We start from the raw sequence: 144,179 nt of genomic DNA, 5'->3' as shown, positions 1-144,179 counted from the left end.
CGGATTCATTGTTTTGACCAGAAACTTAATAAAAACCCAATTAGCTTGTCGCCTTTTTGTCTTTTAGCACGACTGGAATCAATCAGCTTGAAACGATTAAATGTGACTTACTGGGTTTCCATCCAAATGAAACTTTCGCAACGTGCCCAATCCATTGCACATACATCTCCCCATCTAACATTATATGCATTTAATTTACATCCTTTAATTTGGTTTTATTGAAATGAAAAGTTACGAAAATATATAAGTTTAAATTGTACGAGGTCACAGCAACAAGAGGAAAAATAAAAAATAAAAAACACAAGATGGTTTTAATACAACTTTAACTGATTAGCCTTCATACATAAACGGGGGTTATACGAAAACTCATCAGAGTTTTATTAGTTTTGTCTTGTGGCCACACGTGGTTTCCATTTTGGGGAGGTCAAGGGTCATCATATATCTTAATCAGCCAAATATAAGTATCAGGGTGAACTCTGGCCATGTTGCTCCAGACGCAGGGGTTGAATCTCCAACGTCTTTCTCATTAAGTTGTGTTCCGCTCGAGTCCTTTTTCATATTTGCGCCCTCATCCTCGCGTCTTAAGTGTGTTTTCTTAACTTCTCAAACTCATCCCTTACACTGAAACACTCTCTCCTCGTGCATTTTCCTCAGCAGCGACATTAAAGTTTTATATAAAGCTGCAGGAAATATTTGACAGGAAGATAACAAAACAAGAGAGGACTCAATTCGGTGACCAGATGGAAAAAATATAGGGTTCGCAGAAAATTGTGTGATGCACTTGTGAGACTCAAAGAAAAAACATAACACCCTCAGGAGAGATAAGATCGACGGACCCCCCAGACGTGTGTGTGTTCAGCAAATGTGATTAGGGGTCAATTAGGAGAGGAACATTTTGACACATGTCTTGTATTTGGAGGAAGAAGAATGAGACATCAGCGGTGGAGGAAGGTGAAGAAGGTATGGCTGATATTCAATATGTTGCTGATGTTAAAGACTCCATAAGGTACTGACGTGCATTTAGAGATTGATGTGAATTCTTTATTCAAGAAAAGTTTTCCAAGCTGAAACTTCTCACACTCTTATTTTAGTTTTCTTATGAAGTTTTTTTAGAACAACTCTGCTTTTGATCCGTCGCAGGACGAGGGTTACACTTTTTCGGGGGAACCGTTTCACAGCGTAGAAGTTTCTGGCCAGAAGGAACGTTTACAACACTGACATGACCTCACATTTCTACATGCGTACACAAAGTAAGTAATATATCGAGGGCTCGTACGTCACTGGATGGCTCAGTGAAACCACTAAAGCAGAGCTGGAAGCCTTGTTTGGGTAAACACTCCTCTAGAAACCACCATTTTCAGAATGTGGCTTGGCGGTTGCTGCCAGGATTAATATGCGGTTAATGACATGGTTTGGCACGCTGCCCGGTGCTATTGATCCACTGCTGATTCCTCCAGTCAACTTTATTGCCCGTACGTAAAACACATTCATCACTGATGATTTCTCCTGTCCAACTCTGCTGAATACTGTGACAGTGTAGTGCAGCATTTTCCTTTTGGCAGCCACGGGCTTCTCCAGAACAAACAGCATTTTTGAGATCATCAGATTTGCATTACATTTACATACTTTATTCCTCTATAGCTTTTCGCTGGGTTAAAGGCCATTGGCCGAGGGGCCTGGTGCTGAGAGGGTTGTTTCGGTTATACAGGCATGCAACGTCTTCACGTGTTGTTTTTTGGATTACTGGGCAGCCAAGTGAGCACAACATGCATGCAATGTAGTTACTATCAGTTCATCTCTCACATTATGTGCCTGGTTAAAGAGCATTTTTGCTGAAGTGAATGGGAACTTTACATGACAACATCTGGAGTTGATCTACGCAGAATGGCAGCTTGATCTCACAAATGCCTGACAGCCAGCGGGATGGAGAGAAGGTCCCCCTTTGCAGGCCGTTCGGAGTGAAGCAATGAATCGGTAAAAAGGCGTTTTGGGCTCCGACAAGAGCCTCAAGGCTGTCACAGGGTTCTGGGCTCATCCGCCTGCCTATCTCTCATTCTCCCTGTCTTTGGGCTTGGCTCCAGGTGTGTTGTAACACCACGGTTGATTCCAGGGCCTACGCTCACTGCACAGGCGCCACTGTGCCGCAGTTACTCATGATAAGTTCTCATGAGCAGATGGTTCGCTGGAGCCACATCCATTTCTTCACCTGACACAAACTTATCACAACTCATTCAGACGTCAAGTAACTGTCCTAGAGACAGTTTTGGGTTGTTGCTCTTGTTCCAAGTTCATCATTTTGACCAGCAGGGCCCAGTAATGTTGAATCATCAGTGAATGATTGGACCGGTGCTCGCATTCCAAAGTCTTGTCACTGGATAACACCAACTTGATTCCATGATGTGATGCCTTTTCTAAAAAACTTTTTTTTTAACCCTTACCCTTCTCTGGAAATGCAGTTAACAATAGTCCCCCCCCCCCCCTTGTCGGTGGACTTAATCTTGTTCCCTTCCTCTGAACCATGGTCCGAGGAGCCTTTTTTTTTCTGAGCAAACTGAGTCAGAGGGAAGGTAGGTGTGAAAGTATTTTTGTATGTTCCCCTTTTTGGTAGATTTAGGCCACCCTGTTGAAATGCAGATAATCTAAGGTGAAAGTCCCCATATCTCTTTTCTATTTGCTCTTCTATTCCCAAATCCTTATTTTATCTTTCATGGAACCAAAAGTCACATATCGGATCCCTTTTTTACACCTGTCACCATATATTTACCCGTGTCTTACCTCGCCCTTAATGTGCCATTCTCTTTCCTGTCCCATCCCAACCAAGTCACGCCTCGCCCTTCCCTGTCATCACACCCCATCCTGTCCCCTCCCGCCCATGCCATCATACTCCTTTCCTCATGTCTGAAGTTTCTCCCTCCACTCTGCCCCCCGATTCCCCGTCTCTCTCCTCCCTCACATTCCTCTCTCCACTTCCTCTTTAATAAGCAAAGTCAATGTACTATTTACCTTGCAGTTGAAATATTGACAAACACAATGTGAAACTGCCCAGAGAGCACTTTATAAACAGCACTGAGAGGCCAAAGAAAGCCCATCTCCGTCTGGCTCAGATTGTTTGAATTAGAGCAATTACGTCTTTGACTCTCCCCTCTGTACAAACAGACACACACCACCCACACGCACACATACACGCACACATCCCTTTACACCTATTATGAAATCCTTAGAATCTCATTGTAACCTGTTGGACCCTACAAGTGTAGAAAGCTACTACATTTCAGACCCCATGATTATCACAGAACAAGGCCGACACACACACACACGCACACACACACACACACACACACACACACACACACACACATACACACACACACACAACTACACACACACACACACAGATCGCCAGCTACAATCCAGCTGCCTCCCCTCCCTGGGCCGTCCACAACTGCCAAAAGAATGATGATGCTGACGATGAAGTTGCACTGGACGTCGTGCCAGCATTGGTCCCATGATGACATCACAGGCTGATGTCATGCAGACGGGCGTGGTGATTGGACAGGCAGCTGAGAAGGGTTACGTGTATCTGTACGCGTGTGTGTGCGTGCGTACACGTGTGTAAGGGCAGGGTGAAAGTATGCAGTGTCCTCTGGGGTTTTCTGCAGTCGTTCAGAGTCTTGGACGGACACTGACCATTACGTCTGTACTGGAGGAGGAAAAGATTGAGGAAGAGATCTAGGAGGAGGTGGGGTGGGGGGGGGGGGGGGGGAGAGAGGAAAACCCCCAAAAATATGTGATGTAGAAATTGTAAGAAAAGATATAAGATGTTAGCAGCTTCATGAAGCTGAAATCAGGCCCAGCGGTGGTTTGAGCCCAACAGCACTGTGACAGTGACTAACATGGAACCTGCTGAAGTTCAGCATGGTGTAATCTTCAGTTGTAAGTCTGCTTATGGAGGCGGGGGGGGGAAGTTTGGCAGATATTGCTCATTAATCAAGTATCAGAGAAACGTTTGGTTCTAATGAGGGTGGTTTATAGAAAGTAAAGGACAAACAAGAGTCGTTTTCAGACCCAGAACATTGGGTTTGCCTTTCAGGTAAAAATAATCATTGGGTTCAGATAGATTCACGACAAAAGGAGAATGTCCGGAACATTTAGGCAAGGGATGGGGCCTGGGTAGAGCAGGAGGCAGGACATGAGGCATACGTTCCCCAACTGAAATCTATTTTTTTGTTTTCAACACATTGACAGCGACATTGTCCCTTATCACAAAAAGTTCTCGAATCTCAATATCTTGCATTTTGTGTTTCCTTCTGGCGTCTTCTTCTCCTGATGTTTGAAATCTTTTCTTTTTTTTTCAGTTCTGCCTGCGTCGTGTGTTAAATACGTCAACGACACACCCACTAGCACGATGAATTTTCCAGACATTATTTTCTGCTGTATTCTCACATGGGTCACAAAAGTCTGGACCAAGTGACTTTGACATTTACGTTCTCACATACAGTCCCTCCAGAAGACTTTAGATTGTCCGGATATCAGTGCATGACTGAAAACAGCTTGAAGTTACATTTTAATCTGAAGAGAACCAGACTATTTGTTCTAACTCTCAGGGTGATGGCATCCAACAGTAACCACGTGTGCTTCAGTGAGACCGTTCAACAGACCAACACTTTGATTTTAAAGGGCAATAAATAGAAACACATAAAGAGCAGTCAGGGAAGTAGAGCATTATATCACTTTAGGTCAAATGTGCGTTCTTGCTGCTGTGGGTTCTGCAGGTAACCTGAAACCTTTGAACAGGCTGCAGTCAGTGATTAAACAGAGAGGGAATCCAGGGCATCACACACAGTAAAGTGCCTGTGATAGCATGTTTCATCTAATCTCCTGTTGTGTCTCCTCATGAGCAGCAGAAGAATGGTTTTCTCTTGAAGCATGCCCTCCCCCCCCACCCCCCCCCCCCCCCCCCACACACACACTGAAGCAAACCCTGTGTCATTCCTTGGACTTTGCTTGGTTCCCTTTGTGGCACCTCAACCTCCCACGCAGTCCACGAGCGATAAGAGCGTATCAGCAGCTCATACTTTCATGTTGTCACAGCGGGGGAAGAGACACACACACTGACAGTCATACGTTACTACAGCATTCAAAGATGTTATTATAGGTGTGGGTCGGACGTTTGCAAAATAGTAACAGTAGACAAACTCGTTTCCTGGAAATAAGAAGACAATGAGTCTCTATCAGATTACAGGTGGACGATGAGTCATGTGTGGGTGAAAGTAGGCCAGCCGATGAATGGGACAGGCTGGTGTTCAGCGGTGGGGACGTAACTCCTGTTATTTGTGGCTTGCAGACTACTTATGAATACCTGCGGCACTGGGACAGATTAGATGCATGCGATGGCTTCAACTGATTTCTAGAATTAGAACAAAGCCGATCTCAATGCAGAACACGTGAGATAAGAGCAGGTTTCTTTCCAAGAAGGTGATTATCTATCTGTGAACTACTGGATGCCTGATGCACAGATAAAACTAGAATGTGGCAGCTCTGTTTCCACTGTAAAAAGACCAAAACTGTGTTAACTCATTGACCTTTACTATAAATCATCCGCCATTTATCTCCCTTCAGAAAGGTCCCTAAAAGTTTGGCCATCTGTGTTAAAGTATCAGTTTAGTTTGGAGAGGTTTGATAAAAATAATATAAATGAAATAATCACAAACCAGTGAGTGAAGTTCCTTGAACAGCATGAATACATGTTATACTACAGCTGCTGCGCTGAGAGCGCTGTGTGTTACATAATGTAGGGTTTGTTTTTCGCTGCTATGACGCAACTTCAAATATGGCCCCACAGTCCCAGGAGGTTGCTTTATAGACATGTAATTTACTTTTATAAGCCCAGCTTTAGTAGTTTCAGAGTTAAAGATGAAGAAAAGAAAACAAAAAAACTCTGCCAATGTTTTTGCTTGGTCAACTAGAGCGACGCTCCACAGCAGAGTCCCGACACAGCTCCTCACAGTGTGTCTCTTTTCAGTTGTATTCTCCAAATTAGTCGTGCCTGAAGAGGAAACTGACATGGAGACAGATACTGATACAGCGGTCCCAAGTATTTGGACAGTGATATGACTTTCATTGTTTTGGACGCACTGCATCCCTCTCCATTTGAAACGAGATAACGGCTGTGAGGTGAAAGTGCTGACTGTCCGTGTTAAGGGTATTTTGGACGTTCTCCCATGTTTTCACTCTAAACATGTAGCCACTAGCTAGCTTAGCATAATGATCAGAGAGGTAACAACATTTAACTGCCAGCAACACTGTGACAAATTTAAACATTATGTTGAAATTACTAAATTAATTGATTGAACGAAATATGTATACAAATATATATAAGAGCAATATAAACTTTAATTACTTGCTTCAATTAACTTCAATAAGTTTGATTTATAAAGAGGGTCTCGATATACAACTTTAAATGGAGTTTAGATCTGGGGCTAACAGCTAGAGTGAAGTTTTGCGTCCCAAAGAGTTTTAGTTTGTAATTAGGGAAGGGAATATTTGTATGTGGCTATTTAGTCCATCAAAAGTAATTTTTTAATCATCTCTTTATGACATATACATGGTGGACGATTGTGGCTCAGGGGGTAAAAAGGGTCGTCGTTGGTTCTCAGCTACCACCGCTCCACACTCTGCCATCAGAGTGTGAATGATGCCTGATTTAAAAGGCTCTGTATGAATGTGTTTGAGTGAAGCTGACTTGAAGTGTTCCTCTGTTTTCCTTTGGATTATGTGACTGTGACATATGTCATTTAGAAGTTAAAAGACTAACTAACCCCTGAAATTAAATGATACATTTTTTTAACATTTTTCTTTTTTGTGCTGATTAAACAAACAAGTTGTAAGGTGTACGCTTGCATTTCCCCCCCTGTTTCCTGTCTCCTGGCGGCTGTGGCTCACATATTTCACTTTCAGACATTAAGAGGGGAATTACTCTTCTCATCTAACCCTTGGGAAGAAATGAGCGTATTCCCCAAAATGTCAAACTTTCCCTATAACATACCTCCCAGACGCATGCTGCACGGCGGGAGGAGAACCGTCCAACTGTTACACTGACAGGTAGTGAGGTCTGCCGCGGTTGAGCTGCAGCCAGGAGGGTGTGGCTTCACTTCCTCTGCTGGAGCGCCATGTCAAACCTTGGTGCATGCCTCTGCGTCCTCCTTTGGGTGGAGGGGTTCAGTGTCATCGGGTGATGAAGGGTCCCATCATGGCAGAAGAATTAAGGAGGGCAGGGAAATAGAAAGGGATCCAGCATGTGTGACGGCACTTGTGCCTGCGTTTGTGTGCACAGGCAGGCAACATGGGCGTGTGTGCATTCGTGGAACATGGCTGTGAGTATAGTATTAATAGCAGTAATTGTTTATTTTATAGCAAGATTGAGGGACTTCTTCAAAGTCACCTCGTCAGTGATGGCTGCTCAGTAGATGGCAGTTAAGAAAAGTGAAAGACTAGTACCTGATGGTGAATGTAGGAATGCTAAAATGCCTCGAGGCCAGACAGTAAACAACTTTCATCTGCCTCCGTCGGACGCAGTCGCTCAACAGGTTGCATAACTTTTGCTTAATTTGTTTCCCTTGAACTACACTACACCCATTCCCCCCCCACCCCCAGTAAAATGAGCCTGTATTGTTAATGAACAGAATGGTCCCAAGATTAGACCTGGCTGGGCTTTGTGTGCGTAACAACTCCACCTCTGTGGCATTCATAACACACAGTCCTGGGTCACAGTCAAGAGGGGAGAGAGGACAAAATAAAGCAACGGCAGCACTCTTATCCGACGCTCCCCTCCCTTCTCCTTTCCTTCCTCCGAAATCAGATCTGAGCTCTTGGCCTGTCTCTCCTCCCGGCCCCCCGAGAGCTGAGAAGGGGGAGATCTGTCTGTTCTCAGCGCTTCCTCCCCGGCCTTGCCAGCACGGGTGGCGCTGGGGCTGTTGCATAAATACAGGTTGAAGGCCCGCTGATATGAGGTCATCGTTCGGCTCTGACCGACATTACGCCTGCCTGCCCCTCTCCAGCCGGGCTCCAGCTCCAGCCTGTTCCTCCCTTCCTGAGTGCATCCTGTGAAGTAGTGAAAGTCGGTCTGTGTCTGAGGTCAAGTCATGCTGCCGCTACAATAGAGGCACTTGCAAAAGAGTGGGAAAAAATCAAGACTGTTATTATGTCATAAAAATATCATATCATAATGGATATCATCAAATTGATTTAATACCACAAAGCTCCTTAACAAGGATGAAACATTTTAGGTGTCACATTAGAATTTACGGAGGGAGCCGCTGTAGTTGTTTGCACGGTGGATCCCATCACATGTCAACAAAGCAACCTGTAATTCTGGGCATTTGTGGTGTTGCAGATATATCATCACCTCGTTTAAAGACTTTGTTACCTTAACTACCAAAAGATTTAATAAAGCATCTGCTGGATAATCTGATGGTGTTTGACATTCCTTCCCTCACAACTTGGCAGCCGCCATCGATCTATTTTTGTGTCTCGCTGAAACTGAACCAACAACCTCGTAAACAAGACCTCTTCAGGCAGCAACTGTCTAAATGACTGCAGGTAAGAAAGATGGAAGGATTTTGACTGTTCACTCAAGGTTTCACTTTCCGCAACCTTTGAGCCACTGGGTTATGAAAGCTGTTGTCATTCATTGTCAGCCTCTTTTCTATTTTCCCATTTCTTAGGTATTTCGGTGTGAAATGTGACAAGAGAACAGGGGAATACATGCATCAAAGGTCCGGGTCGGAACTGAACCTGCGGCCGCTTCATGAGGACTCAAGCCTCTACTTTCTGTTTGGTGCTCAGGCATCTTTCTGGCTACTGCAGGATGATTCAAGCATCTGCATGAGGGGCGACCAAGTGAGCAACCAGGCATCCATTGCTGTGATATTGTGTGCAGGGAGTTATGGTCCCCAGAGGATGAATCATAATGACTTCAATGATCCTTTGATCAACTATCTCAACAATTATGAAACGGATTGTCATGAAAGTTGATATAGACGAGGGTTTGACTTAAAGGGGAGCTAAGGAGAGTCTTAAAAATGGTTCACCTTGTGGTCACATATCATATTTTTTTCACGTACAATATGGTTACTGAAATAATAATACAAAAAATTGTAAGTATTTCAATGTTTGTCAGTGAATTTGTTCTGTACTTATGAATAAATACCTCCAAAACTTATGACATGCCCATTCGCCTCAGCTGTTCTTCATGTTTCTTGCTAATTGGCAAATGTCCACATGGGGGTACTAACACGTTCACGATTGACACCAGGTCAGACGACACATTGCTTGACCTAGTTAAGCACATTCAGCCCAGCTGTCTCTCGCAGAAAGTATAAACTGTGCTATTTTATACTGGTCTGACTTGCTTATGACAACCATAACATTATAACACTAGTCACCTTCTGTCATTGAATTTCTCGCCTGCAATCTGTGACGATGGATTATAAAACTACGGCTCAGCGCTTATCTATTGAAGCTAAGTGAACTCAAACAGGAAATGTTGTGTAAATGACTCCACTGGCCTTGTACCGTGACGCTGTGCTAATTAGCGGCCAATAATTGCAAGCCTGTGCGTGTTTTAGAAAAGAACCACAGCACTGAGCACAGCTATTAGTGCTGCCTAGACAAGGCTTGGAGGAGAAAGGCACATAAAGTCTCTTTGAGAATGTCCTCAGGTGCATTTTGTCACTGCGGTCTTATCTGATTGAACTGTGAGATGAAGATAATGTTCTGGGGTCCACTTTACATTTCCCAGTAAAGAAGGAGCAACAGTTTGTGCTTAGGCTGGTCACGACAAACAGGGGAGACCCAGTGGCGCACAGAAATACTGATAAACATCAAATTGCGATCTTCAGCGACAAAATGTGTCTCTGTTTCTTAAATGTTGCGGCTCAGGCCATGGCCCTAAAAATAGGGCACCTTTTGACGTGGAGCTGAATGAGACGCATTATGGAGTAGACAGCAGAGAGAGAGAGAGCTCTCACAGCACGTACGAACGACCTGTGGCCAAACCCCATTTAATCTTAATATCTTTAATGTGCAAGTGGAGGGGTTCAGCTTTTGCTTGGCTCCCTTCATCATGCCATATTTTTTCGGACTCATAAAAAGACCAAAAGAGATTTTTTGCAAGGATCCTAAAAATGAACAACCTCAGAAAACGTGTTAAATAAGTGAAGAAAACAACGAACATTATTTTAACACCTCAACTGAAAAGAGAGGAGAGAAACCCACAGGTTTTTCAATATGTTTGGCCAACGTTGGCACCGTTTTAAGTTTTTTTACATGCAACCTGAATCTGAGCTCAAATGTATGCACTCACATAAGCAACAAGTCATTTATTTTATCTTAACCATATCATTAATCCCTTAATATTTTCCATGCTCACTGGAGATGCTGGATCAGCATTTTCCCATCGCTCCGTGCTGCTATTTTCCTGTCTTGTCACCATTCTTGAGCTTCTGTGTGTGTTTGTGTGTGTAGGTGTGTGTGTGTGTGTGATAAAAGGCTGCTCCTATCTGTGGGCAGAGGGTGTGTACACCAGATCAGCACGCACATTATCGTCAAGTGCATATTTACTCTCTGGCCTAGTGCCCTAGCTTTTATCTCACTGTGGCATCTGGACGTGGGTTCTCTGCCTCTGTGTTAACTGGGCCTGTTCTGCCTTTTCTGACGCTGCCGGAGATCCTCGACCGGAGTCACGCGTTCACGTTCCCTTTTGGGCTTTTTCCTCAATTTCAAATCACAACCAAAGCAACAATGTACTGTATATACTTATATAGAAAAAATGATGCATTGACAACTTTAATACTTAATGATGCCAAGTGAAATAGTTCTGCTGGCAGTGTCCACTGCGACATTATAATTTAGGCAACACCCTCGTTGTGGCTTAATGGGCCTGTAAGAGTGACATAATACTACAGAGACCCTCGACTCTAATGGAAAACCCCCTCGACAATGATCTGCCTCTGACCCAGAGTTGTGCTACTACGTTCTGAACACCTGCTTCTTGCCATTCCGATGTTCTTTTCTCACTCGTTCTCTCCCTTTCTCCCTCCCTCCTCTTGCCACCCTGTTCTTCCAGTCCTCATTTTCTTCCTGCCGCCTGTTCAACTCTATATTAGTTTGTTTTGCTCTCCAGGCTCTTCACTCCATTCTTACAGTGAGAAAATAAAACCCTTCCGCACTCTAAGAACGGGGAAGAAACGCCATAGCTGAACATTTCCACAGAGATGCCGATCAACATTATGATCTAAGCCTCGCTGCTACAGCAAGTTGTTCTCTGTTTTTCATAACAGTCATCGTGTTCACCAGCCTGGCAGCCGACAGGACAACAGCGATGATGTAGGTGATGATGATGATGAAGAAGACAATAATAGTGGTAAGAGCAATGGAATACTACCCTTAGTTCCGTGTGCTTACGCACGTATCAGAATGAGTCACAGGGAGGGGAGGGTCCTCCCTACTTCTGCAACTCTGTGGTGAGGTATTAAAATAGTGAGGAGAAAAAAAAAACTGGTTTGACAGACAGTTACACAATCTGGATTCTTTGTCATGGTACGCAGTGAATATGAGGATGGAAGTGTGGATGAAGGGATTGAGTGCATGTTACTGTCCAGTTCACATGGGGGAGCATTTTAAAAGACAAGAAAAAGAGAAAGGAGGAAAGAGGGGAACATGAAAGTGAAATGGTATTTGGAAGTATTGATATTTTCACTTGATCAACCCTGCATAAAATGTGCTTCCTACATTCCTTACATTCAATATTCATCGTATATTATCACAACTTGGGTCTTATTTTCAATTAGACATGAACAGTATGTATGTCAGTTATAACATTGTCTGCGTGAAAAGTGTGACATTACTGCAGTGGATTCAGAGACGGTTGGTGATCAGGCAGGTTGACAGTCAAGCAAGATTATCCAGTTTGAAGTTTTCCATTCACCTTTATTTTCTATTGCAAAAGAATTTTAATTAAGTTTGGCATGGCAACAACCATCATGCCAACCACTGTGTTGCCATCTAAACAACTAACTGAGGGATGATGTTAGAATTGTACGTCATTAATGTTCCCCTGAAAAATTAAACTTCAGCCGCCATTGATTCCAAGGTAAAGGTGTTTAATTCTTTAGTTTATGACTAAATACATGCAAAACTATGACACTCACATCCACCTTAGTTCTAAGTTGTCACTGAGGAGAAAGGTTTCAAACAATACGACCGTCACCGCAGACTTACTCCCATGAGTCCTTTATGGTGACAGGGTTGTCAAGCAATACATCCACTGGTCCCTCTTGAAGGGAAGTTTCTTACCATGGTTGAAATTCCTGTTTCCGAATTTCACGTGTCCTATGGGGAGCTCGCTTGAACCATAACCTACACTGCCCCCCAACAATTTCCCTTTCATCTGTTTTGTGTGTATCGGTAGGCTCGTGCAAAATGAACACGCAGCAAACGATGACAAATTAAATCTTGGGATTGGCAAAACAAATACAGAAATATGTTTCGATAAGCTGTGATTTTCCTTTAATTCTTTGAATAACCCTAATTTTTTTTAATACATTTGACAACTGTTATTGTCAATCCTCTGGGATGGTCTTGACAGCAGAAAACTGAGGTGAGTTGATCCAGAAATAGTTTTATGTCCTCCCTGCGGTGGTTCAAAGGTCTGTGACAGAAGGCTGAAACTGACACAGTCAACCACAGTTTTCTAACGTACACAATTCCCTGCTTTTCTATTCACATGTCTTGTCCAGACATCCACATGCATGTGTAGGATAAGGTAATGAAGCTCCTCTGTAGCTCTGGGATATAAGTCGGCGCACAAACACAAACTGTCCCAACCCCAGCCTCAACAGGTACGCACACTGTTGATTGTTCTTCCCTTTCACGTCATCCCGCAAACTGCGAGGCCAACTCATGCTCTTGTTTGCTCTATGTGCAGGAAGGAGCCCCTGACTTATTTGACAAGAAAATACAAACACAAGAGCAGCTGAATCGGCCCTTTATTGTTGCTATGGGTAGTGCTTTAAATAGCAAAACAACTTTTTCTTGCTCTGTGCGAATGTGGGGACACTGGCTGCTGAAGCCACCAAGACAAACAAAAGGTTGTGTTTTCCTCTCAGTCTGCAGACTGGAGGGGAGTGTGAGCATGCATGTGCATATGCTTAGATGGTGTTTGCATCCCCATGTCTTTCTGGCTTTTTGTGTAGTTCAATAATATGTCGACATTTTGCCATGGCACAGTATCCAGCATCACATTTTCCCTGTTACAGATGCGGCTAGCTCATGTCTGCTATGTATGTGAGCAGGCATACATACTGTAGCTTGGCATTGCGTGGTAATGGAACAAATCCACACACACACACACACACACACACACACACACACACACACTCTCACATGGTCAACGAGCTGGACAGGATCCACTTTGGCTGTAAGGTCTGTAAACCAACGCAGGGCAACAAGGTCACGTACTTACACACGAACGTGTGTGAGTCACACAGTTAACTGTGTTCTCTTAAAACATCTGGTGGCTTGAGGTATTGTTGGAAAAGCCCACAAAACATTCATATTATAATGAAGTCAAGATATCTTATATATATTTCAAGATAATTATCCAAATTATTTGGATGTTGTAGCTCATGAAAGCTTTCATAAAAAACGACTGTAGAAACAGCGGAGCCAGGCAACTTAACTGGCATCTCCTGAAGTTCCAATTTGATGTGTTCACTCAGGCAGAAGGAGAACATGTCACCATCTCCCCATGCACCCAAACAGAAATATGCCACTAACACCTGATTAGCCATCTTTTATGCAGGTTTTCAGGGTACAAATGTCAGATTGAAGGTTTCATATTTCTTTGGGATTTAGCTGTTTCTAGTCTTCTACTCTGTTCTACCCATGCTAAAGTAAGTGACGGTGATATAATACCTACAGCTCACAATTTCCCCTCGAGGCAAATATGCCAAGTAGAATGGCATTTAGAGAGCATACCTCAGTCAAGGCCCAATGGTCCTCTGAAGTTCAATCAAGCCGCACCAAATTGCACACGCTCATGGAAATTAGTCCCCTGAATATGCCTGTTTTACATCCAGATCCATGAAGTTTTTCCCTGGGAAATATGTGAAAACTTAAAAAAGCTGCAATGTTAAAGAAATTGCAACATAACCTCCTTTGTGGAGGTAATAAATGAACAGAGCTACAGAATGAACATTGTCTCCTGTGTGCAAATTCAAAAGCAGGCAGTGAAATAAAACTGGTTTAATTCACAGCAAATGCAAATGTGGTGAACTTGATAGGTGTTGATGCTGTTAAATGTTGTTCCGCTGCTGTGAACGCTCACTGTTGGCCAAAAGCTTGATGGTCTCTATGGGTATCATGTACATATAACAGTGTTCCTGTGCCAGGAGCTAAAAATCAAGACTACTCATATAACAGGGATCAAGTGTTGATAATGGAACATCAGCTCCAGTGGACTTATGCTACAATATGTAATGATAAAATGAATTTGACTCAGTTTCTCCTCTATTCTTTTCTTCTTTTTTTTACTTATACTTTAGACACTTTCACACCAAAATCAATGAAATCTGTGGGCAACAAACACACCATTCAGAGAGCAACAACAGACGTGCATGTTTTTCCTCTGATGACCAAGCTATAATGATTACCATGCTTTTGTAATGTTAATGGGCATTTATGTGCAAAGCTCTGCCAAGGAAATCCTTATTTAATTCTTTAGAACGCTTCAGTGTTCCTTTTCTCTTTATTTTTCTAAAAACCTGTTTGATTGCAGAACCATTGCTTACAAGTTGCATCACGAACGTCATTAACAGTTGTTTAAAGCGGCTTCATGGCCAAGTTCAGCATTGCAAAAGTGCAGTTGGTATGAAATCAGGCAGTCTCTGATGTCTTCTCAAAAACGACTGCAAATGAGGGGTGTTTCGCTGATGTGGCAAATTTCCCGTTTCGGTTCCAAAGAAGAAAGTCCATGTGAACCTACTAATTTAGTTCCCTTCTAACAGCCAGCTTTCTTTTTTCAGCCTCATTAAATCCATGTGTCTAATGAACAGCCTGCGTAGCTCTCCCTCTCTTTTGTGTGCACATGTGTGTGTCATGTTAAAGTTCATCACTGGGACTTTGTTTGACGTTGTGGGAGCTGTGCTTATTTGCTATCTTGGTGAAAGACTGATACCATTCTCATATCTGCCCAATATCTCAGCAGCTGAAGTCAGCTGTCAGTTAGGTTAGCATAGCATAGCGTAGCGTAGCATAAAGACAAGTACAAGAAAGTTTACCTATACAATGCACATAAAATAGACAATGTGTCTCCACTTACTCCCACTATCCAGAAATGAAGCCAAAACATCTCGAACACGTAAGCTGCCATGTTGTACTGATGACGTCCTTCAGAGAGAGCGGCTGCACAGTAGTGATCAGAGCCCTGGTAATGATGTCCTGCTGATTGACACACTCAACAGTCCCAGCTGTCAATCATGATAAGAGAACTTCAGTGTGATAAGAAGTGCCTAAAATTACTGAAAGTTCACATGACATGTACTTTGACTTTATAGTTGGATCCATGTCCCATCCACTAACACGGAGGAGGTGTGATCTATAGTCATACACATATTTAAATTGTGTTCCTGGCCATACAAATCTCCAAGCTAGCACATTAACCCACTATAAGACATTTAACCATTGTTTTCATGTTTTCTTTTTGTGGATTACACCAAAACAGAAATAAGGTGCTAAGTGGAGGTAATGCAGGTATATTTTGTATCAGAGCCATGGTAGCTTTTTCCAATCTTAGCTTAGTTTACCTTAGCTTATCGTATCAATCTTTTCATCTTGGGGAAAAACCAACAAGCATATTTCATATAATGTCAAAATTCTCCTTCAAGCGTCTGTCTCAGCTGTCCACGAAATAGCATTTATAGATAGTTGGTGAGATAACAGTGTTACAACTTGCTTTCCCATGTCAGCTTTAAGTATCTATGATAAATGGCATGGTATCAAATTCATACAATAAATATAAATTTGAGGAAGAAAAGGGCCCATTTCATTTCATAGTTAAGTATTTCATTGAGCCAAATCAGCAGAGTGTAAGAGAAAGTGAGACAGCGTGGAGAGAGCAGGGGTTTTGGTTCATGAGCCGGTGGCCCATCTGGTTCGAGTTACTGAAACCCCCTCCTCAATTAGACCCAGCATGATGTCAATAAAACGTCAGACTGGAGAAGCTATCACTTAGCTAAATTGGGCCTGTCAAGTATTGTTCTTTCCTCAGCATTCCAGCGGGGAGAATCAGTCTGAAATGATTTGTAGTTTGATTAAGGTTACCACAATTTGCCATTTCTGATTTGATTTGGGCACTTGCCTCAGAAACATTGCTGTAAAACTATATATATATATATATATATATATATATATATATATATATATATATAAAAATTCAATTAAACTGTTTAGGGTATAAAGGTTTAGGTCAGAAAAAAAACAAAACATACATTTTGGAAAAGAGACCAGGGATTATAGAATGACAGTTAATTTGCAGCTCTCCAGCAGTAGTGGAAGTAAATGAAGATTTGAAAGTCGATTCCCACAGGTGTCCCAATGTTTGTCTCTACAAAGAGAGTCGGAACAAACAGTGTTACACCCTCTGATGCATTTATAGGACAACACTGTACTGCAGGAAGCGGTTCAGGGATCTGAATGGTGAGAAAACAAGGGAAGCATGGAAGTGGTTAGCACTGTCGCCTCACAGCAAGAAGGTTCTTATTGGGTCAAATCCCAGTTAAGCCAAAAGACTTTGCATGTTCTCTCCCTGTGTCTATGTGGGTTTTACGCTGGGTACTCCGTCTTTCTTCCACAATCCAGAGACATGCACATTGGAGTTAGGATGATTGGGACCATACTTTGACTGTAGGTGTGCATGTGATTGTGAATAGTTGTTTGTCTCTGTATGTCTGCTTTGAGACACGCAATGATCTGATAATCTCCTGACATTCTCCATTCTCCTGGAGTGAGAGGCTTTGGACTTTCTCCAGAGTTTCTCTGGCCAGCCCGCCAGCAAAATCTCTGGATAATTTCCAAATGAGCCGATGTGAGAGCATAGCAGGAGATCCTCCGGAGGATTAGCTGTGAGCAAGTTGGGGTGTTGATGATGATGATGATGATGATGATGATGATGATGATGATGATGATGATGATGATGATGATGACATTTCTAACCTGTGACAGACACAAAAATGGAATTTATTGTTTGTAACAGAATACAAACATCTCAGAAGGAAAAAGAAGTGCCATACATGTAGAACACATCTTTGAAGGTGACAAGGGTTGACGCCGGCTGTAGACAAATACACGCTTAAATACGTTATGTCCTTCCTTTGCGTGCCACCCCTCACCTGAAAACTGGCTCCAGGGATTCTTCTTACAGCAAGAAAATGACGCAAAACACTGGAAGAAAAGATCAAGAATGTGGCTTCAAATGGTGGAAAACCCGACCAGTCTACAGACTAAACCTCTTGAAGCTGGCTTAGGATGAACTGGACAGAAGCTGAAACTAGGAAAACCTGCAACACGAGTAGGAACCTGCAACACTGATGGGATGAACTTTCTGGTTTTCATAGTATAGAAAGAACGGTCCAAAGAAAATGAATCACTCCTGGACCAAAAAAGTTTCAACATTAAATTCTAACTATTTTCCCTTCGGGAAGAACAATCCCTTTTTTATTCAACACTTTTACCATCTGACGGAGATTTATGCTTGAATATTAAACTTCATAGCGTAGGAAGGCTGATATTTATGTTTCTCCTCTCTTACTGCATAGCCAATTTATTAGGATTTCCTTGATTTTACTGACGGGAGTTTCCCAGTAAGACCATCCTCTCTGCTACGAGCCATGGATGGTGCAGGGCCTACGCGCTGGTATTCACGATTATTATTGTAATTTTACATCCCTGAATAGTTCTTTGCACCAATCGCAGGCATGTTTTCTAAGTCAGTCCAGGGCCTGAAAAGCGGTGATCCGTGGAAAAGGTGACACACATTCCCAACCGCTCCCACGGGGAAAACAGGAGAGTCCACACCTTCTTAGGAACGCAGAGGCCTATACTACCCTGCAATCTGACATCAATTACCAGATGAATTTTGAAAGTTTGTAATGCCAAACACCTTATCTGCAGACCTGCGCTCATTGGTGTTGAGCTTAAGCCAGTTTGGAGATCATCAGCGGAGAATGTGTCGAAAGATTTAACTGTATCCATTTAAAGGCTTTGTTTAAATCAGTTGGAGAGCATTCACGTTACAGATGCTTACATTTTAAAGTGCAACGGTACAAGGCTCAAAGTCCTGCAAATCACCAACTCTTAGGCTCCACGCGTGTATGTCGCTGAACCACTGAGCCCTGATCGCATCGCATCTCGAATTCCAACGTGCCTCGTGCAACACAAAGATTTAATCAAGTGTTTGTGAAAATCTGACAGCCATGGTTTAACAGCAGTGCATCGAGAGGAGAGACAACCTATTAGCTCCCTCTGAATCAATGCCAGAGCACTCTTAGGTTTAAGAACGCTGGTGATTGCTGTAATTGCTGTGCAGCAGGGGTCTGTTTCAGACTCAAACGCAGAAATAAAAAAAGTTTAATACTTGTATGTTTCTATAGGAACCTCTCTAACACTTTAAAGATGTGGTCTTGGTTTAGTGACAGCCCGTGCACTTAGCTTTTATGGCACAAATGTGACTGAAGGGCTTCGTTTTAAATTAGATTGTTCTGCATAGCTCGTGTTCATCTGGAAAATGCTTTATGAGCCACAGATACAGGGGTGGGCGAAAATAAAATGGAAACAATTTAAGAAAGATAACTACTTCTTCATGGCCAAAGCTGTGGGTCATATCAAGTTGCTGATTAGCAGAACTATATGGAAAAATGTTCTGTAAATGTCCAACATGCTAAATCCCCATAAGTCAGCCCCTGCTTGAATGTTCTCCACTCGCCACATGTTATAATGATTTCTGAGATTATGACTTCTACCAAGGAGAGTTTATGTTTGCATCTGCTTTGTTTGTTAAGTAACAGGATTACTAAAAAACTGGTGGACAGAGTACATCAATATTTGTTGGGATGATGTGGTATAGGTCAGGGAAGAACACAATCAATTTTGGTGTGGTTCTGGATCGGCAGGCGGATCCAGGAGTATTTATTTCTTAACTTTCTTAAACATGGAGAATGTTTTCCTTTTTTTTACATTTTCTCAGATTTCCATTTCATTTCCATTCCATCCAGCTCAGCAACAGATGACTCAGCCTCTTTAAAGTCTAGTTCATTGTCTCCTTTTGACAACACTAATGGTATTCAACTTTAGATGACCCATTTTTTGAAGCAGCATAATTTATGTGTTTGCATTACGTCAACATCCTGCGGATAAATATTATATGTAACATCTATTTTACTAGGGACACTGCGTTGTTTGTGCAGATGGCTCGGTTTGGACAGTGAGGCACACTTGAATAAACAATAAGTACACAGCATTAAAAATCAGGCTGGCGGGGTCCGGTAACGCTCAGCTCATACACTATGATAAGTTTGGGATTTTCTTCCATGCTTAAACCTTTACACTAAACAAAGGTTGGATTGATTTCAAGATTATGTAGTATTTTATATTCTGTGGATTTGCGCTTTGTTGTATCATAGAACCAAAAAGATCTGTATCATCCGAAAATGTGAATCCCTCATTTTCTGTCAACCCACACAATGGGTACATTTGAAGTGTTTTAATCCCTGCACTAAAAATCACTGAGTCAGAATTGGGTAAAGCACTGGGTTAACTTTAACCAGTTCCCTAAAATAACCCAAGATAATGGGTGCATAAAGGGGGAAAGCAAATTTATAACTAGATTCAATGTTCTTTTAATCTAGTTAAAATAACTTTTCTGTTAACCGAACTAAACTAAACTAAATGACACTAGAGCACAAACATCCAAGGCCCAACAGTCTACCAAATAACACACACTTATCAGTCCCCTACAGATGAATTATTCCCTGGGAAATCAGTGAAAATGTCTAGAATACAATTTATCATGCAATGTTAAAGAAAGTGATCAAAATTAATTGGATCTGCCTCCTGATCCAGATTAATGAATTTCTTTTCCTGACCCATATCGCAAACCTTCAACCGAGCTTCGTGTTAATCCGTCCAATAGATTTTGCGTAATCCTGCTAACTAACAAACAGCGGACAAGGGTGAACACTCCTTGGCAAAGGTAATTACGGCCGACATATTCTGCATGCTGATGCATTTAACTGACCTGGCCACTGAGGATGTGAAACAACATAAACCAGTCACACATTACAGCTTATGACGTGAGACTGGTACTCATTTTGCTGGTGTCGTGAGGTTAGTGTAGACTGAGACATAAACCAGTCCAAGTTCTCTGTATGTCAACAAGTTGAGCTCATGGGAAGTCCCTGATTCTCCCGTGTCAGACAGACAGAGAAACACATTCTCTCCAGCTCTGGCGAACCAGTCCCAGGCTTTTTCTTTTTAGAGGCTTCTAATCCTGGCGGGTCCCGGGCCTGACGTCACAGGGCACCTCCCCCCGCCCCTCCAGTCTGCCGATGTGCTGCGCGCACACTCTCATTTCCTCCAAAGCTCACAAACACCAACCTCTGCTCAGGTCCCGACTCTGGTCCGAGTATCAGATTGAAGCAAACTGCCTCATCTGAGGCCTCATGTGGCTGAGGGGGTTAAACTTTGGAGGAAGGAGGTGCTGAGTGAATATGTGGGCCGGTGCGGGTACCCTCTCCTCCCTGCATTTGCTCTTCCCCACTTCCCCTCCTGTACATCTCTAATTCGTCTGCCTCACTTGCATCATGTGACCAGGAAGTGTGGCTCCCATCCATTTCCCCTCCTGACAGAAAGGAAATATTGTAACAGAGGGGGCCGGCGCTGGGCTCTGTTACGTCGCTGGTTAAAAATAACTGGCATATTTAAGGCTGCTGAGGAATCCCAGGGCAGGCAAAGGCTGGACAGCCTGCCGCCCGGCAGGAGCTCTCTCTCTCTCCTCTCCTCTCGTTCTCCTTCTCGGCGACTTCTCCTTCTCTCCGCTTCCACCTATAAACCCCTCTCACTTAACACAAGAACCGTAACATGACCACGACCACCACCCTGTCCCTCAATCACATTTTCCTACACCAGTGGAAACCCACCACCACACTATATGACATGGTTAGAGCTCCGTGTTGGTTGGTTGGTTTCCTCCCAGACTGGCCTGTCCAGCTATAAAGGCTCGGACGTCATTGTCCAAACAAACTGCACTGACTCAGAACTCATCCATACGCATAACATCACACAGCAGTCCCTGTCAAGCAACCCCATGGAAAACAAATACACAATCATTTTGTACTAAAAACTAACAATTTCTAACACTGTGCAACCCTGTTTACGGACAACTAAACGGCAACAGACAATGTGTTTTTGGATAAATTAAGCAATCAAATTATTAACGGCAGTGAATTTGAAAGTAGGGTGGGTGTTTAAATCATCAGCAGCGTCAGACCCTGGGGTTTGCATGCTTGAGCCCCGTCTGTGGTGAGGTTTAGGCAACAAAGGCGCTTCGGTTAAAGTTAGGGAGAAATTGTGGCTTTGGTAAAATGGCCGTAAACATGCTTACTGTATTAAACCTGGGCACGATCATTCCTTAAACAACACAGCACTAAAGCTGTAGTACAGTAGAAGAACTACATGTCGTATCTAGGACTGTGCGTGCAGGAGTTCAGGTCGAGCACTGAACTGACAGTGCACAGTAGGTGCTGGTGAGGCAGGTTAAATGGTGTTGAAGGTGTCAGGAGAGGAGGTGCTCCCACAGATAACTGTTTCAAGAGGTTCTTGAAGATAAAATGGTCTGCTCTGGTATCTTGTTCAACCGTTATCGACAAGACGTAAACTATATAGTCCAATATTGTTTTGGTGGATATTGTCCACCGAGATCTGCTATTCTGTATGGATCACATTGTTTGTAAAGTTTTTATTCGTACATTCAGAGTCAGTGTATTTGACTCTTTATAGCAAAGACTATCTTTTTTATAATTTTTGTCTTGTACAGAACTTCGTAACCTTGTAAATTTGAATTGTTGTTTGAATTGCCAGCATGTCCTCATTACACCGGTCTCAAATGCATTTCCTACAAATCATATTTGCTGTTGCCGTTGTGGTGAAATGTGTGTTGAGACGATTCTGGATCCATCAGGTGGTTTCATATCACAAAGCTTCTTAGATTAATATAAACTAAAAAGTTGAGTGAGTGGCGTGGCTAATTCCAGAAAAGCTGATCTGAGGTTTTGTTTTCACCCTATGTCTGTTTGTCAGGGTTTCATAAAACTTGGTGGGACATGGGCCAAGACAAAACCCAACACTGACATTTTGATGTGGGTCCAGAATATTCTTTTTATGTTTGTTTTTTTACATCGCAAGATAGATTGTCTGTCAGTCTGTAGGTGGCTTGTTTATCTCGAGGACTGCTCATCTCGTCAGCTTCACCCTTAGCATGTGTGTGGTTAAGGGCCATAAGAAGTGCAGTGTTGAGTTGTGTGCCATACGTTCAATATGTTCTGGGACTCTTCACCGGAAGTGACGCTCACGACAACAGCGTGTTCACGACAACTTGTTCTCCGGTTCAGCGTAGCTTCACTGAACTTTGACAGGTGAACAGCTCTTTGTGCAGCAGCCGTGGCTGTTCTGTGGACTGAGTTCCACGGCTGGTCTTTACTGGACGCAATTCAATTACTCCAGGTCACTTTGATAGTTTCAGAAAGAAAACCGCAACCAGGGTCACCACGGGCCAAACAAACAGCCCACTCCAAACAGACACGTTTAGAACTGCACTCGTTTTTTTTCAAATCCCTGATTAAGAGTATGGCATTCATCGTCGTTTCTGAGGAATCCGTCATGCCTGAATGGTAGCTTATGAGTTAAGTCATGCACATCATCAACATGCAATGACACAATGAAACATGATGTGCTCTCTTTGTTCAGTACCAGTGAAGTCTTTTAATTCAATTTGAGACAGGGAATGACGACTCCAAAGTAAACACATTGAGGTCTTAGAACTTGCGGTGAAACAGGGACCGACCGTGACTTTCAGGCCCTGTAGTCGGCGCTGTGCCGCCTGAGCCGCTCAAAGGATCTTTGGCTTTGCAACGGGTGAAAAAATAAACAGATGTAAAGTTCCTACGTATACATTCTAATTGTATTAGAGCTAATGTGAAGTGGAGGGGAGAGGACTGCAGCTCGGAGAATAAAAAAAAAAAAGCTTGACTCCGCTTTCAAGAGTTAAGGAAAGAATGAAAGCTATTTTTTAATTACTGAACAGCATCTGGAAGAGAGCACTGAAAACCTCAATATCTGGAGTTATGATTTGCTGGTGCTCATATTCACTTGGGATCGTTCCAGGAGGAGGGGGGAGGGGGGGGGGGGGGGGGGACTTGACTTGAGGCACACCGGTGGAAACCATGTCAGTCACATGCTCACCGAGGGAGGGAATCCAAAACTCTCAGGAGTTGTGCAGCTGAGTTATTTGGGCCATTCACACTCTATTTACATAATATCAATGTTCACAACTATGTGACTCGATTATCCACTGTGTTTGATCTGGATTTGAATATCAGCAAAACCACAGATCATGCCAGCTGTTGCCGTGGCTGTTTGAAAAACACAACAGGTCTGATCGGTCGAAACTCGCGGCGCAGCCAAGCACAACACCTGAGGTCATTTTTGAAAACATTGTTTTTTGAAGGTGCTTCTTCGGGCTCGGTGTCTTGACGTCCCAACTTGATCTGCACTCATGAGAGCCCGGAGAAACAACATCGGGACACTTGTTGACATTAATGAGGGGAAAGTATGACCCCTCTGAAGTCTCACGTTAGCACTCAGCAGTTACCGTTGCTAATACAACAGCATTACCTCAGTCTCTCCGCATCCGGTTCTCGGTGATACGTCGCCAATGCCTTTAATGTAATTACGATATCTGGAATTGCATAACAGATTAACTGATTCACTGTGAGCGGGGTGCTGCTGCCTGCTCATTCATATTCCTTGCCTTCATTTAAACGCTGCATTAACATATCCCGCACATCAACATATGTGTGGTGTGACTTACTAAATCACCATGACTTAATTGTGTCAGGAAAAGCTCACAGTGGTGTCATGTTCCCTTCCTTTATCCCTTCCCTCTGTCCCTGCTTGCTCTGTCATTATTGCGATGCAGACCTCCTCAGCTGTCGGAGTCAAACCTTTTGTTTATCGGATCGTTTTCAAAACTATTCTCTTCCATCATAAAGAATATGGCTATAATGACACAGCTTCCATTGTGTTCAAACCTGCTGTAGGAAGCAGGTCTTCCAGAGCAAGACACGTAGTGCAAACACTGCAGGTTTCGTGCCATCACTCCGCACCATGCAATAGCAGAGCTGAGTCAAAGACGTCGCGCATGTAACTGTTTGGACACAAAGCCTATTGAACATCCCACTGTGAACAATAATTGAACAATAAATCATGGGCTGCTCAACAGGATGCGATTTCTATTTGCAAGGTTCCCATGTCACTGAAGCCTATACTCTCCCACCAGCTAATGTTTGATCAACCAAATGCAGCGTGCATCCATTCAGCTTCCACCTGTGAATGAAGACACCAGCCACTCGATGTGTCCTGTTGGAGTGACTCCGTGTTTGTTGACTTGCCTAACGGACAAGATCCTGATGCAGCAGGATCAGCAGCGAGAGCTTTGTTTGCTCTCGCACTGAACTCTTGAGTCAATGTGTCTAATTATCTTGGATAGAGAGGTTTGTGTTAGCTCGCTACCTCTGAGCAAACACGGCCTGAACCCAACTCAAACTCGAGGGCGAGCTGTTCCCAGAAAGGTAGGGTTGCCAGGTATTTTATTTGCCGTACTGTGTTTTCCTGGCTGCACGTGGTGTGTTGTTTTTCTCTGGTATGTGCTGGACTTGTTCGGCAGCATCCAAGATTTGCATGAAAAGCCAATAAATATTGTTTGACAAAGAGAGACTAAATTACAGCATCTTGCAAAAAATGTAATGTCATCCCAAACGTCTTTTTTTAAGGAGACATAACTCTGAAACTTAGACGCACAACATCAGAGTATGAACAATCTCCTCTGGGATTTCCTATGAATCCCATCGTCAATTGTTTCAGCCTATAAACATCTTGGAGAATTTGCAAGTTTACATTATATTTGTAAGGACAGTACACACAGTGTTATACAGCATGTCAGTCTACTTCAGCTAAAGTGAAATGAAACATTGCCTTGTGGGTGCATGCGTGTGTTGTGGGTTGCCTGCTCTTATTGCAACGCAGAGATGTAATTTTAAACCCGACATGCCCATAATGCTTTGCATAATTACACATAGACAACCTATGTGGTAAAAAAAAAAAATCTTCATTTGAAACCAAATCCACTTACAGTGTGTGTTGTGAAACAGGTTGAGCAATAAGACGTGAATACGTGTTATTATTGGATAAATAATTAATCACCCTCTCTGTGTCCCATTTCAGTGGTAGCTAATCTATGCTGAAAAAATATGAAGCACATTTCCTCAGGTTCTGTACATAAGCAAACTTTTGAGTTAAATATTTATAATTAATTTAAATGTAATAATTTACTGTTGCAAATTTTTATCCACTGAAATAATCAACAGGTTACTCTACTACATTTAGTTGACATTTAAAGTAACCACTAAATATTTAGATACAAGGGGGGCCGGGGGGCTGGGGGGTAAAAAGTTCAAATTTGAGAAGCTTGTAAAAGGGACATTTAGTCATTTTTGTTTGAAAATGTCAATAGACTATTGGTTGATAAACTGGTAATACCTGTATATATCTGTATATCAGATAACTGGTTGCTCATTGAGCCGTGCTGAGAAGGGGGGACATCGTTGCCCCACAATATACGACTGGTCCTGGGCCCCCTAAACGGGTTAATCCGGCCATGCTTTTACTCTTGCAGGCACTTGTACTAAAGTATTTTGTCCTGATATTCACTTCTTCCACTGCTGCAGCTAACACATAGACTAATAAAGGGTTTGTATCCCCACCCAGGTGCCTGCAGGTGACCCCTCCAGACACAATGAAATAAAAGTGGAGAGTTATTCCCACGTCAGGCGCTGAGAGGAGATGCGCTCCTTCACCCACATCTCCACAGGAATAACAGTGAGGAAAGGTGCCGTTGCTATGAATACAAACAAACCTCTCTCTCTCTCTCGCTCTCTCTCTCTCGCTCGCTCTCTCTCTCTCTCACACACACACTCTCCCTCTCTTTTTTCTCTCCCTCTTTTTTTCTCTCGCTCTCTCTCCCCCCCACGTGATGTTTTTTCTCGCTGGTTGCCGGGGCGACGTGGGCGTGTCCAGTGCGCAGACTGGTCCATCTCCAGTGATTTAAGGATACCTCTCTCACGCGGTTGTCTCAGTTCAGGCTGCCGCTTCCCTGCATGGCAACAGGCGCGAGGGATTCCCCCTCTCCCGGTCCGTCGCCTCTCTGTCTTCCCATTCAAATATTATAATTCAAAGAGAGATACTTCAGCGTTCAAAAGTCCGTGTGTCTGGCGGCGGCTGCCCGGCGCGCCCATCAAGTGCAACATGTCCTGGATCCTGGTTTGAGACGCGGAGGCGCACGGAGCAGAAACTTTTACGCCCGGGGGATATTTAACCACGCACCCCGCAAGGTGACACCGAGGACGGGACTCCACATCCAGATTCTCACTGATGAGGTGCGGGGACCTGGAGAAACTTTTGTCCGCACACCATGTTTGCACTCAAGGAGCGCGCGCTCTGCTGCGCCAGGATCGCTCCGCTCCACGAGGATTTACCATATTTCTCTATTTTCAATTTCAGGCAACCTCCCAATGACGTCGAGATGGCTTTAGGCGGAACGCTTCTACCCTCCATATCCACGTTCGCCAGCGGCCCCTCCGTCAAGAGCACATCCATAGGAAGTGCCAATTCAGTGAGTATAGCCCCTTTATTTTCGTGCGTAAAAGCGGTGGCGCATCATCCTCCTCAGCCGGTTCTTGGAGCCTGGTAGTGGAGCTGTTTTTCCTGTGTTGTTATGTGCACGGTCAGGGCTTGACACATGCACGCTCTGCTGGGGCGTGCACCGGTTTACACAACCTTATCCATTAGGGTTAACGTCTGCAGAGAAAACATCCTGTCGCCCAGTCACAATACGTGGTTGACTGTTGTAAAAGGCTCTCGCAGGAAACTCCTGAAGAATTTTCTACACGGTTCGCTTTCAGGACAAGTGTTATTTACCTGCTAGATGCCACTCCTAGTGCTTTACAATGCAGGTTTGTTTGAATACGACAAATCTGTATTCTAAGGAGTGCCAAAGAGACCTACCTCTGTAGCTGAGCTGGCAATATAATCCACCTATAGAGTATAGATCCAGGTTCCTTCCTCCTTCAAGCAGTAATCTCTCTTTTTTTATCTGATATTTTTAACTATTTAGAGGAAACGGTGATTTATAAGTAGGAATGACATACGCAAATGTTATTTCCTTGACTACTGTCTGTGGCTTCTAAACAATAACAGTAGTTCAGTCATTAACGCCTCTGTAACTTTCCTCTAGAGATGGAAGGAGGAGTTGTCCCATCTTAAGAGACCCAGCGTGCCAACCGGAAGCAACTGTACCGACCCAGACCATCCCACTGCCACCAGCACAACAAGCCCCAGCATGTCCAAGAAAGACATAGAGCTAGACCTGGACTTGGACTATGATTTTATACTGTCCAACTCCATTCTTCAGCAGCAGCAGCAGCAGCAGCAACAGCAGCAACAGCAGCAGCAGCAGCAACAGCAGGAGGAGACCATGGCGTGCTCCTCTGGCCAGGCCTCGTCTCCCTCTCCGGGCTCCTTCTCCTCTTCTTACCCTCTCCCCTCCCCTCAGGGCAATTCCAGTGAGCTGCTCTACACCATCCCAGACATCAGTGATGTTTCGCCCTCTGGAGGCTTCGTGGCGGAGCTGATGAGGCCGGAGTTGGACCAGGCGTACCTGCACCCCACTAGCCTCCATGGCAAGTTCGTGGTCAAGACAACATTAGACATGGGAGAGTACACCCAAGGCCTTACCGTGAGCAAGGCCTGCGTCAGCGCCGTGTCAGACCCGACTCCTTCGCGTGTCTCGCCGTCCTTTATATGCCACAGGATAAAGCAGGAGAACCCCGGCAACTGCACCATCTCACAGCCGATTGACCTCCACCTGGGTGGGGTAAACTCTCACGGCAGAGGAGGCCAGCAGCAGCGCCCCAGCCACTTGGACCTACACAGGTTCCCTGGCGGAGGGCGGCCCATGACGGGCAGCAGGTTATCCTCATCCTCATCCGTCTCCCCAGACCATCCTCTGAGCCGGGAGCACCAGGTGTTGGGGCACCCCCACTCTCAGATCCCTCTCGCTCCCCAGGGATACCACCATAGCTCCCCACAGGGCTACACCTCGTACCCTCAGCAATCTCCCATGCAGTACCAAGGTGAGGCCACGTTTCCTTTTATTCTTTCTGTACTTTCTTTTAATCTATTGGGGCTACAGAATTCAGTCATTTAAATGTTAGGATTTCGTTAGAAGAAAAGTGAAAGAAAATGAACAGATACATATAAAGCAGCGCAACAGGGACATCTTATACAACCTGAAGGTCTTTAATTATAACAACTGCATCCAATGGCATTGAACAGAACATCCTCTTGTCAAAATAAAGACAAGGCCCCATAAAGATCATTTGTATTTAATTTTCATTAGACCAGTGTTGCCTTCATTGCTTAAAAAATGTCACTTAAATGTTTTTTTTCTTGGTAATGCCACTGTTGTGAATTTTTACCCAGCTGTGCTATGAAATTAAAAACTTATTTGTTTGTTTGAGAAGAAAGCTGCTGTTTTCTAAAGCATCTTAAAGGTGCATTCAGTGATTCTCTCATAAATGTAGCTTTCCTTTCATGAAAGCCCAAAAATCCTAAATCTGTGCGCTAATTCCACCGTGCTATAACTTATATAATTTCTCTGTATGATCAGGTAGAATATTGACCTTGTCCGTGATCGTTTGACCCCCACAGACCCCCTCATGATCTCCAGCGGGGACTGCTTGCCGGAGGAACCAAAGCCAAAACGCGGCAGGCGCTCCTGGCCGAGGAAGAGAGTCGCCACGCACACGTGTGACTACGTTGGCTGTGGGAAAACATACACAAAGAGCTCCCACCTCAAAGCACACCACCGCACACACACAGGTATGTAACTGCATGTTCACGTTCTGTCATCTATGTTTCTTGTTTTCACACGAAGCTTATATTCTCACAGCTGATGTGGTTTTAATGTAGGAGAGCTCTCTACCACAGCTTTTATTCATTCCTGGCGCTTTAACTGTTCAGAGCTACATAGTCAAACAACCTTGCCTGTTGCACGGGGGATAGATTGGTGTGGGGTGGGTGGGTGTGTGTGTGTGTATGGGGGGGGGGGCTGGGGGGTTGTTGAGCAGGTGGAGTGAAACAGGTTGATACTGATCCCTGCTCCAATGCAAACTCCAGGCCAGAGTGGTTTGACCTTTGTGCACAAGCTGCAGGACAGGATGGACCTCTTTTTCCTCCTGGAGGTGGGGAGGGTTGGGCCAGTTTAACCCTCAGGGCCGGCGTTAACCGCTCCATGTGTGTATTGTGTTTCCATCAAAGGGGAGAAGCCTTACCACTGCGACTGGGAGGGCTGCGGCTGGAAGTTTGCACGTTCGGACGAGCTCACGCGCCACTACAGGAAGCACACGGGCCACCGGCCGTTTCAGTGTGCGAAGTGCGACCGGGCCTTCTCCAGGTCAGACCACCTGGCTCTGCATATGAAGAGACACCTATGAGATCCGGTTGGTGGAGCAGACTGGATTGGCGATGGGTGAAGGCTCCTGAAAAACAAAAACGTTGGCACAAACCCAACAGATTTGTGACCTACACTTTTTTTTAAACCTTAAATTTCCCTCAAGCTTTTGTCAAGCAGCAGGACAAGCTGTGGTGTTCACGGCAAAGACCATAACTCGCCTATAACAGCCTAGAATTTCTCACAAGACTGATCCCGTCTTCTCACGTTGTGCCGGTGACTCGACGAGACCTCTCAGCCAGGGTTGTTAAAGCCTACGAAAGGGACCAAACTGGAATTCGTCTTATTTAACCGACAAAACTTGGAAGGACCAGGTGCCAACGACTTTTAACTGGAAATGTATTCTTTAGTCAGGGAAGCCAGAAGCAGCTGACACACGTCATCAGAGGCCTTCTACCAGCAACATGCCATTTATAGGATCAGCTACACACTGTTCTAAATACTGTATTAATAAATACATCTATATTTATATACACATTTCACCTGCAATGCCATTAATTTCAGGTACAATGTTAATTTATACAGAATGGTGCTCAGCGACTCTGGAGAAGGTTTTCTTTAAAGAAAAAAAGGTACCAAAGATAAAAGGAAAAATATACCAATAGGTGAAAACTATGAAAAAGTGCCATATTGTTGTTTGTGCGTTTCTCGGAAACCTCTTCCACAATCTGACATAAATCAGGTGAACACTTCACTTTTGAAACAGTGATGGCAATCTTCAATGCACTGCAATTGCAAAGTGCAATAATTTATATGAGACATTCATATTTTTGTATGGAATGAGTAACTCTGAACAAAGATTTTTTTGTTTATAGCCTAAATATGTAATATAATCTTGAATTTTGTACATTTGTAAATAAAATTGCTTTGTTATTGTTTTTGTATTTTACAGTATAGTAAAATAAAAATGTATTTGAAATAAGAAAACAAAGATGGTCTTTATACCCTTATATGAATCTATGACATTATTATTCATTTCATTGCAAGGAAAGCAAACAAACATACATATTTACGCCTTGAAATAAACAACATTAGCTGCATAGAAATGCCAGGCATGATAAGTTAGTTTTAGTTTTAGTAATTGTATATTTCCCTGCCTGTGTAATGGAGAAGCACGTTTAAATGGCACCGATAGCTCACAGCTAGCTCACACAGAATATCCCCCTGATAATCACGAGATTGCCGCGGGGCAAACTAACACAATGTTGCCGTTAAAAAAGGATTTTCAGAAAATACACTTCTTCAATGTCCTGTTTCCATGGGTTTCTCTTTCCACCTGTCACTGGGAAGAATGGGGAGGACAACTGAGTTCCCGGCTGACATTCAACGGTGACACCAGATCTGACTGGCACTAAGCTCAGGGAGCACAATATGAATGAAACCTGTGAAGATGCTGCAGTGAGATAGTGGCTTGATATGATTCTGCTGAATGATTATTATCACAATGCATCATTCTTTGCAGGCTATGTGCGTACTGTATTTATCTACATGTATTGAGTTACAGCAAAGTTGTGTGGTTATATTATAATATAGAAATGATGTACATGACGTTCTGCTGTGTGTTTAATGTGCACTTAACAACTGAAAGATCAACTTGGAACCAAAAGAAAGCCAGAGTAATATTAGTTATAGTGTCATTCACATTTCAATATTTGCACATCTTTAAATGATCTTTTAAGATATATATACTACAAACATCGTTAACTTGTACAAAAATGTTAATCTTTTCTTTTTAAGTTACCATCCTTGCTTTTTCCTTATACCCTCCCAATTTTATTGAGTGTATGGTAGAATAAAGGGTTAGTTTTGAATTCATTTATATATATTTTGACTATAAAGTGTGGTGACATCTATAACTTCATCTATTCAAATTTAAGTAATGCATGTTTCGCGAGATGATATACTTTGAAAAACAAGCAACTTAATTCATCAAGAATAAAAACCAGCAGAAAGAGAATAATTTACATCCTATTAATAGTAAAATAGTCAAATGACAGAAGAATGTGTTTGCAGTGATAATTATATGTGTATATATTTAAACCTTTCACAAATTTATTCAAATGCTGTTAAAGTTTGACAATTTGTGTTATTCAAGTTAACACATCTTCAGGATGGCAAACAGAGCTTGGTATTAGTGACTTAAGGAAAATGCCATGGTCTATGTTGCCCCCTAGAGGTCAAATCAGTATATAACACACTAAGGGTTGGTGGTTCATTTCTTAAATCCTTGTGGAACTGCCCTTAAGGTACGTTGAAAAATAATCCAACTGACTGAAAACTGTGGGGTAAGAAAACCAAAATATTAGGTGTGGGTTGGATGACACCAAAGAAATAAAATAATGTCCTAAATACACATTTTCTGAGAGAAAAAAACAGTCACTAAATTAGTCGAGTTTCTTTGGTGCATGGTGAACCAAGCACAATAACTTTACAGTCTATTGTATAGAATTACTAGAATGGGACCAGGAAGTGATTGTAAAAGCCATTCACTAACACAGAAAGATGTTTAGGGTTAAGTTGTCTTTTAAGACCACATTCAGTTTTCTGCCGTCTGACTCAAACACAGCAAAACAGGCACAGCTTTCATTTATCTTGAAAACTTTATTTCTTTTCTGTAAAAATGACAGTCACTGCAACTGAACCCCATCACATGTAAACTATACACATGTTTAAATGCCTTCATATATGTGCTGCAGTCCAGAGGTCAGGACACAGCACCTGTTGATTAACGTGTAGATTCAGGATGCTGAACAGAAAAAAACAACCAGTGCCGGAAATGTTGTTTGATATCCACAGCTTTAATTTTTTTACATCTCCATTACTCAATTAAAAAAAAAAAAACGAACAATAGTGCATGGATACCTTTCAGTTGTACCCCGCCTCACTTATGAAACATACTGGCATTGCAAACAATATTGACTTAACTAGTGTTAAAGAAATCAATAGCATGCAGGTGATTTCTGATGCACAGTCACTGTCCCTTAATTGTTCGTCCACTTCAAACTGATCATAAACAACAGCTGGTCATAAGGTGATAATCATCCAGTGTTATTAATGGAAAGTATGGAAGTGGTGAATAAAACTTTTGGAAATGCAAAAGGCTTTGTTGTACACAAAAAGTAGAGGAAGAAATAAGGAAAATAAATCGGAAGATGAGGATGGCTCTTTCAATCATCAAAGGTCTGTTGTAAAAGGAAGTTGGCGGCCAAGTCCTCGTTCTTCTCACAAGCAAAGTACGCCTGTATAACAAGTCCTTCTGGAAATCCTAAGGCTTTTAGCTGGAAGTAAAGAGACATGTTGCGAGTTAGACCAAAAATATAAAAAAAAAAAAAAATAACAGTTCGTTGGAACTGTTATTAAGTTGGAATAGAGCAAAAGAGAAAAAGGAAAGAGGATTCGAGCAGCATCACTTTTACACTTCTTGGCCAGATAGGTCATATTATGTTCCTGCTCACCCTCTCGATGGCCTCCTTCTCCTGCGGCGTGACCTGAATGTAGCTGGTGTGACTTCCGCCCGGTGAACTAACCCCCATTCCTCCGGTTCCTCCAGATCCACCTCCGGATCCACCTTCTCCACCGACTGGCACAGCCTCTGTACTGGGCTCATTCAGCATCTGGATGAATTGCTCTTGGTTGCTGCTGATCTCCTACAGTGCAAATGAGCAGTTGAATCAGACTATGGAGGCATGGAAACTATTCACGGTTGCCTGGACCTTATGAGTTAGCTCTCGTCTTTCTCTCAAGACATTATGGATATATAACGTTCACAAGGATAGGACAGACGGGAATCCCAAAAATCATAATGCCTTTGCCTTTCTTCAACATTCTCTAATAATAATCCAATAATAATTTAAAACGAGACATCTATGAGGACTTCACCTGCAACAGCTCAGGGTTTTCTCTGCCGATCTCCTGCAGCAGAGCCGGGAGCAGGGCGGCGTTCTGTTGGATCAGCTGTCGCATCACATGAAACTGGGGCTGACTTCTCAGGAAACTCAGGGGATTGGCTGAGAAGATAAAAGTATGAGTCAGATAACAGATAAGCAGCAAAACGCAACAAGACAGACATAGAAAAGTTAGAACAGACCCTAAGCACTTGCTCACTGAAGCTGATGGCGTGTGCGGAACAGTGTGGGCCATTTACCTCCAGCACCTGAAGAGCCAGTGTTGGCTGGGACGATAATTCCGCCTGTCGATGCAGCTGAAATCCCGCTCACTGGAGGCACCACCGCATCAGAACCGGTCACATTGCCCTGATCTCTGCCCGGGATCCCCTGTCAGAGATTAAAACATTTCACATACACTGAAGAGCCCAGGATCCAAAAATTCGGAATTACATGTAGTCCACGAGGCATTTAAACGCACATTGCTTGAACATTGCACAGGCACACTTGTTATAGAAACAGGCTCTTACGGTAAGCAGGTACTCCACAGCTCTGTCTGGGTTGTTGAAGCTCGCTCTCAAAGCTGCCACCACCTTCTCCCTCTCGTAGCCCATGAGCATCATCTCGTTCACCATGGCATCATATGACGGGCCAGTTACTAAAGCAACACACACACACCAGCACATGTCAGTGATGGCACCAGAGAGCTACCACAATACGTGTTTGCTCAGGTTTTTTGTGCAGTCCCTTCCTACTTATTATTGACAAAATATAAATGTGGATAATAAATTACTTTACTTTGGCACAAGAAGCTGTCAAACCAAGAGAAAAAATACGTAAAATATGAATAATCTCAAAACACAAATGCCACAAGGAATTGAATAAAATGTCAAAATATCAACATACTGTAAGACAGATGCTCCCACATTTTTAAGTAACATAACACAAATAACACAACTAACATTTGACCCAATGACGTGAGCTGTGTCTATGGCTATAAACAAGATGTAACTGAATATCTTTAAGATCTTTTTAAAACCACTTCAAATAAAATCTAAATTTAAAACCAAACTTGTCTTAGAAAACACAGCAAAAGTAAATATATGAGCAATTATTTTAGCAGTTATATTCCACACCATTGATTCATACAATCCCAAGTTAAAAAGGTCACAGTGTGGTTTGCTTCATAAGAACTTCCAGAAACTGGCTTCAACCACGAGAACTCGTTCTCAAGCCACTTATCGTAAAATTTGCATTTCCCGTGCTCATAAACTAGTGAGCAGGCTTGTTAGAAAGGCATTAGCTTTCATGAAAGGCATGAACTTAACCAGAATAATGCAAATTACGTGGTATCCCGAGGTGGTGATGGGCCTAAACAAGGTAAACCCATCCGGTCTATATTCGAGACAATTAATACCGTTTAAGGCCTTTTATTTGTAAAATAGAATTTAAGAGATTTTAAGATTTATTAAGAATGTGCGGCCACCCTGGTTGAGCACAAATTATATACATAACATGGGAAGATAATTACAGGAGTAAACAAAGATTTATCCCTCTTCTGTGTCCCACAAAAATAAACAACCCATATCACTGAATATTCACATGAACCAAATTATTTGACAACTAAAGGATTTTCAAAGGTCAGAGCATATGACCATAAGGAATTGTAGGATTATGTTTCGGCTGAGCAGCAGTATCAGACCTTTTATTGGTTAAGACACGTCAATATCCTTGTGCAATGGGGATCAACAAGAAATATTTTGAGGCAGCTAAATATCAGACTCATAACTACACATCTGTCAGAGCGAGCACCAATAAACAGTCTTAGGGTTACAAATGCAGCCTTACCTAGATTTGAAACGGCCTCATCAAGTAGGTTTGTGTTTGTTGATGCCTCAGAGCTTCTGCAGGAGAAGAAAAAAAGAATTTGATTGAAACCTGTAGTGCAAAACTTCTTGACACGCAGAAAAGAGCTGTTTGGTTTCAGACAAACATGGACCGATCTTTACCCGACTGGGGAGGAAGCCGGTTCAGCAGTGGAGGACCGCCTCTCCTCTGGTTTCTCGTCTGCAGAGGGGCGCTCGATCGTGTTTCCAGAGACGGACGATGAGGCGGAAGGTGCTGTGGGAGTTGTGGTGCTGGGAGCTGAAGTGGAAGGCGAGGATGAAGGCTGAGGGGTGGACGCTGCTGTTTTAGGCTGTAAGAGAACATTTCAAATATGAAAATATGTCATTACTGGGTTACGGGTCATACGAATGTTGATTTTAGTCTATATACGGCTATGCACCATAATTCCAGCAGAGTTCTGGAGAACTTTAAGCCCTGTATCGTACATAAGTAATATACACAGAATGAAGATTTGGACAAGAACGTTTTCTATACCTTCAAAATGAGAAAATACTAACAACTGCTGAGCTTAAATACAGCCATTTTGAAGAGAAAGGATTAGTGTAAATTGCTCCTTTCTTTCTGAGTGCAGCTAGAAACAAGACAATGTGTAAAGATGCTCTGATCTTTGTGGAGTTATGTGCAGTGTGATACAAAGGAGTAAACCAGAGCAGGTGCATGGACTACACTGACCCCACTCAGTGACAGAGCTTCTTGAATCTTTCAGTTCATGTGAACAAAAACCCTTGTTGACAAACTGCAGCGGCTGATAGTGGGAAGAGAAGGTTACAACCCCTATTCATAGTTCTATAGTAGCCCTACCCATTGCATTCAAGGACAATATGAGCTACAAAAACTAAGCCTGATTATACAAATATATTAATTAATAAAGAGGTGATAAAATCACTTTACAATACAATGATCTGCCATTTAGGGGAAAAAAACTTTTTAGATTTCTGAACCTTTGTCACCATGATGACCACAAAGTTCTTCTCATCGATCTTATACTCCTTGAGGGCTGTGTCATCGTTGAGGATTTTACCTGCGAAGAGACAGAAAAAGGAGTCACAACTCTGTGGGGTTGACCCACCATGAACTCTGAAACAACATGTGGGGACGTAACAAAAGACGGTATCATGTTGTATCATTGAATAGAAGATTTCTGAGCTGATATGTCGCCTGCTTTTGTCACCACATATGGTTCTTTTTGTTCTATTGCAGGGGCGGGGAACGTTTGGCCTAAGGGTCGTTTATTTGCAGCCCAAAAGAAAACCTCTCAAATACAAAAAACAATTCCCCTGACAGAAATGTATATTTTTATGTGATAAAAGAAAATAACACAAAACGGTAGATTAACACCCTTAAGGGTGGTTCCCCTCTAGCTGTATGCCTCTCAGGTCACAGTCAGGGTGACGCAACACGCATGTAAATGTGTGCACCATCACTGAGAGGCATCATGGCGATTGTCAAGAAAAGTAGATGCAGAAGGTCATGCTTTCCAAGAGAAACTGACTAAAGATTATTTTGTTGTGGATGTAAAATACAGACACGGTTATGCAGGTAAGTTTTATGGTTTCAAAGTAGTTTCTATGAACACATTCTGCATTTGAATGTGTAGGTGAGGGAAAAGATTTAAGGGCAGGAATCCTTCTGGTTTCCATTTCTAGTTTGACCAAGTAGGCTTTGGTTGCTCGCAGGTAAACAGCCCATGATGTGCAGAGCAAAAGAAGCGGAACACATTGACCAAAATGCAATTATTGTCATGTCTGCATTGATAAACAGATAGATGTTAATAAAGACTAGCCTATACGTTGTTTTACAGCTACAAAAAGTATCTGTGATTGTGTTTTGTGTGAGAAAACTTTCGACTTAAATGATAAAAGAAACTCGGACTGTAAACACAGGACAGCCAATGGAACTGTTTTGGCCCTGATATCTACTCTCTACACCAGAAGCCCCAAAATTTTGGCTGTTGCACCAAGATGCCAATTTGTCAACAGGGAAAAAACTGTTGGGCTGCCTGATTTCCAGATAATAAGCTGAAACCTCATCCAGGAGGAGAATTTGTGAAGGATCCATGTTGCCACATTCAGCAGCAGACCAGGTAAAATTGTCGGAAACAAAGAGCATGTCATTTTGTCTCCAGTAATTGTCAAAAAAAATTGGATATCTGATCTGAAAGCACTGCCTGCTAATGATGGGTTTCAGTAGTATCCAATTTGTTAGTGTTAAACCTCACAGAATGTGGTCCAAGTCCAAAATACTGCCAATTACGCATTTGATACCAAATCCTCTCGTCACATCTTTTAAGTCAATATTTGTCTACACATACTAGCATTCTTGTTTTTAATCTACAAATGTCACCTCCCCTACAGCTCTTGCACTTGTATCAGCACAGTCCTGCCTCCAGCCAAACAAATTTATCTTCATGTGACCAAAGAATGTGCTGCCAATATTTATCAGACTTCTCTTCATGTTCCTTGGCAAATTTTCATTTAGAATTCTTGGAGGCCATCCATAGCTGCCGACTTTGCGCAATCTCCTTTACACCGTCTGATCAGTCATCGAAAAAACATATTGCAAAGATAAACCTTGAGCCAGAAGCAGCTTCCTGTCTGTTACCCAAGGGCAGATTTTGTAAATAGCAAATTGTGCATGGCATCATTTCCCTATCAGGACAATATCTGAATAATAAATATAACCACAGCAGACAGCGGTAACGTACCGGCATAGATCAGCTTCTGTCCGGCAATGGAAAATATTTCCTTTCCCTTCTCTTGTTCGATCCTCTCTTTTAAAGTCTTCACCTGTTAGAAGATTAAAAAAAAACAGTTTTATACGTTAGGACATTGGTGCAGCGCTGGTTACACAACTTTAGAACCAATTAAAAAATAAAAGTACAAAGTGTGCAGAGGGTCAACTACTGGCAGCGTCATAAAACTGCAGTATAGGATATGATACTGACACACTGAAATCATACTGAAGCTTAAACCTGAATCCAGGTTAATAATATGCATCTTTCATGTTTAATGTTGATATGAAGGCTCAATGAAAATGAACAGAAAGAAAAATGTGGAAATGAGAAGTTTTATTAATAAACTGCAGTAACCATCAGACCTCAGTTAGTAATGATCTCAACATTAAGTTTAGTGCTGGTTCACTCTTAGCTAGCATATTATACCTGACTCATTGCATTAAATGGCTTTAATTAAATGCTGCTAACTCGCTAATTTTGACGTTTTTGACAGAAAACGATGACGTAACCCTTCACGAACACTAAAGGCTACAGCTAATGCTAACTTAACCTGTCATCTTTTCTTTACCCCATCTGGAGCATGAAGTGGGCTACGGCTAAGTGCTGACGATGCAAACTATTTTCCTGCTCAAGGCATAATAAATAGCGACGTTCTCTCTCAGACTGGGCGTCAAACATCAGCCATGGTTCCTCGAACAGTTGGGAGATTCTTTTTTTTAACGCCGACTTATCTATGAGTCCATAAAGGGCCATAGAGATGAATGACTCGCTTCCAGGACATACCCCGCTCCCACTACACCCCCTTCCCCACAGACAGATGCATGGTTTCAACTCTTTACCGTCTCCTCCTCGTCGATGTCGATTTTAAACGTCAGCTGCTGGAGGGTTTTCAAAGTTATCAACATCTTGTCCACCGAGTTTGTATCCCCGCGACTGGTTTCAACGCTGTGGGTCTAACTTGCAGGAGTCTTGTGTGTTTTTGTTGGCTCATTAGAAACTGTCAGCCGCCATGACTTCACGTCTTTCTTCTTCTGGCGCGTGACTCGGTCAGGCTACAGCTCCCCCGCCGGTTCCACTTCAGCATCGCATCTCGTGTCACGCAGGAAAGGAGTGTTGTGTTTTTCTGCTATTATAAGTTATTTCATAGGTTTTTAAATCACTGATGCATTAACATTGTCAACCTTTTTTTTTCAGTGTGCATTATAAACTGTTAAATGTTTGTTATTATTAAGCACTGCATCAAATCGTACAAGGGGATCATATAATTTGTATTCATCTGCGAAATAAATACCAGATTTCAGAGGACGCAAGAAGTCGCAGATAATAGAAACACCCAAGTTAAGTTGAGTTTGGTATTTGTGAAAATAATAATTATAGTAGTGATAATAATTGTATAATTTCTAAATCCACATTACACAAATGCTTTAGAATGGCAATAAAACAAAATACTAATATTCCTCCATTGTTTTGGAGGAAAGTATCACATTGATTAATATAATCCGGTTTTAATGTCAAATTTACTGATTTTAAGGTGATTATTATATGCAATTCATTTTCATCATTTGCTTTTATCAGCTTTCTCAGTTTTTTTAAACTTTGTACAGCATTGGTGAAATTACTATGAAAATCAAATGTATAATAATAACAATAATGATCATAGACGCAATTACTACACTCTGCCCGGAAGCAGACTCCAATTCAGCTGAAGACATGACAGAGCAACAACTCAACCATGCAAGTCAGTGCACTGCAGTACCTTCAGTGTGGCTGTTGGGAATTATTTGACAAATCTGACATCTGGATGCTGCTGAGACTGTAACTGTTTATGAGTCGATTCATCTTTCTTTCCAACTGCCTTACCCTGTCCTTCCTTGTGTGTGTGTGTGTGTGTGTGTGTGTGTGTGTGTGTGTGTGTGTGTGTGTGTGTGTGTGTGTTTGTGTCATCCAGTTATTACATTGTGAGCAGTGCCCTCGCCTGCCTCAGCCTGAGCTCACTCTCACCAGGCGTTCCTTATGTGGCTTCTCTCAGCAGCAGCAGTGTCCTCCTTTCCCCTCTCCCCACCGGTGGCTGTGCCTCTTGCTCTCGTCTCCAGGGGTCGTCAGTCTTCCATCGGCCCCCACTGAAGTGGCGAGCAACAGAGATTGCTGTCTGTTCTCAGGTGACTTGGAGATATTTTTAAGTGACGATGTTAGACATGTATAATAAAGACTTAGCCCCTTTCAAAATAGACAGGAAGAGGAGGAGGAGAAGAAGAAGTGCAGAGGGTGTGTGCGCTAGAGAGAGAGACCACCCCAAGGGCTGCTTTTATCTTGTTTTTGTGATGCAGTAAGCAAGACAAAGGAGCAGTGACACATGGAAGCATGGCTGACCTAAATGACTTGTGGTATGTAGGGTGTAGGAAGCTCAGCACTTCATGCATGTACACAAAACACACCCTCACCACTGCCATTTGCAGGGTCCGTGGTACTGGTCAGCAGAGCTTTTGCAGGGTGTGTAGAGGAGTAGAGAGAAAGACAGAAGGGTGTGACACAGAGAGAAGGCTGCTGAGATGCCTTCTCAGCCCCGGAGCTATTTCCTGTGGACAAGCTGCCGGCTATTATTGGTTGCTCCAAGGTCTCTGTGGAAAGGTCTCGTATATGTCACAGGGAATTGGAAACATGTTGCAAGAAAGCTACAATGGATAACCATGCATGATTAAACCAGTCACTAATTATCACAAGCACAGTCTAGAGCGATATACGGTCACATTGTGCAGCTGCTGAGGCCTTCAGCTAAATACTAACATGTGGATACTTCAAATAAAATACTTCAATGACTCAAATTAGTCATACTTGTGAACGTTTCTTATGACAGAAGCTATGAAGGCGGACACTTGACCAACAAATGTAGTTGCATTTTCCACAGTAGTCCACTTCTCATTTGGGTTGCCGTGGTTTCCCAACAACAGATGCAGACCTGGTTGACCCGCGCGACATCAGACAGTGTGACTCTCCTATTTGCCGTTACACTTGAAGTTTAAGGGCCTTGACATGCAGGAATCCACTTCCAGCCTCATGTGCACCCCATGCTACAAAGAAAGTGATGTTATCCACTGAGAACATTTGATAACAAGTGGTGGTCAACACGTTAGATGTCAGAGGTAGCGATCCCAAGCAGCAGCAACTTCAAGCAACATGAGAAGCATGAAAACTACCATGGGCTTAAGGAGGAGCTAGAAAAGGTGTGGAAAGTGAAGGCAACATCGGTGCCTTTGGTTAACGGAGCACTCGGAGCTCTAACCCCCAAACTGGGAGAGAGGCTGCAGCAGACTCCACGAACAACATCTGGGATCTGTGTCCAGAAGGACAACTAAGATACTGTGCAGAACCCTCAGGCTCCCAAGCTTCTGGTAGAAGAAACACAAGCCTGCCCACATGGGAAGAGTGGGGGATTCAAATATAAGTATAAAGCTATATATAGTATATTTATAAATTATAATACACAATTTTACATTGTGACATCATGTAGCACACAATCAAAATCCAATCAACCATTATCTGATAACTTTATTATCAAGTTAAAAAAAGACAATGAATTACAATATTTACAGAATATCCAGAGATAAATGGAATAAAATTGTAAACAATCATTCTAGGCAACATCACAACCCACCATCAGGTAATCAGATTTATATGGGAAGAAAGGCAAGAAGGAGAGATTCTAGTGTCAAACTATGGAGACAACAGTCTGAAAAGAGAAATGCATCAGAAAGAAACTAAACATATATACAAGTATCCAGTGTGTTGTCAGCAGGGGTTTAACTTTGGGTAAACTGGGGGTATCACAGTCTATGGACTGCACACAGTGAGGGATTCATAGCCATGTTCTATTAAAATGATCACAGAACGACAAATCATTTTGGGATGACAGCTTCATTACCCAGACCGAACCAGTTTAACATCTGGTTTACGCCGGGTTTTCAAGCTGCCGTACAAAGCTCATTACTACAACAACAGTTTCAAACAGTTTTACTTTCAAAGAGCTACGAGCTGGTCCTGTAAAACAGGAAGAAAGGGTCTTTGAGATTCAGCACCAACTGAACTGGTTTTAAAGGTAATAAACAGGACTGAGGAGCAGAGTGTGGCTGCTGCACTCCCTCTTTTTGTTGACAGTGTAGACTTAAGGGTAGGCCTCCTTTGAACGAGCTGATGCCCTCACAGGCCATGGATAAAAGAGACTGGAGCGTCAGATTTGAGATTAGACATGAGCACGCTAGATTTCAGAGGGATATATAGGTCCACCGTCGACTCAGATGTTGGCCAAGCACAGAAAAAGTCCAAGCAGCTGAAGACATTTTTTCATTTTTTCTTGTCTCTTACATCACCATGCATTTCTTTTTCAAAATAAAAGCCCTGGCTATTCATTTTCAGAGAACTGCATCATTTTCCTTCATGTGTTTAAATATCCTACAACCACACTTCTCTTCACATCTGCTCATTCCGATTACAGTACAAAAAAGGAGATATTTTTCATTGTAACCAGACATTGTACAACAGCTTAGTAATGTTCGATTGGGGACTCAAAAAATCCCGGAGGGTTATCTATCATCTTTAAGATTTCTTTTTTTCTCTTTTTTTTAAAGCAAGAACACCTAAACGAAAAAAAAGGGTTTAAGTATCCTTTCTGAAACACCACAGTTCAAACACTTAACGAGTAGTTTTTGTTTTTCTATACATGGCTGCAAACATGTAGTTTACCTGGGTTCCACGCCTAGAACTCTAATTCTAAAACTCCATGGCCCAAACCCAGATTTCCCATTTCCATCTAATGCTCAGGAAAGACAATCACAGCAGCAAACGCAGCAGGCTTGGTAAATATTTTGGTACCAAGAACGCGACTAGATCAACCGTGCTCCTCTACAAGTTTTAGGCTATCTGTCATTTAAACGTTGCTAATTGGTCATATTGGAATTGGGTATGAATTTGACTTAATTTCTCTTCACTTCTTATAAGGCTTATGGGCGTTCAAGCAGCAAATCCCAGCAAATACAATCTCTGCCTTTTGTCAATATTAACACTAAAATGATGACTTTTGTCTCAGAAGAAGTGCACAAGAACGCAGGCTGGGACACTTGTGTCAGTACAGGGTGAGAATTTAAAAGGGGCTTACGCTCGAGGGATTTGACACCTTTAGAAAAGTCAATCATCAATAGTGTCCAAGTGGCACATATACTCAATATATGTGGAAACCAATGATATTATTGGCCTTTTGACTGAGTCAGACTTGTCTTTTCAGTGTAACCTATCAATCGTGGATGAAAAACGTGACCATGTCTGCAGCATCATTACTTTTAGGAGGGCTGACTGTGGAAGCAAACATGGCTATACACCTCAACTCATTGTCACATGGATTTTCATTTGATAAAAGAGAGTTCCAATAAAAGTCAATACATCTTACATTTTTTTGAGTAAAAACAATTCAATTCTATTCACTTTCACTGGCATTTCATTTTTCGGAGAACTAGAGCTAATCTCATCTGACATTGGCTGAGAGGAGGGGAACACCATGGACAGGTCGCCAGTGTATCACAAGGCCAATGTCCAGAGACAAACAACCACTCACCCCAACAGTCAATTTAATGTCTCCAAATCACCTAAGCCGCATCTTTTTGGAGAGTGAGAGGAAGCTGGGATGCGAAACCTCCATGCTGTGAGGCGCCAGTGTAAACCTCTGCACCACCATGCTGCTTCTTTACCACTTGATGTACATATATTATCATGTATAATATTTTTCGGCACATTTTCTTGCTTCAATTTGAGTACATTTAGTTGATACAATTAAGTCTGAGCTAACTAATCTGAAAAGATCTTAATTTAATAGTGACTCCCATTAGGACGAGTGAAACCAGCTGTTGAGGCCATCAATTGTTGTGGGTTAAATCCTGATTTTTTAAATATTTTTAGAGAAAGTTAGAGATTATCCTCGTTACCTGACAAAATTTGGGACTGTTTTCTTAAAATAAATAAAATCATCATGTGGCCATTAGTGGAACTGCATTTTAAGGCACTTGCATGCTGGCTTCAGCGCCCAGACATGGTCTGATCCCACACCCGGAGGTATACACCACATGGATCTCAGATCTCTCTCAACCATTAAAAGTCATTAAAGGTTCAGTGTGTAAGATTTAGATGAGAGGACTCTATTGGGCGGAAATTTTATATAAAATAATCCTAGTGTTGTTTTTGCTAGTGTGTGATCATATAAATTGTATGAATTGTTCATTTTTTTTACCGTAGAATGGGCCCTTTATATTTAAATATTTGTACATTTACATCGGGGGTGGGTCCTCTCTACGGAGGCAGCCATGTTTTTGACAGTAGTCCAAACCGGACAAATGAAGGCCACCTCATGTTTGGAGGGGGAGGCGGGGGATGCGAGGGTTATCCAGCTGCAACATGACACTTCGCCTCTAGATGTCACTAAATTATACACACTGAACCTTTAAACAAGTGTGGATAAACTAGATGAACTGGATTCTGGCACATCCCCTGACATCCGGTGTTTTGCTCTGAAAAGACAAGGCTAATCTCTGTCCCTTGGTCAAGTTGCCACTACTGTTAAAACCTACGTTTATGTTCCAGGATACCTCATAACGGATACCTCATACGGCTGCAGTCATGATACAACATATTTCTGTCGTTATTTTGATCTTCAAAGTCTCACATCCGGTAACCTGGATTCACAAACAACATGGTATCGAACAAGGAAAATGACATTTTACAGTATTACCAGTATTTCCAATATTTCGTTTTCAGTGAAATTTCTAGACAAAAACATACTAAAGGTGCCACAGGCTGAAGGCTTATACGCAGTATAATATTAAGGGACCGAAAATATAGCAATTTGCTACAAACATCAGGGGAAAGTGTCGGTAATTTTAAAAATGAATAAAGCATTTTGCTAAAATAGATAAGGTGCGACTCTTCCTCAAGGAATACTTCTACACATTTAACACAAGGCTAAGATGAAATAAGTTTAACATTTTCAACAAGAAACAAAGACAGTGGGGCCACGGCTGTAAATGCTTTCGTCGTCTTGTTTGTTTCTTCTAGGTCAATTTACAGTAACCCCGTTTTGGATGGGCAGGGGGAGTGTAAAAGGTGCTTTCAATAATAAAATGCTTAAATTTAGTTTTATCATTTTTGACAAAGTTATTTATAAATAGCTTGATTTGTATCTAGGTGGGATCGTTCACTGTAGATTTGACCAGAATGTCAGCAATAAAGAGTTCTGTTCACTATTGGTTACCAATATATTAAGATCTGTCCTAGGGGACCGCTCATTTAAAGAGCTCAGTCATTTTAATGCAGCACAACCTAATACGTATATATATAACGTCTAAGATCTAATAATGATCCAACTCATAAGAAGTCACTTTTTTTTTCTGTTTCAATCTTTTTTTTTTTTCCTCAGTGTTGATCCTACCCAACGTTATCATTTTCTAGAACAATATCCCAAGAGCCCACAATCTGTTCAAGCAAACTGTTGATCCTTTTTGGTGTCAAGCATTTCATTGTCTTCCATAAACAGGCTTTGACTTCTCAGTGACAGATCACCAGGGCTTCCTTCCTCTGTTCTGTTGCCGGAAAGGTCCAGTCCTGTGTCCACCAGGACAGAGGAGCCAGTGGAAGATGAAGCGGAGGCCTCTATTGCTGAGGTGGCGCTGGTGTCCATCTGACTGTTAACCGTCCTAAAAATACACAGAGGAAAACATTTTGGAGGACGACATCAAAGAGGAAGAGTTTGCATAGCTCACAGAAACATCAATGACAGACCACCAAATCCTCTAGTTTCGTCCTCTAATGGCTGGCTGCAGTATATTTATATATATTTTTTTCTTTTTCAAAGATGATTTCTGTTACGCAGACTTCATATGATGTCACCAGTCATAGATGGCAGCATCCATATCCAAGATATTTTGGCTTCAGTTTTGCACAGTGGGAGGAACGGGACATGCGTCATCCATCTGTATTTACAGTGATTGGTAAAGATATGAATAAAATGACAGAGATGGCTGAATTTTAAATACACAGATACACTAATAAAATAAGACTAAAAGTCTACAGCCATGGTCGTGACCGGCTAGGACCAATCTGTAGACACAGTGGTGCTTTGAGCTCAATGTGCCAACATAGTCACAATGTTTACATGTAATGATGCTTACCATGGACACCACGCTAAAATGATTAGTTTGTTAGAATCTTCAGGTTTAATAAATAGCACTAAAAACATAACACACTTGAAACTTATAAGAAAGAGGCTGGTTTAGCAGATATCCAAAGTCCTGTACAAAACTTGACCCAAAGTTGTTAAATGTCAACCTGAGGGGGACTGAATGAACACCTGTGCCAAGTCTAATGGCAATCCAACCCCCAGCTCTCACCCAAACAGAGCAGAGAGACAGAGAAAAAAGAAAAGAGGAAATATACTAACATGCCATGTCGAAGGACGTGTCGTTCCCACTCGATGCGGTCGGTGAAACAACGGCCACAGAACTCGCAGGGAAGACGCTTCTCTACAGCGCTCGGCCCACAGCTGCTGCTGCTGCTGCTGGAGGGAGAGGCAAGGACGTCTGGGAAACATAGTTTGAATGATTGGTTAGTCTAACTTGTTTATTTCCATTCATACAGTACTTGAAAACAAAAGAAATATTTATGGGTACATTTGATTCATTATGATGTATTTATGTTTGATATTTACCTTGTAGGCCAGTCCTTTCTTCCTCCACCCCCTTAATGTCCTCTTCTTCCTCCTCCTCCTCTTCCTCTTTGATGTCGTCCTCCATCTCTTCATCATCCATCACTCTCTGCTCAGCCATCAAGTTCTCCATAATCTCCAATCCTTCGTCATCATAAAGCTCGTCCTCCTCCTCTGCAGCCAAGTCTCCGTCTACGACCATATGCATCATATCTCTCTCCTCTTCCTCCTCCGCGCTGCTCCCTTGTTCCTTTATCATCTCCAGCTGGTCCAGGTTGACGCGGCCCATCAGCTCAAAGTTGCGGATAACCTGATCATAAACAGCAGGTCATTTATCAGGTTGGTGCAGTGGGATTGGAGCCATGTTGTCTTTGAGAACTCACTTTCATTTCATTTGGGTTTTTTTATTTTCTAATGCAGCTTGCTAAAGAATTAGAAATAATTATTAGATAATGCTCCGTCTTATATATTATGTTTTTTCTTGTCTTGTCGGCCGTAAAGTGCTTTACAGTTTGATTCACATTCACTCACACATTCATAGAGCACTTTTCAAACACTGTCTGCACACCCTAGGGTGCAGAAGACTAGAGAAGCCTGGGATCAAACCGCCGACCTTTGGCGTGACCCTGTGTAACAATTACCAGAGAAACTGAAAAATCTAATCCTGATTGTTCTAAACTATTATAAATTCTTAAGCTGATTAATGCAGTTTCTTACAACCTGGTGGAGACACTTGAGTTTGTTTCCCGTTGGTTGTTTGCTTCTTTATACATCAACTACCAGATTAGCTTAATAAGTTATATACATTTTAAAACCTGATTTAACGTTAAAGCAATAGTAAATAGTAAGTAAAGGTTTTTTTTCAGAAGCAGACTCTTCAACAGTCACTATATATTTTCAGGCAAAGAAACTGCATAAAAAGTTTCTGGATGATTTTTTTCCTCCAAACTACCAAAAGAACAGAGTCAGCAGTCTGTTGAGTGAGAGGGCCAGTCTCTTGTCACCGGTCAAAAATGTTCATAGTAAAAAAAGCCTTTGCAGATCGCCTTTAATAAAAATCGACTTTAAAAAATGAACTTCTCTCAAAAAGATGTGTATTGTATATTGAGGTGATGAGTGGATCAGAACGACCTGAAATTATTAACACCAACATAAATGGAAGGTTTTGTTACATATCTTGCTCCTCTGATTGGTCAAGCACGTCAATAAATCATTAGAACGCTCCTGCCACGAATAAGCTCTTTCCCTCTATCTCCATCATTCTTCCTTTTAAAAGCATATACTCAGGCTCCCAGGGTCCACATCAGCTATTTAAGTGTCCACCATGGAGCAATACATTCATCATATTCCAATGGCAAGAAAATAAAAGGATTTTACTGCCTCGTGTGCAATTAAAACTCACAACTTGCTGAGTGGCTGAAGAAGTTGTTAAATGATTGCCGTGTGTATGGATGATGAATGATTCAAGACTTATAAATTATGGCCTGGCTCCTTGAAGTTAACGGTCATGCTCAAGGCCGATTAGAAATATCTACAGCCTGCTGCTGTTTGACCTTCATCTACCAAACATCTTTACAAAATGATGATGTCAATGAGGACGGTGCTGAAAGCCGAATTTGAAAGTGTCAAGCTAAATATAATAAGAAGGACTCAGGGAATGCATTACTAAAAAATGCTTTCTTTTTCTCCTTTGTCTGTCAATTTTTCTTGTTTTCTTACAATCTCCATCTATTTTGCAAAGCTCCTGACCCTCTGAAGTCTTTTCTCTCCTGGATGTAATGGGAATATACCGACGCTTGAACAATCTGATATTTACCACCCACTCCTCCTATTCTGTTGCATCACTCCAATGATATTTTGTTATATTTTTACACGTCAAGGTGAAGAGCAGAGGTCAATTTTGGAGTTATTGGTTTGTGTGTCTTTAAGAGGACAGAAGTTTAATGTAAAAGTGAGACAGGGCTGAGCAGAGGTGTTATTGGGTCAAATTAAATACGGCGTAAAGTTTATATCCTCTCATTCTCGTGACTGACTTTATGGTCCATTGTAATTAGATACTCCTAATTATTTCCCCCCTAATAAAGTTTAATGACACATGTTCAAAAAATACAAATACCACACACACACACAAAAAAAATGTTGTGCAGCAATCAACTCATTAATGTTGTTTTCTCTGCCTAATTTTAAAGCGCACTGATTAGGATGTTAATGGGGAGGTGGAGTTACTGAGTGTAGCTTATTTACATTTCACTGATATCAATGTACTTCAAAGAAAGGAAGTATCCATGGATGATGAGGTTTCATGTGATTATAACAACTTTGACACTGTTATCCATGTAGGTTTGTTGGAAACAGACAAAATTCATTTGACTCACCTGATTACATTATTAAATGATCTGTGTGTCTTGGATCCAGCATAGACTTTATATTAAGATGGATGACATGACAGCTCCACAAAATGATCGTATATTGATCGCCACCTGGTGGCTGGCTGCAGTATAGAGCATAAACTCCGCCTCCACCATGTGAGTGGGTGGGACATTGACCACACTAAAAAGTCAAACTGCAAACTCAAATATATTTAAGTGTTCGGTTTAAATTACTTATTTACAACGACGTGATTGGCAGCTGAGACTCTGATTTTTAGCAGCTGATTGGTCGAACGTGTGCACCAAAGGGACTTTGTTACTGTTCCTGCAGCCGATTACTCAGGATTTGTTTGATTTAGGGGTTTCACATTGGATTTGCTGTATTATGTGATCTTTCAACACAGGGGAATTACAGACAGTTGACTGGTGCAGGCTTGATTATTACCTCCAGTAAATAAGCAAAGGTCATATAGGATTAATTGAACAGTTTGAAGCTACAGAGCGTATAAGCTGTAAACAACTGGGGTTACAGTCATTAAACACACTGATGATTAAAACCCAATCTTATCAGTAAACGGCTGACTCTGACACCGATGAGCCACAAAGTCTCTCGTCTGTAAAACGAGGCCCCTGTTTCTGGCCACATTCCTCCTACTTCCTACTTTTACGTAAGTTCTAGGAATTCAAACTTAGTTACAGAAAACTTCATGTGCATCGTATCCAGACTCCAGCTGACCTTGTGCTCCAGGCGGAGATGCTCCTCCAGCAGACTCCGGCGACTGCTGTCGTAATAGCAGAGCTGGCACTGGTAAGGCTTGATCTCAGCGTGCTTCTGCAGGTGCAGCTGCAGCGCCTGGTCACTGGAGCATGTGAAGGTGCATTTGTGGCAGCGGAACACCAGGCCCTGGAGGTGGCGCGACAGCTTGGAGCGGCTGACCTCCAGCGGAGCCACGCGCTCCTCTGGTGGAAGGAAGAGGAGAAGACGCGATGTGGATTATTAGGTCGGAGGAAATGGAGGGAGGGGACAAATGGTGGAGCGAAGAACAGTGAGAGCTAACGACATAATAGGAAAAAAGTTGGGACGCAGGAGAGGTGTTGAATGTCATTTGTCACACACACATAGAGAAAAAAGTGATCCCAGTGGCTGAGGCTTTTGTCATTTTCTCAATTTCAACCCTAAAACTCTTTTCATCTGACTCCATAATAGAAATTCTCAAATGTCAAACCCCTTCATTAACGGGGGTGACTCGTACCTCTGTGCAGGACGATGTGGTCGATCATATTGCTCTTGTGTTTGGTGTGGTAGAGGCAGAGGGGGCAGCGCAGGTCTTTGGGGATCTCTTCAGGTAAGTTGTTGTTGTGTCCAGCCTCCACGTGCATGGTGAAGTTATTCCTGAGATAGAAAGAAGGAGGGTCTAGTGTTTTGCCATGTGCTAATATTCTTGGCATATATTGTGCATTGTTCGTGAGCTTTAGATATCAGCGTCTGCATTTTCATTAACACTGCTCTCCTTGTTTCCGTCCTTACTTGTAGCAGGTGAAGAAGGAACAGTCTTTGCACTTGAAGAGCTTCTTGCCGCCGTGACGGTCCCTGTAGTGCCGGCGAAGGCTCTGCATGTATCCGGAGCTGAACTCGCAGAACTCACAAGTGAGGATGCCGTCTGGTCGATTGTCGGCCAACGTCGAGCCGCCAGGGGATGAACCAGAGGACATGAGACTGCGAGAGGCCAGCTGGTAATGACTCAGCTGCTGACGAACATCGGCCGTCTCCAGGTAGGATGGATCTGAGAGAGGGACGCAGAGATTAATAAAATAAACAAATAAACAAATTTGGGGAGAGCGTGGCCTAGGGGATAGAGCGGGTGTTCTGCAACAAGAAGGGTGCCGGTTCGAATCCCACTCTTTCCCATTTGCATGCCTAAGTGTCCTTGGCTCGATACTGAACCCCTAAATGGCCCCTCAGAAATGCTGAGTGTTCTAAAAATGTAAGTCGCTTTGGACAAAAGCGTCAGCTAAATGACATGTAATGTAATGTAATGTAATTAAGAAAACGTGTTGTTTATTATACGTCTGATTATTTCTTGAAAAAATTAAATGCTGGTTCTAATTGGTTTGTGGAACGCTATCGGCAGACAGCAGAGCATCTCGTCCTTTCCAAAGGTGAGAGGATTTTCCAGAATTGAGTTCCATTCTCACTCAATGTCGCCCCCCCCCCCCCCCACCTCCCAGACACTGAAGTGTAAATGAGACTGTCATCATTCGCCCACAACCTTTTTCCCTTCTCATCCTCCACCTCTCACGAGTCTATAATATCAGTGAAGCAGCTCATCTTCTCGTCCTACTTTGAGCCTCCAACACATTAATACATAAAGCACAGTGACACTAATAGAATATCTGTTTCATTCAGCACTCACAGGATGAGTAAAAGTGGAGGGGGGAAATATATTTTTTAAGTTTGACCTGCCTCCGATTTGATTTGTCACTTTTGCAGTAGAAACAGTGGAATTCACACGTATCCAACAATGGAACAGTTGACTAATTAATATCCCCGTCATTGAGGAGATGAGATGGCAGCCAGAGAGCAAATATTGTAATGATGTGTCTGCTTAAATGATTAATGTTTATTTTCCAAATTTCAGGAGGAACTGAAGACAGAGGAGGAGGAGAATATCAGAAGCATAATATCTTTTGCTTGTCCACTTATCCGTCTCATTCTTGTGAACATGATATCGCAAGAAATCCTTTGATGGAAATTCCTCAAATTTGGAATAAACATTCAGTTGGACTAAAGGATGAATTGATTCTATTTTGGTGGCTAAAGATTAAAGTCACTGTGACATCACAAAACACATTTTCTTTTCCATGTGAACCGATATCTCTGGAACACAGGGATTTCCTTTTTTAATTTAGTACCTGAACTCAAAGATGAAGAGATTCAAATTTGTTGGTGGAATGTCAAGGTCGCTGTGACCTCACATATCCCTCTTTTGCCCCACGGTCATGTTATTTCAAGAACGCCTTTTTTAAATATTTTTGTATTTGGCATCAATGTTCACTTAGACTCACAGAGTGGTCAAAGGTCAAAGGACAAGAAGACAAACATGCTTTTGGCCTCTTGAACATGAAATCTCAAGTCTGCCTTGAGAAAATGTCTTCGAAACTTTGCCCACTCGTCACTTGGACTCAACGATGAACTGATTAAATTTGAGAGGTCAGAGGTCAACGGTCACATTGGCCTCATATGAGACTTCTAGTATTTATTGTAATAGTTTGGGGGAAGTGTGGGTGTAAATGTTAAAACAAACTGACTATATTCAAACTACCTTCAAGAAGTTAAAGTTAACTTCCTGGTGATGAGAAGCAATCAATGCTAATCCTCAAACACATTCCACTGCAAACATCTGAATTTCAGACATTCAACTGAAGGTAGAGACTGTGGCGTGGTGGAGAGACATTCAATATGTGTCAGCTCCGCTCTCTCTCAATGCTTCATTTGTCTCGATGAGGCACAGCTGACAGTGGTGGTTGGTGCATTGAGGAATGTTGCCCTGCTCCAGCTCCAGGGAAGATTTCACAGCTCCAGCAGCAAGGTAACAGCTGCTGCCAAGAACAGTCTGCGAGCTAAAGCAGCGGCTGCATCACATCAAGTCGCTGTAGCTGCTACACCAACCTACAGTGAGGCTGCCTCTTTAACTCGACATATTCTGCGAAGAAACGCATCATAATCAACATTAAAGGAGAATCCGAGACTCCTAAAATATTATACTCAGTCATTTATTCAATCTCTGCACACAACTGTCTTTCAGAGGCTGTGAATAAGACACTATGATAAATCTATATCAGCTATAACTGCTGATTTTCAGATTCATGGTAAATATCTTTACCATGAATTTCCTTATTTGCTGGGTTTGCACATTCTGATAAGGATGGATCAGACAATTTTGAGACAACTGAGCCCCATCTAAACGTAAGTCAAAAATTCTCAAAAAGTGAACATTGTTGCTCCCATTTTAGGCCTCTCTTTGTTTTACTTTGATTGGGGGATAGAAATACCTTGCTAGTGCGGTTTACATAAATATAAACACATTTATGGATTTAATTTGTGATGGACCTCAAAGAAAATTATCAGATAATTGCATTGAATCGCAGAATGTGTGCATCATGTCTGTGTGATGTGGCTTTGAGAACAAGCATGTATTTTGATGCAAAGTATGGCAATCAGGCAAATAGGTTTTAAAGTACCTTAATTTCACCTCACACAGTTTGTTTCTCCTGCATTACAGTGCATTCTGCTGCAATACTCGAATTAGATTTCCCCAAATTTGGCCTGACGAGTCCATCGTATGACATTACATCAAAATCACATTACACATGATCCCATACCATCTGAGGCCAGCGGAGTCGGCTCTGTGGAACTGGCCAGCCGGGAGGCCCTGAGGGCGGCATGAGCAGCCTGGGTAGCAGCCCTCAGTTTGGGGAGGGTCAGGGCCTCGCCGTGGTCTCTCAGAGAGTGCTCCTTCAGATGGCTGATGGTCATGGAGGAGAAGGGGCATGACAGGCATTTGTATGTTTGCTGCTCGCCTGGAAGATAAACAAATATAAACAGGGATCACAAGTCAGCAACTTTATCAAATAAACCGACGCAGTATTAGATGATGATTAAAGAAACCTATAAATCGTTGAGACTGAGGAGTAAACATGATGATAATAAACACACTCTCCACCATAAGCAAAGTTCCCCTCTGAATCCAGCTCTCACAAATACTGGCACGGACCGTTGCTCCCCTCGGACTAATTAGTGTCATTTTGATAGAATATTTTTTCTTTTTAATCAATGGTTAAAAGGTGTCACATGTAAACTTTACTGCAGTAAATAGAGCCTGACCGAAAAATTGTTTTGGGGGCCAATGATGACACCAACATTAGGTGATAAAAAAAAACAATATATGGGCCAATACATAAACAGAAAATAAGAATACTAATATCCGCAGCTAGGAGTGGCCAAGACAGAAAATAACATAAATTATATTATTTATTTTCTATTGTTGTATTTTTCATCATCTATTTTTCCTAATTTCTTAAATTTATTTTTGGTATTTTGCAACAAAAAACAACAATACAGAATGATAGAAAAACTACTGCAATAATTTTGAAGGTCTTGAATCTAAGTTGCTATTGTTGGGAGAGCTGATACAAAGTCTAAAGATTAAAGGGACTTTTGTTAAGGCTGTTTGAGGACACAGGACAACATTACTATAATTATTATGCTGCTCCCCTGTATGACTTCGCTCAAGCTGTTTTGCCTAATGTGTGTTTCTTTGCTTGAAATTTGAATTTTTCCACAAATGTCTTGCAGCATCTTGCTTTAACATATTTGCTCGACAACATAATACAAGATGCGTCCTGAAGAGTGAATCTGACTCGACTGTAACATGTTGTTATCCAGAAGTGTTTTTAATAAGCTTCTGCTTTGTTCAACTGTCCCTGGTGAGAACCAACAGTTTGGCAGCTGCTGGACGTGGACGCGCCACTTTTCAGTCAAATCCTTCTTTAGTTTAGCTGAAACTACAAGCAACTCTGCTTTTCAAATGTAATCGCAACAAAAAATTGGTATGTGTCAATTTTCCACAGCAGCTGTAAACTCGTAGCCCTGCTTCTTGTTCTCTCCGAGCAGACAGGTGATAGCACTCATACGGCGATTGAAAATTGGTCTTTCTAGTTTGCCGGTTTCCCGATTGTTCCTTTTGCTCGTGTATTGATCTCTCAGATGCAACTTTATCTCTTTTTTTTTGGCATTTCTTGAATGTCTTTTGATCAATGTTGACGTCTGGCTCGCTTAAAAACAAGAAACACCACAGGCAGAGAACTGCTTCTGACTGAAGACACCTGCATGGAGCATGCTGAGGATTTCATTCTCCAAACAAACAACATTAGCAATATACTCATCTGTGGCCTTTTTGTGCTAAAATCTTTGAATATGAATTTGATTCCTTTGGGTGGGCTTAATTAGGTGTGTCTAATGTACTCAGTGAATGCAGTGAAGCTGCTCCTCAAGCTAATCCACTGGTTGGGTTATGCAGGAGAAGCTAAATCAAGCACAGCGTCGTTATGTGGAAGATGATAAAAACAGGAGGCTGCTATTTTCATCATGGACACAGCTGTAAGATGTGATTTAACATATGTGTATGTATGTATGTATGTATGTGTGTGTGTGTGTGTGTGTGTGCGTTTACCTGTGTGTGTCTTATGCAGGTGGCTCTTCAAGCGACTCACGTAGGCAGATTTAAAGGGGCAGAGTTTGCACTTGAAGGGCTTGTGGTGCCCGTGGTGAGACTGCACATGTCTGTCCAGACTGCCGGAAAAAGAGGGAAGGATACGACATAAGAGAATGGAATCAAAAGAAAATAAATAAAATCAGGACAAAGAGATAGCAGATAGAGAGAACGTGATAAGAATAGGGTACAGGAGGGAGCTCTACTCCGCAGCATCCACTTTGATGATTTTCAAAAGTGCCTGTTTTCTGCGGCGTCTGAAGCTCTTCATTCTGTTTGGCTCACAAACAACAGCTGCACATTTCCAATGACTACTGAACAAGGGAGCCATGGGGTGAACTCATCTACCCACAATCCCCTGGTGGGAATGAGTGTGCAAGAGCCTGTGGGGACGGTGGCTGTGGTTTTTAATGCCGGGCCCCCTTGGTGGCATGGGAATACGTCTCCTTTCTGGGTCAGGGCACATACTGTACAGAAGGATTGCACCTGGGAGCTCAAAGGTGATGAGGACTCTCTCTCTCTCGCTCTCTTTCTCTTTTTGGTCTGAGTCTGTGTGATGGATAAAACAAATCATGCTTCCTACATGTCTACTGCTTCTAATGTTTATCTTGTTCTCCTCAGAGGCAGGAAATCTTCGAGAAAATTAGAGAAGCGAAATGCGACGGGGTAAACAGAACAAGGTGTAAAACTGTGCAAAATCATTCCAGCATCCAGTCGATCTGAAGAAAAGATTGTGTAAGGTACCCAATGGAATGTTTATAATACTTATACCTATGGCTAGATATTGCACATATTGTAAGAGTGTGGGTGTGGGTATAAAGATCTAGCACTATAGAAAAACGACACAGTTTATGTTTATCTTTGGGCTACATTACACTCTTTGAATCTAGATCTCAATGTAGCAGGAACACATCCTCAGCATCAATCAGCTGTTTTATCTGTAAAATAATGATGAACGAGTTTGTTGACATTGTTAGGCACAGAAGGATCATGGGAGTTTTGTTTTCACCACTATTAATTAGGTGAAATCATGTTCAGGGATGAGTTGACGTAATAAAGTTTGTAATAAATAGGCACACTGTTTGTTAAGTGTTTTTCCATCACTGGATCATTTTTAATTTCTGCAAGGAGCAGCCCCAGTCGGCTGAACAGCAGCATCGGAGAGTTGTTTTGGTGTCTGGGAGTCACCAAATCAACCAGGATAAGAATATCAGAAAGTCAGAAAAGATGATTTTTTCAATTTTCAGAATTGAATTCAGTGGTGCATCAATGGATCAACACAGGAACATGGGTAAAAAATAACATTCTGTTTAATGTGTTCAATTTGGGCATCGTTGCCAAAGACTACGATGCCCAAATTGGAGGCTCAGGAAGTAGAGCGGCAAGTCCACTAACCCGGAAGTTGATGGTTCGATTCCCAGCTCCAAATGTTTGTATTTTGAAGTGTCCTTGGGCAAGACACTGAAGCCTAAATTGCCCCTGATGTTTGTGCCGACAGCATATGAATGGTGTGTGAAAGTTGAGGGGCTTAATGTGAATGGGTGCTGTGAAGCCTTTTGAGAGGTGGACAAAACTGACATTTTCTTTTTTTAATTAAGGCCATTTACTGTGAAATGATTTACTCAAATAGAAACAGTGGTCATTCAATGCTCCTCTCTACTTACTTGTGCCTGAAAGGGGAGACGAACTGGCAGTATTGGCAGCTGTATTTGTCCTCTCTGCTGAACATTGCCATGGCTGAGTGGCTCCTCTCGTGGGACCTCAGTCCCTGCATGGACATGAAGACTCGGTCGCACTGGGCACACGGGTGACCCCCCGCTGTCAACCGCTGCTTCAGTTGGTCCTCAGTCACCACGGCAGCGAGGGCCGCCGCCTCGCTTCCTTCAACAGCATCCGTTTCCAGATCAACCATCTCCGTGGTAGCAGCAACACCACCAGAGGCAGCAGAAATCAAAGGTGGGCTCATCGTTGCAGCCTCGGGTCTCTCGAGGTCATCGGCTTCAGCGGCTTCATCGGCCTCCAGGTCGCCATTAGTTAGGCTCTCTGTGGGCAGGGTCAGGGGGACGTCGGCGACCTCCTGCTGCAAAACAAAGAGCGCAAGTCTCAGTAAGACTTTTCCAACAATAAAACAAAAAGAAATATTAAATGGAGTAAATATTTGATCTTGATAGTAGGACCAAGATGACTTAATATTATTTTGAGTCTGACACATTTTACCACACCTGCATGGTTCTACCTCTACTGTTTTGGCAAAGTAGTTTTCTGTTAAATTTGAGTTACATCTCTCTTTCAACAGGACCTTCATATGAAAGACATTTGTCTGAAATGCTTGGATGAAGTGTCTCTCGTCAGTGCACAAATTATGGGATGATAAACATGAGCGGTACAGACAAGACTAAATCATAGAGTTAGCCAACACAACAGTAATCTGACAGTATTTCCGGACACACCTTACTTACTTGATAATAAGGATTTGATTGTTTTAAACAAAAGATTGGGACGAGAAGATTCAAGCCCAAATCTTTAAATCTGACCAGGAGCATTTGTACATATTATGTCTAAATCTATTCATATCTTCTCATATATCTCTCAGCCCATGATTGAAGATTCTTAGTCATCATGGTATCTAGAGCCCATTTCCCACTTGTCTAATCAAAACTCGTCTACTGACAATGGGAAAGGAGTCAATCATGTTTACCTACATTTAGAAAACCCATGTATATCCACTCATTTTGTTGTGAAAGAGGAACAACTGAAAGGTGGGTTTATGACGTATAGGTTTCAACAGACATTCAAACCTTCACCCCCCACAGCGACCTGCATGTTTTACATAACAACTGTCAAAAAAGGGAGCGTCCCACAGAGGCTGATTACCTGGAACCTGGAACCAGGCAGTTGGAACTGAAGAAGCCTCTTGGAAGAGAAGTGAAACTCAAGCACAAGCCATTCTAGCTGCCCACATAAAGATCTCTTAAGCTATATAACTCTTATAATAATAATAATAATAATTATAAATCTGTATACCAGCATTTATTCTGAGTGTCAAACAACATAAAAAAGGCTACAGAGCAGATCACCTTAATATCTTAATATCTGCCAACAGCGACAGGAGCCGACTGCAAAACAGAACTCGGCCATCTCTTCCTGCGTCCGCCATGTGCTGGAGTCCAGAGAGGCTCCTGCAGTCGTCCCGAGCAGACAGACGGATCACCCGTGACTTTTTTATTGCCCCGAGGAAGATCATTCTTTCTGCAGAGGGACCTGACCCTGCACTTTGTGTAAGCCATAAATAAGATGTGGCATCCACAGACCCAACCTTGCAATCCAGTCTGCCCTGACTCCACCGTGGGCTTGTTCTTTAAAGAGCTCCATCGGAAGCCATTGCAGCTCCAGAATTCAAACTTTGCCTGTGATGCTATAAAAAGCAACGTTTATTTTTAACCTCTGCAAATGTGTAAAACAAATAATATATTTTTATCTGGTGGAGATGTTGTATGTGGTCATCATGTCATAAGCGACAACTGCTCACAGGTAACGCAAACCTTCACAGGGTTACCACCTTTAGCTGCACACAGTAACATTTTAGTGTGACAACTTAGAGTTCAATTTTATTGGCAGATCTCAGTTGCCACAATGAGTTAAGTAAGTCTTCACTCTAAGGGGCTCATCTTAAATACATAAAAAACAGAGTGGGTGTCTGACGGAAGGAGCAGGCCTCCGCTGGGGTGAGGCGTTGGATCCCTTGGCTTGTTCCCCTCGCTGGCAGCCTCAGCGGAATACTAATGTTCGAATGGTTACCCGCCGCTGCCCTAAAAGTTATGGCTCACCAACCCCTCTGATACTCTGCTGCAATGGGACAGCGTTGCTTGTTTTCCCTGGGGGGAGGCTGACAGACTGTCTACCCAGAAGCCTCTGTCAGTAATAAACAAAATGGGAAACAGAGCCCGAGCTCAGTAAAACACGTCGCTGCAGAGCTCGGAGGAGTTGTCTTGTAGGACGCTGGGCTCCGAAAAGTGGGTCTGTCAGAGCGTTAATGTTAAAACGGGAGTGAATAATAGATACTGAGCATTTGTTTGATCCTCAAAGAAGCAGCTACATGATTAGGAAAATAATTGGTTCTACATTTTTAGGAAACACGCTTATTTTCCTACTTGCTTAGAGAGATGAGGAGATAGACACCACAGTCGTGCAATGGCGAATCTAGGATTTCTCTAAATCAAGGGCCACTAGGGGGCCAATCACATGTCCAACATCCGTGCACAGCTCTTGATGCAGTAAGGTGCACATTTAAGTCACTACTTGTTTACTGTTTACTCAACAGCTAACAATGACGAGGTATTTTCTTGCTGTCTGTTGCGTTTCTGACCAGCTCGTATCTTTTTATATGCTCCTTGTGATTTGCTTGAAAAAAATTCTCAGGGAAACACTGAAACTTTCAGTGTGGCAGCTGCAGACATCTGGAACTCTCCCCCAGATGAAGTGTGTTGATCAAAACCTTTTTTACTTCTATACTTGTCTCCTAACCCTGTGAAGCAGTCTTGGGTCCCATGAAAGGTGCTACATAAATTAAAGTTATTATTATTATTATTAACTCTCAGCAAAAATGTGTTTCAAAAATCATCTTCTATCATCCCTTCTGTTACTTTCATACTTCTTACAGGCGAGTAGACATGCCTTTAAACATTTAAAATCCTACAAGTCACAGAGGCTACTATACAGTCAAATATTACAAAATGTAAAAACCTAATCCAACTCCATTTACCTTGAAGTGTCCTTCTTTGACCTCTCCATACTGGACGTGCTTCCTTAGGTGGTTGCAGATGGCTCGGAGGGTGGAGTGCACTTCAACGCAGAAGTTACACCTGAATCCTACGGGTGCTTTATTTACAAGACTCTCCTGTTCAGAAAAAAATTATAAAAAATCAGTTAATGTCACAGGTACTATTTTCTTTTTGTTTGACATCTTGTATTTGAAGTTGATTTTTGTTTAACCTTAACATCTTAATGACACAGTCAGACAACACGACCTCTCTCCTTGACCCCTTGACATTATAAACTGAAATGAATGTTGAGAGTGGTATCTTCACTCACCTTCTCAGGTTTGGTGTCAGGTAGATCTGTGCTCGTCTGTTTGCAGACAAGCTGCTTCCTCCTCTCCATCCTCATGGCCCTCTTATGAAACTCCTCGTTGTGATCAAGCAGATGTCTGGCCAGGGCCGGGAGAGCCAGGAACTTCAGCTCGCAGTGAGAACACTGGTACAACTCAGAGTCTTCGTCCCCAGGGCCCGGTGACATCATAAAGTCCCTCTTCAGGTCTGTGCTGTGGTGGTCGTTGTAGTGCATAGAGAGCAGCTGGCCCGTGCTGAAGGACAGCCGGAAACATTTTAGACACTTGAATGGCAGCCAATCGACATCTTCGTCTTGCTCGGCCTCCAGCGGAACGTCCAGCATCTCCTTGTATTCCTCTTCTGCCGCACTGTCAGGAATCTTCTCCGGTTCTTTGGCATAGATAACGGTGAAGTAGCGACCAAGCTTGCTAGCATGCTGCTTCTTGGGGAAGACACCTGGATGGCGCTTAATGTAATGCGAGACAATGCTCTTCCTGCTGAAGGCCTGGAAGGCACAAAGAGAACACCGTCGATTCTCCACAGCCAAACGCAGGTCTTCACTCATTTCTGAATTCTCTGGCTCTGCTACAGGGGGTGCGATCACTTTGCTAGGGCTTTCACTTAAGGTCTTGGACGCAGCCAGACAATGGGTGTAATAAGCATCAATGTCATGGCGCTTCTGATAGTGTGCTGCCAGGCCTTTGCGTATAGGATTTGTGTATGCACACAGAGCACATTTGAAGACATTGTTTTTACCCTCCGGCTGAGCGCGGACGTTGTTGTGCTTGATGCGGTAGTGTCGAGCAATGCCTTTCCTGGTGGAGCAGAAGTATTTGCAGAGCTGACACTTGAATATAGCATGTTTTTCTGTCTTGTTGATGGGTAACTGGGAGAGGGCAAGGTCCAATTCACTGACCTCCTGGACTTTTGAACTTGATATATTACTAGCGCTGCATTCTGCTACTGGCTCTGTGTCCTTACCAGAAGAGAAATGTGTAAGCGAGGGCGTGAACATATTAGAGGCCGACTGATTGTGATATTTCTCGTAATGAATTTTAAGTTTCTCCAGTGTACCGTGCGTGTACGGACACATTTTGCATCTGTATGCGCCATAGCCCTGCCTTTGGGTTTTGCACTTGTCCTCTCCTTCAGTTCCATCAGTAAGTTGCTCTATGTCATCTGCAAAATCTTCCGCAGTGACTTTCACTAAAGGGTGTCTTTTCTGATAGTGAGTTAGGACACCATGGATGCGAGAGTTTACATAAGGACAGTGGCGACATTTATACACAGAACTAGGGTTGATGTCAGCCTCCTGTGCAAAATCGGCAGCTTTTACTTTCATGCCCGGGTGCTTCTTTCCATAGTGAGTGAGGAGGCCATGGAGACTGTTGTACTCTGACAGACATACAGTACACTGATAAGTATTGTTTGAGATGGAAAGACGTGGGTGGGGAGGATGCGGACTGCTTTCTTGATGTTGTGTTGTAATGGCCAGCGCTACATCATCTTCTACAGACTCACATTTGAAAGATACGTGTTCTTCGGCAACCTGCTGGTGGATCTTTTCCGTCGAGTCATCCCCTTTGATGATATCCAAGAGCACAGATTCATCCCCTTTGATGGCCCAGGGGTGGACCGCCTGGTAGTGACTGGTGATGTCCCATATTGTACAGGCCTCAAAGGCACAGTCTCTGCATTTGTAATGTTTAGTTTCCATGTTGGCCCCCGGTTGCTGGGAGGTTTCTGGCCCGGCCCATAGCTTGCTGGCCATGTACGTGTAATCCACATTGTGCTCGGGATGGCGTCTTTGGTAATGGAGCAGCAGGCCCTGGGGTTCAGCATGGGAGTAAATGCACCATTCACAGTGATAGCCAGCCTCCAGGATGCCATCTTGGTAAGCCCAGTGTAAAATTGTCATGGCCGTGGCTTTCACAGTGGGGTGCTCTCTCTTCAGATGCTTCTTCAGGGCATATACGTAGGGGGATGTGTAGGTACAGTGTCTGCACTTGAGGGATCGCAGGGTCGTCGTATTTTCAGGGTCAGGAGGTGCTGGAATGGCAGCAGAAGAGACACTGCCTGACTGAACCATCTGTGCACGCTCACGCTGACTCCGGACAACTGCAGTGTGGCGACGTACAAGGTCAGCATTGGCCTTAGTTTCTTTGTGCTTCTTCTGGTAATGAATAAGTACTCCTTTCACTGTGCGGTTGCCATAATCACAGTGCTGACAAAAGAACAGCTCATCCTCACCTCTATCACCAATTCCTGGTTTAGGGCTTGAATTGTTGGATCCATCGTGACCGTTATTTTGAAACTGCTTCAAAAATTGTTTGGGAGTCGTAATTTGTAATTCATCCATTAATTTCATCAAACCAGGAGTGGGAGGGCCATGTTTGATATATTTTGCCGTCACCTTTACTTCCGGGTGTCTTTTTTGATAATGGACTAACACACCAACAACGGATTTGTTGCTGTACACACAATGTTTACAGTAGAACATTTCTTCATCTGACCCATATAGCGCTGCGCTGGACTGTTTTTGAGATGTGGACATGCTGAGGTTAAATGAGGAGTTGGCTGCAGGTTGTGACTGATCCACTGACACGACCTTCATAGTTTTCTGTATGCGGAAATACGATGCCTTCTGCTCCGGGTGTTTCTTCTGATAGTGGACCAAAACAGAGTGCATGTTGGGGCTAGCAAAGGAACACACGTCACAATCGTACACAACAACATTACCACCCATAGCTTCTTTAAGGGTGTCGGCTTCTGTGCTAGTTTCAGGTGTCTTGGAAACAGTTTTCGGCACCGGGCTGGAGGAGGACCTGGGCGTTGACGTGGCGGAGTTGAACGTCTTGGGGCCAGAGTTCAATATTTCCCTCAGAGTTTGCGATTCACTCGTTTTGTGTGGCTGCTCCACCATGTAGCTAGAGAAGATCATGGCGTTGTTGATTTTCACTGTGGGGTGCATTCTTTGGTAGTGGGGCATCAGGCTCCTGACATTTGGGCTTGTATACGAACAAAAGCGGCACAAGTATAACAGATGTGGTTGGTTAAAGTTGAGCACATTGCTTGCCTCAGGGTGATGTTCCATGTAGTGTTGGTGCAGATCATTGTAATTTGTGTATTCTATGTAGCACTCTAAGCAGCGGAAGACCGCGCTCTGGTCTTCTGGGTCCAAGATGTACTTAAAGCTGAACTTGATGTACGGGTGCATCCTCTGGTAATGAGTGCTGACGCTACGAGCGGACTTGTTGTGGTAATCACAGTGTTTGCAGTAAAAACGTGCAATTCCGCTTTCCTCTGAAAATTCAGCGTTCTCTTGCACTGCGCTGTCGCTGGGATCAGCAGAGATGTTCTCACTATCATCTGAGAGAGTCATCGATATCGGAATATTCCTAGGTTTTGACTTGGGGTTGCTTTTTCTTTTCCCTATCCTGCCTCTTTCGTGAGAGATCATCGATTCTCTTGCATTAAGCTGTTGTGTGTTGAAGGCAAAAACTGGGTTTTTGACGCCATGATTTCGGCCCTCTTCATCAACACCGGTGTGATTTTCTCCAGTTTCATCATCATCCATGTCATCCAGATTTATGATCATGTCCTGTTGGCTTTGGCTTATCTTGCTCTGAAGGTTACTGGCAATTTCATCAATTCTGGTTCTCTTCTTGACTGAGGATAAGTCCAAAGGCAAGTCGTTAATGGACTTCCTGGCTCTTTTCCCTGTTACTAGGGGCTTTTTGGTTGCAAGTCCTAAAATGGAGGTCTGGGTTTTTTGCAGAAAGATTGGAGAAGCATCCACTTCAGTGTCTGGCTGGTCAGTCAGCTGGCTTTCAAAGGCAGAGGGATCTAGGTCATCACAGTAGGAATGCTTATGCTGCTGGTGAACCCTCAGGCCTTTCAGAGTGGTAGTGGAAAAGCTGCAGAGCGTGCAGCGATGAGGGTTCTGCTGGTCGTTTGGTGTGCTGGTTATCTTTTTTCCATTGACTTTGGAGCTAACATTGCCTCCATTTACTGACCCGTCACTGCCATTCTGAGGTTCTGGGCTATCGCTTGTCAGGTCCATGGTCTCTAAATCTGAGGAATTGTGGCTCTGCTTGTGCGTGCCGAGTTTTAGAGGGCTGGTGCAAATAAACGGGCATTCATCACATTTATATACTGTGGTTTTGCCAGAGAGGTGAATGTTTTCAATGTGGCGGGAGATGCTGCGCCGGTGCATGGTCAGGAAGGAGCAGAAGGGGCACTGAAAGCGATTCATGTACTTTCTGAAAGGTATTCCTTTCGTCTCCAGTAATTTGTTATCCTCGTCCGTTAAAAGCTCCTTTGCGTCTGCTGACAGGGTTCCAGTGTAGCTGGGATCATCTATATCACCCAACTCTTCGTCATCATCATCCTCTAAGCTGCTCCTGGAGTCTTCCTCAATGAGTAAGTTGGTATCCATCTCTACGACGCTGTTTGAGACATCGGATGAAGCAAACCTCTTAGATAAAATAGATGTACCTGTGCTGTTTGGTGTTACAGCACTAATCTGTGCAAGCTGGAAGGATGAGATCTCTGGGACCGACTTTTCCAGTGTGTGTTCTGGCGTGTTTCCTCCTGTCTCCTCTTCCTCCTTTCCATGATCATCAGCAACACTGATCTTTGTTCTAGCTGGGCTATGGGAGGAAGAGGAGGGAGAATCTGGTTTGGATGAACCTCGACTGGCCTCCCCTTCCGGCTCTGCAGTGCAGGAAACTATCTTGACCTTGTCGCTGTGCTCCTTCACCACATGACTAGTCCAGCTGTCCTTCTGGTCTGTTTGATAGTCACACCACTCACAGGCAAACGTTCCCTTCACGAGTGCACTAGCTGCTTCAGATTCCTCTGGAGCCTCTGTGTATTCTGTGGGATCTCCAGCGCTCTCTGACGGAACTTTCCTGTGATACATGAGTTGGTGTTTCATTATCCTTGCTCTGCGCGGAGACTTGTACGAGCAATACTGACAGGAAAACACTTTTGAATGGTCGTTGTGCACTATAACGTTGTAGCTGGGCAGCTTTGCTGACTGTGAGGAGACGCTCACATCTGAATCGTCCTCTACAAGATTATGCACTTTTTTGGTGTGATTTCTTAAGAACGATTTTGATCTGAAGTAACGGACACAGTGCTTGCACTGATAAAACGGCAGATGGGTTTCAGCTGTCTGCTTCTGTGGTGTTTGATTCAAACTGTCAGCAGAGTCGGGGCCTACAAAAAAGAAAATATGACATTTAAATAGTGAAATGAAAACATTTTGATGCAATTATTTAGTCTATTACAGCTGTTTCTGTTAATACATGAAGCCACATATATAATACATATATGATCATTCTACTGTTGTTGTGAAAAATAAATGTTTCTTAATCCTCTGCAAATGAACTGTTACATCTGAATTAATATGGTAGACATACTCGTGCCAGCTTTAGAAAGTGTATAGTCCCTCTCATCCTTATCCTGCAATTCCTCCTCTTCTTCCTCGTCTTCGTCCTCGTCTTTCAAAGAGTCAGACTCATCTGCATCTGCAGGCTGCAGGAAAGCAGTGTGCACTTCCTGAATGTGGGTTTTTAAGTCGTCATATGACTCGGCACGGAAGTCACAGCCATCACACTGCAATACCTCCATCACTAAAGAGAGGGAGCACTCCCTGGAAAATCAGGGGAACCTGCAGAGCAAGAAGAGAGAGAGAGAGAAAGAGAGAAATCATGAGGACATGAATCACAAAAAAAAAGTCCACGGTGAAATACAAAAAAAAAGTCTCATTCACGTGGTTGTGAATGAAAAGAAAAAAGTAGTTTATGAGAATCTTGTTAAGGTGTTTACATGTGCCATTTGCTAAAACCCATTTAAAATGCAAATTAAGGTATATTTATTAGAGCATGGAGACTCGTATATACAGAGCTATCGCAAAGCTTTAAGGCTGTTTAAGTCATTTTAGGACTAATATTATTATGTTTCATTATTCAGTGCCTTGATCATGCTCTAACATACAAATTAGCCTGGTAATGATTTTACAGAATCACCAATAGCAATTCCTGCTGTGAACAAAAAATAATAAAGTCCCCGCCTTTTCTACATAAAAAGACAATTACCATTGAAATAAGTAATGCTTACAAATGTTAATGGTTATGATTATGTGTTTAAAATACATATTTTTAAAATACATAAATAAACAAAACCCTAAAAAATGTATAAATAATAGTTTGCTGTGTTTCAATGGCAAAATATGTTTTTAGAAATTATTGTCATTGTACTTTGAGGATAGAGAAGAAAGGCATCATTCACATTAATGTTTCATGAATACATTCATGCTGATAAATGCCTGATTAGGAAGGAAACTGAGAAAATTAAAAGTCCGTATCCAATATCACCGAAACACCTTCCAAAAAAGCAATGCGAAATTGTGTGTATTCAAGTTCTCTGTCACTGCAGAAATATGAATATGCAGATATACATATTTATGCAGAACTGCCACAAATGTCTGTCTTCTCTTTACAATGCACCACATGTATGGAGTGTCATAAATTGATATCAAAATGATTTTACAGCTCGAATATGACCGGAACTGTCGACAAACTCTGAGGAAAGCCCCACAAAACATGACAAAAGAGGAGAATTTGACTCATGCTGATGTTGCTCAGAATACTAAGAAGGTCCCAGTTTTGTAGTGTAGCATCATTCAAAGAACAATGGCGGGACTGAGGAGGGATTATGGGCTGATTTGTCCCATTTTTATTACCTTGGGATAAGCAACAGCTGGAGACCAGCTCCACAGCTCAGTATTTAGAGCAGACTATTCCATCAGATTGTATCAACTGCTCTGAAATAAGATTGAATGAATCAACGCAGAGATGAAGGCTTTGCGTCTTTGGGCTCCTCCGCAGTTCAGCTTTGGCCAGGGGGAAAAAATGTAAGCTGATCATGTGGCCCATCATTTCATAGCGCTTTCATCACAGCTTTTCTAATCAGTTGTTGTTGTTGTCTTGAAAAAAGGAACATGTAGCTCACACTTCAAAACCACAACATCTCCATCACTTTTTACAGGTGGACCCTGCAAACACAGGTCCCTTGTAATGGTTCCACCGGGTGTAAACCATCAGACAGTTCATCTATATTACATCCCAATGTGGATTTAAGCTGTTTTGAACCTTCAATAGGCTTTTCTCGTCAGTATCTCCTTGATGAATTGTCAGGCTTTTCCTTAACTTTGTCCACTTGTTCATACAGATACTAAAAGTTGTCAGTTGGAGAAGAAAGAACTTGAAATACAAGACAAGAACTAGAAAAGCGAGTTACACCGCCAAGGCCAAACAATCCCCTCTTTCAGGTTTGTAGAAATGACTTGGCTATCAGCAAACCACTGTTGTTATTGCGTAATTGTATAAGTTTCATGTGCAGTATGTGATACATTTAGTTGGTGACCATTTCTTAATGCCCCATGTGCTTTTTTACTTTAACTATAAATAATACAACTATGCGTTTTAAGTAGATTTAGCATTTTCTTCCTCTTTCAGCAGATCCGGACTGTTATCTGTGATGTGCATCAGATTTTCCAACCACTTTAATATTAAGTACATACTTTCCTAATGAACATGTTGAAAATGCCCCATCTGAGGACATTTAGGAATGTGATAAACAATTCCTGAATCTGCTCCTTTCACCAGATTTGCACCAAAATGTTCTTCCCAAGTTCTGTGCAGACAAACAATAAAAACATCTACAGTAGCACTCAGTCGGTCACACACCTCCGCCGAACAAATATGTCCTTTTTTAAAAAGGTGATGCCTTTTCAATAAAACATTTTCCAAATCAAAACAATTTATTATTAAAAAGCCACTTTTGTAAGAAATGTTTGTTTATCACAAGGTCACATTTGAGTATTTAATTAGGAAATCAACAACGTATTTTGTAAGTATTCAAAGAGGATTAATGGTTCTCACTGGAAGCATGGCCTTTTGTCAATCCATCCCCCCAAAAACTGCACCACCACACACCATGACTCATGTCAGCTTATCTTAACTATATGACTCAACTAGAACTAACAGGTCGCCTCATATTCTTCCTGAATTTATATGTGAACTTACAGTGAACAATAACTGTAAAATACAAATAATTTACTGACTCATGTTTATCCTTTTCATCAAGGCAATTTATACAGGAAAATAATCCATATAATTATTATACACAGTGATTTAGACCAAAACAAGTGAATAAGGATTCATTTAATTGGAAACAGATACAACAATAAAGGCCTCTTGTAATGGCTACGTTTCTCTTCAGCCAAATATATTTTTTAGTTTGTCTAAAAAAGATGGTTGTAATAATGTGATGTGCTGACATTGTGAATTCTGGTGAAACTGACTTAACTGTAAACATCAACGTCAGGTCTGCATAAGTGAAAAGAGTTCTCCAGATGTGCCTCAAGAGATGTCACTTGACTAAGAGTCAGTGAAGACTACAAATATTTAAAAAAAATGGTGGTGCGGAATTTGGGGGGAAAAGCTGTTGCCCCATATTGGTGGAAGTGCAATGCAAATCTGGCTTGAATAAAGATGTTGTCCATTGTTTTACAAAGACAATCAATACTTATTTTTACTTGTGTAATTCCTCATGTGAACAAGGAAACATTTAACAAATTATTGGTAATTAATTTCCACTAGAAAAACCAATGAGATAAATTGTGCACAACAGAAACAGGATTAGTCGTAGAATCAGCTGGGATTCGTTTTTTTATCATAATGTAGCTTTAATAGCACTATGTAATTCATCCCACTGCTCTGGATGGTGACACCAAGAAATTTCAAGCGTGATCCAGCCTCAGACGGTTGGGAATCCCGCCCTGCTTCCCACACCCAACCGTCCTGCCAGTGGAAAGCTCCATGTGAGCCGGCCAAGCCGCCAGTATGTCCCCGAGCAACCAGGGGATCCATTGTTGTCCAGGGTCAGGTTACAGCCTCACCACGAGGCCCCACCCTGCGCTCTTGGCTGTTCACTGCAGTTTTGAACAAAGTTGTCTCCTAATGCCAGGTTCCTTGACATAGATATCAAGAGAATCCTTTTGGAGAAGGAGGGGAGAGGAAGTCCCGGGGATGAGGAGAGAAGACAAAAAAGTCTCCTACACAAACATAATCCGCCTTAGAGTAGGTTGTGTCATTTCAGCCGGTCGGTCTCTACACCACACCGAGTTAATGGGTGAGATTGTGTCACTGCTTTCATCTAGTCGGCTGGGGCTCTAGCAGGCAGCGGCTGAGCTGCTCAGATCCTCCTCTGAGCTGAGCTTCAAGGGCAGCCATTTTAGGAGCTGACTATGTGTGTGTGCTTAGGTGTTCAGCCAGCACACAACATGGACCCACAGATCTGATCCTGTTCCTCAAAGGCAGGCAGCCTGTCACTGGAGAGCTGCTGACAGAAATGTATCTGCCAGATGCACAGCGCTGTACCCAGGCCGTCTTCCCACAACGCTCAGCAGAAAACATCTCCAACTCTCGCCAGCCTGATTTTGCCTACTCCTCTCATTTCTCACAGACATTATCCCTGACATCAAGAGATTTTCAGAGGGATGGCAGGAAACCCTGTTCCAAAGAGAGGCGCAATAGGTCGGAGCGAGCTGCAACACTTTGTGGAGAGAAGCACAGCAGTTGCGTTTTGTAGGACCTGCCAACCGCTCTCCACAAGGGGGTCGAAAAATGTGAGGCATGTCTGAACTTCTTTATCTCAGAGCTCTGCAGCCCTGAGCCACGAGGAGAAGACGACAGAGAGAGGGGGCAGGAGAGAAGCAGAGGGAGAGCGAACAGGCCTCGAGGGGAAGGGTGGGAGGAGAAGGGAGGCAGCGAGGGAGCATGACAGAGCCACCTGGAAGACCTTCAGTGGTAGGCAACGGAGGACAAAGCCATCAGACTGGGCTCCCCAGATTCCAAAGTCTACTGACATTTGTTAATCACCAACCGGTCTCTCTGCATCGGTGAGCTCTGCCAGCAGTCACACCCTCTACTCGAACTGGCTGACAGCAGCTGCTCTGTCTGAAAGAGGGCCTTTGAATAAGCCAGCATTAAGCTGATTAGGAGTACAGAGGTTTTGTCCTTAACTGTTGGTTGGCGGCTACCGTCTCATGGCGTTCGGGAGATAAAGAATTCCCGAATGTGTTAGAATATCGCGTGGCCCGGCATCCTGGCTACAGATCATTTATTTGGCAAACAGGACAGGACATGGATCTTGTCAACCGGCGCAGCCTCAATAATTAATGACCCATCGATCGAAAATGACAGGCGGCTTTTTAAAGGAAAAATACAGTGGCAATAACAGCAGGGAGGCCAGAGCCGTGGACATTGATTTTTGCAGATATGAGTTGACAGCATCATGAGGAAAAATCAATAAAAAAAATTTGTTTCAAGAAAGTTACAAGAGAAAGAGAGAGGAAAGTGAAAATGTATCAGCATCAAACTCCAAATTCTGATGATCTCTTTAGCCCGATGTGTTCAACCTGGTTCACGAGAAACGACTGTGAGAGCTCTGAGGAGGATCTCATCGTGTCTGCAGAGGAACAGAAAAAACGCTGCGTCACATGGACCAGGGAGAGTTTGGCCTCTTGCACAAACATGAGATGGAAAGAGAGAGAGAGAGAGAGCGAGAGAGCTGGAGATCAAGATGGCTACTCCCATTCCCTGATGTCTGCAGCCGTGGAGAACTAAACACACCGGATCTGATAGTGTGCTTAACAGTTGCACAAATATCACACATCAACATGCAATCCAAAGATGTACCAGTTCTTGTTTTCCTTACAGGAACCAAACCCTTTATGATGATTGCTATGATGACCTTGCTGAAATTAAACACCTTTGAAAAATAAATGCATACAGACATTGAATGCCATGGAACTTCTTTTATTATCTAGCTACCCCTGGAAACCGTGGTCTTGCATATGGTACTTGTTGGCAGTATCAGAGGTATTTCCAATTCTGGTATTAGTAGTATATATCTTTTTACGGAGACACTACAAACTATAACGTTGAGTTGACCAGTAAACCTTTACAACACAACCTCAACAAATATGGAACAAAAAGCTTGAAAAAAGTGGAAGGATATCTGTACCCCCGTGCTCTACACAGATGTTTGTGGAGCTATCCTCACCAATCATGTGGGAGTGTGCGAATGACTAAACTATCTGTACGATAATCCAAAACATTACAAAGCAATAACATTTTGATCAAACAACCAATGACATGTTTCAAATTCTACCAGAACCACCATTTAAAAAAAGTTGAAGCTCACATGCTGACCATATTCACGCTCAATAGACTAACAGAGATTATGAAAGTCCGGAGTATATGATAATTATTTTTGGCTCAGAACCACGTTGATGAAAATAAGTGTTAAATCCTTCTGGTACAAGGCCGGTGCCTGTTAGGTTTACTCACATGGATTCAGGTTTATTATTTTATCCTGAATCAGTCACATGAGACAGGGTGTCTGGTGCACACCAGTGTGACAAAGACAGTTTAATAATATCCAGTAGCAGTGTTAACATGCTGGTTCACTGAATCCCTGGGTCAATAATATTCACATTATGTGATCAGACAGTTATTAAAAGGCTCAGTGTACACCAACCCTAGATTCTCCTCCCAGTAGTGTGTCTTTTTGACACTTTTTCCATTAAAGAACTAAAAGCTGCTAAAAACTTGGAACAGTCCTATAATCAGATATTCTATTGAAGAGTAAAATGAAATTGGGAATTTGGTCAAAACTAGGGAATTTGGGCGAGGAGCAGAAGCCAGAGAGACATTAGCATCACAAGATGTTCTAAAAAAAAAGTAAAAGGGAGACAAAGTCAGAAGAAAGCTGTAAAAACCAAGAGGAGCAACAGAACACAAAACAACTCTGTGCAGCATCATACTTGATAATGGTGGATGACTTTTTATTGCATAGTCACCTTGATCTTATGGCATCTGATGTCATATTACTATACTGCAAATACATGAACATAACTAATACTTCACCTTTGTCTTTTGTCTTTGTATAAAAATAAAGGATCAAGTAGCTCCGGTTGTTTTTTTATTTTGTTTAGTTATTACCTGTTAACACATTTTTTCATGGTCTCTCTTTGACTGTGGTACATTTTAGGGCCTCTGTGACTGAACTCAAATTAAGAGTTCATTAAATGTTAATGCACTATTTCTATTTTATAAACTTACTGTACAACTGCGACTAACTGAGGATCGGAAAATGACACACTTTTGGCAAACTCTTCTGTTTCTACGTTCAAAAGATCTAAGAAATTCTCAGCCACTGAATCTCTAGCAAAAGTGTTCAGACCATGAGCCTGCGTAAACTGAACTGATTGGCGAGCATTGATTCTGGTGAACTCCAGGCACGGCTCACCACCTGGCTAATACCGCCATTACAGTGAAGTGTGGTGGTGGCAGCATTGTGCTATGGCGGAGCTCCTCAGCAGCACAGAGGAGGGGAGGAACGCAGCCAAATACAGGGAAAACCTGCTCCAAGGTGCAAACAAGTTCACTTGGAGGGTTCACCTTTCAGAAAAACAATGAGGTCATGTGGTAAATCAAGACTCTGAGTATGGAGAGGCCTGAAGGTGACGGTTTAGGCGCTTCCCAACAAATCTGGTGGAGCTTGAGAGGATCTGCCAGGAAGAAAGGGATATACTGACCAAATACAGGTGTGGAGAGCTTGTATGGTCATGCCCAAGAAGAGTTTAAGCTGTAATTGCTACCAGAAGGCAGGGCCATTTCAAGTGAATGAAATAAACTTTACACATTCTATACAGTTTTGTTATTGGCCTTTATTCAATATTGTCTAACAATTAACAGGCTAAATAAGTAAGGGACTATTTGAGACAGTAGTTGCAAGAAACACTGATAATTTATGCAAAATATAAGATTATCTCAAATGTTTTCACAAATATTAGAATGTTTCAGAAAATTTCAAGTAAACATTGTATGAAAATGTTTTGTAACGGTGAGTAAAGAAGGTTTTCCACTACCTCTGTCAGGTTCATTCCATCTAGCCCGGTAACAAACAATTATTTTCACTATTGATTAATCTTAAGGTGGATTCCTCGGTGGCCATTATTGCTCCCCTGGGCTTTATTTAATCTTAAAGCTAATTTCAGGACAATGCTTACATGACCGGAACTTCAGTTTTGCTGCTTTGGTTCACACCGACTTCAATGAATGGCAATAAGGCACATTATTGCAATTGGCTGGTGAACATAGTGGAGCCTTTAACAGCTAAAGAGGCAGATGTTTCACTCAGGGGTTGGTGGAGACCAAATTCAAAGTTGGTCAGAGTCCAGTGTAAATGATTACTGATACTACTGGTTTTTCATCCTTTATATAAATACATCAATAAACAGTTGTTGATTTGGGGCAGAAACATTTTAAAGTTATGTTCTTTTGTATTATTTATGGTGAAAAGGACACAGAAACCACCGCTAAAAGGTAACCAGGGAGCATATGTTATTAACATTTTTACTATTAACTAAAAAAAAGCCATTTCGGCATGAACCTAAAATTGTTGCCATACACAAACAACTTTCAGTTGAGGCAGATTACAGATACACAGTCATCAAGCATCATCACAATCTCAAACACACACACACACACAAACACACACAGGGCACAAGTACAGCGTCAACTTTTCCGTGGCTTAGCGCCATCTGAAAGGTCTCAGAACACACACTAAAGCCTTCGGGTGTGAATATGTCACAGAGCATTAGCTCCTTGAAAGGATCTCCAGAGTATTTCTTAATAGATGTTTTTGGAAGTTATTTTGGTTCAGATTAGGAAAGGACCTCTCAAATACAAGTCGGTCAAATTAACATTGTCTAGTCTGCAGCGTTTATTTGGCCTGCGCTCAGCTCCCTCTCTGGTTGGCTCACACTTTTATCTGTCGGCACTGTGGCAGATAACAACAGTGGTTCAAAAGGGAAAAGCTGGTCTGACCTGACTGACCTTCATCGTCTAATACTGTGCTTCTGCCTCATCCCTTCACTGAAGAATAACATTGACAGATGCAACCACAACACTGGATGGGACCGGGTTAGCACGGAAAGTGGAGGTATGTAGGTGCTGTTGGTTTTTCATAAAAAGCTGATTGATTTAAACACTCACTCCGACACTATGTGCCCTTGTGCCGAAGAGTTCCCTCTCCTGCCTCAAGAAGACTCAGGTTTACAGTAAACAGAGTCATTGTGTCACTTTGACCTGCAGGTACAATAATTAAGGCTTAACTCTTGTACATGCATATAAACCTTAAAGGCGCATAAACCTATCTTTAATCAATAGCTTGCCACAGGAAGTGATGATGGCACAATCTAACCACCGGAAACAGACAGACTGATATCCTGTAGGTATGATGAGCATATCTGTTTCGTTGGAACTGTGATGCAGCTCTGGTGTGATAACAGCAGTGAGCTTGACTCTAACCTCACCCCTCCCGTCTGTGATCACAGCAGAAAGCTTCCTTGAATGATCACATGGTGCTGCTCATTTGAAGAAGAGTGAATACACTGAGATGAGGCATCGATCCCACCTGGCTGATCAATGGACCAGGCCTTTTCAGAGGAGATGCGAGGAATCAATAATCTTCAGTATGAACGTTTTGTCATAACATTCATCAGACATCTGCTGGAATTGCGTGAAAGGGATGTGAATGGTAAACAGGTATAGAACAGAAGAAGAGACTAAAATAAAATTGGAAAAATGACAGCTCTCCTAGTAATTTGGAGGTAAAGATAAACCCAGACTTTAAAACTCTGATAATAATTTAAATAGATTCTGTGCAATGTTTCTTCTCTGGGATCCACTTAATCGATACAAAAATTGGCTGATTGAGTAAAATTATTGAATCATATTTTAAGCTAAATCACTAGCTATGTGGCTTCACATGGTTCCTCGTCATGGTAACGCTGAGGCTTAGTCATGTTAGTAATGAATCAACCATATACAGATAGGCCAAAAGTCTAAAATGTCTCTAAGAGTGCACAAAAACACTGTCATAAGATATTATCAGCCACCTGACTAGAAAACACTGGCGTTAATCTGACAACAAATCTGTTTCAGGAGGCATATGGCATTCGAAAAACTAGGTCAACCACTAACCAGCTAAAGCCTTGACTAGTAACCTTCTTCTAGCCTTCCTTCATCACAAGCCCCAAGTCCATCTGAAACATCTGGTGTAAAGCAAAATTGTATTAAAGTGTATTAAAGTGAGCTTATGTACATTTTCAAATAATAATTGACACAATTTTCATCTTAGTTGAGTTCTAGTCAATCTGGGTGTTGAGGCCTCGCTTGTTCTAACATGACCAGAAGCCTATGATGACTAATGAAAACATTAGAAATATATCGATATTTGACTTTACTGAACAAGTTCACCAACTTCTTGACCTTTACTTCTGATTATCTAAAGTGGCTACAGAAGGTATTTCAACACTTTCTACACACTTTATTGTTTTTTTATATTTTAAATGTTGCAAAAGCCTTTTTCGCTGGCAATTACAGCTTTGAGTTATCTTAATCAGGTCCTAACAAGCTTTGCTCACCTGGATTTTGGCAGATGTTCAATGAAGATTGAGTCTGGACTTTGATCAGGATACTCAAGGACGGTCAGAGATGTGCTGTGTTGGCTGTATGCTTTCATTGGTCATTCTTGTGTTGGTAGGTCACCCCAGGCACATCAAACTGAAGGATTGTTTCCTCATGCTGTCAGTCCTTTAAAAGGTCATTTGGAGAACTTTATCCCTATCATATGCTTTTTTACTCAACAAGGCTTCTGTCTAGTGACCCCTGTGAAGGCCTGATTGATGGAGTGATGCTGAGGTGGTCATCCTTCAAGTAGTTTCTCCCATTTCTGGAGCAGAACTTTTAAAGCTCTGGATCATGAGTCAACTCCTTGAGGGCTGCTTTGAATGAACAAAGATCAGTAAGGAAAGTCTAACAATGTAGGTATTTACCCATTAAACATCAGTTTGTTGAATTATATTTTGATTTTTTGATCTTTGATAGATATATCAAGAATATTTTTTGTCATTGTAAAAATGTTATCTACTATTCAGCCACTATACAATTTCTCTATTTATTTATTGAATGTCTTAATTCTTCTGTTTTGCTTTGCATAACACTAAACATTCCCTTTAAGGTGACGAAGTATCCTCCATGTGCCATTGCTCTGAATTTAGGAATTGAGATCAAAATGTTCTACCTTGGTTTCATCACATCACAAGTTACATTTCCTGTCATGGGAATCAACCACATTCTTGCAAAATGAACATGTGCTCTTTGGTAAGAACTTGTCTTTGTGTTGCTGCTTATCAATTAGGGTAGAAGTATGTAGAACATGCAAGTCTTGTTAAATGTATGTTGTGGACTGACTCTTATACAATCCTTCAGTTATTTTTAGCTTTCTGTTGGCCTCTTGGTAGTTTCCCTTCAGAGCTTCCTCCTCACATGAGCATCCATCATAAAAAGATGACCTAGTCTAGATAAGGTCCGGGTGTTGCCCGGACCTTATCTAGACTAGGTCTGTCCTCACTATGTTTGTCCTCACTATGTCCATGAAACAAGATTAGGTCAAACCCTGTATGGTCAATGTGCAAAATGGAGGCTGTTAAAGGCATTGGGAAACTAAAACCCACTAATTAACACATCCATGATGTCATTGCTTTGTATTTGCATTATGTCAATTTCAGCTGGTTTCAGCCCTTAATCTGGTCAGCTCAATCAGACATCACATGGACTTTGAACTAGGGAGCTGGCAGGGTAAAGAGCATTTAATGTCCAGTTCAAATGATTTGGACATTTGCATTCAGACAGCTCCTCCGGGTGCTGGCTAGAAAAGTTCAGGGTTGCGGTGCATGTCTGAGAGCAAATTTTGCCCGTCACATAGTGCGCAGCCTTCGTCTGGGTAACAAACTGCTGCTCCGCCTCTCTGTCACTCACTGAAGGGAGTAGATGCAGAGAAAAGTGTGGCTGTCACACACGTAGCAGTACCGGGGACTCTTTTTAATGGGGAGAGGCAAAGTTTTGTCCAAAATAAGTCACTTAATTTGTCACAAGATGCTGAGGGACAGCTACGCATCAGCAGGTATAAACAGGTTGTCCACTAAACAGAGAGTTGGAGTTCGAGCCCCAGCAGCATTACCGAGCCCCAAATTAACCCTGATGGTTGTGCTATTAGTGGATTTATCGTTCACCATTTTCAAGAAGGTTCATTTTAAAAGAGCAGATGGAGGATCTTTCAGAGATGAACCCGCCCACCGCTGTTGTAACTTGATCACAAATTAGCAAATATAGCGGATTAGGAATCCAGAGGAAAATGTAAATGTATTATAAATTAAGTGTATTTCACTATTTTGATGCAACTAATTGAATCTCACAATTACCCCCCCCCCCCCCCCCCCCCTCCGATCAACTAGGAATGTGCATTTCACAACTGAAATTTGTACCAATTCTTAGCACAGACATAATATAAATAGTATAAACATTAACCTTTTGTGTTGCGTTTCCTTTTACTTGTCATATTATCTGAATGAATGAGAAAAAGAAACCATCGTTATTTCTTTGGATGAAACCAGCTCAGTAATCCCACATTGTCTCAGAGGACTGGTAAATACAGGTACAGAGCCTTTCAGACACTCCAATCCAGCCAGCTTTGCTGATCTGTCTGCAGCCTGACCTTCACTGGTGTCACATTCAGAGGTCAGGAAAAAGAAACACCCCACACCAGCGGGCCAAGACGACCCTCAGGAACTTTATGAAGGCTTACTATGCTCTTATTAAATTAACCAAATGCAGGTTTAATGGAAAAAAGGGAGGCAGGAAGATTTAGAACTACTTTTTTTTTAACTGTATAACTGAGAGAATGTTTACACACAAGTCCTGCTCTTAGAACTGTCTAACTTCACATAATCATGCTTGAGAGATCATCTGATTCAACATCAAAGTTAATGCATTACAAGATCTGACCATGTGCCACCTCAGTTTTAAAGGACAACAAGCAGAGCCCAGAGGATCGAAGAATTTTGATCTTTGGACCTCAAAGTATTCTGCTGATAGAGGCCTTCAAGGAAGTCCTCACATCAAACAGAGAGACGGAGCAAGAGAAAAAAGGGAGAGAGGAATGCCACCAGCAGGACTTTCAGTTGCAATGCTAATCCCTGGAAGAGATGATAATTTTCGACTTTATGTCTGGGTCTTCCATACTGCAAGGTCAGACGGTGCCTGTGTCAGCCTGCCTCTTTCCGACAGATGGTTACCTGAAATTACCCACAACCCAGACAGCATTTAATACTTAATATCACTGCACTCGCTATCCTCTCTATATTCTTTCCTTGCAAAAAAAAATGAAAAGATATTTCCATTTCCAAGACATCCAACTTTCTAATTCCAGGTTTCCCTCTTAAGCTGCAAAGCAAAAGAAAGAGAAACTGGCCATCATGGTTCAAGTAACCTTGCTCCAAGGGTAGCCTTTGTGTTTCCTCCTGAAAAGGGGGACGGCTGCAACAGAGAGCACCGAGTAGCGACATTTGGCCTCTTTTGCACAAGCAGATGAAGAAGAGACAAGCATTAACAGCCATCTTCCGTGAGGCCACTGTCTTCAGGTTGTCATGGTGAAAACTCAACATGAAAAATAATAATACCGTCAAAGTGTAGTGTGTACGTTCTTTTACATCTCCTGCATTTACTTTTTAATCACGAGCCTTCAGAGATAGTTATGTGACCTTGAAGCCTGAAATTTTCACAAACCAACCAAACAGGGGGCTGGTAAATCCCTCAGCTTAAGCCTGCTGGGTGTGAAGATTAGATAATGAATCATCATACAAAATCACTCTCTTCATTCCTGTTAACAATACCAAAATGAACCTTTTCATCTTCACTGATCTTTTTTGTTTCTCTTGCACTTTGTGTGTCCTCAATGCAACAACAGAAAAAAACACAAAATTCAGAATCCAGGAAACCAAGCAGTTGTGTGAGAGAAGAAGTGTTGGAAGGAAGCAGACATGCATGACATGAGTCCTCTGGAAGCTCAACCTTCTTTTAGTGTAGTCACCTCACTTGGCTGCTCCCTCGTCTCCCCCTCTCTCCTTCTCTCCCTCTCTCTTTCTCTCTCGGGGGCTGACAGAATTATCTTCTGCATCAGAGCTGAGGCTGGGCCAACGCTCCACACAGAGGACTCCATTTCACACAGCCAGCCCCACTGTGGCCAAGGAGACGCAGCCAATCACACCAGAGTATCAGTGGCATTGGCCATCCACCATTTTGTGCTCCTCAAGGTCTTTGACTGTCCTGCTCAGCTGAGTGGAGCTGTTGCCTCACTGCACTCACTCTGCTATCTTGTTACACAGATGGAAGTGTTTAAGTTTAGGAGTTCAGACCTGAGCGAGCAGCTTCCCCTCCTGTCGGTTCCTCTGCAGAACGTCACAACAGTCAGCGAAAGCAGAAGTGAGATGTGTGATGGGGTTTTTTTTCCTTCCTTTTTGCTCGCTGCAGAGATGGCCACCTAGAGTGTGGTTCTGATGGTCTTCTCAAGTTGAGGCCATCTGAGGGCTGTGGCTCTAAATATGGAGCTGTCAACCACACTCTCATAGAGAACTGTAAGAGAAGACATCAGCTGCATGTTTCTGTAGAAAACACCACAGGTGACCTGACATGTTCTATGGAGGAGCCCAAATCGTTATTTTTCTTGAGTGAAAAAGCACAAGAGATCAAACTAGGGGCAACCCTCTATGACATTATTAAATATTCCATCCAAAAATGATTAAGTGCATAATTTAATTAATAGCCTCAGGCGTGATTATTTTTACAATTCGAAACGGGAAGCGATAGGTAGATATATTTGGTTTTCTCCAGAGGTTTCTTCCCTCGAGCTTGAACAGAAAAATATAGAGAAGAAGATCTATCATGTAGTGGAGACAAGTAGGCTACAGCAAAAGAAAATACACACACACACACACACAACTCAATATTTGTTTCATTCAGATTTGTACCAGCTGAAACACACAGGTTCACGGGCTGAATAAACACTGTCAGAGAGTCGGACAAGTGAAGGATGCCCAAGGACAGATCTTGGAGAGAAACCAGGAAGTGCTTTTTTTCCACAAGGACAATTACTCCAGGAAACGTTGCATTCCATGCAGCCTTGTAGTCCGTCTATCCCGGGAAAGCACTTCCTGACATAAATCAATCTGCTGCTGTCTCAAATAAATCCAGTGTTATCTCACGCACCATATACAACGGACTGCGGACAAACCACACAGATTAATCAATGTGCCACACTTTGCCCCACCCCCGACAAAAAGGTCACTAGAGATCCAGTGGCCTCACTCCTATTCAAACCATCTTCCACTGGTCTCAAATGTCCGAAACCTTGATTTCCTTCCTGATTTTATTTTCATTATTAAAATGCCTTCAGCAGTATGTAACGCCATCAGCTCACCTCAAAAACACGAGTTGAAGAAAAGCCCGCGAGATCTGCTCACAGGCTTTTTGTAAGAGGTGTTCAGTGGACAACTGCCAGAAAGCTGCGATGCTGACTTCCTTGTAAGCCTGACATGTCAGTTACTACAGTTACAAGGAGTGGGTGAGGTTACAAGCTACTCTGGATGGAGTATTTCAGTGTGACCAAAAGAAGACACAGGAAGCAGTAAAAAAATAAATAAAATAAGAGCTGAAAAGCCAAAGGCCGTCTGCTTTGCTCACAGAAATGTTGGAGAAGAGACTCTGTGACCGCAATCTTTTTAAAGCTTCTGCTGAGTTTATCTAAGAGGAGAAGAGAAGTTCTCCTTTAGGTTCACCGAAATGACCTCTCGAGGCAACTCAACAAGTTTGAGAAGAGAAAGAGGAGAGACCCATCAATATTAACTTACCACTGAGACCTCCTTTCCAAGCTCTTAAATATTTAAACGTCCTTGGACAGCTCTGTTTCTTCGTAGGCCGAGCCAGTGTGGATCCCTTCTATAAGACCACTCCTGTTCCTGCTCAATGAAGCACTTGTCCAGTGGCACCACACTGCCCAAGGAACGGGCGTCTCCAAAGAATTCAGGATTTTTTCCACCACAGGCAGCACGAGGCTGACAGAGCTGGTTCACTGTGTCTCTTCAGAGGAGCACATAAATCGTGACTTCAGGCTGGAAACCTGAGGACGCCTTATAGATGGTTGCATTTATCTCATCAGCATGGACGCTTTGTACCTGAAGTGTTAATTTGCTATAAAGCTCGCCCCCTTTTTGCTTCACATATGTGTGCCAAAAGATAGACAACCGTCTGAGCTACAAGGGTTTTTTTCCCAGTAGGGGAAAGGCAGTGTTGATGTTCTGATGGAAAGCAGAGAGGAGGAACCAGTTTGTCAGCAGTGTAACGTGGCAACTGACAACAGAAACTGGAATGACACCTCTAGCAGGCCACTTCCTTGTTCCTTTGTAACCCTGAGATGTTGTGTGTTTGGTTTTCAAACAGGCCTGTACCTAGTTACCTAAAATCATGCGGTTGATCAATGCGGCTTTAAGCACAGCACAATCACATCTTGGAGCTAAATCCAGAAAGGCACATGATCATTTAGTGTGGAAGGTCAGTGTAGTGAGGGTTTTGCTGGACCGTAACGACTGTAGTGCGGTGGATGCGGGGCCTGTGTGTCTCGACACACTTACAAGTGTAGCAGCAGGGCCAGGCTGCATCTCATGAGCCATGCATCATGTCAAGAAAGCACTCACTGGAGCATTTCAATTTGCTTTTGTGCGCCTCTATACCCTTCCTCACTGCCCCAGGTAGAGAAGAAAGGAGGAGTGCATCACCCAATGTGAGTGAGTGAATGGGGAGGGAGAGTTTGAGCGTGTGTGTGTGTGTGTGCAAGAGACACAGAAAGAGAAGCTAGCCGGCTTCACAACCCTTTCCTTTCTGCGTTCAAACCATCACAGAAGTCTATCTTGTTTAATCCTCCATCCTCTCTGTCGAGTTTTTAGAGTAATCCTGAAATACCTTGCGACAATCCAGTTATGTAATTTTTTTTCGAAACTGTATCACCAACATAGTTCACTCTGCCCTGTCACCCCAAAGCCGAACTGCAGCAACAGTGTGTGTTAAATATTTAATGCAGAGGTAAAATTCAACGCCTTTGTTGCACTTCAGACATGATGCAAATCTTGATGCAAAATTAATTTACAAATTAAACCTGTATATTATGTTATAACATGGAGCAGTATATTATAGCAGGTTGCCAGACACTATGAATAATTAAATCAGTACTCATGCAAAAACACACATTCCCTGTATTTTACATGTATGTCCAAGAAACCAGTATTTCTATATTACCACAAGTCAAGGGTGTTCTGTGTCAGCTACTTTGTCATGAATTGAAAACACAAGTGATGGTTATTAACATTATCGATTTATCAGGGGATTGTTTTGTTGATTAGTCAATTCATCTTTTCCTTTAAAACTTGAGAATTTCCCATGAAAGTTTGTGACATGTTTAAAAAAAATTCTTGTTTGGTTTAAAATCCAAAGAACTTCAATATACTGATCGTCTATGCCAGAGGTGGAAAGTTTTTACTGGTTTACACTGGTAAAAATTAAACAATAGAGTCAAATTCTTATCCTGGAGAAACAAGAGAATATTAATCGACCAATTGTTTTAGCTTCACAGGTTCTCTTTAAAATGCTTCCTCAAGGGACTTATTTTGACAATAAAGTAGCTGCCACACAGAGAACCTGAGGACTTTGGGGAACTCACCGTGGTTGCCCACTTTGTCCTGTCAGTAATCCAACCTCAGTTTCCTATAACACAAACTACTTGAAAAGCCATCTCTGCCACAGCAGAAGAAACAGTCCTGACCCGCGCGACCTTACGCCGAAAACCTGAGCGCGAGCACATTAACTACTACAGCAGCACTTCACAATCTGAGAAGAGCCAAGAATGTGTGGAAGACTTGTGAAAGTTACAACAGGAACTCTATGTAGCAAAGGGACGGCGCACACTGGGTCAGAGACAATCTGTGGAGAACAAGTCCACGGTCTTACATCAGCGGGCTAATTCGAAGAACATCCACCATCCACCTAGACTATTTCCATGGCACCCGTCTGCGAGTCAAATGTGTCGACCGCAGCAGATTCCTGCCCAGCCGTCCTCTGCCGGCTCCTCCTTGAGAACCTGTTTGCCCTGCCACACCGGAGGAGAAGGAGCATCGCCACCATTTTGATTGCTCTCCTCAGCCCCGGCATTGTCGCAGCACAGTGTGTCAGCTCACAGTCTCCTTGTCAGCAAGATTTCACACAGTGGCCGGGGGGGAACTGCAGAGCCCTGCACACACACACACACACACATAGAAAAACACACTACGGCTTGCAAACACACCTCCACCCTCCTGACAGGCAGGTCAACACACACCTCAAGGATGTGATGTGGGGAGAGCCACCTATTGTATGACAACAGAGCTCGGTAATAAATGATCAAGAGCCTAATCCATTAAACCTAATAACTTCAAAAGTGATCAAACACACTTCAAAACGCCAAATAGATCAGTTTAACTTTGACACCACAGGCACGTGTGCTGTGGGATGAACAGAAGAAGACTTCATTATGCTCCTGTTTAACTCGTCGGTCAACAAATGAGGAAATTAAGCCTGGAGACGGGAGCCTGGTTCAACCAAAACCCAAGAGTCGTCTTGAGAACTTACTTGCACAAGAGAGAGAATGTGTGTGTGCATGTTACGTGTGTTGAGACCACCTTGTTGAACATTAACCACCAGCGTGGCCAAATCATTGCCTTATTCAGCATTAGAATTCAGACCTCATACATGAGTCCATCAGCCGTCGCGGTCGCAACGTCCAGAAAAGTGTCAGCCGCAGATCACGAACAAACAAACTACATAATCCCAGATATTATTTGAACGCCCCTGGGTTGTAAAATGAAAGGCTTGCACAGGCAACCTTGAACGATCCGGCCTCACTTTGGCTGAGTTCTTCTTCTGCTTCCTCTGGTTGAGTACAACTTCAGAGGGTTTGAAAAAGCAGAAGAAGAAGAAGAAGAAGAACTGGAAGAAGAAGAAGACAACCTCTGTCATGGCGTGAGGGGATCCTGCCTGTCTTGTCTGTCTCTGACTCCAGGGCTCTCTCTCCCTCTCCCTCTCTCCTTGGAGACTCATCTGCTTTCCTCCATTTTATGGTGAAGCCCTTCCACAGGCTGACATACCTGACTTGAGACCAGTGACAGCAAACACACACAGTGCAGGAGGAGGGACACACAGACACACATACACACAAGCGGCTAACAATGTAGCACTGAGCACCACAGAACAAGAACAACACACTGGGATTAAAATAAGACAGGACCACATGAAGGCGCACAGGAGACATGTAGCTCCAACCCTGTGGAGCCACAAATCTCCTGTTTAGAAATAAATGAGGGGAGGAGGAGGGGGCACGTACATGGTGAGCGTGTGTGTGTGTGTGTGTGTGTGTGCATGTGCGTGAGTGTGTGTGTGGACCCGCGGCTAATGCCAGCTCCTCTGTTGTCGCTAATGGAGGCTGAAGAGCAATCCGTGCAATGGCTTCTCCATGAAGCTAACCGCGCGGCCGGAGAGAGCGCAGGAGGTGGTGGAGGGGTGAGGAGGACGCACGGCACGGCACGGCACGGCACGGCCAGCGGCAGCAGTGGGGCTACAATATCCCCCCTGACCAGACATGTCAGAATAACAAAACACCACCTCTCTCTCTCTCCACCACCACCACCGTCCATTTCCTTGTGTCACCGCTGACAACAAACCGAAAGGCGACAGAGCGGCGAGGCAGCGGCGTTAGGAAAACGAGAGGAAGCGAGAAGACCCACTTGACTTTGGGTGCCACAGCCGGAGCGCCCACCCGGCTTTAAAGCACCCTCTCCCCCGGCTTCCCTCCTTCCCAAAGTCCCTGCCTTGGACTGGAAGGAGAAGCGAGGTGGTGGAGGGGGGGATCAGCTCTTTCCAGGTCATTCACGAGGCGCGCTCCAAATCGGATCCCATGATCTACCATCTAGCAGACCTTGAAAGCCCAGCGGAAACCTTGGAAATGCGGTGCAAGAAGAAGCAGAGGAGGTGGTGGGAGAAGAAGGACAAAACTCACTGGTACAGTCTTCTCCTCGAGCGATCCTCCCAAAAGTTGTCCTCGTATTTCATGCGTGCGCCCAGTCGCTCTAATGGATGATCGCCATCTTTCCTGCTTCTCCTCCGCGCTGCAGCTGCAGATGACCTGAGATCCGTCTGTCTCTGAATAATGAGCAACCACACGGACGAGGAAGACAATCTGCGGAGCGGGCTCACACAAAGAAGTTTGGGAGACGAGCAGGCACCAGAGGGTGCACAAGAGTTTGCGATGAGACGAGGGCGCATCAGCGGGATGGACAACGTCTGCGTCTGAGAAGCTCATCCTTCATCCAGACTGAGGGTCGGGGAGGAGGAAGCCTGCAGAGCCCTCAGCCAGACAGACCCACCACCACCGCCAGATTACATGCCCGCAATTTTATATAGGCTTTCCATATAGTGTGTCTGCCACGTCATGGGGTTATCTGCAGTTCACTTTGGTGGTGGTGGTGAAGCTTCACACTTGATCCAAACAAATACACAACTCAGATAAGATTAAAGATTAGATAGATAGATTGATAGATTGATAGATAGATAGATAGATGGAAAGATGCACTCATATTATAACATAATATTAGCCTATAATAAATTGGTTATCTGAAGTTCACTTTGATGGTGATGTTTCTTCCTTTACACCTCAATCACAAACACACAAGATAGATAGATAGTAGCCCATATTTAAAAAATTAAATGAATAATAACAACATAATAACAAAACAAATCTACTTGAAAAATCTCTAGTCCTGCCTTTCTAAAAAAAGATATTATTATTTTGTCAGATTTTTACAAACATGTAAACAAGGGGGGGGCATGGTAGAACCCAACAAAATGAGATAAAGAATAAATTATGATAACCAACTATTTGAAAAATCTCCAGTTTTTCCTATATACTCATCACTAATCCCTGCACGTTTATCATCTTTAATTATATTAAAGCAAAGCAATCCATTCACAAGATTCATTCTGTTCTTTATTCATAACAAATAAATATATGGATGTGTTGCGGCATGCTGCTCCGTCCACCGGCAGCTCTAACAAAGAGAGAGCCCAAGACAAAAGGTGCAGGGTCCTGCTCAGATGTATGTCAGTGCAGAGGATGTGTGGGTGGGTGGGTAGGTGTCTGGCGGACAGGCAAGCAGGCGGGTGGGAGGGGGCTTTAGCTGCAAGAAAAGGGGCACACACAGGGGAGCGTGGTTATTGAGGAGAGGAGCGGGGGACTCAAACGTGATCTGGTCCATCTCTCACAATGTCTTTTGTTCAGAAGAATCTAACCTGTTAGTGATGCTCATTGCTCCAAATGTAGCACTGAGATGTATTTATATCACTAGGCCGTTGAAGTACTCTCGTCATATTTCTGTCGTAAATTTTTCTATCACAACTTCATAAAAAGGCGCATGCTTGAGAGTTCTTAAGTCAAGAGCATTCATGCAATCAAACTATCTTTAGCTCTTAAAGGTCCAGTGTGTAAGATTAAGATGAAAGGGATCTAGTGGCAGAAAGATAAGGTTCAATAATCACTAGAATTGGCCCCTTATATTCAAATGTATTTATGTGTTCATATCATATATTATAATATTTTATATTTACAAATTGAGTTTGTAAGACAACTGCAGGCTACCATAGGTTCTCTTTCATGTTTGGAAGTGGAAGGTTAGGCGAGGAGTATTCAGCCGCAACATGACACTTGACCACTAGATGTCACTAAATTCCTCACACTGAACCTTTAAGTTTTGAATGTATTATGTTGCATAACTCCTGGCATATGTTTTAAATAAATATGGTAAAACTTTGATGTGTTGCTTGCTTTTATTAATCAGAGAACTTCAGTGCAGTTTACAGGAACATCACTTGCTGCATGGTGGTTTGCTGTTTTTTTATTTCTTTCCTTATATGTGCTCTGTGATCTGCTGTAGTCGCTTATGATTTGTTATTTTCTTTTCTGTTGCTATTTGTTGTAGTCTTTTGTGATCTGTTGTAGTCTTTTGTGACTTGCCATTGTGACTTACAGTTCAGGACCGCCATCATTTTTGGTGAGACCAGTCTTTGCTTTTTAAAACTTGTTCACAATGTTGTTTTTTCTTAACAGTGCATGTATGTGGTTCCCAGCCGCATGGAGAACCTGCCACAGTCCCTCTGTGGATTCAGGCTGCCTCTGTGTCTCCTGCCTCCACATGTAATCCCAGGCTGACTCCATGATGTGGAGATCAGCGCTCTGTGCAGGGGGTGTGTGTGGGGGGGGGGGGGGGGGGGGGCACCATCTGTTGCAGGACTCCCATGTGCTTTGCTGCTGAAGATAGTTCTTTATGACCCTGCATGGCTGCATGTTTGGGATCATGCTAAAGAAGGACTTCAGATGGTGCAATGATGGGACTTTATGACGGGTAACACTCTAAACTTCCACGGTGCCTTAAATATCTGTACAGTACTATATGACTTATGGGTGATATACGATTCACCAAAAATCATAATAAACCTTAATATCATTAAAGCTTATCCTCCCCAGGTTATAAGACATGTTGTTTTGCGGAATTATAATAAAACAAATATAGGGCAGCTGTGGCTCAGGACACAGGACCCAAAATGCCAGCAGTTTGATCCTGGTCTGCCTTAATTTTTATGCCCAAGTGTCCTTGGCCAAATATTGAACCCTTAAATTGTGCCTGACGCCTGAACCAGCAGTGTATGAGAGAAAGTGCTGCACATTGATGCACTGTGTGAATGTGTGTGGAATGGGTGAATGGTCTCAACTACTGTTAAGTGCTTTGAGTGGTCATCAAGACTAAAAAGTACAATATGAATATAGACCATTTATATTGGTCTAACTGCCATTATTTTATTATTACATTATTATACTTGTTCATCCTAATAATATTCCTCTGCATGCTGCAGGCAGTTTTTGTTTTTGTCTTGCCTCTTGCAGACAGTAGATGGCAACCAGAACATTTGCCCTGATTAGTCAAATAAAAGCATGTGACCGTTTTTTTCTATGAGGCTTTGCAAGTTTTTACCCATTCATAAAAAAGTTTGTTTGAACTCCAGACAAAGCAGTTTCTCTCTCTGTGACATTCAAATACCTGGAAAACCATCATCCACAAATCATGCGCCTGTGCTCTCCGGTGATTGTTGCCTGATTTACAGGCAGAGACACAGAGAGGAATTAAATTTGTGTAAGGTGCAGACGTAGTTAATCATGTTTGACAAGTGTTGCTGTTTCCTCTCGCGAGGCTCGGTAATGAATTATGGATCGTGAAATGCATATATTTTTGATGGGATTTAATAGAAACCTTCGGATAGGAAATGATATTCAGTCACTCTTTGTATCACCGGCCTGCTGTTTGTGCCACCTTGGCTTATAACAACAGGGCTCCGTTCTCGACAATGTTGTTATCAGTGTGATACAAACATGTCTGAAACATGTGACGCCTTTGGAGCTGAATCAGGTGAGCAAATGAAATTTAGAATGTAATGTTAAGCATAAGGTGGCAGATGGAAGCAGGAATGAGCCTTTTTATTTTTTGAAGCGCCTCCATAGTGCCAGTTCCTTTGTTGCAGTGACGTACGTAGCCCCATGTATTTCCCATACACTGTGGCCAATGATCAAATGATTGGCACAAAAGTGACTTCCTCCTCCATCAGCGTTCGGCCCCCGACGCGCTGTTGCTCTTTTCCCTCAGACAAACAAACAAACAAAAAACCCTGGTGTTATTTACTCCAGCATCATTTTGATATCTCAACAGATATTTGAAGGAACGTCTCCAGAGGAATAGAGTATGAAATATACACACAGATTCATACACACACATACTGTGTTGACGGTGCGTCCTGTGGGTGCCAGGTAGCAGCCGGGGTTTATCACGCTGCTCGGGCATATGGCTGCTGCGGAAAATCTGATTAATATGGGATGGCCGGGGAGTCCAGCGTATAGTGTAGGACAGACTGCACCAGGACATCCCCACTGGTGCGGCCTCCCCCGCACCCACACCATGCCAGACCTCGATCCAGAGCAGCTAAAAACAGACCTGTCGTCAGGGACTCAGATGGTCTAAGCAGTGGGGGAGAGGAGGGCAGAGGGGGGTGCTGTACAGATTTAGAAGGTGACCAATGACTTTTGGGATTCGTTAATATCCATGTGGCATTATTTAATTTGATTATTTAATTTGATTGCAAATTAACTGACTTTATACTCACTTTTAATTCATTTATTTATAATTTAATTCTGTATTTAAAATGGCCCTTTTCCAGTCTTGTTGACCAATCAGAGCACTTTACTGTACAATGTTTCCATTCACCCATTCACAAATACAGTCATACAGTGCATGTATGTACAGCACTGCCAAGGGGCAATGTGAGGCTCAGTATCTTGCCCAAGGAAACCTCGGCACATCGAATGGAAGAGACAGGGATAGAATCACCGACCTCTGGATCTACCTCCTGAACAACAGCAGCCCCTTATACGTCTATTGTTTTATTGATGTTTTTAATGTTGTCTGTAAGGTGTCCTTGGGTGTCATGAAGGGATTATTATTATTATTATTATTATTTCTACTATTATCATTATCATCATTATCTTCAGTTAATTATTTTGTATGTGTTTCTGAAACACGATTTATTTAATGATTGGGGACTTTCTGTGCCGGTGAGAGATCAAAACGTGCCCTTTTGAAAAGTTCCCAGCACAGGAAGTGAGACGCAGCGGAGTCCTGCACGGTTCAGCAGACATTATGAGAGGTCAGGTTTATGTGCTGGAGAGGACAGAGGAGACACAAGGAGAGAAAGTGACTGCTGCCCTGATGTGTGAGTGCGAGTTTCCCTTTATTCAAAAACACCTTTAAAGTCTTTCCCACAAAATATAAAAACACACAAACCCCACACACATTTACACACAACTCTGGGGTAAGTTTTTTCTATTGTCAAGTACGACGAGCATGGAGAATGGAAAGGTCTCCTCTGATAGATAGACGGATTCTGTCACGTCTTCCTAATTGAAATAGATTTTTTTCACTATGAGATTATGATGAAACATAAGGGCAACTCATATTGTTTCCTTTGTCAGTAGCCACGCCATCTCAACAGAATATTTTTTTACCCCAGACATTACACTGCAGCTATGATTGAAATTTTTTAATTCAATTTATTCATATAGCACCACATCATAACATAAATTATCTCAAGGCATTTTACAGAGAAAGGTCATGACCTCACAGTCTTGCTAAGAAAAACCAGACAGTTCCCAAAATGAGAAAGCACTTGGCAACAGTGGACTAATTTGAAAAAACTCTCTTTTAACCCGCTTTATTATTATTATTATAATTATTTGTATTATCATCATCAACATGCTGCCTACGAGGGACATTTAGACAGGGACAATACATCCAGCAAATTTTCATGGCATATGTCTGAGTGGAGGGATGATCATGAATTATTAATGCTTCAATTACTATTTCATTTAGATAAGCACTTTAAGACATCAGCAGAAATGTTTCAGAAATGTCTCCATGTTTTCAGAATTCCCACACGTTGCTTGGGAGACAGCACTGTGAAACCGACAGTTGGGTTTCAACAGTTTTAAGATGCAAATCAGGCGAATGTCCTGGGGCGCACAAAGGTGTGCGTGTGTGTGTTTGTGTGTGTTCATCCATGCAGACTAGTGGCCTGAACCAACATAGCAACATTGTTTTGGCCACACCGAAATGGTAAATGATCTGTGTTTATAGAACACTTTCAAGGCTTGATGACCACTCAAAGCGCTTTACAGGACAGTTGTTTGCCATTTACCCATTCACACACAGTCATACAGCACATTTATGGGCAGCACTTTCCCTATTAGGGGCAATTGGGGGTTCAGTATCTTGCCCAATGGCATAAAGATGGGGAATACTGAGATCGCACAGCCCTGAAGGGGCACACATCCCAATGTTACTGCAGCTGCTTCTCCATCCCCTGAAAGATAATATACAACTAAAGACAAAGAAAAAAAAGATGATCTGCAAGTTTGTTGCACAAAAATGAAAAATAAGACACACAGGCAATCTCTGAGGAAGAAAAGAATAATTATTATTTCATTCAGTTGCCTCTGCTCTGAGCCTTTATTTTGTTGGATTTTAAACCTTGTTTAGTTTCAAGTCAATTTTTCCTTCAAATTGAAAAAAAGAGAACAGGCATGATTATGCAGCACTTATAGTACACATCAAAACATCACCATTAACAATAGATATACCTTCTGTGCACTCTGAATGAAAGGATCTGCAGTCTAAACTGGAATGAGGGGAGGGCGCTTTATTTACTTTGTGCGACAAAACAATTTGTGATGGCACATAAAACAAGAGTTGCTATTTTCTTTACTGCCCCAATTTAAAAAAGCTGCATTTTCCCTTAAAATATGCAGAATGTCCTGAGTCATATTTATGGAACAGGTTTAGTCATTAAGAGCAAAATGGAAAAGAAACATTGGCACGTCAATCAAAACATTTCCAGCCATTACAATTCTTTTCAAGCTGGCCTTCAGCATAAAACTAACAATGATTAGATAAAGTGAAAACATGTATTTTTCAGTTGGGAAACTGACAAATGTTAAATCATTCATTCACATTAAGATCTGCTTCAGAGAGAAATTTGAACATTTGATTAAGTTTGTAAGAAAGTAGGCAGAACGTGAGAGGAGCCTGGCTTTAGATTGGCAGTTTCCCGGTGATTTGCATAACAGCTCATCTAGCGATGGTAATCAGGACATGTTGTCGCTGGATGCATCACCTTTCTAAAGGGCTGAGGGTTTCCTCTGCAGTCTCTGCTCAGCCCACGTCTCCCTCATGGCTGACGAGCTGTGACTGTTTCTCCTGTGCTGGTGGTACTGATGCTGTAAGGGCCGGTCTGTATGCACTGACTGGATCAAAGTAAATAGGTACGTCTGGAGGTCATGGTTTATATTTCTTACAAGTGGAGATGCTACCCTACAGTTTACTAAATCATCAACAAGTTCTCTCACCATTATTAATAATTATTCTAATGATACGAAATACCGGATCCATCACAGTACAGACAGAGAATATTAGAGGTAAGGTCAACCAAGCTGTCATGCAGTTTTTTCACTCAACACTAAACTCAAAGTACACTCCAGGCTCATGGGTCATTAGCTTTGGCCAATGTTTGAAATTGGCTCATCATATAAACGTGTAAAAAAATTTCCTCCATAAACAAGGCTATGCTTTATTGTTATTGTTTATTTGTTTATAAGCGGCATTGCGGAAAAAACTGCTTATTCAATTTCTACTGAACCTGATGGAGAGATGCGGCCATGGTTTGAGAGGCATCCCTTATATTTGGTGTGGATGCCTGTGGGGACTTTTTCTTTAAATTATGCACAGTCAAGCACTCTGAGTGTTCATCAAGCCTAGAAAATATTAATACAGATCATTAACTCTCTACAAATCTTGTTTATACTGTGAGAGCTAGACAATCACGTGCAGGATTGTTCAGCCTTGGAAGTAGTATGAGCTCTAGAGACATTAAGATACATCATCTTGGAACCAAAACTTTTGTAGCAATCCCCAAAGAGGTGGGCAGAGGTTCACTTTGGTTCTCTGTTGAGTGCCCGCCCATCAGTACTTTCTTGCCTGAGGCCCCCAAAATTCGTTTAATCATGCTTAATGAAACTGAAAACAGGGCTGACCTGTGGTGGGCATTGTCTTTCACATAGAGCCATTCCTGCTAATAGACTATAGTGCTAGTTCTTATCCACAGTGATCACTTCTCTACAGTTGCTTTTCCATGTCTTTGAACAATAGAAATACCTTTGTGTGTGCGCATGTATGTGTGTGTAGGTTTCCGCATGCACGCTGGCAGACAATGCCTCATCATGGGGAACTTTATTGCTTTCAAGTCCTCATTCTCTGACCTCAGTGAAGTGATTGCCTCTGATAATGCCATTAGCCACTGCCCTGCAATTCTCTGGGGCGCAGTGAAGAGACTGAGAATAGAAAAATACTTTCATTTCTGAGGGGGGTGTGGATGTGTCTCACTGCTGAAATCAAAGGTCAGAAATTGACCACGTTTTATTTGCTCCTAACTTAACTGAATCCCGCATTGATCGGCCCTCACCTATGCGAAGCCTTTCATTTGTATGCTGAGACGGAGAAGGTGGTGGAATGAATTGGGAGTATCAAATGGCACATGTTAAAAAGCTAATGCATTCTCTTCCATGGCTGCAGCTGTAAACAGCACTAGAACAGGGTGTGCTAATGACCTGAGCATTTCATTGAATGGCAGAAATACAATTACATGTCATTTAGTCTACATTTAGCCATTAAAACGTGACATTATAAAGTGCCAGCCTACCACTTTGCTGCACACTCAAGTATCTTAACAGCCGTCGGATGGATCGCCATGAAATTTGGCAGCCACATCATTTTCTCCCCTCAGGATGAATTGTCTTTCAGACATCGTAACAGACTACACTGTCTTAAATGCCCATTGTAAATAAAGCTTTATGGCCACTATGAGTTGCCGTAAAGCATTTATTATTAACGAAGGGCCTTTTTGCACACGTGGGCATGTGAAAAATACGGGATAAGTAGGTGTTGTTGATGGTACTTCCTAATCTTGTTTATTCATTTCTTATTGAACGTTCAGTTACAGGTGAATTGGGACACCCTGTTACTTGCCACTGCCAACAAGGTTATTTTTGGTTTGTTTGTTTGTAAGCAACATTATGCAAATACACACTATGAAACTTGATAGGAGGATGCGTGTGGTAGGACCGTGAAAGAATCCATCAAACCTTCATGCCGTTCTGAATCAGAGAGCGGATCCAGGAAGTTGTTTTACACTTTCCTCTACCTTCTGAGAGGCGTTGTTCAAAATTTTCCTTGCTTTCTCAGAGAATTATTCATGGATATTGACGAGAAAAATCTGCCGTGTCAAGGGAACTGATATTTATGAGTGTGAGCAATTTGGTGCAGATCTAAAGTCTGGATCTAGTGGCTTTGGCAAATATGTGCTCTTCTGATTTTTTTCAGTATTTTGGTCTACGACCAAATACCTGCCAAACTAATGACATTCCAACCAGCTAAACCTTCAGCCATGCTAGCATGCTAAACTCAGATGGGAAACACTTAGACCATTATACCTGTTAAGCATGTTAACACTGGGATGTTATGCCCGGTACCATTATGTCAGCATGTAGCTCAAAGCCCTGCTGTGCAGAAGTGAAAAAATCGTGAGGCTGTAGACACTTAGTCTTATTAAGGACAATTTTATATGAAACACTTCTGTATGTGATACAGATGGATCTTATTGTTGTCATTGTTGCACCATTATTAAAAAAGGTCTGTTCCTTTGTATGCCTGATCATTTTAAACCATCTGCATCTGCTCCCATCCTCTCGCTCTGTCTCCCCCTCCATCCTCTCCGTCTGCAGGGGGTGTCCAAGGTGCCCAGCTTTTATCTCCATCTATGTAACAATAAATCTGCTCGGCCAAAGGAACTAAAAAGTCCCCAGGTGAGAGCTGTGCAAGGAGGCCCAGCTATCCGAGAACAGCCAAGCATACAGCGGACAGCGGCATCTCTGGGATTAAAAACTGCTGCTTCCACTTTTCCCCTGGCCCACTGACGGATGGATAAAGCCTTGGACTTCACCTTATTGAAAGAAGGAGAGAGTGCCCGGGGAGCCATGAAATCCATAGACCCTTCTTTAAATGGGTTTGTAAGAGGCTTCCGCCTAGCAAACCACAGCTGAAAGAGCCCATTAAATAAAGCCTGGCTCCTCGGCGAGGAGCTGGGGCAGACTCATCAGAGAGAAGAAGGCAAAGATAATGATAGCTCATGGCCAGATATGAGACACTGGGTCCACTCGCACATCATGTGGGACCACGTCGATAACAGTCAAACAAACAGTCCTTTCTCACTTTCTTCTGCCGTCTCTCTTTGGGGATTGTGTCTTGCAGAAGCAGCTAAATGCAAAGAGTTCAGGACAGGAAACATGAGTTGATTGGACCATTCTCTTGTTAACCACCAGCTTATTGCAACACAGGTCAGTGAGCTGGTTGTGGGCTCCGTCATTTTAGCTGCGGATTACGAATCAGGGTGGGGACATTAGGCCACCTTCCTCCTCCCCTGGTGGTTCGGCCAGACCTTCCCAGCAAGAGAAGGTGGAATGCAGCATGGCCAGATTTAAATGTCAATGCGTTCAAATAGGATGGGAAGGTGTAGGAAGGAAGGAGGAAGGAAGGAAGGATGAGGAGGGCCTCTGGCAGGACAGTGCGAGTGAGAGATGCAGGGAGGGATGTAGGGATGGAGGGAGAGATTTGTCATTTGCTCTCTGTTCCACCTGCTCCCTTGTCATGCATCCTGCCAGGGGGGGAATACACACTGATGTTCGAGGGAGACTGAGGGAAAAGGATAAGTGAGGTGAAGGGTGCGGGGGCAAATAGAGAGGAGGGGGGGGAGAGAGATGGACAGGATTGAGAAGGTGACAAAGGCAAGAGGCGAGATAGAAAAATAAACGCACAGAGCTTCAGGAAAAAGGGAAGAAAATATATGCATGCCGTTGCGTATTTGAGGTGCCAAGTTCTGAACGCAGGAGCTAACTACAGGGGATGGCAGGTATGCAAATAGGAGGATGTACCAGTGCGCCACCAGATTACTTTTCCTGCATTTGCTATTCATATATTTGCAAGGTGACTCACTTCAGACAAAGCAGGTGATCAAGAGCTCTTTCCTTCTCCCTCTAGCCTTTCTCCCTCCTTCTCTCTCTCTCTCTCTCTCTCTCTCTCTCTCTCTCTCTCTCTCTCTCTCTCTCTCTCTCTCTCTCTCGCTCTCTCGCTCCCTCCACATCTGAATAGCAAGGAGAGGAGGAGAGCAGGCAAAACTTGATGGATCCACAGCCTCAGCAGAAGTCATAAGTCTGGCGAATGCTGCAGCTTCACAATTGCATGCCCAGAGATTTGATATGTATTCCGTCAGCAAACCCTATTTAATCCATTTTGCCGTCAGCCCCCTCCCCTCAAAGCATCTTGGCTGATGCGGGGGAGAGTTTAGAGAGCAAGGGAGAGACAAACAAGACACTGACATGCATGGCTAACAATCCCACTCCAATCACTGGGGAACATTTGAAAAGGTTCATCTTGCTTCTTCTGGACCAGTTGGCTGCAAACTGCTTTCGCTTGCTGAAACTCTTTTTTGTTCAGCATGTACATAAAGATCTAAAAAAGCTCAAACTTTGACGTGACTTCCAAATTTGTTACGCTGATACTTCAGTTGCGCAACATGAGACAGTTGAAGGTCATTAATCAAGACAAGATACAGTGTCTCTCTAAGGCTCTGCTAATCAGTTCTAAAATCAAGGTATTGCTCACAAATAATGGAAATGTAGTCGTAAACCAAAGATGTGAAAAAAAACATGATGATGATGATGATGATGATAGACAGATGATTCTGCGATAAGCTGGAGGTCTGTCCAGGGTGCACCTCGCCCCTGGCTAACTGGCTCCAGCCTCCTCCTCCCCTACAACTGTCAAAGGATAAGAGGTATAGATAATGAATGGATGGATGGATGGATGGATGGATGGATGGATGGATGGATGGATGGATGGATGGCCATCAAGATACGTTGCTGAAAACCATAAATATCAACATAGAGGGAGGCATTTAACTCAGCCGGATACATCATTTGACATATAACGTGCATATTCATTGTTTGTCTTGTTTTAAGCATGAATGTCTGTAGTGGAGTGATCAACTCGAGCTGCACGTCTCTGCTCATGTGACATGTTTCACTCTCCAGAATCCTCCATGATACACAACCTCCCAAATTAGTGGTCAATTTTAGCTAAAAAGATTTCCCATCTCTCCTTTTCCTTCGTGATGCCTCCGCTGCCCCTCCTCCCCCCGAGCATCCACCTGTAGTCTCCGACACTTAAAGATATTTCCTCATTACTCCCATTATATCTATGTGATCATATCTGGGGGAGTGATGGAGTCGGGAGCCTATAGATGCCAAACTAACTGCTGTTGTATTGAGCATCTCAAATATGAAGACTTAAATTCATATAATGGCAATCAATCCAAAATGTATTGAAATAGTTCAGCCTGGACCAAAGTGGTGGATTTACTGACAGAAAATTGTTGCCAACAGTCTCAATATTAAACTCTTAAAAAATACCAAGCGCAGTGGTCAAAAATCAACATTAAAACATGGTGAGAAAACAAATGATACAAGCAGCCATCACAGTCAGTCGGACCACGTATGTCTGCGGGTTTAGATAAATGATGCGTATTCGGCATTACGAGCAGGACGACAGACTGATTTACTCTCCTTGATACAGGCTCCCGACAAACCTCCGGGGACGTCTGGGGAGAGCCGAGATGAGTTCTGTGTGATTTCAGCCCTGTGATCTCTCAGTAAGCACCAGGGAACAAACTGTGGGGATAACATTTCCTTTTGAAAATCACAAATTTGTAGCATCGCAGCATCATCTGAGGGGATCCAGTGCATAAAGAGAATATCTCTATTGCACCCACAGCGCTACAAGGTGCCACAGCCTCTCCAAGGTCACACTTCATCTCTCCACCAGGGCTGTCATGCAATCATGAGAAATAAATGAAAAGCATGCAGCGTCCTGAGGGGGGTGAGAGCACAACAAACACAGAGTGGGCTTTCTTCTGAAACCCTGCAAATTAGGATTTAATAAAAGAGTCCATTAGGTTTCATAGATGATTCTGTATTACATGTATTTAAATGTTAGGCCACAAAAACCGCAGAATGACAGACCAGCATGTTCAAGATGACAGGCCCAGTATTTGTGAATTTCATTCTGGGGTGACTTTTCCTTTCAGGTTAAATCTCAGGAACAAAAACCAAGTCTCGAGGCAACGCAGTGACCCACATTCTTTTTGTGTGTGACCACTTCCCTCACATTCCTCGGTTGTTGCCTTTTCCTTTGTAATGCTTTCCTGATCAAATATATACAAATATTACAATATAACAACTATTCACGCAGCTTAATATTATGTAGCTGGTCTTGTGGATATGGTTCTTACAGTATGTATGTAATAAAGCATTTAAACATGCAAAATATATGTAACTTTGGTCATTAAGAGTCTCTCAATCAAAACAATAACAAATGATGACATCGTGAAGCAGCATGGGATCATGGGAGTTGTTGTCTTCACCAACTCGGGCCCAAGTCATGTTCATGGATGAGGTAATGTACCAAAGTCTTATTCATGTGCTGGAAAAAAACGGCCATTAATGATCATGATCAGTGGAAAGAATAATAGACTGGCTAGCAGTGTGATTTCCCCTTCTTCATATGTCACTTGCCTTGAAAGTTATAGCAGATATGGACAAAGAGACATATATAGATATAGATATAGATATGATAAGGAAACGTGTCATTACTAAATTTTGGTTTGGACAATGCTGGAAACATTTTGTATATTGTAAATGCATAAGTAAACAAAATATATAACATTGATCTTTTGGCTTTTGACATTTTAAGTGGTCCAACTTTGGTTTATGACCAACTGTGCAGAACCACCAGCCTCAGCTGCGCAAATAGGAAAATGCTGATAAATCGTCTCTCAGTTATAAACTTAAGACACACTTGATGTTTTAAGCAGCAAGAAAAACTTCATAAGGATAGCTGTTTAGTCATGTACTGTCATTTTAAATGTTTGAGACATAAGGTTTTTCCAAAAATACATATGTTTTATCTGCATCTGTGTTATCTTGAAATATTGCATCGTTCAACAATTACCATATGTTGATTGAGCTGCACAGAATTTCTGATAAACTATTTTTTGGGGGATATTGATAAGACAATTCATGCTCTATAAATCAAGGATCAGTTCTTCACAATGATAAACTAAGGAGTAACTAATGTTAGAAAGCACAGTCCATGAAATGGGCCATGTTGTGTTGTTTCCCCTTGATTCCTTTCTGGTGATGTCAGTCATGGAGGAAAATATGTGGAAGCAGGTATGAAATATTAAAGCCGGGGTGTAACTCCAGGAGGCACAGAAGAAGTTGTCGGCATTTAATTTCACTTCTTTGTTGAGATTTCTTCCTGAGACAGTTGCCGGCGTCAGCAGATTCTCACCACTGGAACGAAATTCATGGGACAAGTGTCCATGTCAGCAGTTTCTCCCCACCCCTCAGCCCGCGTGTGAAAGGACATCACACTTGGCAGCTGGAGTAAACCCAAATTATAAGGACAAATAAAACGGTGTGTCTGTGAGTGGTGGGGGGCTTTTCACAGAGCGTGTCCTCTTGGCTGAACGATATGAGAACTTGTAAAGGAGCACTCACATGGGCTGGCAGATCCTGCAGCTGTGTGCGTGTGTCGTTGTGTGTGTGTGTGTGTGTGTGTGTGTGTGTGTGTGTGTGTGTGATCTCTGCATGTAGAGCACAACAATAGTCATGATTTATACTTTGAAGCTGACCTGAAATTGGTACTTTTACCCCTTTCCTTGTAGGGAGAAGAAGATAAACTGCAGCTATTGTGTATATTTTTCAGATGTGTGTGTACATTTTGGAATATGAAATGAAAGTGTGTTGAATCAGCTAATGTCAGTTTCTGTTTTCTATGCATCCAAGGATGCACATCAGCCATTGACAGCCATCAATCGATTATTCTGTTACTCTTACATTTTCTTTAAAATAATATTTAATAATCTCAAGCAAATTCTTGAATTAGAGGGAAGGTCCTTTCTATATCAATGGGGTTTACTTATTTATATATTTGCTGGACAATGCACTGGAAACAGGGAAACAGAGTGAATACTTGAGACCCTCAGGAAGATGAAAAATCCTGGGGAGTAACACAAGCTGGTCCAGGAGCTTTGTCTGGATGATGATTGATCCGGAAGGTTTACTCTCGGATGAGCAGGGAGAGTTTGATATGTTCTGAAGCCTGTTAAGAGAACAATGATGCTGAAAGTGAGATCAACACAACCAATGAGCCATACGCACCAGTTAACTATTAGTACAGTTTAACTTGATAATAACAACTCACCAGAAAGCTCATGCACCATACCAACTTGCCTCTGATCCTTTCGAGGGTCGCGGAGGTCACCAATCCCAGCTGACATCGGGTGAAAGGAACTTCGACCCTTGCTTCCAGTGGTACCACTGCAAGACAAACATTAGTGCAAGTTAAATCTCCTTTTTGATCATTTTGACCGAGCAAGTATCAAACACAGACTTATAGTACGCTGTATTATAGTGATTCCTTATCAAAGATGAATTTAATATAATAATTAGCTTTATTTGCATAGAACCTTTCAGCACACAGTTTCAAGGTGCTTTAGGATCGAATCTTTTTGAATTGAGGGTATTGAGGGTGCATATGAGAAAAGACTAAAACAAGATCAAATTAAACATGATAAAATATGACACTGAAAACTATGAGCTTCATGAACCAGTGTCGTACTGCCATCAACACAGCCATCCTCAGAGCTGCATGGTCTGCAAGTGAGTGTGAGGCGAGTCAGGTTAGGAATTAGTATCTGGTCGGTGTGGATTAAGGTTTGTGCTCATTAGACCGGGGGAGCAAAGCTATAATCCACAACCTCCCTCAAAGCATACACTGTATACAGGCACACACTCAGAAATACTCGGAAACAAACAGCCAGCTCACATCATTACAAAAAAGTTTACATTCATTAATTTTGCAATACCTGAAGCCTCCCTTTCAGCTTTTTACAGACACAGAGCTGCTGATGCAACCGGGTGGAAATGACACCCAGCTCTACCTGCTGGGGGATGCAGCAGGTACACAGGTACATGAAGAGTGTGTAAATAGCTGTAATGTTGCAGTAAAGGAATCTGGATTACATGGCTGCATTCTGCTTCTGAATCGGTGAGACGGAGCAGAAGCACAGGCCAGCACGACTTTAATCCCCCTCCCCAATTCCATCAAAATCCTCACAGGGCATCGTTATGAAGTTATCGATCTGATGACTGCCTGCGCTGAATGTCACAGCAAAGACGGAGACAGTTTTCTTAATATGTGAGGGTATAAAAATTGCGTGCACAGAGAACTCAGGCAGGAGGGGCAGTGTGAGGCGTAATCAGGGTTAATTGTGTGAGGTGACAATCGGAGGTGACACTTAATGAAGGAGGAAGTTAGTGTGAGGATGTGCGATCCATGAGCAGCAATCAGTGTCATTGACTTCTTGCTACTGCTACTGATGGAGAAACGACACGGTGGTGCAGTGGTTATCATTGTCTCCTCACAGCAAGAAGGTTCCTGATTCGAACCCCAGTTTGGTTAGGGAATTTCTGGGAGGCGATTAAGTGTCCTCCCCCCGTCTGTGTGTTTTTTCTCTCTGTGCCTCCTCCCACAGTCCGTACGTACGTGAAAATCAGAGACTCTAAACGGTCTCTGTGATACGCTGGTGACCTGTCTAGTGTGTACCCCGCCTCTAACGTTAACTGTGATTGGCTCCCCACTGTCGACCTCTGGTTTCTACAATCACAAGATCACCAAACACCTTTACACTTATTCCAAACCTTTCAGATTCATTTATTCTCATTTAAAAGAAAATACTCTACATAGATTTTATTTAGTTAACTAAATGGTTATAGACAACAAATGTGAACAGTAAATCTATCAGAGAGGTTCTGTCAAAATATGTTCTACTCATAAACAGTCTTTCCTTTGTGAATAAATATCCAATGAAGCAAAAAATTAAATAAATGTATGCATTAATAAATATATATAATAAAGCTGTCAGTGATCTTGGACACATCCATCCAACCATTTTCTATAACGCTTATCCTTGGAGAGTCATGGGCGGGTTGGAGCCCATCCCAGCTGACATTGGGCGAAATGTGAGAACCCTGCTGGCCAACATACAGAGACATACAACCATTCACACTCACATTCATATCTCTGGTCAGAAGAGCATCCAGTTAACCAAACTCCAAAAAGCATGTTTTTGGACTGGTGGAGGAACCTGGAGAAAACCAATCAATCTTGGAAACGTGACTCTATGGAAACCTGTTCATTTTTGTATTTATGGTTGTTCTGACTGTAGTACAGTGATTCCTCAAAGATACCATGATGCATTGCCACACTGAACAATGCATTTTCACCGTCTGCAAAAAAGCTTTTATATAGAAAATGGGAAATATATATAAGTTTGAAGTATTCTTTAATAATGTGTGCTGTTGACTGGGGGGAAATTTAGGTGGGAATGATGTCAGTGCGGCACAAAGACAAACAGCATGTTAATGATTCAGAAAGGTTGTGAGGCGGCTGGTATACATCAACAGTGACAGCTCGGCAGAAGTGCATGGCTTTTGAGCTGCAAGGTAATCATATCTGCTTTAAATAAGAAAACTTCTCGGTGTGGGAGGATACGCCTCCATGAGAAGTACAGTATATGAGACTGCATTCATCACGCTGGTGATTGACACATTTTTCCTCCAAGACTAAGAGAGGAAAACTCAACTCATTTGTCTTTAAAATTGTATTTTTCTGATTCCTCCTTTTGTTCTGCCGTCCCTGCTCCTCTCATGTCGGAGGGGACAAGCTCACGAAGGCAGCATTCTGTTCAAAAATGTAAATAAATAAACCTGAACTTCATCTGACGGAGCTCCACCTTATCTCAGCAACACTGGAGGCAGCCTGTCAGGCTTGTGATGTTTTATATTCAGGGGTAATATCTGGATTCAGATGAACAGAGGAACCCAGGTGTATCTGGCCACTGTCGCTTCAGAATTCAATCAAAGCCAAACCATATCTGCTCCAGCTCCCTCCTCCGCTGCCCCCCCTGGCAATTTCTTTTAATTTGACTTCAATCCACTCGGCCCTGTTGGTGTGAATGACGGAGGAGCAGCACCTAACAATAAACATTTGTCTTTTTTCTGACCATTTGTATCTGCGTCACATATTCATGTATTCAAGAGCCAGAGCCTTTGTTGCATCTCCTCTTTCTATCTCCCCCTGTCAGGTAACATCACTTCTGACAAAGGTCAACGTGATTTGGTTCATGAATTTCAATTAGGAGCGTAATCAAAATGTTTCTTTCCTTTTATTAAGAATTTATTTTCTTCTGTCTTGCAGTTCACTTTGGTTTTATGTGCCTCCGTTTTAAGATGTTTTTATTTTCACCCATGACTTGGTCTCTATTCACACAGTTCCGTGTGTAGTTTGTAATGGAGACACTGTTTCTGTTCAGACAGTTTAAAAAATGCTGTGTAAGAAAATTCATCAATGTGAGCCTGAAGACCCATTTTACTGTTGTCTCCAAAAACAATATTTAATTTATATCATGATGGAAAGTTAATTATACTAAGGTACCAGATGCTAGTGCTTTAATAGTATTTAAATTCCATATGCAACTACATTTGAGGGGGAATATGCCAGTCTTTACTCCACTGCATTGCTGAAGATTAAGCCAGGGGTTTCCCGGTTGTAAGTTCCAAGGGTTGTTCAGCAGACAGACAAAAACTGCATGTTTTGGCAGACAGACAAAATATCTGCAGATGAGTGGAGGTGCACTACACCATGTGCAGCACAAACAGGGTCAACCGGCAAGAGTCACCAGGAGAGTCTAATCACAAAAGTCAGCATCTGGATCAGCCAGATATTCATTTTTAGAAACATTTCAGGCACAATCACAAAAGGTTTGTGGAAAAAACTGGAAAAGCATTCCATGAAAAGATCATCCACCCAAACTTCAGGGTGTACATAGACTGCATGGAGGCTGTGTGGCAGCCAGGGGCACAAGAAATATGAATTATATCAAATATTAGCAAATTCCCAACATTTGTTAGTGTATTTTTACCTTAGATTGGAAAAAGTGAGTAACCACATATTGTGTAATTTGGGTGCATCAGCACAAGTAGCTGGCCTGACAGAGGGAGGCTCTTCATCCAGCGACGCTATGTGGTGCATATTTGCTTCTGTTGGGAGGGGATTGAATTTTCTCTCTCCATTTGGGCCACCAGTGATTAGATGAGTCTATGTCTGAGAGTTTAATCCTGGTTGGAAGGAGCACCAAGTTGCATGTGGCACACACGCACATTCACACGCACCCACACTCACACACACAATTTGAGATCCAGATGTATCGTTTGTTTTTAAGTGAAGCTGCGTCTGCAGGGAGGCATGTGGCCCTCATGGCACAGGCCCAAGCTGCTTATTGATGGGCAGATTTAGTCCTCATTTCACTCAGCCATTCCTTTGTCAGACCCCTCACCCTCTCTCTCTTTCCCTCACAACACACACACCATGTGTCAGATGATACCAGCAGGAGCTGGAGACTTTGTGTAACAGGCCAGACCATTACAAACAAAAGAGAAGATAATAGGTTTTAAAACTTTCTCACTGACACAATCCAGTATTTAGTTTGCTTTCGTCTCCTTTTTCTGCAAAGTATTTTAAAAGATGAATGTTGATGGACTAAATTGACAGTGAGGTGTTCCACCAGTACATTGTTTGCATATCTGCCTCAGACCGCTGAGGGACAGAATGGTTTTAGCATAATTATTCAGCTTGTGTACTGTATATTAATATTAATATTTACACACTCAGCTGCTGCTCTGACAACTTGGCCCTTCTCACACCTGCCAGACGTGTGTCAGTGTGTCTTTGCACATACGTTCATTAATAAGCTGTTGTTTTACATCTATACGTATGTTTTATATATTTAGTAAAACAAATGTACTGCAATACTTTTTTTATAGCTATTGAACTGTATTGAATTATACTGACAGGTGTTTGTTCTACTTTATGCATCCCACATATTTAAAATGTAAAAAAATGTGTTGAGTGACACTGACTTGTTCCATGACCATCTTGTTGTTTCTTGTAAGCCCATTGGTACTGTGTGGTATTTATAGTAGCGACAGTTTTACTTGCTGAGGTTTGTGTGTGTGCGTGTGTCTGTCTTCGTGCCACAGCAGCTGCCATTTCCTCCGTCCTCCAGAGCGACTCATGCATCCTCTGGCTCCAACACACACACACACACACACACAGACACACACACACACACACACACACACACACACACACACACACACACACACACACACACACACACAATCACGTTACTCAGACCATCCTCAACCACACAAACACATCCACCATCTTACTCATTTCATCCCAAACACAAGGCCCGCCCAGACCATATTTCATCACACACACACACACACACACACACACACACACACACACACACACACACACACACATCTATAAAATGGGCAACATAACAGGGTTACCCAAGCTCTTCATTGCTTTTTTTTTTACATTTCCTTTTTCTGTGAGCAGACTATTCTCCTTGAGAAAGGTCTCCATGCATATAATGAAAAAGCTGGTATCTATAATAGAGAAGATGACAAAAATATCTGCATTGTGCATTCAATTCATTTGTTCTTTGTCTCAGGTATTTTAAATTGCTGTCCCTCCACCAAATGCTTTATTCAAGAGGTGTGCTGGAGAGACATCTGGCTACCTGAGTGCGTCGCTCTCCTCAGAACTGTAATGTCTTTACATGTCACTCCAGCATTTCATTATTTGCAGTCTTCTTTTCTCAGCGGCAAGAAAATGTCATATCTTACACCACAGCAATGGGAGCGTGAAGGTTGAGAGATGCATCAGAGGATTCGTCTGATATCCTTCAGGGAGAAAACAAGAGGGCTGATTTTGTCGTGTAATTGAGGAACAAAAGAAAAAGGTGATTGCTGTGGAATTCAAATTGGGAGAGGGGAGAAACAACAGTTGAGATGTGACGCATCACCAGAGGCTGCAGGGAGCCAAAGGTGGTTTTTCTGCGTTTGCAGATGAAGCAAAACTGTGCTTCTATTGCCATGTGGACTTTTTTGTCCCCAAACAATCACTTCTCATCCATGTTTTGATGTGCACCAGTTCTCCACGGATGACGCCCGATCTTGGATATTTGGCAACCTGTCTTGGATAACATCTTTTACTGCGGCAGAGTCAGTGAAAAATAGTTGAGTTCCTTGCATAGATTTCCCCGCTCATTCTCAGAGGTGAGCGGGGCCCAATTAGTATGCAATAAAGACACCTCGATGTGGCCACAATCTGAAAAGAGAAAATGAAAGTTGGAGAAAATATGATGTGTTTTCAGAGCCCTGGGAGAAAAGAGCTAATATGCATGTCAGTCAAGCCTTGTGGCAGCAGATAAAGCCGAGCTACTATTTTATGCTGGAGAGTGACTAAGGTATTGGTGTGAACTAACTGACCGGATGCTGTTTTCAGAGTCAGTGACCTCCAAACAGGGATTTATGCAGAGTGGGGGAGTGAGGGATAGGGGAACAGTGATTCTCATTTGTCCGAGACGTCGTTCAAATCGGGAGTGGAGTGACACTTCAATTAACTCCCCCATCCTCAACAAAGTTTACCTTGGTCTCCAGAAAGGCGCCGTATTTCGTCTCATCCTGAGGATTAGCTAATCATATTTCCAATCTCAGACCTGTCACCACGGTGTCGCTGTGCGGCAGCTGGTAGTCATAATGACAATCTATTCTTCAGGAGGTGAGGAGTTGTTATTCCCTCAATTTTTTCCAGGCAAAGAAGAAAGAATATGCTGGTTGTCCCTTCCTCTCGTACATAGTGTTGGTCCATCATTCCTGTTTTCCATAAATGGACGATACGTCCCCAAACACTAAATACAGAATTGAATTGGTCTATTTTTGGGGTCATTTACTTTTCCCCTGCATTCCCTCTTTGAGCTAGGTCACACCAGAGTTATGAGTCTACATCACAGACAATGTGGGCCCTGGTCAGCCAGCAGCAGAAATACCACTGGCAAGCGACCAAAGCGTTGTGTCCGCAGGCCTCCTCCACAGCCTGGAGATGGTTTTTCTGCTTTTACAGGATTTTCTGTCCGACAGATTCCCTTTCTCACGGAGAAGAAGGCTCCACCTCAAGAATTAGGATAAGGGCATATGTAACACACTGGGCGATACTCAGGATTTCAGAGAAGATGCAGATATGGACCTGTGGAAATAGACGTTGTTCCAGATGTTGTAGGCCTGGCCAGCATCACCTCCCTCTCCTACTGGAGTTAAGCACCAGGAGACAGTTGAGGAATGCAAGCAGATGTTGAGCATTACTGTGTGTAGGCCCAGTTTGGCTTGACTGTCCTATGATAGATGTTATGATGGCTGACAAAGAGTGACACTGTCTCTGCTGCAGCCAAGGACAGCCAAGGTGATGCAGTGCATTCTCTGCTGCTCGGAAAACGTGGATTAAAAACAAGAGAAGTACAGTCAAAACAGTACTGCAGAACAGATTAGGGTAAACAGGACATCATGCAGGGCACACCACATGATTCTGGGATAGGAGTGTGTGCCAACGTTGATTTACTTCTTATGGAAATTGGTATTTAATTTGCATACTCTTTGTGTTGTGCTAAAGACAGGCAGGATTAGAAAAACAAATATAAGGTACCTGGGTTCAGCCATGCTTATGCTGTTAGAAGTAAAGTCCTAACAGCTAAATGATAACATTGCTAAGTAGCAGAAAACCAGTACAGCTGAGGCTGATGGGACCAGAGGCACCCATCCCATAGGTGCTCCGGGTGAGTTGAGTGAACCAGCAGCTATAGATGAGAATGTCAAACGTTTTACTGGTTTGTCACATTTGTTTTTAATTATATCGTTTTTCTCCTCATGGTTGAGCAAGAAGAGACTTGAGAGGCTCCCAAACATAATTACTCTTTATTCTTCAGAAGACATAAACATCAGTGCCACATTTTGTGGTAGTTGTGGTAGCTAACCCTAAAATCACTTATCTTTATCCTCTTGGAACCATGAATGTGTGTTCAAAATGTGCCAGTGCAGCAGATTGACAGCAGACAGGGTGCGCGACTGTCACCCCCTGCTGCTTCAGGTGTGGCCTTTTTTAGTCGAATGAGTATTCTGCATTTGTGGAGGCACAATATCAATATACTGGAAACACATTCGTTTTTCACATGTTCTGTATGATTGAAACATTCAGTCTGTAATTGCTTTAAAAAACAACTTCATCCTCAAATATTTAAAATCATATCTTGAGGGACAAATTCCCCACAGATATCGTATGTGAGACAATGATTCATCTTTACCCAGAGTCTTCCACCATCAGCGGGCTGTCCCTCGTTTCTGCGAAATTAGAACAACTGCTGTGTTATCGTCTCATTTGTGCTCTGTCGGTAGCATCTATCTATTCATTGCTTCAAACCATGTTTTATTTTACAAGTTGAAAATGGCGATTTGAACAATAAAGCTTTTAGTGCGAGGACTTCATGTTGTGTTTTAATGAATTTTTTTTGAATATTGAAAGACAAACTGTGAGATCACGAAGCAGCTAATGTAAAGTTTGAGATGTTCTGTTCATATAGCCAGTGTTGGTGTGTTCAGCAATCGTGTGAAAAATGTATATTCAAGATGTGCTGTCAATGTTATAATTAAGTTGAGTTGAGAATCATTACTTTTTCTTATAAATATCTCCATCCAGAAGAGAACCAATACAAATGCTCAGACATGCATGCGGAGAGCAAAGGCAGTGGTGATAAAGTCTTCACTAAAGATCTTAAAAATACCAGAGAAGAACACTGTGGTCCAAGTTATATTGGGCGAGGCAGACACCTGTGAATGCTGGTAATGTTGTGCAGTGATGCTAAATTTAGCTGCAAACTTGTCATTAGACCGAGTAGTGCTGACCACACGTCGACAGACCAGTTCATGGTTGCTATTGTTGTTGTTTCTGGTACATGCTCACAAAGCAATAGTGGGAATGTGCGACGTAAACTGGGATTTCATCATCTCCCACATGCTCCTCATTAGGAATACAAATACTATAGACACTTGATTTTTTTTTTTTTATGTGTACTTTGGAAAGCTCTCGTAAAATTCTCTCGTTTGAAACCTTAAACAAGCTTTGCAGAAAATAATTGTTTTGCAAAAATATTCGGAGTCATTGGACAGGGTGGAAGTATTGTGTTCCTTACTCCTCCTCTCTTTGAACCCTAACCCTCTCTCAGTCAGCTGCATCGTAATCCCATATGTCAACAAGTGATCACAGATGAATTCATACACGGCTTTATAAAATACATAAATGCTCCGATTACTATCAAGATCCTTAAATGCTTCAACAGGTTTTTGCTCTCCCCCAGCTTTCGATGTCCATCACAAAACAATAAGCAGCCGTCCTGTGAGAGACTTGCATCACATTAGTCTGGATGATCAAAACCCACAATGAGACACACACAGATGCAATATATTCCCTTTTTTATCCGTCTGAGTCAAGGTGTCATCCTGTGGTGTGCGACACAGACTCATTCCAGCTGGTGCAAACACAACAGATATTAATTCCTCTGTAGCCTCGTGTGCTAGGACAAGACTCCTCCATCATTACACAGCTTCAAATGTGCATCCGTGGTCATGAATATAAATTTGATGCTCCATAAAGAAACGGGTCTCAACAACAGCATCTAATAAAAATATTCATACTGTATATCAACTGAGACATGCATGAATAAGTGTAATTGAGTGACACGGTGCAAAGGAAATGACAGAGGGAGGGAGACTGAAGAGACGGAGAGATACGGGCATAAAGAGTTGGGAGCTGAATACTGAGATTAATGACAAAGCAAAGGACGGAAATAAAATCATGCAACAGTTTTTCCACAGTTTTTGTTGAAAAACATGACCTTGATTTCAATGTATTGTAACCTTTTTAATTGCTTTGTCTCGTATTGTTAGTGTGACATATTGAATCAAAACACTCTTCTATCATTAATTTTAAGAGGGACGACGTGTTTAAAGCTGCCATCTTGTGCATTTGGAGGCGATCAGGGGACGGAGATGGGGTAGCGAGGTCATGTGGATACATGTGCTCCACCAATCGTGAGTCAGCTGTATATCATGATGTTTCACCACATTTAATTACCATAAAATAAATAATTGAAACCAAACTAAATGAGCACTTTCCATCAGTGGGGGAAAGATGTTTGAGAAACATTTTGATGTGTACGTTTTTTTTGTTTGGCTCATGACCCATCAGGTAACATGGAGCAGGCGGCGTTTATGACCTATAGTGGAGCCAGCCACTAGGGGGCAATCAAGATAATGAGTTTTAATAATTGTTGTCATAAAAAGCAATGTTGTGTGAAAAATGTAAATTACGAATTGATTAAGTAATCATTGAATGACTCATTACTCCGTAACCCATTATTTTGTTTTCTCGGATCAGCCTCTAGCTCTGATACCCATGTGCCACATATTTTGTATTTAGACGAATGTGAAAAAATAGGAAACAAGTCATTTTTGGAGTCAATACAACTTCCAACTTAATTATTGTGGTGTCACAGACGTCTGGTGTCTGTCTGGAATAATAAAACATTTACAATTCACTATTTACGCTGAATGTGCTGCTCCTCTCTGCTCGTCCTCGCTAAAATACATACAGGGTTTCCAGGTCTGTGCGACAAAAGCCAATTAAAGCCAGTGCAGGACCACAACTGCAAATATTCCTCTGTCATCCCATTTACAGTACACTGCTCTTTAAATCCAGCATTGCTATAATTGCCAAATGTATTGTATCCAATACAGCACCATTAAAGTTTAGTGCGCCAGCGTTGGAATCGTTTTCACATAAACAGTTTCATCTAAATTGACCTTGTGTAATTTAAACAGTATGTTGTTGTCATGAGTGCAATTTAGCTCTGTAGTGCAGAAGAGTAAATTTCAACCCCTGTTTGATACGATTTCATTATTCCATATATGTATATACAGTGTATAGACAGGTTAACAGTGGAGAAATTTATAAAGACAATAGTTATTCTTATACATGTGCACATTAAGCAAATTTCTACCCATGTAAATAAATAAGTTGATCCTTAAATTGCAGAAGAATCACTTTATACAGTGTCTGACTGTAATTCCATCTCATATTTGTCATTGGAAAAAATAAACATAATGATACTGACTGTTTCCAACATTCTTAAAAAATATGTAATTGAAGTGGATGAAAAACAGCCTCAGGTACAAGGAGTTAAATACTCTCGGCTGATGAATGAAATTCAGATGAAACCTTTTACCACTGAGGGTAATAACTTGCTCCAAGTCACGTTTGGCATGAGGAGTTTTGCACAAATCCCCACCTTGTACTTTGATTGATGAAAATGGTCACACATTAGCCACTTACCCCAATCAGCAGCCTTTTCTCTAGATGTGGATTGTAGATCTATGGGGTGGTGTGGCGTAGTGGTTAGAGTGATGGTTCTCCAACAAGAAGGTTCCCGGTTCAAACCCCACTCTCTCCCATCTGCATGCCAAAGTGTCCTTGGCAAGATACTGAACCCCCTCATGAATGTTGAGTGTACTAATTGTAAAAGCAAGTATTTCTGGTTTATTCATGAGTATGGTGTTAACCTAAGACAACGAACAGTTTCCATCCAAGACCAAACATATAAGTTAAAGTTGGTTTCTGTATTATAGATTGTATATAGAGATAGACAAGGTGTCTCCACTTCTTCACACTATCCAGAAATTAAGCCAAAGTATCCCCGGATGACCATAGCCATCTTGTGCTTTTGGTGGCAGATTCTTTGTAGTAGCAATCGGGGGATGGAGCCACAGTAGCAAAGACCCGCCTATACACACCATCTCTATAGTATCAAATAACGAATTAAAACCAAAAGTACCGGGAAAATTCACATTTTAACAATTACGGCCACCATTGTAGAGAAAATTCAATTTGAGGTCTCATCTACGTACATGGACAGGGTGGGGTGCTCGACATATACTGCCACTAGGTGGCGATCAAAACTCTTTGGCTCCACTTTATGGGAGCAGTCATTTCATCGATCTTTCTATACAGTCACATAAGTGCTGCGCTGAGTAACTTGTCAACAAACACTTAAACCTGTCCTTATATCTGCTTACACAACTTAAAACAACAACATAGTTCACCATAAACAATTTGTTAAAAAAGTGTTTGTACTGCTCATGAATTTCAGGCGTGGAACAATTTCACGCTGGTGCACGGACGAGTCATCTCTTTCTGTTGGATATCCGTTTTCATCAGGTTTAAGTGCATTAGTTTAACACCACTGACCTTCCTCTAGCTAATGACCCTTGTCATCACGTTGGTGCCACACCAGCACTTTACACCAGGGACACAGTATAAACTACAGCCTCGGTTCACCAGTCCTCAATCACCACTCCATAATGGCAGTTACCTTGGCACAGTTGATATCCATCCTCATCATCATACGACATTAATTTATTATAAGGGATGAGACATTAGAAAGTGCAGAGGAACCAGACATGGCAGAGCAGTGACAGGGGCTCCCTCTGCTGTGATGAAAAAAAGAACCGGGAGCCTCACGTTGTGATGAGCAAAATAGTATGTATGTCACAAATGTGATGGATTATGTATGTGAGCTGAGTGGTGAGTCAAATAAGACTGACAGAGAATGATAGTCATTTGAGACTTAGAATAAGTAGTCGTATGTTGTCTTAAAATGTGTTTGCACTTAGAGAAACTAAGCTCTCCATGTTTGTGTCCATCTGACTTTTATGGCGCACACTGGTCACTTGGTCAGAAGGATCCTAAATTAACTCCAACTAAATGATGTAAAGTCAGAGATGTGGCCAACACTGAAACAATGGGGCATTAGTCAGCAGAGGCTTAGTGATGTGAGCAATTTAAAAAAATTTAAGCTGAATCCAGTAACATTAGTCTTGGGACTGGTATATAAGCTATACCATCTATTTAAATTGACTAATTGGCTTTTTGAAACTTTCTGATGGGTTACACTACAGGCTTTTGGGGACCTGACTCATGAACTTAACTGCTGTCCACATGGGGTAAAGTTAGGTAGAATCTAAGAGCCTGTGACTGAAAGGGGCACTAAAATTTACATTGTTAACGTTAATAAGTTCATGAATATTTTATCCACAATTCACTAGAGCAAACAAAGAAAAAACTAAACTACTAAATTTAAACTGTATACTTGGGGCACTCTGCAAGCACATAACTCCAAGGTTGATTAGTCACTTATATGTCACATGTGTTGAATTCGGAAACATTCTGTTCAACATGTATAAATATATTTTCTGCAAACTGCTTTCAATCACCGTATATTAGCACTAAATACGTAACATATTTTTTCAATGAAGATGTTAAAAAATGGCCCTAACAAAATACACATCTTTTCTTTTTTTTTTTTTAATTGCACTTCCCACTTGATCAAATCTGATCCAAAATGTATGTGTTCTCCCTTGGCTCATACCCGACCCTTCCACAAAGTTTCAATAAAATCTTTACAGTAATTTTGGCGTAATCCTGCAAAAAGGCAGACAAGCGGTAATCAAAAAAAACTCCATGGTGGAGGTAAAGGTGGCCTTTAGCACAATTCATACAAAGAACATCAGTCTGGCATTAAATAGCTCTGCTGTATGAAAATGTGCACATGTCTGCACAGTGTTATGATATCTGGGGTGGGACGGCCTGTGCTGATGGGGCCCTAACGTTTTATGGGACCCAAAATTCACTTCCTCTCAACAAAAATATTACAGCTGTAGATGTTGGATTTTTAGAAAACTGCAGGGCATTGTTAAATATCAACATATGTCAGAGGCTTTTCTTAGTCAGTGAGAACAGTTTACAGTAAGAAACATGTTAACAAGTAACTGTGATAGCAGACAGTTCCACAGGGGACTGTGACGGGTACAATGGTCTCCCACAGGAAGGGTTTCAGAGCAGATGGTTGCCTGGGTGTGCCGTCTGGGTGGCTATCCTCCCTGCCCCCTTGCCAGCATGGTGGAGCTTGTCCTTGGTGCCGGAGGAGGCAGATTAGAACCAGACTGTGCCGGAGGATTCAAGGATGTTTTCGATCTTAGACATTTTATGATCAAACTGCATACCTGATCCTTTTTGCTTTGCTCTTTGTTACGATGCAATTATTAGAAAAGGGTGTTTAAGTGTTGTTAAAAACTTTAGAACTCTGACTTTGTTACGTAAACAGGCAAGGACCCTAATTCAGATGCCACACAAACACAGGTTTGGGAGCATAGGTAGGAAGTCGGGTGTTATCAGAAAATCTCACAAGTTGAGGGCTCGGTCAGGAAATAAAACTTGGTCAATAACTTAAACATTATAAACACAAGAAAACCACCGGAGCACTGACAAACTGAGGAGACGCAGACGAGACAAACCGTCACCGAGAGAAACACAGGGGTTTTATAAACAGGCTAACCTGAGACAGGTGACACCAATAAGGGCGGGGCAAGTATCAGAAAAGGCGGGAAAGCACACAAAGACAGGAACTGAAGTGAGAGAGACAATCAAGGAAAAGAAGCGTCAAAGTAAAACAGGAAATAAAGAAGTCAGAGTGGAAACAAAGATATACATTCAAAACACCAACACTTGGAAAACAACAAGGTCAAAGTCCATAAACATAAATAGTGAAAAGATATATCAAACGCCAAGACCAAACACAGAAGAGTCCAAGAAGAGAACGCAAACCACTGGTGTAGTTGCGTGTGATTGAAGTGGTGATGATCTGAGGTGAACTGGTTGATTCATGAGACAACAATCTAAACAAGCCTAAACATCTAAACTATTGTTATCAGTCACCATAACTCCAGGGGACTGTGAGGAAGGATTTATGGTATCGAGGTAATTTCATGTTTAACTCTGGAATTTCATTCCTCCAAAGCTTGTTCACATTTTACCAAGGAGAATCACTCAAGGACCTATGCTGAAAAACCACCAGTTTTCTTAAAAACATCACTTTTAGAAAAAAAATGTCAGCGTCACATAATAAAAAAAAAAAAAAATCTCTCTCTGTAATAACCTCAATAAAATACAGACTTTCTCTGGCCTTATACCTTACATTAAACTTCATATATATTGTTTGTCATGTGATCATCTGTTTCACTGTGTTGAACTTTTCGATGTCGCTAGTACGACTCTGCCAGCATATGTGAGCGTTTCTCCTCATATCATATCAGGGGCTTAATTCATGGTTCTTATAGTGTTGATGATTATAATCGAAGCTGGATAACGAAAATAAATCCTTGTTTTGCAGAGCTTGCTTTGAAATGTTTGTAGCAGGGGCTCCAGGTTGTCAGTTCTTCTTAGGAGCATCCTTCATCAGAGTTTGATCTTCACGTTGTACCACCACCTGTTTCCCCGTCCTCTCCACACATTTCCTTTGTGTGACGTACTTTCGCTTCCTGTCCTCGTCATCCATCCAAATCCAAAGTTTTCTTTCTCCGTCTGCAACCCTTTGAAGTGACCACATGTGGGACATTTCAAAAATACACAGTTAACTTCACAGTATTCAAGGAACTTGACCTGTACAACAGTTACAACAGTGCCCATGCTAAAAGCATTATGAGTTCAACCAGCACTGATGTTTTCTGTTACTCCAACATGAAAAGCTTAAACTCCATCTACCTCCGCCTCACTCTTTCTCTCCTGTCTCTCTCTTCTGGCTGGTCTCTAATGTATTCTACCCCTGTGTCGGCCTCTAGCCAGCCTTGCACCTCTGTTCTTTAACAATGGAGAGGGAGGAGGTCACTCGATCCCTCTCCTAAGCTTGAATCTGCTCTCTCTCTCTTTTCTCTCTTCATATTCTCCTATATGTTGTTTTTCCCATCTTTCCTTTCTTTCTTTCTGCTCTCCTCTCGTCTCTTCTGTCCGCTCCACTCCCCTCCTCTCTCTTCTTCTCCCCAGCCCTCTGGGTGAGGTTGTCCTACCAAGATCCCCCCCCCCCCCGTCTCTCTCTCTCTCTCTCTCTGGAGAAAAGAAAGAGCTGAAAGGAGGCTAGTTAGTCAGACAGAAGGTTCTTCAGAGAATGATGTGCCTTCATGCAAATGTATAGGTCAGGAATGTGCTATGTGTAGAAAGCAGATGGTGCATGTACTTATAAACTGATCGCATATGGTGCTGTACGAATTGGCGTCTCCACAGTGTATCAACTAAAACATTATGCCCGTATGTGATGATTGTTGAACATCTCATTCCAGAACCATGACCATTGACATGCAGCTGTCCTGTAAAAGCCACCACTCTCCTGCATAGGCTCTCCACCAGTTTTTTTGGAACCTGGCTCCAGGGGTTTGCCCCCATTAAGCCACGAAAGCATTAGTGAGGTCAGACACTAATGTTGGGTAATGAGGTCTCTGCTTAGACTCATCTTAAAAAGTGCTAGATGTGGGGTAAAGGTCATGGCTTTGTGCAGGCTAGTCAAGTTCAGCCCAATATCCCTAAGTTGTATCTTCCTGCTGTATGATTCTTGAAAATATATTTATCTTTCAGAGCTAATGCTCAGTGACAATGCAGGAAGGAAGCTATGTCCTTTGTGAGGTGCAAAGTTAAAGCTGTTATGGTAGAAAACAAGTGATTTGCACATCATGTTATCTGAACACGTCACACACGCAATCAATTGCCATTTTAGTATGATGCCATCAGCATTATGAGCACAGGGTGGAAGTTTCATGTTCATGAGATGTCCCTCTTTTTTTTTATCATCATTGTCAAATAATGTGGGAGCTTCTGCTATAGCTGCAGCTCTGATGCTTGTTTCATGGGACCTGGTTTGTGGGTGAATGTTAATGTTAAAGCCCAATGTTGTGAAACTGAATTTCTATTAATACAGGACAATAAACAAAATTCAACTATTCTGAACAAAATTATGTTGGAGAAAAGCTGGTACCAAGATGGAGAGTATAGTGAGCTTAGCTACCAGTTCGCCTGCATTAAAATGTAGAGAGCTATACAAATATGTAGCTATAAAAAACTGTAGTTTAAACTGAAATGTGGGTTTAAACTTAGTTTAATCAAATTGTTGATCAAACATAAGTGAGGTTGTAACTCTGGCTGCTACAAAACCAGTTTAGCAACCAAAATAAATAATATAATCATATCAAGTGTGTGTGTGTGTGTGTGTCACCTTTCATCAGTTAAACTCAAGCTTGTGCGTCTGCATTCCCCTCATCAGCCCAATGACGGGTGGTACCTGATGTCACTGTCATACTGAAATTCTTCTGTGGTGACACATGTAGATCTGTACATCTTCCCCTCACTTAATGAACCTTTTTTCTTTTATGATCCTTCTATCTCTGAAGAGCAGCTGAGGTTTGCAGGTAAAATAATTTTAGTACGGGGAAACCAGGGCACATATCAAGGATAATCTCCTAAACAGAATTCATGGTGTTTAACATGTGTATATATACCATACACAAAGGGGACAGTAATAGTCAGTTAAAGAAAAACAAAAAGGTGTATGTGTGTGTATATTAAATATATTGGCCCTTTAAGGATGTGGAGAAAGTAGTGCATCCAACTCTCATGAGGGAGGATGGATAGAGTTTGCATCATAACCAAATTTCTTGGCCACACCTTAACTGCTCAACAGTTAATTTGCAAAAACCACAGTTTCCCTGACAGCCTTTGCCAAAATGGCCTTTCCAAACTTGGATAAAATTAGTAATATAACTCAGTTTGTGCAAAGGGCCGAACTGACAAAGAGGCATTGCAGTCTATGTCGATGGCAATTCATTCAACCTGTGACTAAACCTCTGAGTTCATCTGAGCTGTTAAATCCTGCTGTTTGGCCTCCTTCCTCTCACATCTCTTTATCCAGAGCAGCGTCGGGAGCCAGCAGCTACTGCGACTCCAGCTTCATGCACTGTGTGTGGAGTCAGCAGAGGAGCGTGCACCGTGTGCCACCGGGTCCTGATCGACCTACCCTCAGCTCCCCTCCGCCCCTCCATCCCGGTCCTGGACCCTGCTGGCGGCCATGATGAATGATTCATCCTCCCAGTGAAAAATAAGCTGACTCATCCCTGCATTTCCGCTCCATGTTTTTCTAAAGTGGGCAGCAGCTAAATGGCCTTACCAAGGGCCTTGTCTCCTCACCACCTAGAGCTACCTTCTGGTTCTGCTGCAGAAAATGCAGCAGAAGGGAAGACAACAACAAAATGTAATGCAGAGCTCGAAGTTGAAGACATAACGGCCTATTCAGGTTTTTAGGTTACACACAATTATTGTGGTGTTGTACCTATATCAATATTAAAGGTAGGTGTGTTATCTGATTTGCTGCCTCAAGAGGTTATTACTTAATGCCGTTAACTTTTTTAACAGCCATGTCAGTTCCTCTCTGTCACTCTGAGTGGACATGAAAGTAGAGATGTTCCGATACCAGCGTTGGAATGCTTCAGTTAGTGCCGAAAATTCCTGGGTCGGGCATCGCTGAGTATGCAAAGCAAGCACTAGCCAGCTCAAATGACAGGAATTTGGTAATAGGTATTTTTCCTGCTAGAAAGTCCCACAATTAAACAAGGACCTGTACCATATTCAAGAATTCAGTTTCGAGGAGTGGCTCAAGTGTTGCCGATTACAACAGTAGCTAAAACATAAAGCATTTGAAGTTATTTATTTCTAGATTTATTTAATTTTATTAATAGCAACATAGCAAAAGACTGATGGATATGCTGATGCATTGTGCAGGCACAGCGGGGAGGTACAAGGCATCATGGATCTACATCAGATTAGTACGATTTGTGATTATTTGCATTAAATGAGAGTTAAAAACCACAACTTTCGCTCAGGAGCAAAACGCGTTCTTCAAATCTAAAATACATAATAACTTGACTCACAGGTCAATCCAAAGTAAAGTTCAACCCCAACAAACAGATAAGTCTATAAAGCTGAATATCTGTCTGCCTCTGACCTGATCCCTTATTTAAACATGATCTGAAAAAGCGAAGGTCACCAAGTAGCAAAGGACCTGACTGGAGTCGGTGTCTGTCCCTTTGATGATACTGGTGCTGAGGACTTGGTGCACACAAATATTCAGATGCTCACGCTCACAGTGTGACATTCTGAGATGAAGGACGTTTTAGTTCTGCTCTGCTGCAGTGGGCTAATGGTCAATAACAGATTTATTTTCATCACCATACAGTACGTGTGTGTGTATCTATGCGTATGTGTTTGGCTTATTTTTATATCCTTTTGGAGACTTCAACCTGTATACACACTAACCCATGGGGACTATCGACGTCCCAATAGGTCAAGCTTTTTCAGGGTTAAGATTTGCTTTAGGGGTTTAGGTTGAGGTAAGGTATTTACTTGCGCTGGTTAAGGTCAGAGTAAAGGGCTTGGAAACGCTTGTGTCAATATGTCTCCCCCACCCAGACAGTGAAACAAGTTTGTGTGTGTGTGCTGCGTGTGAGGGCGTGTTTGTGTGTGTCCTTCACTTCCCTCTCCGGCAGTTATTATGGACATTTGAAATTCTGTGCCAGCTTCTAGATTGAGCGGGGGGATTACTCATCTGCCTCAGATATTGTGCTCCTTGGTGGTGCCTGGCTTTGCGGCTGACTTAATGAGAGTGGAAGGCTTTGTTGTTGTGAATTTCTTTATTCATCCAAAAGAGGAGGAAAGGTGCACCACCGAAGAGGAAGAAAAAAAAGAGGGGTAGTTACTTTTAGCTGCTTTTCCCGGTGAAAAGGAATGACAACTAATACCTGAGGGCACTTCCTTATCTGCAGCCTGTCAACACAGACAGGCCATATCATTCACCGGGGGCTTTACTCAATGGGAAAAAGCCGTCCACCAATGGGAATAAGCCCCTTCTTGAAGACAGTGGTGCTGTATCGCTCGGTGTGACTCTGTAACCTTTATCATGCAGTGTTTATGGAAGAATGGTTCCTCACACTGCCAAATGCTGAGACTTTCTTTCATTTCCTGATTTCAAAGCAGAGGCTGAGATGTTCTCGGCTTAGAGGAAACAGGATGAGGTGAGGCTGCAGGAAGTGCATTGTGGGACAAAGATGAGATTATGGGTTGGGGATTCAAAAGATGTGCTGACCACAGATGGTGTTATTAATGCAAGCATCTGCGAGAGTGCTGCTCTCACCGACATTTTTCTTGATCCCACGTTCAAGGATCATAGTTTGAATGATGATGCAGTTTATAAAAACTCTGCTCGCCTTTCTTGGTTTATTTTGGGGGCAAAAATTGTAGATTTATCGCTGAAAAAGATGACAAATGAGAAATAAATGAAAGAGAGGATGCCACACGGCTCAAAAGGTTAACTAGCATCATACCATCTTGAGAAAATGCCACTGATTCTTGTTGATAAGATGAATTAATGAGGGAAGAAATGATCTGAGAACAAAATGTCAGATTTAATTTTGCTGGGGAACCTGCATAAAGCTGCAGAAAATATCGCCCAAAAAAACAGACCTCAACATTTCATTGACCCGCAAGCAAAAAGAGCATAACCACATCCTGTGTATACCCACTGAGACCACATTCATCTCAGCGAGCTGTCCTTCCCTCATATTGTGGGAATTCTCGTCTCATTGAAAATAGCAGAGTTTTTTCTTGAAAAAAAAAGAAAAACAAAACAATTCTCTGTGCTGCTGAGCTGCAGTGATTTTCTGATGAAATAGAAAAGTCCAAAACACCTCATCCCACCCACCAAAGTGTCTCCCAAGAAGAAATCAATGACCTTCTGTGGGAGGTGGAGATACGCCACAATTGACTACACAGCTCACTAAATAAGCAGCTACTGGCGGAAGATGCTAAGTGAGTTTTGGGGGAAATACAACATTCGGTTACAGCGTAACTCCGTCACTCTGGTCCCTGGAGAGTGCAGCAATTCATAGACACGAGGGAAGGAGCCCAACATAATCGTTGAGGGAAGAAGAATGGAGGGTTGGGTTGGTCTTTTATGTAGCCTGACCTTTTCTAAGTTGAAAAGTGAAAATAACCAAAAACATTCAGCTTAAAGACATTTAGTTGGACACTAAATGGGAAATAAAACCTTCACAATGAGAGTTGAGTTATTTAAGTATACCTATCCTCAATATGCCAGTAACAATCAAACTCTAAGTGTCTGATATTTGCAGATGTTCTGGCTCATCTTCATATATATTGCTGGATTTGCAATAAATACTTAACCACTAAAGAGCCACTAAAGTCTGGACTAAAGTGAGGGACGGACCGATGGAATGAGAAACAACACCTTTAACCATTACAAGAAAATGGTGGAAGACTTTTGTATTTTACAGTAATATGTCGCAAGTCCGAAGCTTTTTTAATGTGTAAATAAAACAGAATTCCTTTGGTGGTTTGACATCATTATGACAGAAACAACATAGTATATATTAATGTGGAGTGAATTATTGGAAAAATTAAATTCTATATGAAAATGCAAAATATGTAGAGATAATACTTTCACTCCCAGTAGCAGTCCTGTGGTTTATATGTCTGATAATGACAGTGATGATGAAATATTGAGGACCTGTAGTCTCCAGAGTTCTGTGCGTCTCACATCCACTTCCTTCTCTCTCTGATGTGATTGGTCGCTGAGTTAATTGTGGAGGTCACGGGTAGATGGGGAATTGATCTTCTCCCTCAGAGACCACAAAAACTAGATCACTCAGAAGGAGACAGCATTATTAAAAGTAAGCTATTGCTATAATAATAAAGACGGATTGTGACGATGTCTTTTTGTAGAACATCATGTAGATATAGAAAAGTTAATGGGAGCAGGGTAAGAAGAGTAACGAGTCAATAATAAATAATATCTACTAATTTAACCAAAGTAAAGATGTCTTGATGTGTAATTTTGTATTTGATAAGACACCTGTAACAAAAAGTCCAGTGCAAACTTTTGTTTTATTTGAGTTTAAATATTAAAGGTAGAGTTGATCATTTGTTTATGAAACAATGTTTAGCTTATTTGTTGAAATCCTCTTCACATTCCGATAACCATGAACTAAATAAAGTGGTCTTTTTCCAGGATTACCAACTTTAGGTTTAATTTTAAATACGTTGCTCAAAATAAAAAATATTTTACTCCAAAATCTCTTTTTTATGTGTACACATTGACAAATATATCCATTTACTGAAGTAGAGGGATCTCCTTAAGATGTATTGGATGTTTGTGTCTTTAACAATCATGTATATAACTTTTATTCAGTGACCAAAGGTGGATAGGCACGCAGCTAACAATGTGTTCGTATAACATGCACCTGATAAGATAAGGAAACAGTTAAATTCTTGTTTTCTTGGTTGGGAAAACCCCAATAATATCCTCTAAGACCTGGCTTTTGTCTTCAGTGTGAAAAGGTCCGACCGTCTTCCTGTTTCCAGTGACTCAGCAGAGTCGTCACAGGTATTTCTCAACTCAAGCTCTGATTGGCAGCTATGGAAACATGACTCCCTGGTAAGACAAGGTCATTCTCACCCCATCTACGACACAAGCCTACGATCCACGTCATGGAGGCAGTGAGGGCCTGTCACCTCCGTCAGGAACTTCTGCGACTCTTTGCCATCGCAGCCGCCTCATCTGTGTCCAGTCAAACAGTACTAAACATCATTCAGTAAGAGTTTAAAGAGACTGAAGTATAATATATATTATTTTGGCTGTGATAAACAATAGTCAAGGATGTATTTTCAAGATTTTACTTTGATTATATCGTCATGAATATTGATATGATTTTTAACGAAGTAGACACTCCCATATGATATAGCTCTAACAATTGACAGTATGTTTCTTTATAGTCCTCTTCCTGTAGGAAATATACATACATACATACAATTCAATATTTTAGCGGCAGTTGAAATAAGATAGAGTCACTTACAAAATCGGACGCTAATTTAAATTCATTCCACTTGAACGGATACTTCATATTTTGTTATTGCCTCCCAGTAATTTGATCACACTCAGACTAAGGGGTTTAATCCAGGTTTTGCTTGTATATCCACCTCGATAAAATTGCAAGGGAGAGTTCCTCAAGACGCATGAGCACCTTTCCCGAGGTAGATGAGATTAACGATTGAAAACAAGTGGGTGAAACAGAGAAATAACAACTATAAATACTAATGTTTTAGAGTGCTGGGATCAGGCCAGAGCTGTGCACATCAATAAGATTTGCTTCATTCTACCCGTTGCCACTCTTTGCCTATGCAGAGAAAAAGGAAAGGGAGCATTTTTGAAGTATTTCAATGTAATTCTAAAGACAGGGGCCTAGGCCACACGTTCCTGGGTCACCCTCATCTTTGGGCTAACGAGGATCCTCAAACCGCCTCCTTCAAATTCTCACCAAGCTCACCACCACCGACACCAGGTGTTCATCACCTGACAGCTTCCTTCTCTAGTATCCAAGATATATGGGTGCAGAGTTGATCATTAATCTTGCAGTTTGACATGCTGACCTCTTTTCCTTTATGGACATGTAAAGCTGTAGATCCATCTAGCACTTCACAACGTTAGTCTGAACCACCAGTTCTTCTTGTTCATAATGTATGTCGACCTCCGAAACAAAAGAAAAGCTTTAGCAAGAAAGCTTAATGCAGCTATTACGATCCATTAAGAGCGTTTCTTTGTGGGCCCTTCATACACCATACATGATCAGGTTATTTTGTGCATTAATTATATAATTGGGTTCAAATTCCTCTTTACAGTCTTAATTGCAGTGAAGAGAAGAGGCAGCTTGCTTCACAGCGCAATCCAGTATCACCATTCCGTGCAGCAGGTTCACGTTGTTCAGAAGGCATGAAAAACCAGAGGCCTACATGTTGTCTTTACTTTACCGTTAACAGACATATGTAGAGGTAAACACAAACAACCTAATTATAGTCTCTGTGTGAACCATCAGCAGAGCTTTAGCAGTTAGCAGCATAGCAACATAACGTATTCATGCTAAAGTATGAATGAAGCATAAATTAGCCACAAACACGGCATGGTGTTAAAGCCGAATCCAGTAATCAATTAGCTTTAACACAAATCTATTGGCTTTAAAAACAAATGCTTTGTGAAGTTTCTTGTGGTTTTAAACCTGATACACATCCTCATTGTCATTACAGCTCAAAGATGGTCGGCATGAGTGCTCCCAATACAGTTAGGCCAAATCATCTTGAGTCCCCCCCTGGTGATTGGCGGCAGTATAAGTGAAGAATTCTGCCTCTTCCATGTTAGTGGATTAGAACAAATATAGTTTCTGTCATACTAGGTAGTTCTTTTCATCTCGTTTTCATTGACAGCTGAAACTGAAAATGTTATCACCTGTATCAGTGGTACTATGCTACCATAACTCCACCCTCCAATTGCTACTGCACAAACTGGCTTCATTTCTGGATAGTGGGAGGAAGTGGAGATGCTCCGTCCATCTTTAAATACAATCTATGTTATAGCTAACTTCTAAATTCTTGTCTTGAAATCAGAAGATCTTGTCTACCAAACCACGAGGCCTCAACTTTAGCATTAATCCAACTACATATACAGCTTCATCAGCCTGTTGTTGCCTCACCACTCAATTCCTCCATTAACGTCTCAGAGAATCTTAGAAACCCTTTTGTTCTTAAGACCTTCTCTTTATATGTTTCAGTCTCTCTCTTTCACCTGGTGTACAGCTTCTTTTGAGGCCTCACTCATGGCCGGACTTGTGCACATTCCTCCTCAGAGGCAGGTTAGCCTCAGTGCCAGGGTTATAGCTGGAGCAGTAACAGATGGTTGCTGGAGCAGGTCTGGCTTTTCCCCTTCTCTCTTTCACTTCCTCACTCACTCACTCACTCACTCTCTCTCTCTCTCTCTCCTCACAATAACCCCACCGCTGTTCTCATGGTAACACTATCTGCCAAGTCTGAAGGATTGGATTTTTACAGGACACATGAGCTCAGCACTGTACCAGCGCTGGAGACTCTCTGCCCTCACAGTGTCTCTCCTTCTCCCCTGCACCTTCATCTTTCGTTCCATCACTCCTGAATGTTTCATTTCTTCCTCCCCGCTGGCCCAGGATCTCTTTGTCTCCTCTATCCGGCTCCTCCTCTCCTCGGCTCATCTGTCATCGCCTCTTGTTGACTCAACAGTTCCTTCTCTTCCTCCTCCTAGTTTTGTTTCATCATCCAGAAATCCCAACCATGACTGGGCTTTATCAGTTAGCACATAGAAATCTCCCTCAGATCTAATCTCCTGTATCTGCTGTGCTATTGTTTTCCTCTTCTTTGTTTCTCTGTATCTTCTGACTGCTTGCCTCGGCTGTATTATGTTCTCCAAACTGTGCTGATAGTCTTACCACATGACTGATGGTTTCAGCTCTGGGTATAATCTCTCACCTTAAAAGAACGACACCCGTGTTGGTGTAAGGTTCTTGCAGTGAAGCTTGGTTGACTGTTGGTGCCTTCTTATTTTCTCTGGAAGTCAATCAGGGACACGGACCCACACAAATACACTTACGAGGGATATTAGATTGAAACGGGCACAGCGTGGTGTCGGAAAGACAGCCAGCTGTTCTTTGGAACAACTTATATTTCTAAAACAGTGGCCATCTGTGGCACGCCGATTGAGGGGGTGACCCGTTGTGAATTCAAAACATCTTCGAATCAAATGCAAGACCACACACGCACACACTCACACACTGCAGATTTACCCAACCCCTGCTCCATCAAAGCAGAAATTCAAATCACGAGAGTTAAGAAGCTGGCTCTCTGTGTGTCTTGCCACCTTTGCATCCACAAGGTGAGCTCGACCAGCCCGCTCTACCTCCTCCTTCCCTCTTTCTTCCTCTGACGGCATTGTAAATGGAATGAGTCTGGTTGCATTGCTGTATTACTGTGGGATAAAGTATCAGTGCTGGTAATCTTCCGTGGATTAATGGCTTCTTCTTTATCTGCTGCGGCTGCTCCGCTCAGATGTCTGGCCGGGCCAGGAGCCTCCTGCTGGAATACTAATGACGGACAGACAGACAGTTCCAGCTCTCCCCTGTCACCAGCCCATGCCCCAGCCCTGCCCACGGAAGCTGTGTGTGTGACTGAGGTTGTGTGTATGCGAAAGAGAGGGAGCACATTCATGTGAAGTGCATGTGTATGTAGATTGAGAGAGCACGGAGCAGAGGGCACAGAGACAGACTGTGTGTGTTTGTGTGCGTGTATGTGTGTGTGTTTTGCCCCTAAGACCCTGTCGCCTCCTTTGTGAGGTAGTCGCTGTCCTCCTTGTCCTGGCTGACACCTGCTTTGCATACAGGAGGGGCCAAGCGCAGAGGAGGGGAGGGACGGCGATAGTGAAATGAGGGTCCCCCAGGATGTGAGCGAGAGAGAGTGAGACACAAGAGGGAACAAGGGAAGAAGAGGAGGGGAGAGGAGAGGGAGGAAGAGATACAGCAGATTAGCAGAAGAAAATAAAGCAGGCGGATGGAGTGAAAGAAGCAGCCAGAGGAAAATGGAGATAGGAACAATGGGAAATATGAGCAGATCCCAGCAACTGGACCACACAACATCACCCCCTATTTCCTACATGGGCAGATCCACTGATAGACACTCATTCTGCAGTAAATAGCCCGCTGTAGGGTGCAGTCTTTGTGGTGCGTCAACTCCAGTTCCATTCCCTCAGCAAGGTCACATTTACCCCATACAGACCCTGGGCTAAGAATATCTAGCAGGGCCTTTATGAAAAGGAAAACGACCAACACTGAACACCATCTGCTTCCTCGATGAAAGAAAAAAAGAAGAGGAGGAGGAAAGGAAGAGGAGGGGGAGTGACAGGAGCACACCATGTACCAACCACTGACCATGCTTCTGTGCACAGAAACACAGGGAACAAAGGACACCGTACACCCCGAGCTTACCTTGTTTGCTAGGTGGAAGAGGAACCAGGCCGAGAAGCACAGAACATCCAACATGAGTTAAAAATGAAATGCCAACATCAGAGGGCTTCAACCTCACATTAAACTTGAAACCACAGAAAACATCTCCATATTATCTCAACAAAATGCAAAAGAAATTGTGAATCAATATAATTTTCTGGGAAGCAGCAAATTCAGGATAAATATTCAAAATTACATTATCACTTTTATGCAATCGATACTACAAACACGGCTCTCGTTGAGTCTCACCGTCTCAATGAGACATGGACACTATGAGCACCAAACACTGATGGTTGCCATAGCGTGTATTCAGAGACCTTACATGTATTCAAGGGTTCATAATGCCCAGGTTCACAAGGTTCACAAGTACAAGGTGTTATTTTCAGTGAAAGATAATTGCCAGTAGGCATTACCAGTACCATGAGGGTTAGTGCAGTTTAACCTGCAATAACTGAGGTTTTTGAAGTGATTTGGGGCCAAGTAAACATTAGTTATGAACATTAAACATATCATCACATATGGTCGCTAGACAAAGGGAGATGACTTGGGACATGCAGAGGGAGCTCAGGGCAGAACCACTGCTCCTTCACATCGAAAGGGGACAGTTAAAGTGATTCAAGCATCCATTCAGGATGTCCCCTGGGTGCCTCCTGTTGGAGGTTTACTGTGCATGGCCAACTGGAAGGGGACCAAGGGGTAGACCCAGAAGTCACTAGAGTGACAACATATCCCATCTGGGAAAACTTCAGGACCCCCAAGGAAGAGCTGGAAACTGGTGCTGGGGCTAGTCTGGAATACCCTTGACCAGCTAGGTCTGCAACCTGAGCTCAGACAAGGGGAAGACAAAGGATGGACCTTATTAGCTGATAGAGCTTGTAAGCTTAAAGATTGATTAATTTCACACACAGGAGAAAGAAACATAAAATAATTAATATGAGACATTGCATATGAGATATAGAGTGTTTCATAAGATGCATAGAGGCATTTTTAATGGTAGCAATTTCTTTGGGGGTCATTTCTTATTTCAAAAGTAGAAAGGCCTAGTCAGAGGTGCAGTTATTTCAGGTGCATCGTCTAATGCAATCCACTGCAACAGCCCTGCGAATAAATCATATCTTTCTTAAGCTTATCATGTTCAGCTTTTGTTGACTCTGAGTGAGTGAGGTGTTGATTTACCTCAATGGTCATTTCTGAGGCTGTGCTGGATGAATGGGCAAAATGTTGCAAACAGCTTTTCTCTCATTTTCTTAGTGTTATTTCGTAACAATTGAGATGAATGGCAGATGCTGTTTTAAAAAGGCACTAGCTACACAACCAACTCATCTCAATGTAACTGCATTAAATCCGAGCATTGCTTTGAATTCTGTATCCTCGTAAAAATCCAGATATTCAGCGACAGTAAATCAAACACAACTATAATGCTGCCAAAGCTATTTTATGCTTCTTATTGATATATGAAAGAGTAAACCAAAGTTTGAAGAAGAAGAGGATTGTGGGAGAAAGCCAGAGTACCGGGAGAAACCATCCACAGACACGGTGGGGAAAAAAACTCCATACAGGTCAAGTCAGGTCAAGTCATTGGCCAAGCTGGGATTCAAACCAAGAACCTTATCGGTGTCAGGTGACACTGAGAAAGTTTCTAAATAAAAACCAATAAGATGAGAAACAAACTTGTGTTAAAGAAAACTTTCAGCCTCCACTATTTCTGTTTTTCATCCCCTCTCTCTCACACACACACACACACACACACCACCAAACACACACACACGCACACACACACACAAACACACACAGCTCGCTACTAAGACTACTTTAGCTCAATTTTTTTTCTCATTCTCCTCGCAGCTGTTCTTTACAAGTCAGATCTTGAATGGTGGTAGGAATCGGCTATTTGGCGTTCAGTGAGGGCTCTCTTAAGGGACTGCTGCACTTGCACGTGTGTGTGTGTGAGTGTGTGTGTGTGTGTGTGTGAGTAAGTGTGCGTGAGAGAGGGAAAGAGGGTCTTGTCATGCACACAACACCACAGCGTTGTCACGGTGCCCTGATGACTCCTCACTTCGTATTCTCCTCTAATCTTTTTCTGCCTGTCTCCTTCCTTCTCATGACTTCCCTCTTACTGAGTCTTTTTCCTGTGTGGTCCCTAGCAGCTCGCTCTTTGCTTTCATCTCACTTGAAGGGATGATGAGTTTGATTGCATCACCCGTGGAGTAATTTGACAATAGTTAGCATTAAAAAACATCCACTTAGATCCTCTCAAAACAATCGCAGTATCATGAGAAACCATTGTTTGAAATCTAATGCACATCTTTTTGTTTTGAAACACCTAAGAAAACTTTTTATTCGAGCCTCAGTACGGACCGACGGAGTGACTTGCAAGGAGTTAGTGTTACATTCTGTCTTTTTTTAATTCTTTGTATTTATAAGGCGATATCATCCATGGTAGACATTACCTCAGAGGAGAATCGGTGGTCAATGTCTCACTAGAGATTATGTCAATGTGTGTGAGAGGCCAAACAACGTCCAGCATGTGACATCACTGCTGCCACAAGCCAGAGGATCGTAGCTTTAGTTCAGACACTTTCCCAGTCGCTTCCTTGGAGCGCGATAGGAGTTCTGGTTGGGCAAGGTGTCATAATGGTCAATAAGGTAAGAAATGGTGACCTCAACAAGATTCATAATAAAAGCAGAGGCAGATCAGCATGTGCAGATGTCGCATTCCTTCTTTTGAAGTGGGTTGGAAGGATTTGGCATTTGTGTGTGTATGTGTGTGTGTGTGTGTGTGTGTGTGTGTGTGTGTGTCTGTCTGTGTGTGTGTTTGTGTGAGTGTGTTTGTGTTACTGTATTCACATCTTTGCAACATCTTTCGGACCCTTTCCAGCATTGAGGCCAAACATCAACAGCTCCTTGCTAAGGTTGGTGGTAAGATCTGAATAATGGTGAGGTTAAAGTAGTACTATGGTTGTGTGTGTGTGTGTGTGTGTTTGTGTGTGTGTGTGTGTGTGTGTGTGTGTGTGTGTGTGTGTGTGTGTGTGTGTGTGTGTGTGTTTTGCAGCTTTTTCTGCCTTTTTTGATGGACCCCTTTGTTGCCACTCTGTGTCACATGCACATGCACTGACACAGTGTCAGCGCTGACTGACACACAGTCATAGCACATGCTCAAACACACACACACACACACACACACACACCCACAAGTTGGCAGGTCTTGCTCGACTTTATCTAAAATCCCAAACGTAAGTACACAGATTTTGCATTCTTGATATTTTAATATTCTCAGTTGACTTTCACAAAGGGACTTTGAAGTTTCAGGATCCTCAGGGTGCACATTTCCAGCCAAATCCCACCGAGGAAGCTCTGTTGTCCATCCAGAATGACCCTAATACCTATAATGTCCTCACAAGTGTGGTATACTGGCTCTTGTCAGTCCTCACCAGCACAGCTAAACCAGCCCTGGCACACTCACGCACGTGCAGGCAGCTACCATTGGCTCTGCAAAGAGGGTCCCCTCCTGTCCACATCCCTTCTTGCCTGCAGCTGCTGGCCAGCCTGTCAGTTCCCAGGCATCAAGCCATCACAGATGACGCCTCCTAACGCCACCAAGTGGTCATCACCTGTCCTGCACCTCTTCTCAGCACGGATGCTACTCTCCAGGCAGCAGTGGAAGTTAAAGATGCTACCAAAAGTTTTATAGCTTCACTGATTAAGTTTGAAAATATGTGTGTGTGTGTGTGTGTGTGTGTGTGTATGTGTGTGTGTGTGTGTGTGTGAGTGATGAAAGTTAACCCATTTAATGAAACCACATGATGAAAAAGACAAATAATTTAAGATGAGTCGTAAAACCCTGTTTTTATAGCATCGTCCAAATTAATAAATGTGTCTGAGGTTCATCAAATGACCGATTCCGACTGTGAGTTAGGCTGTCGCAAAATCATTTCCAACTTTCTCAGTCCTAAGCAGACGGAAACTTTTTGGATGAGGATGTAAATCAACACAAACAGAAGAAACGAGGTGGATAAATATGTGCATTTGTTAGAATTATTTTCAACTGTGAATCGAAAGAAAAATAACTACAAAACAGGTCACAGACTGAAGCTGTCAGTGTTAGACAGGTGACGGCTTTACGATATTTAGCCAAGCTGCCTTTCCTTTTTTTCTACTTTGTGTGTGTGTGTATACGTGTGTGCGTGTGTGTGTGTGTGTGTGTGTGTGTGTGTGTGTGTGTGTGTGTGTGTGTGTGTGCACGTTTTTGATACCTCTTTTTGACCTTTTCAGCATAAACACTGACCTTGTCAGGACCAGTGGACCTCATGGACCAAAGCCTGGTCCTAATGAGGTCAGACATCATTTCTCTGGTCCTGTGTGTGTGAGTTTGTTTATGGGTGGTACAGCATCATCTTGGTGTGTCCCTGACCTCTCGTCATCCCAGTGGATTCTAAGTCATATGTATAGGATTGTTTGTCCATGTACAGTGGTTAAGACCTTCACTTAGAAATCTCTGTGGGATCAAAGTCATGTGTAAAGGAACTGAAGGCAGTGTAGCATGCATTTTGTGTATAATCTAGTTGCGTGTGAGTGTGTGTGTGTGCGTGGGTGAACAAAATATTTCTGTGTGCACGTCGATGGATGACATTTCTGTACCTGGCAGCTGGAAAAGAGGCAGAAGTCTTGGAGGATGAAGAGAGGGGCTGAGGAGATGAGCTGCAGGGCAGGTGAAGCGCAGGGGAGCGAGGGGCCGAGGCGAAAGGGAGCCTGGGCTCGACTGTGGTGGTGGTGGGGAGGGGGGGGGGGGGGGGGGCTGCTCAGCTCACTGAGTAATTGTGGTGGGGGTCATGCAGGTCCGGACCTCATTAAGAGAAGTGTCAGGGAACTTTCAGGCCCCTGAGTTATCATCGTGTCACCTGCCGTCTTGTCACGGGAGGCAGTGTGGGGGAAAACAGCAGCTCGTTAATGCGCCTTTCAGTTTTCCAGGTCACACAGTTCGACGAGTCAGAAACGTCAGTGCAGCGCTAACACGATGCAAGACGGTAATTGACATGCGTGCATCTCAAACCTATCGACTTCAGGCGTATTATAACCAGCACTATCATCTCAACGTGTATCACTTTTGATCATCTTTGAGCATCTTCTCTTTTTCTCTTCCATCCACTCGTTCTTAATTTGTATTCACAGGGGGGGGGGGGGGTTCGCATGGACGAGAATTGGGGGGATTTGGCGGATCTCGCTCCAGCAGCTTTTTAAAGAGGGTGAGGTATCAATCAGGTGCTGATGTTACCCTGATGCAATCTTTCAGCCTTATCAAGGAGGTTACTTGTGGAGGCCGTGCTACTTTCTCTCAGATCAGATGCAGTTGATATTCAATTATTCTTTGCCACATGATACCGTGGACAAATGTGCTAAAAGAGCAACACAATGTTTGAGTCTGTATTAATGGGCAGCTTTCTTTTTTTTTTTTTATGTGATTAATTATCTTTTTTTTCCAGAGAGCCCTGTGTTCACTGAACTGTACAAATGTGTCTGATAATGCTGGAGGCTAGCTAACACAAGAAAACTCCATTTAATGCGTTTAAACCTGTTTATTGTCGTGCTTTCAGATGTTATTCAAAGCATTCACCAAAGAAACAATGTTCAACTTCAAACTTCTTATACTTTCAGCCTCAATCATACTTATTTAGTATAAATAGAATAAAATCTCTGAGTGTCATAGAATAAAATCTCTCTTTTAAAAATTGCCTCAGTGTAGGAAATAAAGCATTTACATTAAGCAGAATACACACAGAAAGATGGAGACATTCCTAGATCAGCAGGCACACAGCACTGTTTCAAAATCCCAGAGGTAAAATTTACTTTCATATAAATATAGATTTCAAAAAATCAAGCTACACATTTGTAGTGCGTGTGTGCAATCAGCCCGAGGACAGTGTGATGTTCGCATCCAACAGCAGAAATATCACAGTCGTTTTAAGGATGGGGTGATTATCCCAGAATAAGGTACAGGGTCTGTTGGAGTCATTTCTTCATCAGTTGGCTTTAAGTTAAAAGTAAAAGAAATGAAATGGAAATAAAAAGAGAAATAGAAGAGAAAGTCCTGAATCAGAAGTGACTCCACAGCCCAGCGTTGTGGTGAAAAGGTGCCACGGGGCAGAGGCGGACTATTTCGTCTTTTTGCTGTTTGTTGTCTCCCCGTTCTCTGATTTCTCTTTGGCTTTCAGTGATTCACTTTGTCCATTGACCGGTGGAGCCGGGGTGCGTTTCCCTGCTGCTCGCTTCCCACTGGACTCTTTGGTTTTGGCGGGGGAGGACGACGTCATGTTTTTGTTCACGCCGGTATCGATACGTGCTTTGTGCGCCTCGCTAGTCAGGGCGGCGTAAGGGGAGGGGCCGGAGAAGAGGGTCTTGTAAACGACTGATTCGATGCCAGCAAATGGCGAAATGTTGGACCCGGTCAGCATCATCCTCATCTGAAATAAGAGAGGAAATAAACGTGTGATGAGAGGAACATAAGAAGTGAGCAGTGAGAGACACGTCTGTTAAGAGGAGTATAAGAAAAGTAGGTGTCGGATCATCTGTATTTTTATCTCAACAATAAATCACTTCTTGTGATGAACCCAAAGAAAAGGATCACCTGAACCCAAAGAGTTTTAGTGACTTTAAGTTCAATGTTTGGCTTTTCTGGTTGACTGCGTTAATTATTCCTCCCAACTCTCATCCACAATGTTTTGCATCTCCTCCTCATCCTCCCTCTAACCAGAGATAAAACCAAAATGTCCTGATCCAAACACCACCATCTTTCATATTGTAATTAATTAATGTACACTGTATATGCAATATAACGATAAGGAGGGCCCTTCTACATTTGTTCATGTCATCAGATAAATTATGCAACGCTTTGTTTATATACAAGCACTAAGTAAGTGAATAACGTAAGTATTTATTTGTCATTAGGATCATCAGAAGCGCAAAATAACAAATCAAAGGTTGGACACTTCTGAATCTGATGAAACGGTTAACGGCGTTAATTTGACAGATCAGAGTCAGAGGGAGCGAAACAGAACGAGAGTTGAAAGAAGACATGGTCGATTTATCTGTGCCTCAGTCAAGAGCACCAGTTTCCCAGAGATGAGAAGAGGGGATGATGCAAGCTGATGAAAATGATGCAAACGCACCAGCCCTACGGGTAATACTGAGCTAATGTGAGTCACCGCAGCTAAAACTTCAAAAAGAAAGAGGGAGAAAGGTCATTTAGAAGACAGGCCATCGCAGATGTGGAGCGGCGAGCGATCGCAGGGAAAACATTTCTGTTGCCAGAGCTCTGTCCCTGAGATCTCATCAACAAGCGGAGAATGTGTGTGAGTGGTGTCATGCGTGAGCGACCAGGACGCGGCCGACTGACCTTGTTGACGACGGTGAAGACGGTGTAGAGGAGCATCAGGTGGTGCGTCTGCAGAGGCAGGTAGCCGGTCTGCTGCAGAGTGAACAGCACCGCCCCGATCAGGGTGATCTTAGTGGGGCTTCAACATGCAATGAGAAAATATCTGTTATTATGCATGTATATGAGAGAAGGCTGCTATAATGTAGTATGGTTTCACAATTACTTATTTTGCACACAGAAATTCCAGAGCTTTGAATTAATTAAGTAATAATAATAATACCTATGTTTATATCGCACCTTTCCAAAGAACATCAATTAAAAGTAATGGCAAAAGAAACAAATTAAAGAAACACAGGTACTAGCAAAAAAAATCACTCATGTAAAACCCATTCAGTTTTGAGAGATGAGGGAGAAAAGGTGGTACACAAGGAAACAAGAAATTAAAACTTTAGATGTAATGAATACTATCAGAATGTATGCATTTGGTCGATTTTTTAAATTTAGTTAGGCAACTATTTTGTTCCATTTCTGTGAAGGCACATGGCATTTTACAGATATTTGAAAAGTGAGCATTAACCTAACAATAAACTGTATCTCTATTTTTCTGTGGCTCATTCGAAATACTAGTGCCGTCCCTGTTCTAAAACTGTTGGTTTTGCTTGGCCTGTGGCAGTTTCGTTCTGAAACTGTCAAATGGACCTGCAGCGATGAGTGAAGACCGACTACTGGACTCTGCAGAACCCTGAAGCTGATCCACTACCAGTTTATTCTAAGTTTATTAATATTGACTGTATCTGACGAACGCTGTACTTCCTTGGGCCTTTGACAAAACACGTGCCAAGTGAGGAGCAGGAAATATGAACGGTTCTCCAGATAGGCGTTTCACATTCAGACAGAAATTCCAGGAATCACTATATAGATGTTGAGATGGACTATGTCATGTGATGCCCAGGAGCCGTAACTGCCAACCAACAGTTACTGGAAATACATGTCTCCCCCCCCTCCTCTGCTGTAAACCCTCAAACTAATCATCTAATCTAACATCTTATCTGGTCTAGTAAAAGAAAATAAGCTTTCCTAAAAAACAAAATGATTCCTTCTAATTGTACATCAGACTTGATCCATTCCAATGCCCTCACGGTGTAATAAAATGTAGTTTCATGAGCACAAAGACAACACGTGAATGTAATGCACTGATGTAATATGAGCAGAATCCTTTAGAAGACTTACTATGACATTTTCAGGAGCTCATTAGTCTCTGGTTTCCACACGCCTCGAACGAGCTGCTCAAAGTTACTGATCAGACCACCTCCAGCACCTGGCGGGGACGGAAAACACACACACACACAGATTCACATGTAGTTCATTCCATTACGGCACATTCTACAACGTAAAAAGCAAATCCTTGAGCTTGGCGGATTCAAACACTGACCTTTGGCCCAACCGATTGCAATCATGACGAGAAGGCTGTCCTTGTATTTGCCGTGGGCCTGGGTGACGCCGCCTAGCACCTTCCACGTCCTGGTCACTTCCTTCATCCCCGACAGCACCAGCCTGAGAGGCAGCCGCGCAGTGCAGCTGTACACCAGGTCCATGGGACAGTAAAATAAGAGGTACCTGTACACACACAAACACACATTTAGATTAACATTTAAATACTGCCTATTCTCAGTAAACATTTCTTACAAGTACTATATGCTGGTCTGTGTCAGGAGCCTCCCTTCTCCACCTGAGGGCAGTGTTTGTGTATTTTTGTGAAAAGAGTGTAATTATATATGCCACCAGCAGAGGACACCAAAGGCCTCCCATCTAAAGAGGGGACCTCCTCAATCACCTCTCTGTTTCATTCACTTTCTTCGACGTCACTCTCCCCCCACACACAATCAAGTCGTTCCACACTTCTTCAATGACAAAACTTCCTTCTTTAGTGTTTTGCTCAAGGGAAGTGTAGAGAACGAAAAGTTTTCTGTGTCCCTGTGTTTCTCCCTGAAGCTGCTTAAGGGCCTTTTGCTAATCCTGACCTCGCTTCCAGTCTCAATCTTTTCTAACTATCTTGTTTTTTTTCACTTCTCAGATATTTACCAGATGAGCGAGGCAAGCAGAACGCCGGTGCTGTTGGTGAGAGGCGCTATGGGGGGCTCGGCCAGCATGATCCCAGACAGGACAGCTCCGCCAAAACAGAAGAGCATGGAGCTGAACCAGCAGGCCAGGGGGCTAACTCTGGACACCTCCAGAGCTCCTGCACAAAGAAAGATAAATAGTTATTAGCTGCTCTATATGTAGAATATACACACATCCATACATAAGATAGTAGTAGTGAGATGGTTCTACAAGGTGTAGGAATGTTAGTTTGAAGGATTACCACGATACCTGCTAGAGGGATGTGTTATGGCTCAGGGAAAAATCCATTACATTTAGCTGCAGATCCAAATCACAGGTTGATCCAGGATATTTTTCCCTTCCTTTAACATTGCAAGATTTTAAAATTTTCAAAGAAATAATATCTTTAGATGTTGGAGACAAATTAAGGGGGTTGATTTCTATAAGTGTGTTCAATTTATTGCAGCTTTATTGGATCCAAGGGGACTGTCGGGCCTCGGAGGAGGTCTGCACTCTACTGAGTGTCATTCTAATACAAATCCCTCCACTACAATGAAGACTAAAGAAACTGATTTTGAGCGTATTAGTAACACGAAGTCCAGACTATAAGTGCAGCGTTGGTGCAGTGTGCAATGAGAACAGCAGGGCAGCAGCAGACAGTGGAGTTGACACAGTGGTTATTGCCCTGTGTGATACTCACCTCCCCCACAGTCCCTGGCACTACATAAATATTAACCAGTTCACAGTAAACTGATACAAGAGGAAAAAGGAGAAACAAAGGCTTGTGGAGCGCAGCTGTAATATTTGAGAGTGGGACCACAGTTCAGAGTGCAGCGCAGACGTACAGACTTAGTTACAACACTGAAGATAACAATCTGCGGCTCAACGCTCCCTCTGTGTTCACACCCTGTTTGAAATGAACACACACTGAACCCGTTTACATGTTGACTGAATAATATGAGCACTCATGAGTTACAGTGCTCTCGGTTGTGTTTGTGGGATTTTTGTTACTGTAAACCTCCCTCTGATTTAGTACAAAGCTTTTATTTTGACATTGTACAGGGTCATACCACTTCAACATTCAAATTGTACTTTTGCAATAAATTGTGAATAGTTTTTAAATAACATATAAAGTATGATTCCACATGTGTTCTTTGACAAAACTATCCAGTGCTTAGGGCGTCATTAAAATAGTATTACATTGGTATTTTGCAAGTGCATGACCACAAACTGGTGAAAAACTGCTGTTAAACAAAATTAACAGTAAAAAGATCTTAATAATGACTCAAAAACCCCAAAGTCCAAACCTTCTCGAGGTCTGTGACATTATAAACCCTTTTTGCCATTAATATATAATCACACAATGCTGTTATTTTTTCTTTATTGGGGATAGCGTACAGATAAATATGGAGCTAAAAGGGCTTTAAAACCATATGAGAACCATTTCTGTGATCTGTATTAAGGGGGATATAACCATTCAAAGTCAAAAGTCAAACTTCCTCGAGCCCATATCATATTAAAGTTGGTTTTATGGGTTTCTCGTGTCAATGTTAACATTTTCATTTTGATCAGAGACGGTTGAGCTCAAACGTGTGATGATGTGACACAGAACCACATGTGATCAGGTTGACTTCGCTTCACGTTCACACAGGTAGAGCTCAGTTAACCACGAGCCACCTGCCCTGAGTCACCGTGGCCGAATACAGGACCACACGGGTAATCTGAGGATTACAGGCAGATTATAGACTCCTGGAGAGAGCGGATTTCTAGCTCTCTCTACCTCCACTGCAGACTCCCCCCTGGACTCAGTCTGCATGGCTCAACTTTCCTTTCATGTTTTAAAAGAATCTGCAAGCAACAGGGAAGCAATTTCATCTCACCTCCAATCCTCCCATTTAAATACAGTGGTCAAAGTAATTAAAAGACATCTATTAACAGCACGTTTCCTTATGACTGATTTTTAATATTGATGAAGCGTTTTATCGTGGTGCCCAGCCAAGGTGGAGCTCATGATCTACTTTAGATACAGGTACTAATATCAAGTGGTTTACAATTCATGGCTCAGACCCCCTTGAAGGGTCAGCAGATAAATCTGAGGGGTCATGATATGATTAATGAGGCAGGGAAGAGCTCATTGGCACAAATCTGTGTCCAGGTTTTTGTGCTTTTCTCTTATCATGTAGAATAAATTATACTAATTTAGTAGATGAGTGAAACTTACAATACAGTAAAAGTATAAGGTAACATAAAATGTATATAAAATGTTCACTTGCCTTTTACACGCATGTATTCATTTGTTTATACTCATCCATGACACAAACAGGCTTAACATTGTTTCCAAACCGGAGTGGAGATAGAGGTGTAAGCATTAACACGGCTAACTGCTGCTTTGCACTAACGGCTGGATAGTGTTTGCGAGTTTGAGCAACTCTTCCTGCAGGGACATGTCAAATGCATCGGAAAAGAAGAATGGATGAGATGTGTCAAGACAAAAAGAGAAAGAGACCGTTAATTAAGACATGAGGGGAAAGAACAACCATCCCATGAGTTTATATAATATCTCAGGTTGTTACATAAAATACTCAGAGGGAGCTTTTAACACTTCAACACATTATTCATTACCCGTAATGTGTTCAATCCTTCATTACTCAATTTCAGATGTTGTCTGCTAAATGGATTACCACAAAACTTGGTGTAGAGATAGTGTACGGGCCAAGAAAGAACCTGTTATAATTGGGTGTGGATCCAGACAATAGGGGATTCCAGGAATTTTCTGTCGTTATCATTATAAGATAAGGTATTGGACATTTTCGCCAAATTTCACCAAATCCCAAAATCTTGATTCAAAATATCAGGCATATTTAAAAGCTCAGTGTTTAGAATTCAGAGACTTCGTGGTGAAGTGTCGTGTTGCAGCGCAACACCCCTCACCTCCCCCTCTCCTTCCAAACATGACAGAGAACCTGTGGCAGCCTTCAGTTGTCACAAAGTCTGGAGAACTGTAAAAAAAAAAAAGAAAGGCGGCCTGCGTAGAGAGGACCCACTCCCAATGAGAATATAAAGTATTTAAATATAAAAGGCCCATTCTAGGGTAAAGAAAACAAAAATACAATTTAGATAATCACACACTAGTGAAAACATATATTCACTCTCTGCAAATAGACACCTTTCTCTTGAATCTTACACACTGGACCTTTAAGGGACTTATCTTTCTGAGAGAGTAAAATTTGGTGAATAGTGACAAACCACACAGCTTTTAGGTAAGAGAATGCAGATCACGTCAGGAATCAGCAGTTTATACATCTCTTCTATAGCGTTAGCTTTCTATGTCCAAACAAACATGGCAGATTTGGTGCAGTTTGGCTGAATTGAGGCGGATTGTTAGGCCTTGGTGGACATACGCATTCTACTGAGTGCCAATCTATTTTAAACCGCAGCCATGATGAGCACAGTGCTGCACCAAGGCTCACAGATCTGAGCTGATTTTTAGTTTTTCATGTGGAAACCTGGTGACACAACTTGGCAGAGCTTCCTCTGTGTGGACATGAATTCTGATGTAATTACAGTTTGAAGAAATTATGTTTTACGGTTGAGGAGGAGAATATAAAACTAATATTTTTGAATTTAGGCAAGCAACTCATTCTTTAAAATTGGGTTTCTTTTATTTAGTTGTTGAAATATAATCCACTGCCCAGGCCTGCTGGGCCACAAACACACTCCACAAAAGATCCTGTACTGATTTTGCATATGAAGGAAATTAATTTACAAGTCAAATCTGAGCAATACCAGTCAAGTACATGCGCACATGTAACTTGTCATATTGGGCTGGTTGTAGCTCTAATTCCCTTCTTTCTTTTTCTATCTCGAGTTCATGCCGCAGGAATTCAAACAAACGGATGATTGTTCTCTCCTTGGAAACCTCATGTAAAACCGATAACAGTAATTATTGGAATCTGTTTTGCCTCTGGAGACCAGAATCCACTTGTAAATGATGTTAGATTAGTGTGTTTGCTGTGTCTGAATGTATTTGCCGAAGGAGTTATTGAGATAAGTCTGAGAAAAAGTTCAGTTGTTGAGGCGGCAGCAGTTTCGGCACAAATAGTCATTTAAGTATAAACTAGGACCACACCTCACCTATAATTAACAACTACAATAACAATCCTGTCGTTGTGCGCCTCCGACAACAAGTACAGTTTCAGTGTCATTTTTCTTTTCAGACTCTTATAGCGTCACCGTGACCTTTAACCTTTGACAACTGAAATCTAACATCTCTCTGTGTCACTACAGACAGAGCTGGATGAGAAATAAAAAAATAGTCTTATCCCTGGATATTTTTGGCCCCTGAATCGAGGACTGACACATAACATACAACCACTGCTCCTCTTCCTCCTGCTTCCTGTACAATCCACTCACAGAAAGGTTTGGAAAGGAGCTTGAAATAACTCCACTGTAAACTGTAGTGAGGGTTGAGCAGCTCCAGGACTGGACAGCGTGAGTGGTTGTAGCATAAGGAGCAGGAAGGAGAGACTAACACAGGAAAGAGAAATGCAAAGGAGGGTTGGATGGTTTGTGACATTCCTTTCCTTCTTTGGGGAAAAGAAGAACTGGAGAAGGCCTCATGAGGGAACTTCTTCTACAAAGACCTTGAGGTTTAAACTTATCTTGCAAAATGTTTTTCAAGCTATGGTGATGTGTCTTAAAACACACCACACGTTTAAAAAGGGAAACACAGTGAGCAGAAACACACAGACAAACACGTTGTGCTCTACTTTAGATACAGTGCATGTGATTCATTCCCCATATATCTCCACCCAGGGTGAGCTCTTTGTGTCACTATACACACACACTCTCACACACACGTAAAAACATGAGGGTCCCATGATGCATTCACAAAAATATAGATCAACAACATGCAGGGACATGTTGTTCATCTATATTTTTACTCTCTACTTCAGTTGCAGATAGACAGATGAGGGCACAGGACAAAGGGTTAAAAGGTCACAGCAGCTCAGATGCTCTCCGAGGCAAGTTCAAAAATAGACTGCAGCTTTACAGCAGTGCAACTACAATAGACTTTGAATGTGATCTTGTATGTGTGTGTGTGTGTGGGGGGGGGGGGGGGGGGGAGAGAAGGTCAACCCCCGGCACAGTTAAAGTCCACCTGTCTCTGGGAACCATCATATCAGTGTCATTACACACAGTGAGTTGGCTCGGCGCCTGCACTTGCTCTGAGCTGATACCAAAAGTTGTGAGTGTTGCAGTGTGGGTTGTAGGTTTTCAAGTATTTCCAGACATTGTGTGTAATGGAGTTTGGTGTTTGAGAGTCACACAAAGAGGGCAAACATGAGCAACACTTTGGGCAATGACAGAGAGTCTGCAACTGACTTATTAATGAGATCCGATAACGATCGAGATCATTAACACCGAGGCACAAACTAAAAGATTCATGTTATAGGTGCCAGTTGGTTTGTGGACTGGATATATATACCTAGAGAAAACTATTCAGATCAGTCCATTTATATTTAGGTAACTTCGATTATGGTTTATTACTTCAAAGTTTTCAGTTTTCACCTCTTCCGAAATGTACATCACTCAGTATAGAAATTGGATATATGTCCGAAGTCAATATCATAATATTAGTAAGGACGCTGATTCTTTTATAATGGTTCTATAGAGATAACTCACAGTATATAAAGCAGTCAGAACTAGCTGCACCTAAACCAACTACAAGGATTTCAACTGTATTTATGTAATTGGAGTAAAAAATTACAATATAGTACATTTTGCTGATGCTTTTACATGAGGATTTTGAATGCAGCACTTTTTAAACTGCAAATTAGCATTACAAGCACTACCATTACTATTATATCTTAATTCTGCCAATGCGGGGGAAACTTTTTTATGTGAAAAAAACTAAACTTGAGTAATTTCTTTGTTTGTGTTTGCTCCTTTGAGTCTGTACCAGTGCAATCAGTTAAATCAGTACAAGTACAAAGGTAAACATTGAGGTTCAACACCACAGATCAAGGTTCACACAGGTTGCTACAGCTACGTCAGTCTGGACTGTATGCAACACAATCCACTGATTAACTGATTTACTTAGGCTAACTATTAGGCCCTCCCATCACGTAACACTTCCTATTCTTGTATATTACAAGGTAATCCTATAACTAAATAGAAAGTAGACCAACTAAACTGACAGTTATAATGAATATTGATTCATTTTGTTGACTATTTTTCCTTCAATCTTCTTGCATGAAAAATAAGAAATAGATGCTGCTGCTGCTTAATAATAAATTAAATTAATAATAATAAAAACTAAAATGTAGAGAGGCCGTTATCTGTGTAGTATATAAACAAGGAGGTCACTGTTAGGAAATAGACGGAAATAGAGCACAGAGGTTTAATTATGATCCGGCAGAGTAGAGTTTGAGTTTCCTGCTTTTCTCTAAACGCAACCTGTGGCTGTGTTACGTTCAGGTGCTTGAACTTGGGGATAACTGTTGGCCTCCCATAGGGAATTTAGAAGTTGAATTAATGCACAACTTCTGCTAAAGTAAAATTAACAATATAAAACAAAGTGAAGTAAAGTTATAAACAAAGTGTCCCTGTGCTTAAAGTGTGTGAGGTCGCTTGCCGGGCTCTCACCTGGCTGCTCTCTCAGAGCCATGACGGACACGACGTAGTGCGCCACGTCAAAGTACGGAAACATGGGCAAGTTCGCCAGGGCGTGGGACAGCTCGTCCACCCGCAGCATCCACAACACGTCCATGGCGTCAGAGCCGAGGGGTCAGAGGTCCGCTCCGCTGGGTCCTCTTAGTTCAGGTGGACGAGGAGGCGCAGAGTCAGAGCATCAGCACCAGGACTTCATCCACCGTGGGTCGGCTGTCAGTCGGCTGGGAGTTCGGGGTGATGGCGGCGGGTCTCCGGGCGGCTGGTCTGTGTGGGTCCGGCCTCAGGACGCTCATCACCGGTGTTTC

At 42.4% G+C, this 144,179-nt stretch overlaps 4 protein-coding genes across 4 annotated transcripts in view; 1 reads left to right on the top strand and 3 right to left on the bottom strand.

The window, feature by feature from the left end:
• The first annotated feature begins 26,514 nt into the window (after positions 1 to 26,514).
• Positions 26,515 to 30,834, top strand: klf4 (Kruppel like factor 4). The gene is made up of 5 exons (XM_062413439.1): positions 26,515 to 26,822; positions 26,947 to 27,058; positions 27,680 to 28,577; positions 29,155 to 29,325; positions 29,764 to 30,834. Exons 1-5 carry the CDS (start codon positions 26,818 to 26,820, stop codon positions 29,937 to 29,939), a joined length of 1,362 nt encoding a protein of 453 aa, XP_062269423.1. The 5' UTR covers positions 26,515 to 26,817; the 3' UTR covers positions 29,940 to 30,834.
• A 1,899-nt stretch (positions 30,835 to 32,733) lies between these two features.
• On the bottom strand, positions 32,734 to 39,525 carry rad23b (RAD23 homolog B, nucleotide excision repair protein). The gene is made up of 10 exons (XM_062413137.1): positions 39,322 to 39,525; positions 38,453 to 38,534; positions 36,690 to 36,769; positions 35,850 to 36,037; positions 35,689 to 35,744; positions 34,371 to 34,498; positions 34,101 to 34,230; positions 33,836 to 33,963; positions 33,412 to 33,603; positions 32,734 to 33,234 (listed from the first exon to the last, which is right to left on the bottom strand). Exons 1-10 carry the CDS (start codon positions 39,385 to 39,387, stop codon positions 33,124 to 33,126), a joined length of 1,161 nt encoding a protein of 386 aa, XP_062269121.1. The 5' UTR covers positions 39,388 to 39,525; the 3' UTR covers positions 32,734 to 33,123.
• Positions 39,526 to 42,010: 2,485 nt separating this feature from the next.
• On the bottom strand, positions 42,011 to 86,261 carry znf462 (zinc finger protein 462). The gene is made up of 13 exons (XM_062412654.1): positions 86,091 to 86,261; positions 66,395 to 66,645; positions 60,952 to 66,191; positions 60,623 to 60,757; positions 57,525 to 57,940; positions 55,822 to 55,940; positions 53,972 to 54,169; positions 51,117 to 51,372; positions 50,842 to 50,981; positions 50,325 to 50,548; positions 47,223 to 47,529; positions 46,956 to 47,094; positions 42,011 to 46,212 (listed from the first exon to the last, which is right to left on the bottom strand). Exons 2-13 carry the CDS (start codon positions 66,603 to 66,605, stop codon positions 45,996 to 45,998), a joined length of 7,602 nt encoding a protein of 2,533 aa, XP_062268638.1. The 5' UTR covers positions 66,606 to 66,645; positions 86,091 to 86,261; the 3' UTR covers positions 42,011 to 45,995.
• Positions 86,262 to 133,283: 47,022 nt separating this feature from the next.
• Positions 133,284 to 144,179, bottom strand: part of tmem38b (transmembrane protein 38B) — a 10,935-nt gene continuing 39 nt past the window's right edge. Inside the window, exons 1-6 of the mRNA XM_062412688.1 lie at positions 143,848 to 144,179; positions 137,182 to 137,338; positions 136,532 to 136,716; positions 136,330 to 136,417; positions 135,121 to 135,238; positions 133,284 to 134,188 (exon numbers count right to left, since the gene is read on the bottom strand). The exon at positions 143,848 to 144,179 is cut by the window's right edge and continues 39 nt beyond it. Of these exons, the coding sequence (XP_062268672.1) occupies positions 133,880 to 134,188; positions 135,121 to 135,238; positions 136,330 to 136,417; positions 136,532 to 136,716; positions 137,182 to 137,338; positions 143,848 to 143,971 (981 nt within the window). The 5' untranslated portion in view covers positions 143,972 to 144,179 and the 3' untranslated portion in view covers positions 133,284 to 133,879. The remainder of the gene's footprint in view (positions 134,189 to 135,120; positions 135,239 to 136,329; positions 136,418 to 136,531; positions 136,717 to 137,181; positions 137,339 to 143,847) is intronic.

The sequence above is a fragment of the Platichthys flesus genome, chromosome 19, assembly GCF_949316205.1.
Source record: "Platichthys flesus chromosome 19, fPlaFle2.1, whole genome shotgun sequence".
Classification (NCBI taxonomy): domain Eukaryota; kingdom Metazoa; phylum Chordata; class Actinopteri; order Pleuronectiformes; family Pleuronectidae; genus Platichthys; species Platichthys flesus.
Note: the sequence above shows the minus strand (reverse complement) of the source record. Positions and strands in the feature narration are given on the sequence as shown.

Excerpts from the sequence above, each read along its gene's own strand:
- klf4 (XM_062413439.1), top strand. Across the intron at positions 27,059-27,679 it reads CCATAGGAAGTGCCAATTCA|AGATGGAAGGAGGAGTTGTC; the intron begins GTGAGTATAGCC and ends ACTTTCCTCTAG. Across the intron at positions 28,578-29,154 it reads ATCTCCCATGCAGTACCAAG|ACCCCCTCATGATCTCCAGC; the intron begins GTGAGGCCACGT and ends TGACCCCCACAG.
- rad23b (XM_062413137.1), bottom strand. The coding sequence starts at position 39,387 with ATGTTGATAACTTTGAAAACCCTCCAGCAGCTGACGTTTAAAATCGAC. Across the intron at positions 36,770-38,452 it reads ACAGAAGCTGATCTATGCCG|GTAAAATCCTCAACGATGAC; the intron begins GTACGTTACCGC and ends GTCTCTTCGCAG. Across the intron at positions 33,604-33,835 it reads AAAACCCTGAGCTGTTGCAG|GAGATCAGCAGCAACCAAGA; the intron begins GTGAAGTCCTCA and ends TTTGCACTGTAG.
- znf462 (XM_062412654.1), bottom strand. The coding sequence starts at position 66,605 with ATGGAGGTATTGCAGTGTGATGGCTGTGACTTCCGTGCCGAGTCATAT. Across the intron at positions 66,192-66,394 it reads ACTTTCTAAAGCTGGCACGA|GCCCCGACTCTGCTGACAGT; the intron begins GTATGTCTACCA and ends TCTTTTTTGTAG. Across the intron at positions 57,941-60,622 it reads TCAAAGAAGGACACTTCAAG|CAGGAGGTCGCCGACGTCCC; the intron begins GTAAATGGAGTT and ends TTTGTTTTGCAG.